Source organism: Bos indicus x Bos taurus, chromosome 8 (genome assembly GCF_003369695.1).
Source record: "Bos indicus x Bos taurus breed Angus x Brahman F1 hybrid chromosome 8, Bos_hybrid_MaternalHap_v2.0, whole genome shotgun sequence".
Lineage (NCBI taxonomy): Eukaryota > Metazoa > Chordata > Mammalia > Artiodactyla > Bovidae > Bos > Bos indicus x Bos taurus.
Window position 1 is genome coordinate 38,018,829 of NC_040083.1, and position 103,933 is coordinate 38,122,761.

The 103,933-nt window shown below is 41.9% G+C and overlaps 1 protein-coding gene across 2 annotated transcripts; it reads left to right on the top strand.

Moving 5' to 3' along the window:
* Positions 1-8,687: 8,687 nt before the first annotated feature.
* On the top strand, positions 8,688-96,811 carry GLDC (glycine decarboxylase). 2 transcript variants are annotated; one of them, XM_027549312.1, is made up of 26 exons: positions 8,692-9,141; positions 9,684-9,762; positions 29,008-29,143; positions 36,883-37,047; positions 40,132-40,209; positions 41,422-41,569; positions 41,902-42,098; positions 43,816-43,912; positions 46,883-46,988; positions 48,062-48,201; positions 49,313-49,393; positions 51,764-51,861; positions 52,343-52,427; positions 52,601-52,642; positions 53,607-53,749; positions 58,008-58,070; positions 70,243-70,318; positions 75,731-75,856; positions 77,310-77,459; positions 79,649-79,761; positions 81,068-81,209; positions 83,639-83,750; positions 90,678-90,773; positions 94,026-94,198; positions 95,568-95,648; positions 96,139-96,811. In XM_027549312.1, exons 1-26 carry the CDS (start codon positions 8,887-8,889, stop codon positions 96,280-96,282), a joined length of 3,126 nt encoding a protein of 1,041 aa, XP_027405113.1. In that variant the 5' UTR covers positions 8,692-8,886; the 3' UTR covers positions 96,283-96,811. The 2 variants fall into 2 exon arrangements, with proteins under 2 accessions (XP_027405114.1, XP_027405113.1); XM_027549313.1 differs by lacking the exon at positions 58,008-58,070 and having other exon boundaries at positions 8,688-9,141.
* Positions 96,812-103,933: the final 7,122 nt, after the last annotated feature.

Below are 103,933 nucleotides of genomic sequence, written 5' to 3' on the forward strand. Positions count from 1 at the left end.
TTGGAACCAGTCTGTTGTTCCATGTCCAGTTCTAACTGTTGCTTCCTGACCTGCATATAGGTTTCTCAAGAGGCAAGTCAGGTGGTCTGGTATTCCCATCTCTTGAAGAATTTTCCACAGTTTATTGTGATCCACACAGTCAAAGGCTTTGGCATAGTCAATAAAGCAGAAATAGATGTTTTTCTGGAACTCTCTTGCTTTTTCCATGATCCAGCAGATGTTGGCAATTTGATCTCTGGTTCCTCTGCCTTTTCTAAAACCAGCTTGAACATCTGGAAGTTCGCAGTTCATGTATTGCTAAAGCCTGGCTTGGAGAATTTTGAGCATTACTTTACTAGTGTGTGAGATGAGTGCAATTGTGTGGTAGTTTGAGCATTCTTTGGCATTGCCTTTCTTTGGGATTGGAATGAAAACTGACCTTTTCCAGTCCTGTGGCCACTGCTGAATTTTCCAAAGTTGCTGGCATATTGAGTGCAGCACTTTCACAGCATCATCTTTCAGGATTTGGAATAGCTCAACTGGAATTCCATCACCTCCACTAGCTTTGTTTGTAGTGATGCTTTTTAAGGCCCACTTGACTTCGCATTTTAGGATGTCTGGCTGTAGGTCAGTGATCACACTATTGTGATTATCTTGCCGTGAAGCTCTTTTTTGTACAGTTCTTCTGTGTATTCTTGCCACCTCTTCTTAATATCTTCTGCTTCTGTTAGGTCTCTACCATTTCTGTCTTTTATCGAGCCCATCTTTGCCTGAAATGTTCCCTTGGTATCTCAATTTTCTTGAAGAGATCTATAGTCTTTCCCAAATGTTGTTTTCCTCTATTTCTTTGCATTGATCACTGAGGAAGGCTTCCTATCTCTCCTTGCTATTCTTTGGAATTCTGCATTCAGATGCTTTTATCTTTCCTTTTCTCCTTTGCTTTTTGCTTCTATTCTTTTCACAGCTCTTTGTAAGCCTCCCCAGACAGCCATTTTGCTTTTTGCATTTCTTTTCCATGGGGATGGTCTTGGTCCCTCTCTCCTTTGCAATGTCATGAATCTCATTCCATAGTTCATCAGGCACTCTATCTATCAGATCTAGTCCCTTAAATCTATTTCTCACTTCCACTGTATAATCATAAGGGATTTGATTTAGGTCATACCTGAATGGTCTAGTGGTTTTCCCTACTTTCTTCAATTTAAGTCTGAATTTGGCAATAAGGAGTTCATGATCTGAGCCACAGTCAGCTCCCAGTCTTGTTTTTTGCTGACTGTATAGAGCTTCTCCATCTTTGGCTGCAAAGAATATAATAAATCTGATTTCGGTGTTGACCATCTGGTGATGTCCATGTGTAGAGTCTTCTCTTGTGTTGTTGGAGGAGGGTGTTTGCTATGACCAGTGCGTTCTCTTGGCAAAACTCTATTAGCCTCTGCCCTGCTTCATTCTGTATTCCAAGGCCAAATCCTATTGTATGTGCAGCTCCAACTCTCAGAGTCCTGGGCTGATTCTCTTACCTTAGCTTGATAAACTAACATGATAATGGAAACTAATGAATGTGGCTGGGGGCGTTTACTATTCCTCTTTGCAAGGCCCATCTCCCATACCCACACCTGTGGCCCCGAAGTGGGGTCAACCCATCCAAATACATGGCCTGATAATGTGGGGAAACGCTTTCCCAAAGAAAACCATCATATTCTTACCAGAAGCAGAAGAATAGTTCAGGTAGGAACTTCAGCTATTCACTGCAGTGATTAAAAGATCTTTTCTATTTACAAGACTTGATGGTGTTGTTCAGTCACTTGGTTGTGTCAGGCTCTTTGCAACCCCATGGACTGCAGCACCCCAGGTTTTCCTGTCCTTGACCGTCTCCCGGAGCTTGCTCAAACGCATGTCTATTGGGTCAGTGATGCCATCCAACCATCTCATCCTCTGTCGTCCCCTTTTCTTCCTGCCTTCAGTATTTCCCAGCATCAGGGTCTTTTCTAATGAGTTGGCTTTTCTCATCAGGTGGCCAAAGTATTGGAGCTTCAGTATCAGTCCTTCCAGTGACTAGTTGGGATTAATTTCCTTTAGGATCGACTGGTTTGATTTGTTTTGACTGGTTTGACAAGACTTGATATGCTAGTTTAATGACGAAGCCACCTCCTCCAACAGAGAGGACCTAGGACTTAGGACCAGAAGACTTGTATTCTAGCCCTGTTTCTACTGAAACAAATTATCTAACAGTCCACTCTTTGCCCTCACTGTGAACCAAAGGACTTAAATAAATCACTTGTTTATAAATCAACATTTGAAGTTCCCTGCCATTTTAAATGAGCTTCCCTGGTCTTGCTCCCGACCCTCACTATGCTCCAGGCATATCAGTCTTTTAGCTGCTTATTTATGGCTGTTCTTTCAACTTTTGAACTTTTGTCCATGCCATTCTCTCTTTGCCTGGAAAATGCCTTTCCCTCTACTTGTCATCTGATTTGATATTCAGATTTCAGTTTACATATCACTTCCTCAGCAAATCCTTCCTTGCATTGTCTATCTAAATTAGGGCCCTTGTCATATCTCTCAGAACACTTTTTTTTTCTCTTTAAATTGATTACCAGAATTTGTGGTCTAAATAATATAACATGCACATACTAGGAGCAGTGTTCATCATCCCACCCTCCCTCCCTTTCCCTTCTCCATATTAGGTCCATACATTTGTTCTCTACATCTTTGTCTCTGCTTTGCAAATAAGTTCATCTGTACCATTCTTCCAGATTCCACATGTATGCATTAATATATGAGGTTTTTCTCTCTCTGATTACTTTACTCTATATGACAGTCTCTAGGTACATCCATGTCTCTGCAAATGGCACAGTTTTGGTCCTTTTAATGACCAAGTAATTTTCCATTGTATATATGTACCACATCTTCTTTATGCATGCCTCTGTTGATGGATATTTAGGGTGCTTTGAAGCCTGGGCTATTACAGTAAATATTGCTGCAATAAACATTGGGGTGTATGTATATTGGAATTATGGTTTTCTCCAGGTGTATGACAAGCAGTGGGATTGCTGGGTCATATGGTAGTTCTAGTTTTAGTTTTTTAAGGAACCTACATTCTGTTCTCCATAGTGGATGTATCAATTTACAGTCCAATCAACAGTGCAAGAGAGTTCCCAATTCTCCATACCCTCTCCAGCATTTATTGTTTGCAGATTTTTTTTCTTAAATGATGGCTATTCTGACCAGTGTGGGGTGATACGTCATTGTAGTTTTGATTTGTATTTCTCTAAGAGATGGGAATACCAGACCACTTTACCTGTCTCCTGAGAAACCAGGGTGCAGTCGAAGAAGCAACAGTTAGAACCAGACACAGAACAATGGACTGGTTCCAAATTGGGAAAGGAATATGTCAAGGCTATATACTATCATCCTGCTTATTTAATTTATATGCAGAGTATATCATGTGAAATGCCAGGCTGGATGAATCACAAGCTGGAATCAAGATTGCCAGGAGAAATATCAATAACCTCAGATGTGCAGATGACACCACCCTTATGGCCAAAAGCAAAGAAGAACTAAAGAGCCTCTTGATGAAGGTGAAAGAGGAGAGTAAAAAGCTGGCTTAAAACTCAACATTCAAAAAACCAAGATCTTGGCATTCAGTACCATAACTTCATGGCAAATAGATGGGGAAACAGTGGCAACAGTGGCAGACTTTATTTTGGGGGGCTCCAAAATCACTGAAGATGGTGACTGCAGCCATGAAATTAAAACACACTTGCTGTTTGGAAGAAAAGCTATGACAAACCTAGATAGCATATTAAAAAGCTTAAATGTTACTTTGCTGACAAAGGTCCATCTAGTCAAAGCTATGGTTTTTCCAGTAGTCATGTATGGATGTGAGAGTTGAACTCTAAAGAAAGTTGAGTGCTGAAGAATTGATGCTTTTGAACTGTGGTGTTGGAGAAGACTCTTGAGAGTCCCTTGGACATCAAGGAGATCAGACTAGTCAATCCTAAAGGAAATCAACCTGAGTATTCATTGGAAGGACTGATGCTGAAGCTGAAGTTCCAATACTTTGGCCACCTGATGTGAAGAACTGACTCATTGGAAAAGACCTTGATGCTGGGAAAGATTGAGGGCAAGGGGAGAAGGGGATGACAGAGGATGAGATGGTTGGATGGCATCACCGACAATGGAGTTTGAGCAAACTCTGGGAGATAGTGAAGAACAGGAAGGTTGTTAGCATGCTGCAGTCCATGGGGTCGCAGAGTCAGACATGACTTAGTGACTGAACAATAATAATTAGTAATATTGAGCATCTTCTCAGGTGCTTCTTAGCCATCTGTATGTCCTCTTCAGAGAAATGTGTAGTTAGGTCTTCTGCCCATTTTTTTGACTGTGTGTTTTTTTTTTTTTCTTTTTTTTTTTGAGCTGCATGAGTTGTTTGTATATTTCGTAGGTTAATCCCTTGTCTGCTGCTTCATTTGCAAATATTTTCTCACATTCTACGGGTTGTCTTTTCATCTTGTTTATGGTTTCCTTTGCTGTGCAAAAGTTCTTAAGTTTAATTAGGTCCCATTTGTTTATCTTTGTTTTTATTTTCATTACTATAGGAAATGAGTCAAAAAAGATCTTGCTACAATTTATGTCAAAGAATGTTCTGCCTATATTTTCCTTTTAGAGTTTTATAGCAACTAGCCTCACATTTAGATTCATTTGGGTTTATTTCTTTTTGGGGGGGCGGTATTTTTGTGTATGGTGTTAGGGAGTATTCTAATTTCATTCTTTTACACGTAGTTATCCAGTTTTTCTTTTTTGGGCATGAAACTTGTGGGATCTTAATTCCCCAACCAGGGAATGAACCTAGGTCCTCAGCAGTGAAAGCATAGTGTCCTAATTACAGGACCACCAGGGAATTCCCTCTTCTAATGTCTTTGGATCCTTTCTTTTCTATTAAGCCAAGAAAGTTCTAGTATCTTAATGTAATTTAATGAAGGCCATAACTGAGTTCCTTGGTGGCTCAATGGTGAAAAAAAAACAACAACAAAAAACCTGCCTACTAATGCAGGAGACTCAGGTTCGATCCTTGGGTCAGGAAGATCCCTTGGAGAAGAAAATGGCAACCCAGTCCAGTATTCTTGCCTGGGAAATCCCATGGACAGAGGAGCGTTGAGTGCTACCATCCCCGGGGTTGCAAAAGAGTTGGACATGACTTATCGACTAAACAACAACAATAATAATTTGAGCCTGGTTTTAGTCAACGAACTCAGCAGACCCTTAGAGCCACTCCTAACTGATTGAATTAATACACTAAACTCAGAATATCTAGTGCTGCAAACACACGAATAATTTCGATTTTATATTCCTTCTTCCTTGGTCTAGAACTCACCCCTACAGAGACAGCAATGTCTTACAACTGTTTCCCTGCGTAAGTGTCTCCTCTGGTGTCAGACATCTTACTCACCTTCCTAGAGTATGTTGCAATCTGACTTTCCCTGTGGATCTAGAGGTAAAGAAGCATTGGCATACCTCTGTAAGGTTGATTTTTTAGTGAAGCCATTACAGAATCTTCAAGCAAGGGAAGGGAAGGGAGGCAAGGAATCGCCAGCATCTCAAAGAGGGGAGAAGGGAGTGTTTCAGGTTGCAAAGGGGACTCAGTGGGATTTGAGGGTTTAAGATAATCAAATTCAATCCAAATTACCACGATGTCCCCATTCCAAGTCTTGGGATTTTAAATTAATCCCAAGCTTTCACATATGAGCCCTAATAAAGCTGTGAATTCAACTTTTATGATAATTTGGTAATCAGGAGGATCAAACAGTGAGTCTGATTTGTGGTGGCTCAGAGGGTAAAGCGTCTGCCTGCAACACGGGAGACCTGGGTTTGATCCCTGGGTCAGGAAGATCCCCTGGAGAAGGAAATGGCAACCCACTCCAGTACTCTTGCCTGGAGAATGTCATGGATGGAGGAGCCTGGTAGGCTACAGTCCACGGGGTTGCAAAGAGTTGGACACAACTGAGCAACTTCACTCACTTTCTCCCTGAAGCTACAGAAGTTATAGAGCTTGAAATTCTCTAGTTCTCTGAGAAGTCATTTCATTTTTTTAAATTAAAAACAATTTTTTAAAGTCTTCATTGAATTTGTTACAATATTGCTTCTGTTTTTTGGTTTTGTTTTTGGTATGATCCTAGCTCCCTGTCTAGGGATTGAACCTGCACCCTCTGCATTGGAAAGCGAAGTCTTAACCACTGGAACTGCCAGGGAAGTCCCTGATCTGTCATTTTGCTGGATAGACTCTCCATGGCATTCAGAAGCAGCTATCCCTCTCTATAGTCCTTGTTAAATCATTCCCACTGGAAGGGTCTAACCTAGCAACTATTTGGTCTAGCAAAGACTTGTCTTCAATAGGAAATTTATTCCCCACTGATATATATTTTTTTAATTTATTTATTTTATTTTTGGCTATGCTGGCTCTTCATCGCTGTGCGGGCTTTTCTCTAGTTTCAGCAGGGAGGGCCTACTCTCTGGTTGTGATGTGTGGGCTTCTCATTGCAGTGGCTTCTCTAGTTGCAGAGCATGGGCTCTAGGGCACTCAAGCTTCAGTAGTTTTGATTCCAGGGCTCTAGAGCGCTGCCTCAATAGTTGTGGCACAGGGGCTCAGCTGCTTTGCAGCATGTGGGATCTTCCTGGATCAGGCATGAAACCCATGTCTCCTGCATTGGCAGGCAGATTCTTTTATCAAAGCACCACCAGGGAAGCCCCAGACTGATAATTTAAATAACTTTCCATTTCTGCCTAAGACTATCATGATCTCATTCTCCAGTAGTGATAACTTTATCATTGACTTCAAATAGAATTCAGCCAAATAGCTAATCCCTCTAAGCTTTAAGATTACTATCTTAAAACTACTTTTGGGCTCAGTTATAGTCTTTGTTAAAGTTTATTTAGGAAAACAAACAAAACACTCAAAATATTTCAAGCAATACCTGGCTTAAAGTATCAGGAATAGGTGGATATAGAATCACTGGAAGGACTGGAAAAGCAAGAGACAGGGTAGATAGAACACCATTATCTTCAGGTCAACCACTGAAGCTCTAGTCCAGGACAGCGAGAAACTTCTGCTGCTTCGTAGGTTGGAAAATCACAGAATGTTCCCATTGGCTTCCCTGGTGGCTCAGATGGTAAAGCGTCTGTCTACAATGCGGGAGACCTGGGTTCCATCCCTGGGTCCAGAAGATCTGCTGGAAATGGCAATCCACTCCAGTACTATTACCTGGAAAATCCCATGGATGGAGGAGCCTGGTAGGCTACAGTCCATGGGGTCGCAAAGAGTCACTTTACTTTCACTTTTCCATTGGTTAACACAGCTGCCTTGCTGCACAAATGTGGATGGCTGGTAAGAAATCACTTCATGTCTGCTGCCATCCATACATCTCTCTGCTGCTGTCAGAAAAACAAGAAAATGGTTTCTACTTTTATTCTATTTTCCAATTCTCACACAAGTGTATCTTGTTGACAGAAGACTAACATCTAGAAGCCTGGAGCCAATCTGGGAATTATAGTTCTCTCGCTTCCAGCCCCTATGATCCATAGAGAATAGTCAGGAGTGGGGAATAAATGCACACTGCTTCTGTCTTATCCCATAGCAACTAGCACCAAGGATATCTCCCAACTTTTATGAAGGCTGTAATTTCAATTCCAAACTAGTGAAAAACTTCAGAGATATTCAGCCAGGCCTTCCTAGTTCATCACTCACCCCCTACCCTGCCTGCCACACACACATTTTGCCTACAGTTTTCTGATTTCTAGTTTCCTGCCTCTCTGCCTACTCTCTGCGCCTGTGAGTTACAGAACCCAGGTTGTGCAGAATAAGACTGAAAGAGGAAGCTTAGAGGAGAAAGAGGACAGGTTCTGTTTTTCCCTAATCTTAGTACACCTAATGTTCTGTCCTTCACTCTTCCCCCTATTAGAGTTGGAATTCTGAAAGCTCATTCTGGTAAAAATCTCAAGAGATAGCTAGAGAGATTAGATTTCCAAAATATCCAGGTATAAATAATTTTTCAACTAAGGTGACAGTGCAAAATGTATACCTTTGTATTTTTTGCATTTTTTATATCACACAGAAACACACAGCGCCCCCCGCCCCGCCGCGGTGGGAGGGAGCAGGGCGGGAAAGGGGGAAAGAGAAGAGTTCAAGGCTAGTGTTATGGTTGTAGTTTCAATGTACGATCTCTTTTTAAATACTATCCAGCTCTGTTAGATGCGGAGACCGAAGCTCAGAGGTTGGATAACTTGTTCATGATCCTACAACTATATAAGAACTCTCATCTGCGCATATTGGTTTCCACGAGGTATGACAGGGAGATACCCTAAAATTAACAGACTAACCAACTCTAGGAGTTTGGCCTCCCTGTCGGAATCACCTTCCATTTCAGCTGAATCCCCCAGGCACTTCGCCTGTGGCCTCTGGCACCGAGCGCAGGGAGCTCTCGGTCCCTGCACCCACTAGAGATGGAGCAGGGGTAATTGAGGATGGAAGGCTCTGCGAGAAGAGCAGCAGGGGCCCGCGGAGGGCCTGAGGAGGGGGTAGGGAAAGGGGGCGGGGCAGGGCAGACCCTGCCCCGCCCTTCCGTTCACTCCCATTGGCCGTGCGTTCACTGGGCCTATCCCACTGCCCACCCCCAGAACGACGCTTAAAGTGTGCGAAGCAGGTGCTTCGAGAGGAGTAACAAGTTTGCGCGCCTGTCCGGAATCGGCGCGGCACCCATTCATTGCCTCTGAACATCCATCTGTCCCTTCGGTCATCCTTCGGGAAGGGGCTCCAGACACCTGGGAGCAGCCGCCACCCAGGGGACTACGACCAGAAAAAGAGCAGAAAGCCCGGCTGAGCCTCGCGGGCCCAGGCAGGGGACGGTGACGACCACCATGCAGACGTGCGCCAGGGCCTGGGGGCTGCGTCTGGGTTGCGGAGTCGGGGGCGGCCGCCGCCTGGCTGGAGGAGCTGGCCCCCGGTGGGCGCCGAGGGGCCGTGACAGAAGTAGCGGCGGCGGGGATAGCGGCGGGGCCGGGGCCTCGCGCCTCCTCGAGCGCCTCCTCCCCAGACACGACGACTTCGCTCGGAGACATATCGGCCCCGGGGACAAAGACCAGAAGGAGATGCTACAGGCCCTGGGGCTGGCGGTAAGGACCCCAACCCGGCTCTGCCAGGCCTCACCCCCGCCCCGCCTTCTGCCCTCACGGCCTCCTGGCCCCCACCAGGAGCCCCGCTTCGCTTCGCTTGGGACCTGCACCCTGGTCCGGGGCTCTGGTGTGGAAGACAGCGCGCGTGCTCAGTCCGCGTTCCCCAGACTTCTCCCACCAGATTACTTTCTCCTCCACCAGCTCTTCGCGCCTCGAAATCGTGTATTTTACAACCTAGTTAGGCCCTGCTGATGAGCTCTAACTTCGCAAGAGAAGGACCTCCCGATTTATCCAATTATCTCCGATTGCCCACTGAAATCCAAGCCAGAGTGGCCGAATTACTACCCTAATTATTTTACCCCGCTCCGAGTGATTTTTGGTTTGTTAAAGTTGTCCTTTTTAAGAAGAAACTCTTTTTAAAAATTAGACCATTTAAGTGAAGTCCCCACAAGCCTTTGTATATGCAAAATACAGAGGTGACTTTTAGCTCAGAAGCTCTTTCCTCTGCCTTCAGTGTTCACGAGCTTGAATTTTAATTTTAGAGCGTTGATGAACTGATCGAGAAGACCATCCCTGCCAGCATCCGCCTGAAGAGACCCTTGAAAATGGATGACCCTGTCTGTAAGTAACCGGGAGACTCCATTTGCTCTGGCCTGTTTGTTTTCTGTGGTCTCTGAAAGTCCATCTGTGGGTCAGGATTGCTCAGGAGGGAGAATGTTTATTAAGCTAAAACAGCGCTGGGTACCTACCGCACGGGGCGGGAGAGGGTGCAATATATTAGGCTCCCTGGAATAGTTCTCTGTCTCAGCGCTCCTCAAGGAGCCAGCAAACTTCCTGGGGCAGGGGCAGGGGTCGGGGTGGGGAAGGCAATGCACCAGCAAGTGCGGAGGATTCCCAACTCGCCAGGCACCTGTCCAGGTATGATTCTCCCATCCTTTGGCTTGGAAGATGTCCCCACTTCTCTGCAGATCGGGGTACTCAGAAGGGAGAAAAGACTGCCTACAGTCTTGAAATAGGAGAGTGACAAAAATGGGAGACCCAGACATCTGGCCTCCTACCCCAAGGTTATTTACATCACAGTAGCTTCCAATTGTTCCATCTCAGATCCAAATTTTATTATTTATACCCACTGAAGGGCACCATTTAAAGTCTGAATGATTTTTAAGAAATCTTAATTTACCCATAGACTCTCTTAGAATTTTATTTTATATTTTAAAATATTTTAATGGTCTCAAGATTATTTGACATCTATGACTGAGCAAGAATTCACACAACACGCACAAAATTCAAGTGGGGAGGCAGAGCTGAAATTTTTTTTTTTTTAATAAACAGGAAAGTATTCTCCTGGTTTTGAATCATAATAATGCTATGTCTTCTGAGGTCAAGGGAAGAGAAGACAATTGGTTTGCTTTAGGTCTGGGGACAGAAAAGATATGTGGAAAGTAGGCTTTATTTTGTTTTCAAGTATACAACTTGAGTTATAAAGCAGGTCCAGCCCCCAGCTGACTAATGCTATAATTCAGGCTGTGCTGAGGGCTGCTCCCTTTATTGGTTTCAAATCTGAACCATTTCCCCTGATGGAAGGGACCTTGTTTATAAAAGAAAATATGAACTTTTTGTCCGCTTGAACTGATTGATACCTGGGGATGGCTGGAAGCCTTATCTATTTCAACTTTAGGAAATCAGAATCCTGATTCATTGGATGTGTAGTATAGTTATATGTTTTTAAAGCAAGTCATCAGTGAGTATTTTAACAAATAAATTTCTTCCTGAGTCTTTCAAAGTCACAAAATGTTTAGGTCAGCCCTTTTACTATATACTCTAAAATGTTCTTTGAGAGCATCAGAGTCTAGGAACCATGTCCAAGTTATCTAGCCTCTTGTAGTGTCACTGTTTGTTTCCAGCTGAATAATTTGAACCTTGGGAGATTCCATTTCTCCCCCTTCCTTTGGAAGCAGACTTCTGATAAGTAATTTATAATTTATGTGTAAACTTTAAACCCAGCTTCTGTGAAGTTTGGGGCTGCTTCCATCTGGTTAGACTGAAGTGACTCAGAAAATATTGCACTGGCAGGAGTCTCCCTTGCCCTGAAGTAGATTGGCTCTCCAACAAAGCTTGCTTCTTGGAAGTGAGCTGGGAGTGGGGATAGGGAGGATGGGGGTTCAGAATGCACCAGAAAGGCATCAGTGTTTTACTCTGCAATGGTTACTGAATGTGTTCCACGTGGGGAGGGCAAATTGGTGCAGGTAACCTCTAGTAGAAGCGTTTTCATTTACTCGTGGAGCATCGTGATCCAAACCTGGTTTCACACAAAAGCTGAGTGCCTGTGTTCTACCATAATCAGAGGAATCCTAGACCAAATATATGTTCACTGAGTAGAGAGAAAACTAAGAGCTAGTACATGTCTTAAATTCCTCATTGCTGAGTAAAAGAGGATTGTGAGAGCTGTAAGCAGTATGGAGATACTTGGGTTCTTATTCATAACTTTATGATCTCAAACCATTATGTGGTACTTAGCATGTACTGAGCTCTTTTTAAAATGTTTTTCATATATTAATTTAATCCTTATTACAACCCTATGAGGTAACTATCATTATCAACTCTGACTTAAAATGAACATACCAGTCCTTCCCTAGTGGTCCAATGGTTAAGACTCTGCACTTCCAATGCAGGGATCTCTGGTCAGGGAACTAGGATCCCACATGTGTGTGGCGTGGCCCAAAATAAATACAAAAACCATGGCATACAGAGAGTAAGAATCATGCCCAAGGTCACCACTGGTAAGCAGTGGAGGCAGAATTCAACCCATACAGTGCAGGCCCTGTTCACACTCCAGTCCTCTTCATTGTCCCCTAAAGTAGAAAATCCTTGTCCTGACTCTTCCTCAGTATCCAGTTTACAGGTGTGCACAAGCCCAACACACTGGAAACACTCCACCAGCTACCCTAGTGGAAATGCCACAGTAGGCTGAGAGTCCAGGTCTGAGAACACTCAGGCCCACTGCCAGGGCGAGGGAAGGGGTAACAGAGGTGCAGGGTCAGAGCTGGGTGTTGAAGGATGAGTAGTAATGCTCTGTTGGATGAGGCCAGGGGAGACTGCTGTAGCCAGAGGGAACAGATTGTACAGGACAGAGTGGGCTGACAGAGTCAGGGAAGCATGGATGGTTCGGCTGTCATGCAGGAGGCTCCCCTCCGCCCTTGGACATGTAAGGAAGTGCCTTGAAAGAATGCCTTGATCTCAGTCTTGATCTTCACAGTAAGCCATACTTTAGAGAAACAAACAAAGCTACTTGTTCATCCCATTCAAGTGAACCCCACCCTCCACTGGCATACACAAAGGAAAAAAACTAGGATTTATGTCAATGGAAACATTCGTTTCTCCGGATGGTGCCATTATGAATGATTTTAGATTTCTTTTTATTCCTGTTTTTTCTAGATTTTCTACAGTAACTATGTATTTATTTTGCAATTAATACAAAACTTAAAATACTTTATGAATCACACCACTCACTTTCAGCTATGATATGTTTCTCTGTGTAGTATTTTCAGTGAAGTCATATCAAGTGAACCAGACTGAAGTAGCCCATAACTTCACAGAAGCAGCAGGGTTTCAAGTTTACAGAAAATTGCACATTGCTTATTATGAGCATGCTTATTAGGAAGAGAGAGGAGACACTAAACCCTTAGATGTTCAAGTTATTCGACCCGAACTGGGCAGCTGAGTTGTCAGAATGAGACTTTTGATGGACTTGTGACAACCTAATGTTCCAAGCAATATTGTTTAGAGTGATTTTGCAGTGAGCAAAGGGTGCAGTGTTGTGCAATGCAGCTGCAGGTGGCAACTCTGTCACCCAGGTGACCCACTCTTCTGAACTGACCCCAAGGACACTGGCAGGGCATCTGTTCTCCTGGCTGTGGACATCAGTTATCTTTCAGCTGGATTAAGTCTGTTGTCAGGTACGGCCTGCAGTCTGTGACAAATCTCTCCTTTGGCCATTTCTGGCTTCTTGAGATCCCAGCATATACAAATTATTATTTCATCTTTAGGATAATTCCAATGAATTCTTATACAACTGTGGAAATAAACAAAGACCAGCCAAATGAGAAAAGCAAAGGCTGTTTATTCTGAACTTGCTATAGAAGTCAGCCTTTTGTTTTACAGAGGAGTAGGAAGGCCTTCAGGGGCACCCTGGTGGCCTGAACAAGATGTAGGTAGGCCAACAAAAGCAAGTCTTCCATCTAAAGCAGGATTTTCCCTGTGATTGCTTAAGTCTGTTTGTCCAGCTTTGTCTGGTTGGTTCTAGATTGGAAGCGGGCACCAAGATTAGTGTAGTTGTCAGTTATTAGTCAAGTCCTGGCTCTTTTGGGCTGATTGCTAGAGAAGTTATTGTTTATTTTCTGCCATTGTCGCTGGAGATAGCAAAAGACAGCTTTCTGCAAGTCTAGTCTGTAGCAAGCTGGCTCAAGGGTGGTTTATTGTGGATTAGGGGGTTGGTTTCCTGAGCAGGTTGCTGCAAGTGGTAGGTGAAAATGTTATAGTTATATATGGTCTGGCCATTGTCTGTTTGTATGTTTAGACTCTCATAGTAGTCTGTTGTCCTTATATTTTTGTCATTAATTCTTATGGGGCAGACCCCTACTGATCTGACTGAAAGCTTGTACAGTCAACCTACTGCCTAATTTGTAAGTGTTTATGACCATTTACTATTGGCAAGGCATTGCAAGGATAAATGTATGAATAAACATAATCACTATCTTCAGTGGGCTTACGTCTTACTGTGACTTGAGTTCAAAAGTTAAAATGTCCAAGATGTCATAAGAACTATGAATAAAATGCTGTAAATGTACAGAAATGATGTGAAATTAAATAGAAAAACTGGGATTTCTGAAAGCAGTGTAAAAAGTTGAAATATATCTTTTATAGATATCTCCTATATCTACAGAAACAATGATAATATCTTTATATTGACTATGTATTTTGTGTGTGTGTGTAAATATGTAATTATAAGAAGGAGAAAACTCAAAAAGGCAGTACCTTCAGTGAGAAAAATAAGATGGCAAAATTCAATGTGCTAGGCATGATTACAGAATATTTGAGTATTATTATAGTCTCATCTTTGATGGCATCTTAACAGAATAATTACACTGATGATTTGGGGGATTCTGGGATGTTTTTCAACACCACAAAGCAGTATTTCAATTCTCAGGGGACATCCTACAATTTAAATCACTTCTGACACTATCTACCTGCATACAGCATCAGACTTCACATATTAACCCCCCATGACTGCCCCCACTTCAGATGTCAATCACAAGTCAGGACTGTCACCTGTGCTTCTGACCCGTTGTGCTCAGTCCCTCAGTTATGTCCACCTCTTTGCAACCCCATCAACTGTAGCTCACCAGGCTCCTCTGTTCATGGAATTTTCCAGGCAAGAATATTGGAGCAGGTCACCATTTCCTCCTCCAGGGGATCTTCCCAACCCAGGGATTGAATGAGTCTCTTGCGTCTCCTGCATTGACAGGCAGATTCTTTACCACTGCAGCACTGACTAATGAGCTATGAGTTGGATCCCTTCCTCTGGTTCAATTAATTTGCTAGAGTGGCTCACGCAATACACAGAAATGTTTCCTTATGTTTACCAGTTTATTAAAAGGATGTTATAAGGGATACAGGTGAACACCTAAATGAAGAGATACATAGGATAGACAAGAGGAGCAGGGGGTGGCTGAGATGGTTAGATAGCATCACCAGTTCAATGAACATGAATTTGAGCAAACTCCAGGACAGAGTGAAGGACAGGGAAGCCTAGCATGCTGCAGTCCGTGGGGTTGGACATAACTTAGAGACTAAACTGCAACAACATAGGGTGGGGTCTGAAAGGGTCCCAAGCACAGGAGCTTTAGTCCCCATGGGTCTGGGGTGCATCCCTTTCCCAACACAGGAATGTAGTAGCCATTCTAGAAGCTCATCAAATCTGTTGTTTTTATAGAGCTTACTCTTCAGCCCTCTGCCCTTCCTACTTCTAGAGGTCAATGGGTGGCCCGAAGAGTTCCACCTTTCTAATCACTTGGCCTTTCTGCTGACCAGTCCCATCCTGAGGCTACTTAGGGACCCCACCCTCATCTATGACACCACCCTTATAGCAGAAAGTGAAGAACTAAAGAGCCTCTTCATGAAAGTAAAAGAGGAGAGTAAAAAGTTGGCTTAAAGCTCAACATTCACAAAACTAAGATCATGGCATCCAGTGCCATCACTTCATGGCAAATAGATGGGGAAACAATGGAAACAGTGAGAGACTTTACTTTTGGGGCTCCAAAATCACTGCAGATGGTGACTGCAGCCATGAAATTAAAAGATGTTTGTTCCTTGGAAGAAAAGCTGTGACCAACCTAGATAGCGTATTAAAAAGCAGAGATATTTCTTTGCCAACCAAGGTCCATCTAGTCAAAGCTTTGGTTTTTCCAGTAGTCATGTATGGATGTGAGAATTGGACTCTAAAGAAAGCTGAGCGCCGAAGAATTGATGTTTTTGAACTGTGGTGTTAGAGAAGACTCTTGAGAGTCCCTTGGACTGCAAGGAGATCCAACCAGTCCATCCTAAAGGAAATCAGTCCTGGATGTTCATTGGAAAGACTGATAGTGAAGCTGAAACTCCAATACTTTGGCCACCTGATGTGAAGAACTGACTCATTTGAAAAGACTCTGATGCTGGGAAAGATTGAAGGTGGGAGGAGAAGGGGACGACAGACGATGAGATGGTTGGATGGCATCACCAACTCGATGGACATGAGTTTTAACAAGCTCTGGGTGTTGGTGATGGACTGGGAAGCCTGGCGTGCTGCGGTCCATGTGGTCGCAAAAAGTCATACACAACTGAGAGACTGAACTGAACTGAACCTCATCTATTAGCAGATACTCAGGTATGCTCAGAAGGGCTTGTTATGAATAACACAAGATACTCCTGTCACTCAGGAAATACCAAACACAAAGACTAGTGATACTTTTTATTATATCAGATAATGTCAGACAAATATGTATGTGGTGGTGTGTCCAATAGAAGTGAAAAAGTGAAAATATTTAAAAGATGAATTCTACAATAAATTATAATCAGTGTTTTTCCCTTCCTTTTGAAATTAGAACACCAAGTGAGAAATCTCACTCTTTGTAAAGTATCATTTTAAGCATTAACATGTTTTGGACTATCAACCTAAATAAAGAGGTAAATTGAATAAAGAACCTAAATAAAGAGGTCAGAAAGCTCAAATTACCAGAAATTTGAGTTTATTTGGAAGTAGCAGAGGAATTACAGTTTGGGAGACACATGCTATAGAAGCTGCAAAGTTAGTTGAAGGTCTAGGGCAGGTTGTGTTTATGGGCAGGGAGCACAAAGAGAGGGCCATCCAGCTGGAACCCAGACAGTAAGTTTGTTGGCTTGATTATGGAGAGATTTTTGGTGGATGTTCATTGGTCTGAAGATAAGTCCCAGCCTTCTAGAAATCGGGTATTTACAGGAAATCAGTCTCTCAGTTCTCAAGTTCCATTCTTCCGAGGGAGCAGGTATGAGATTCTCCATTTTCGTATCCTTAGATTCCATTTTGGATTGGAATCCTTTCACAGGACTTTCTTATTTTTTGACATACAAAGATACAAACATGCTGACATAAGGTGATGAGGCACCAAATAGGTCATGTGATTGAGACAAATAACTTAAAATATAAAACAGCTTTTCCCACTTGATCTTGGTAAAGGATCATGGAATTTATCCAGCATCATCAAAGATTTTATATAAATGAAATTCTTTAACAATATTTTAAAGTATTGTCTCTTCTTTGGAAAAGTTGCTCTATTTCTTATCTCTTGCTTTATAAGAAATTACTACAAAACACTGGCTTAAAACAACAACAAACATTTATTATCCTCAGAGATTCTGAGGTTGGGAATCCAGAAGCAACTAAACCAGGGGGTTTTGGCTCTGAGTTACTCATGAGGTTGTGGTCCCACACTGGTGGATGCTCAACCAGAGCTATAGGAGCCAGTTCCAAGATGGCTCATTCACATGGCTGGCAAGTTGGTGCTGGCTGTCAGTGGGAGGCCCTGGTGCCTCCTCACACAGTTCAGTCCACATTCTGCTTGAGTGAGTGTCTTCACAGCATGGCAACTGGATTCATGCAGAGCCAGTGATTCAAGAGAGAAGGAAAGCCAGGCAGAAACTATCCTTTTTATAATCTCGTCTTGAAAGTCCTATAGTATCATTTATATCATATTCTGTTCATTAGAGTGAATCATTAGGATTGGTCCAAATTCAAGGGAAGGGGAATTAGTTTCCACCTTTTGAAGGGAGAAGTGTAAACAAGATTATAGACATGATTTTTAAAAATAGACATTCCTTTTCAGAGCAGTTTTAGGTTCACAGCAACATTGAGCAGAAAGTACAGAGAGGTCCTGTATAGCCCTTGCCTCCACATATGCGGAGACTCCATTGTCAACATCTTCCACCAGAATGGTACATTTGTTATAACCAGTGAACCTACAGAGACACATCATCATCACCCAGAGTCTATAGTTCATGTTAGGGTTCCCTCTTGGTGTTGTACATTCTGTGAAATTGAGCAAATGTATACTGACATGTAGCCACCGTTATAGTTAGCATAAAGGGTTTTTCAGTGCCCTAAAAATCTTCTGCAAACATATTTTTTAAACTACCACATTCATCTAAGTTAGCATATACTTAGTATTATAAATGATAATGAATCTTGCCTAACTTTAAAAAAATATTCAGTGCTATAAAAATGAAGTCAATTATACCATGTTTTAAATATGGCATTACTCTTGACTGTTAAAGTACATAGGGCCATTTGCTCATACCCTAAATCTCCCAGCCTAGTCCCCTTTGTTACCATTGGGTTATAAGCTACTGTCCCCAAATCTACATCTATGACCCTCTCCATCTACTTTCATTCCTCATTTATTGAGAAACTTCAATAGAAAATAAGATACTGCTTAGGCACTGAGAATGCAAGAGTCAGGAGGTAAAGGGTGATAAAGATATGATCCCTGACTGTAGGTTCAGATACTGAATAGCTCCTCAGTTCTACAAATAGGGTGAATGCTTGGGTTGAGGTTATGGCATGAACAGAAGGGTGAAAGTGTGGACACGTATGGTGAGTTAACTACGTATAGAATATTTAGCTGCCGAGACGTATAGAAAGCAAGGTATGGTGGGCCCAAAGCTGTGATAAAGGATTTGTTTTCCTGTACATAATGGGGAGACATTGACAGTTATGACAGAAGGAAGTATACATTCAAATTGTGTTTGGCCGAGTGCCTCTGAGATACAGGCAAGGAGACCAACTGGGAGCTTATTGGAGAGGTTAGAGGTGAAATTTAAAATGTGCGTTAGTTCAGGTCTACCAGGAAGCAGTCGCTACAAGGATATTAGATATGCAAAAGTGGGAGCAGGGGAAGACTGGGGAGCTTTTAGATTGTGATGCAGGTCTGACTCAGGTGGAGAAGAGGGATGAAAGGAGAATTGGGTAAGAAGAATCGGAGACTGCAACACAGATCTAAAAAATTTTGGTCAGTCTGCGTGGAGTCCTTGAGCCAAAGTCATCCACCAGAGGAGTCCCATATCTTTACAGAAGTGGGCCTGCATTCGTTCTACTGGCTTAGTAAGTGGCTGGGAGTAGCCTGGGAAGTATGCTTTGGTACAAACATGGTGGTTGGCCCAGAGGGGCAGCAGGTTGGACTGCAGGTCAGTTTCTAGGCTGAGTGTCTTGGGGTGATGGTGATATTAACAGCATGAACAGGGAGAAGAGGAGGGTCCTGGAGGAAGACGAGACTGTGAGTCTTGTTTGAGCAGAATTGAATTTGAGGTGTTGGTGGAATATGCATTTGAAGAAGCTGAAGCAGTAGTTGAAAATACAAGTCTAGAGCTCAAGAGAGAGACTAGAAATGGAGTTACAGATTTAGTGACTCTTCTGAATGAATTCATGAGAGTGAGCAAGATTTCCTAGTGATGGAGTATTGGGAAGAAAGTAGAAGCCATGACATGGGGAAATAAAGCATGGAAAAGGATGGATTGCAGAGTAGCCTGAGATGAAGTAATCCAAGAGGCCAAAGGATAAATCTTAAGTCAGGCCTTGTGGACTTAGTGTCAAATTCTGAACTTTTCTTAGGGATCAGAGAGAAGAAAGTCTACCTGATGACATTAGGACACTCTGCGGTGGGAGGAGTTTAGGGACTGCCTGTCTAATGATCTGAGTGAGAGACAGAAAGGGTGAGACTGAGTGATAGAAAAGTGAGAAAGTGACCATCTGAGTAGTGAGGAACCTAGATCACCTTGCATGGAAAACCTGCTGAGATTTTTTATAAGTTGTTTCTTTTTTTTTTTTTACTGTGTTGGGTCTTAGTTGCTGTCATGGGCTTTCTCTAATTGCAGAGGGAGGGGTCTACTCTAGTTGTGGTGCGTGGGCTTCTCATTGTGAGGGCTTCTCATTGTGGAGCACAGGCTCTAGGCACATGGGCTTCAGTAGCTGCAGCATGCAGGCTCAGTATTTGCGGCTTGCTGTCTTTAGGGCACGTGGGCTTCAGTAGTTGCAGCCCGTGGGCTCCTTAGTTGTGGCTCGAGGGTCCTAGAGCATGCAGGCTTCAGTAGTTGTGCCACACTGGCTTGGTTCCTCTGCAGCATGTAGGGTCATCCGATACCAGGGATGAAACCCCTGTCCCCTGCATTAGCAGGTGGCTTCTTATCCATTGCACCCCAAGGAAGTTTCCTGCCAAGATTTGATGCCTTGAATCTATAAAGTTTGCGAGGGTCCTCTCACCCAACATCATTTAGTGACAGGGGAGCAGAAACAGAAATGGGATGTCTGAGTTTAGCTGAGGTGGAGGATTGGTGAAGTCAAGTGGCCAAGGACTTCAAGGCCCGCACAGGCTGGGAGCTGTGAGGCACACTGGGGTGGGAGGTCAGTTACCACCTTATGGGAATGAGAGTGGGGGCCTGACTGCTAACCTGAGTCAACTCAGAGCCCTAAGGGGGCTGGTCAACAGTGAGGTTGTGAGCTGCTTGTCGTAGGGTAGGTGCTCTGGCTTCTATTCCTTATATCCTCTTTTCCCCCCACCAAATGACACTGTGCTTTGCTTTTAGAAATCTTAGATCTGGTTTTGACTACTGAGGTTTGTTTTACTTGTTAAACGTGCAGTATTTTAATAAAAATGCACACTGGGGATTTACTTTGTAAGGATTCTCAATGTCCATATCACCAATATACTAACTGATTAAACAATAAGGAAAGAAAATTTTGGAAAATATGAAATTATTGTACTCACTGCATTATTTCACAGAACTTGCTTCATAGCTGCAAGTTTCTATTTAGAAATGTTTTTCTGAAGCTTGTGCCTTTAGGGATGTGAGAACAATTTGCACATTGATTTGTCTTCGTGGATTCTGTAATGCATGACTTATTGTGAATATTGAGCTAATTATATGTGGGGATTTAGGTGAATTTTCATTCACTTGCATTTTCTGAGCACCTACTATATGCCTAGCAAACCATTATGCCCCTGCCCACAAAGAGGTTATAATTTAGTTGGTGAGATTCTGGGGTGGATTACAAATTTCTCCATATGCCTATACTCTTTGTGTATCTCCTGGGTGAGAAGGTAGAACTGTAGGGACAAAGAGCCATCAGAAACGTGGATTAGACATGCCTTGGCTCCTCTAAGCTGGAAGTACCTGACTGAGGGTTCTAATTTCTGAAGGTCATGAGGGGCTAGGTGAGGTTGGGTGTTAATTGGCTGAGCAAGGAGATGGGAAAGAGCCTGGCAGGATTGGGGGTGGGGCATCAGGCCTGTGTGGTGCTGCCCAGACCACGTCCTGATATGTGGGATGGGCTCCCCCCTGTCAATCTTGCAGAGTTTCCATGTCCTTCTGCAACCCACTCCAGTATTCTTGCCTGGGAAATCCCATTGACAGAGGAGCCTGGCAGGCTACAGTCCATGGAGTCGCAAAAGAGTTGGACACGACTTAGCGACTGAACAATGCAAAATTCTGCATTATACAGAGCTTATGGGTTGGTTTACCTTCCTGGACTGAACAGATTCTAAGATTCAACAGACTGTGGTTGGGCAATTTCTTCACCAGGGAAAGAAACTTGACAGATAAGAGGGAGTAGCGTTTATAGGCTGAGTAAGTGGGGTTAAGCCTGGCTTAACCCCACTTATTTATGGAGGAGGGAGAAAGGTGACCTTAGAGAAAGGCTGCACATGGGGATGGAGTTAGAGGGCAAATTCTGGCTTCCACTTAGGAAATCAGAAAATCCTGATATATGCTATCATCCATGGTTTGTTTATGTTGAATTGAGAGCCCCTGACCCCACCCCATGGTTCCTGAGCAGCTTTGAATCCAGGGATCTACAAGTTGGCAAGAAAAATGCTAAGTCAGTCTCTGTCCTCACATTCTAGCCCCAGCTTTTCCCTGTAGCCTCTGGCAGAAAAAGGCCTTTCTGGGCAAATTCAAATATGAGTTTGTTGGTTTTCAGTCCTGCTGATTTCCTTGGAGTCCTTTTCTGAGCATCTTGCCAAGCACATGAAGGGCAGGGCGTGGGAGGATGGCTCTTGCTGGTTGAGTGGCTGCTCCACTCTGGGTGCTGCTGGGCTACGTGGAAAATGCTCTGAGGACAGCCAGCCACTGCGGGGACTGTAGGTATCTTCACCAATTTATTTCACAAGGAGGATTTTGTTCTGTGCATAACATTTTAATTTACAAATTTTGAATAATAACACAGGCATATTGTCTTGAACTTAAAAGTGTGAAAACATACACAGGAAAAAGCAAGAAACTTTCTCATTTATCAGAGCTATTCTGTTAACATAATATGCATATACATTAATTTTTTAATATAAATGGTAAAATTATATATACTCTGTAATAACTTAGGCATATTAGTTTTAGATTGTCTAAAAAGCAAAAGAAAGCATTTTCCCATATGATTGTGGCAAAAACAATCATCATATTGAGTGTTTGGGGAATGGGTTAAGAATGGGGAATAATTTGTATGTATTTGCATTTGTGTGTGTGTGTTGGAGTGTAACAGGTATCTTGACCCATATAGCCTACCTGCTCAACATTTTCCCAGTTTTTGTCAAAGTTCACATATGTGGGAAATTAAAACCTAGACCTAGCAATTTAACAGCTAAATCAGCTTATTTTCTATCAGAAAGTATATTTGGAGTAGTGGTTGGTACAAAGTTCTCCTTGATATTTTAGGTGCAAGTGACAAAGGAAAGGCTCTTTTGTGGCATTATGGAAGGAGGAAGCATTCGTTCTGAATTCTGAGAAGCAGGAACAGTGAGAGACCCACCTACAGATTCTTGGGGAGTAGTACCCAGGTCACTGAACTCTGTTCCTGGTACAGTAGGACCAGGGCATTATGCAATGTGCTGAGGTAGAGGAGTAAACAAGGTCAGAAGCAGGCATTTATTCCGCAAGAAAAGAACTTACTGTTCAGATCGCTGAAGGATTGAGGCCTTTCATGGCTGGGACGGCACAGGACTGGCTGCTCTATGAGGCCCTAGGCAGGCATCAGGGTGTCTCTACATAGTTTTGTATTTTTTTATTGGAGTATAGTTGGCTTACAAAGTTGTGTTAGTTTCTGGTGTACAGCAAAATAATTCAGATACATTTATATGTGTATATGTATGAATTATATTGTTTTTCATATTATTTTCCATTATGGTTTATTATAGGCTATTGAATATAGTTCCCTATGTTAAACAGTAAGACCTTGTTGTTTATCCATTGATGTGTTTTTTAATGGACATTCCCTTTCTCATTCTGTCTCATTTCCTCCCTGGTTTGTTTCATTGTCCTTCACATTCAGGAATATGGTTACTGGAATTGGGCCTGTTTACAGGAGGAAGCTGTTTTTGTCAAGTTGGAAGGACAAGAGTGAGGAATGTGCACTGTTGTGGGGTTCACTCTGGGGGGAAGTTGATCTTGCTTCTTCTCCTCTTTGTCCACACAGCTTTCCTTGGGCTGTGCTGTCCAGCATTTGTATGACACAACTGCCTTTTAAAACTGCTTGTCTTACTATATGGGGGGAGAAAGCTGCCACTTTGGAATGAAGCATCCCACGCTATTTTCTCTAGAAAGGAATTCATTTCCAAGGAAGAAAGGAATGTATGTAATCTGTTGTGAAGTACAATGGGGTATGTTGCATGGTTAGGATTGGGGCTTTTATTTAGACCAATCATGACCCCGAACTTGCTCTTAGAGACTGTTTCTGCTGTGTTCCATTTCAGATAGGTTCAGCAGTAGACCTCTGATAGTGGACTTTCCCTTTTTCTCCCCTTTTCTCCATGCCTGTTGAATCTTGGCATCACTTAACATATTAACTCAAACCTTGGGATCCTAAATGCACTCACTGAGTTGGCTCTTGTGCTGATTGGACCAAAGTAAGATTTCATTAGTAGGTATGAGAAATGGTGACCAGCTAACAAACATTAGAAATAATTCAGACACTCACTAAGTTGTGTGTTGGGAAGTGTTTTTTATTAAATGTGAATGGTAAAGTCTGAGGTCTAAATTTTTTAGATAAAATTGATTTTTATTGAAATACATTTGATTTACAATGTATACAGTAAAGTGATTCAATTATATATCAATACATATTACTGAATTCTTTTCCATTATAGATTATTAGAAGACACTGAATATAGTTCCCTGTGCTATACAGTAGGTCCCTATTGTTCATCTATTTTATATATAGGAGTGTATATCTATTAATCCCCAATTCCCAATTTATCCCTCCTTTCCCTTTTCCTTTTGGTAACTGAGAGTTTGTTTTCTGTGTCTGTGAGTCTATTTCTCTTCTGTAAATAAGTTCATTTGTATCATTTTTTAAACCACACATATAAGTGGTATCCTATAGTATTTGTCTTTCTCTTTCTGATTTAGTATGTTAATCTCTAGATGAGGTCTTGATTTTATCATAGTAAGAGGCAGCTTAACTCTTCCTCAAGTCACAGACTGTCTTGGCTTCTATCTGGTCATGATGAGCAACGGATGAGTGAATGGTATAGTTTTCTCAGACCATATAACTTTCAGAAGCATGACCAAGTACTTGCCCTACTCTTGGTGGTTCACCAGTGTCCATTAGCTCGATGTACAAAGACTAATCATTCTATCAACTCACTGTGTTCCCAGTAGAATGTAAAATTGATCATCAAGACCAGGCTATGATGAGGACCAATCAAGAATACAGTTGTCCTCAGTATACAGGAGGGATTGGTTTCTGCCCCCGCCCACCACACCTCCCACCCCTAACGGATACCAAAACTGTTAGATGCTCAAGTCCCTTATATAAAATGGTGCAGTATTTGCATATAGCCTACACACAACCTCCCCATATACTGTAAAGCATCCCTAGATTACTTATAATACCTAATACAATGTAAATAGCAAAGAGAGAGAAGAAAATTTTCTCAGGGATCAATGCAAAGAAATAGAGGCAAATAATAGAATGGGAAAGACTAGAGATTTATTCAAGAAAATCAGAGATACCAAGGGAACATTTCATGCACAGACGGGCACAATAAAGGACAGAAATGGTATGGACCTAACAGAAGCAGAAGATATTAAGAACAGGTGGCAAGAATGCAAAGAAGAACTACACAAAAAAGATCTTCATGACCCAGATAACCAAAATGGTGTGATCACTCACGTAGAGCCAGACATCCTGGAATGTGAAGTCAAGTGGGCCTTAGGAAGCATTACTACAAACAAAGATAGTTAGAGGTGATGGAATTCCAGCTGAGTTGTTTCAAATTCTAAAATATCATGCTGTTAAAGTGCTGCTCTCAATATGCCAGCAAATTTGGAAAACTCCACAGTGGCCACACGACTGGAAAAAGTCAGTTTTCATTCTAATCCCAAAGAAACGCAATGCCAAAGAATGTTCAAATGACCACACAATTGCACTCATTTCACATGCTAGCAAAGTAATGCTCAAAATTCTCCAAGCCAGGCTTCAATAGTATGTGAACCGCAAACTTCCAGATGTTCCAGCTGGATTTAGAAAAGGCAGAGGAACCAAAGATCAAATTGCCAACATCCGTTGGATCATTTAAAAAGCAAGAGAGTTCAAAAAAACATCTATTTCTGCTTTATTGACTATGCCAAAGCCTTTGTGTAGATCACAACAAACTGGAAGATTCTTAGAGATGGAAATCCAGGACCACCTGACCTGCCTCCTGAGAAATCTATATGCAGGTCAAGAAGCAACAGTTAGAACCGGACATGGAACAATGGACTGGTTCAAAATTGGGATGAGTATATCAAGGCTGTGTAGTGTCTCCCTGCTTGTTTAACTTAAATGCAGAGTACATTAAGTGAAATGCTGAGCTAGATGAAGCTCAAGCTGGAATCAAGATTTCTGGGAGAAATATCAATAACCTCTGATACACAGATGATACCACCCTTATGGCAGAAAGTGAAGAAGAACTAAAGAGCCTCTTGATGAAAGTGAAAGAAGAGAGTGAAAAAGCTGGGCTTAAAACTCAACATTCAAAAAACTAAGATCATGGCACTCGGTCCCATCACTTCATGGCAAATAGATGGGGAAACAGTGGCAACAGCGAGAGACTTTATTTTCTTGGGCTCCAAAATCACTGCAGATGGTGACTGCAGCCATGAAATCAAAAGACACTTTCTCCTTGGTAGAAAAGCTATGACAAACCTAGACAGCATATTAAGAAACAGAGACATTACTTTGCTGACAAAGGTCCATCTAGTCAAAGCTATGGTTTTTCCAGTAGTCATGTATGGATGTGAGAGTTGGACTATAAAGAAAGCTGAGCGCCCAAGAATTGATCCTTTTGAACTGTGGTGTTGGAGAAGACTCTTGAGAGTCCCTTAGACTGCAAGGAGATCAAACCAGTCAATCCTGAAGGAAATCAGTCCTGGATATTCATTGGGAGGACTGACGCTAAAGCTGAAGCTCCAATATTTGGGCCACCTAATGCAAAGAACTGATTCACTGGAAAAGCCCCTAATGCTGGAAAAGATTGAAGGCACAAGGTGAAGGGGATGACAGAGGATGAAATGGTTGGATATCATCACCAACTCAATGGACATGGGTTTGAGCAAGCTCTGGGTGTTTGTTTTGGACAGGAAAGACTGGTGTGCTGTGGTCCATGCAGTCAGCAGAGTTGGACATGACTGAGAGACTGAACTGAACTGAACTACATACAACCGCCCCATATACTTAATCATCCCTAGATTACTTATAATACCTAATACAATGTAAATGGTATATAAATAGCTTTAAGTACAATGTGAATGCTATCTAAATAGTTGTAAATATGATGTAAATGATATGTAAATAGCTGCCAACACATGACAAAATCAAATTTTGCTTTTTGGAACTTTCTGAAAAGTCTTTTTTCTGAATGTTTTTGAATCTTGGTTGAACTCCACAAATTCGGAAGCTGTGGATCCTGGAGGGCCTGCTATCTTCACATTAGCCCCAAGCTAGGTGGGGGCAGAGCCCACAGGAGCTTGGAAAGTTTGATCCTGTAGTGATTAGAGTATGTCTGTTACAGGATTAAAAACTGGTATGTCTCAAGTTTGAACATATTTATGCTTCTAACTCTTATCTATAATTAATTATTTTGCTCTTCTTTTATGCTAATTGGCCTCTAAATTTTTTCAGGTGTTTTATCCAGGTGTGTAAGATGTTGGCAACTGTGAGTGGTGCTGATATGTATCTGGAGGCCCTGAACTGATGTAGGATGTGGCAGTGGGTCCCTGGTTAGTATAGGGAGTGGTGAAGGCATATGTGCAGGACGGGACAATGGAAGTAGGAGGCTGTAAGAGGCAGGAGGCTGCAGAACCAATGGACAAGAAAGGCACTGTGCTGTCACTGAGGTTCTTTTACTGGACACATGAGCTTGCACTAACATCTTCAGCTCTGCTGGGAGGTAGGAGAGAATGTGTTTTTTTTTGCAAAAGGAAAAGTCAGATTCCTCCACCATTCTAGTTGAGAGTTTAGGGTCTCCAGATAAACATCAGCATCTCTCTTAGCAGCCCCTAATGTTTTATGTACTTGTCTAGGTTCTAGGGAGAGGATACAGTTTTACTTACAACACTCCCTGGCCCATCTCCCTCCTGGACTATTGTGCTGGCTTCTTACTATCTCTCCCTATTTTCAGAGTCTCCCCTCTGACCCATCCACACTACCAGTAGATTCATCTTCTATTATGTGGGGGAAAATTATATTATTCAATAATCTTTGTCACTCAAAGGTTAAACTCTTGATTTGACAAAGTCCTTCAAAGATTGCTCTCATTTGAGAGCTGGACCTTTTGTCCTCCTGGCATAATATGGAACAGGGACCTGTCCTCCTTGCACAGGATCTTAATTGAAGCTGGCTTTGCTGAGTTGGGTGTCTGCTAGGCACTGCTAATTAATCTCCCTTCCTACTGGGCTTCTCAATCACCGTACCCTAAGAAGACTTTGGAAAGTGATTTCATTTCTTACATGATTATTCCTAAGGATACTGTACTTGGGTATCTCCTCAGATACTGTTTTATTGTACATTCACTTTTATGTCCTAAACTTTCAGTGGAAGAAGGCAAGATTGTCCATTATAAGGCAATTGGGTTATATTTACTCATGAAATTGATACTTACAAACTGATACTTCTCTCTTGTTAGCCTAGTCTGACAAACTGACACATCTCTCTTGCATTTATTTACTGTGAAAACAAATGGGATGGGAGGGCATGGCCAAGGGTGAGAATGTTTTCATTGAGGATAAAGGAGGATTAATGAGAATAATAGTCACTTAGAGTTCAGTAGAATTAAAACACTGGGAAGCATTTTCCTAGCCAGTTTGCTATCTTAGATGGCTGTGCCTAGATTTGTAACAATAAAATCAATAAATCCCAAGATTCAGTGACTGAGTCCCTAAGATCTTAAAGCAGGTAGACATTTGCCTAAGTAGCTAAATCTCACTTAAACTTTAGCAGCTATATGCATATGATCTAACTATAAGTGCTATAAATGTAGGAGATCTCAGTCTGGCCCATTGGGGAAAGTGTTGAAGTTGGAGTTCAACTCGGTAGTTAATTTAAAGCTGCATAGCCTTAGGTGAGTGATCCTCTTCAAGCCTCAGTTGCCAGAGCTACGTGGAAGACATTTGGTACAATTCCTGGCAAAGAGTAAGTGCTTAAAATGTCAGATGCCAATTATTATTTTATTATTATATGAATGACCCAAAACAGGGTCTGGCCTGCATCTGGGAACTTTTATAATTACTCCTTAATTACCTTAGTGCCTTAATGAAAATGCTGGTTAAAACTGCATGTGGTTCTTTTATTATAATTGATATTTTCTTGGTTGAGTGAAGGGTCTTTTATAAGTTATAGCTATAAGTGATCAGCTACTTAAAAAAGATCCTTCATATGTGTTATTTAAGACCTACCAACTATTGGCATAAGGCAACTTAAAAGGGTAAATACTATTTACTAAGAGCAGAAATTTTATTTAGTGTAAATAAAACATGTGAAGGGAGCAGAAAAAACCTGGAATAAGGCAAGTGTTAAAAATTGAGAAATTCTGTCAAACAACACCAAAAAAAAAGAAAAGCCACAAAAAATTGTGAAGAGTAACTGAGAGCTGTATGGCAATTTTTTTTTTTTCAGATTTCTGCATCTAGTTCTTAGTGTTGCTAAGAAGATGATTCTTATATTTTCCATATAGCTGTTCTTGTGTCAATATTGAAAAAATTAGGGCTTTACACTATACCTAGAGCTCTCTTTGAGATATTTTCTCTCTGTAACATTTCTTTCTTTTCCGCAATCAGGTGAAAATGAAATCCTTGCAACTCTGCATGCCATTTCCAACAAGAATCAGATCTGGAGATCATATATTGGCATGGGCTATTACAACTGCTCAGTACCACAGACAATTTTGCGGAACTTACTGGAGAACTCAGGATGGTAATGTATTTCTTGATGAGAAACACAAGTGCCGTGATTTGATTTGCATGACTCTTCTGTTCCCCAGCTTCCTCCCACTCCCCACCAAAGTCCCAGAACTTGCCATTGTGTGTTGTTCAGGGCACAGGCTAGACTGGGTGGGAAGCACAATATCTTTTTGTCTTTTGTCTGCTTTTGCATAAGCACACAGGTAGTGCTGGTTGGTGAGGACATTTGTCCTAGATACAGTGATTCACGTCCCATCATTAGAGGAGCCAGATCTGGCCTAATCACTCCTGCATTGCTGTTAGTTTCAGTATGGTTCATTTCTTTATTAATAGGAGAGCAAGAATAAATTGTCAAAGAACTAGTGTTCTTGCTAAGTGTGTATGTGCACGTGTGTATATATATGTGTATGTGTGTGTGTGTGCGCACACGCATGCACACACGGAAGTATTTGTATTGCTGAGGGCTTCGTTTCCACTAGGGTATTGGTAAAAGTTTGCATGGTAAGTTTGATTTCAAAAGCAAATGGCCTGTCTCCTCCTCCTTACAAAACAAGCCTCAAGAGTACATGAATGGACTGCACATTCTAGCCGTCTGAATACTGGCCAGCAGTCTCGGCTCTTGGTGGCCGAACAGAACATTGACCATATTGCTTCCTGGCTGTGAGAGGATGTGTTCATTTACTTTAGAGCCACCAGAGTTTTGAGAGGTGGACAGTGCTGTTTGCTTTTCAGTCCTGGTTTTGGGGTGATTTTAAGTATTGTTCCTTTGTATTCTCCGAAAGCTGATCTGAACCAGAGGGTGATACCGGCCCTCGCCAGCCAGGACAGGGCGGGCTGTGCACATGAGGGTGGGTAGACTTCACATTATCACCCTTCTGAATGGTTGTCATAGAGATGGAACCAACAAATTCCGCTGACGTGAGGTGAAAATAAATGAGTAACGTAGCCTCCAGAGAATACAAACATTTGGGCTCTTACAAGAAAATTTACATTAGGCCTAGATTATACTTCGTGGAATCTACTTTTGAAATTTTCAACTGCTGATAGTATCAGTTAACTAATATCAAAACATTTACATTTTCCTTGTGACTGTTTCTGTTTTGTATAATGTTGGCACTGGAGTTGAATGAAAGAATCTCATGAATGTTTGTCCTACTGCAATTCCCCCCCACCTCCATTTTCTTTTGGTCACAATCATAAAGAATACTGATTATTTTGGAATAAATGTTAATGCCATGTTGAATGTATCAAGCATCCTTTTTAAACAGGACAGAATGCCTTCTTGGATATGCAGATATTTTTTGTTTTTTAATATTCAGATACATCTAGGAACAGAAACCAATTGAGTTAAAATCAGTTGGAACATAGAAATTGTAGATCACAGACATTTTCTTGATCACTGGTTGCCTGAGGCAACTAAACCCTTCAATGTAGGATGGCAGGCCCTGTGCTAGCATTTTTCTCCTGAAATGAAGGTTTATTTAGTGTCTCCAGGCTTGAGACTCACCCATCTGAGTTCATTAATAAATGATTTTTAAGACTATTTATGCCTGTTTAGTAGTGTTAAAAAAAAGTGTGGACAATAAAAGAAGTTTCCAAGTAAAAGTAGTAAGATCATATAATTATCATCTTTGCAAGAAAATAATTTTAAAGCTTTCAGCCTAAGCTTAGACTTAGAGCAAGGAGAAAAAGGCTGAGCAAGGGAAGGGAAACATTAAATCCCAAAGTCTGTTAGCCAAAGGAGAGCACCGTCTTAGGTATGAAAGACTGTGTTTGGGAGGTTTAAGGCTTTTTCCAACAAGTAATTGGGAACCAATCCCCATTCGAGCAGGAAAGTTAAACATATATTTGCACCAGAAATATTTGATAATTTCCTGTTTTAAGAATTGTGCTAGGCTAGTAAGACAACAAAGAAATGGGTGGATATAGGATGACACAAAGAACATGTGTAACATAATCATCAAAAAAAAAAAAAAGATTGTGAACATGTTCCTGACACACAGATCAGATCAGATCAGTCACTCAGTCGTGTCCGATTCTTTGCGACCCCATGAATCGCAGCACGCCAGGCCTCCCTGTCCATCACCAACTCCCGGAATTCACTCAGACTCACATCCATCGAGTCACTGATGCCATCCAGCCATCTCATTCTCTGTCATCCCCTTCTCCTTTTGCCCCCAATCCCTCCCAGCATCAGAGTCTTTTCCAATGAGTCAACTCTTTGCATGAGGTGGCCAAAGGACTGGAGTTTCAGCTTCAGCATCATTCCTTCCAAAGAAATCCCAGGGCTGATCTCCTTCAGAATGGACTGGTTGGATCTCCTTGCAGTCCAAGGGACTCTCAAGAGTCTTCTCCAACACCACAGTTCAAAAGCATCAATTCTTCAGCGCTCAGCCTTCTTCACAGTCCAACTCTCACATCCATACATGACCATAGGAAAAACCATAGCCTTGACTAGACGAACCTTTGTTGGCAAAGTAATGTCTCTGCTTTTGAATATGCTGTCTAGATTGGTCATAACTTTCCTTCCAAGGAGTAAGCGTCTTTTAATTTCATGGCTGCAGTCACCATCTGCAGTGATTTTGGAGCCCAAAAAAATAAAGTCTGACACTGTTTCCACTGTTTCCCCATCTATTTCCCATGAAGTGATGGGACCGGATGCCATGATCTTCGTTTTCTGAATGTTGAGATTTAAGCCAACTTTTTCACTCTCCACTTTCACTTTCATCGAGAGGCTTTTGAGTTCCTCTTCACTTTCTGCCATAAGGGTGGTGTCACCTGCATATCTGAGGTTATTGATATTTCTCCCGGCAATCTTGATTCCAACTTGTGTTTCTTCCAGTCCAGCGTTTCTCATGATGTACTCTGCATATAAGTTAAATAAACAGGGTGACAATATACAGCCTTGACGAACTCCTTTTCCTATTTGGAACCAGTCTGTTGTTCCATGTCCAGTTCTAACTGTTGCTTCCTGACCTACATACAAATTTATCAAGAGGCAGATCAGGTGATCTGGTATTCCCAACTCTTTCAGAATTTTCCACAGTTTATTGTGATCCACACAGTCAAAGGATTTGGCATAGTCAATAAAGCAGAAATAGATGCTTTTCTGCTACTCTCTTGCTTTTTCGATGATCCAGTGGATGTTGGCAATTTGATCTCTGGTTCCTCTGCCTTTTCTAAAACCAGCTTGAACATCAGGAAGTTCACGGTTCACATATTGCTGAAGCCTGGCTTGGAGAATTTTGAGCATTACTTTACTAGCGTGTCGGAGAAGGCAATGGCACCCCACTTCAGTACTCTTGCCTGGAAAATCCCATGGACGGAGGAGCCTGGTAGGCTGCAGTCCATGGGGTCTCTAGGAGTCGGACACGACTGAAGTGACTTGGCAGTTACTAGCGTGTGAGGTGAGTGCAATTGTGCAGTAGTTTGAGCATTCTTTGGCATTGCCTTTCTTTGGGATTGAAATGAAAACTGACCTTTTCCAGTCCTGTGGCCACTGCTGAGTTTTCCAAAGTTGCTGGCATATTGAGTGCAGCACTTTCACAGCATCATCTTTCAGGATTTGAAATAGCTCAACTGGAATTCCATCACCTCCACTAGCTTTGTTCGTAGTGATGGTTTCTAAGGCCCACTTGACTTCACATTCCAGGATGTCTGGCTCTAGGTCAGTGATCACACCATCATGTTTATCTGGGTCGTGAAGCTCTTTTTTGTACAGTTCTTCTGTGTATTCCTGCCATCTCTTCTTAATATCTTCTGCTTCTGTTAGGTCCATACCATTTCTGTCCTTTATCGAGCCCATCTTTGCATGAAATGTTCTTTTGGTATCTCTGATTTTCTTGAAGAGATCCCTAGTCTTTCCCATTCTGTTGTTTTCCTCTATTTCTTTGCATTGATCGCTGAAGAAGGCTTTCTTATCTCTTCTTGCTATTCTTTGGAACTCTGCATTCAGATGCTTATATCTTTCCTTTTCTCCATTGCTTTTTGCTTCGCTTCTTTTCACAGCTATTTGTAAGGCCTCCCCAAACAGCCATTTTGCTTTTTTGCATTTCTTTTCCATGGGGATGGTCTTGATCCCTGTCTCCTGTACAATGTCACAAACCTCATTCCATAGTTCATCAGGCACTCTATCTATCAGATCTAGGCCCTTAAGTCTATTTCTCACTTCCACTGTATAATCATAAGGTCATAAGGTCAGGTCATACCTGAATGGTCTAGTGGTTTTCCCTACTTTCTTCAATTTAAGTCTGAATTTGGCAATAAGGAGTTCATGGTCTGAGCCACAGTCAGCTCCTGGTCTTGTTTTTGCTGACTGTATAGAGCTTCTCCATCTTTGGCTGCAAAGAATATAATCAATCTGATTTCGGTGTTGACCATCTGGTGATGTCCATGTATAGAGTCTTCTCTTGTGTTGTTGAAAGAAGGTGTTTGTTATGACCAGTGCATTTTCTTGGCAAAACTCTATTAGTCTTTGCCCTGCTTCCTTCCGTATTCCAAGGCCAAATTTGCCTGTTACTCCACGTGTTTCTTGACTTCCTACTTTTGCATTCCAGTCCCCTATAATGAAAAGGACATCTTTTTTGGGCGTTAGTTCTAAAAGGTCTTGTAGGTCTTCATAGAACCGTTCAACTTCAGCTTCTTCGGCATTACTGGTTGGGGCATAGACTTGGATTATTGTGATATTGAATGGTTTGCCTTGGAAACGAACAGAGATCATTCTGTCGTTTTTGAGATTGCATCCAAGTAGTGAATTTCGGACTCTTTTGTTGACCGTGATGGCCACTCCATTTCTTCTGAGGGATTCCTGCCCACAGTAGTAGATATAATGGTCATCTGAGTTAAATTCACCCATTCCAGTCCATTTAAGTTTGCTGATTCCTAGAATGTCAACATTCACTCTTGCCATCTCTTGTGCGACCACTTGCAATTTGCCTTGATTCATGGACCTGACATTCCAGGTTCCTATGCAATATTGCTCATTACAGCATCGGACCTTGCTTCTATCACCAGTCACATCCACAGCTGGGTATTGTTTTTGCTTTGGCTCCATGCCTTCATTCTTTCTGGAGTTATTTCTCCACTGATCTCCAGTAGCATATTGGGCACCTACTGACCTGGGGAGTTTCTCTTTCAGTATCCTATCATTTTGCCTTTTCATACTGTTCATGGGGTTCTCAAGGCAAGAATACTGAAGTGGTTTGCCATTCCCTTCTCCAGTGGACCACATTCTGTCAGATCTCTCCACTATGACCCGCCCATCTTGGGTTGCTCCATGGGAATGGCTTAGTTTCATTGAGTTAGACAAGGCTGTGGTCCTAGTGTGATTAGATTGACTAGTTTCTGTGAGTATGGTTTCAGTGTGTTTGCCCTCTGATGCCCTCTTGCAACACCTACTGTCTTACTTGGGTTTCTCTTACCTTGGTTGTGGGATATCTCTTTACAGCTGCTCCAGCAAAGCGCAGCCATTGCTCTTTACCTTGGACGAGGGGTATCTCCTCACCGCCGCCCTTCCTGACCTTCAACGTGAGATAGTTCCTCTAGGCCCTCCTGCACCCGCGCAGCCATGGCTCCTTGGACCTGGGGTTGCTCCTCCCTGCCACCGCCCTTGGCCTCCAGCGTGGGGGCATGGGGTAGCTCCTCCCGGCGGCAGCCCCTGACCTCAGACGCGGGCTAACTCCTCGTCGCCGCCCCTGATCTCGGACTCTGGGTATCTCCTCTAGGCCGTTCCTGCTCCGTCGCAGTCTGGTACTCTTGGCCGCTGCCCCTGACCTCGGACATGGGGTAACTCCTCTTGGCTGCTGCCCTTCGGGTATGGGGTCCTCCCGGCTTCTGCCCCTGACCTCGGACGTGGGGTGGCTCCTCTTGGCTGCGCTTTAGCGCGCCCGTCGCAGCCACCTGCGCTTATGACCTGACACACAGAAGATAGTTAATAAATAGTAGCCAATGTCTTTAATATTTAGAACATAATAAATAAAAAGAAAGTAAAGATTACACTAATCTTTCCACCCAGAAAAAACTACTGTTTACATTTTGGTTCACACATTTCTACAAATTTACAAAACCAAGATTGTGGTATTTTATATTTTACTTTTTAAATTAATGTATCATGAGCATCTTCTGTGTCAGGACATCTTTTATATATCATTTTCACAACCCATAGTATTATATGCATGTTCTCTTATTTAATCATTCTCCTTTTAGTAGACAGTTTGTTGCTCATTTTTCAATATTATATTCAGTGCTGTGATGAATTCTTTGGATGGGCTGGCTGATATATGTATATGCTTGGCTTTTTGTGTGTGTGTGTGTGTGTGTCTAATTCTGTGTCTGTCTACATGTCAAATAATGATAGTGAGTAAAATGAAAATTTCATGTTAGCAGGCAATTTAAGCATATGTCTTTCTGTTGCAGACACATGTATGAAGATCTTGTCTGATCTGAGATCACAATTGCCCCTTGTTGATGCCTTTTGCGTGACCCCATTTCTGCTCAGATTCCCTTTCTACTTTGTCTACGTTACGTGTTGTGTGCCTCATTTATTCCAGTTCACCAGCCACTTAGAATCTGGCAAACTGATTTACAGTTGCTAAGCTAGGCTGTTCAAGGAATTAATTGAAGCAAAAATGTACTCTGCTGTACAAACAGTGTTACAGCACACACACACACTACTATACCAATGAACATTTCAGGGAAATTATTTCAACGTCTTAATGTTGTACTGCTTGGTAAGGTAAGCTCCCCCACTCTCTCCTCCCTCAGAGGTAAGAAGACATTGATTTCAAAGCCTTACCGGGAAAAAAAAAAAAAGATGGTAATACACTGAGTGTGATTACCATCAGGAAAGAAAGGAAAACACTCTTCAGGCTTGGAGGAATGAAAACAAAAGAGATGAGAAACAATGCTAATCAGTCCTGGGAACATGGACTCCAGTCTGACACACTTCGATAGTACAGTGAATGGATTCTTGATGAAAAGATCCCTCTGCCCAGGTCTTCAGCCATCCTCTCATCTCATTATTTAAAATGTTTATCACTCTAAAATGATTTCATGTATTTTATCTCTCCCCACTATAATATTTTCCTTGAGATCAGAGACTGTTACTCATCTTACTTTTGATGTGTCACCTGAACTTATCATAGTTTTTGGCACTTAGTGGGCATGTAGCAAATATTTGTGGGATGAGTAAATAAATGAAGGAATGATAAAAAGTGACGAAGGCACTCAGTGGATAGACTTCTAATAACTGGAGAGTGACAATTCTTAAATTGACCTCTATTAATTTTTTAGGTGCACATAGGACTTCTGATTAGTATGAACAAAACTGCTCTCCCCCAAAGCCAAAAGTCTTGAGTATTAGATATTAGATTCTTGAACCATGATTGAGGTGAGCTTTTTTCTAAAATTCTGTTTCTAATACCATAGATAGGCTCCAGTGGATTTTAAGAGCCAGTTTACAATAAAATACGTACTTATGATAAGATCCTTGAAATGTAAATGTAAGATGATACAACTTAGAGGGATAGAGAAGTATGTACTGATTATCCCCAACCAAAGGATAAGTATTATTGCCATGATTTAATTCCAAGCTTCCTTACAGAAGACAACAAGTAAGCTTATCTATGTATTATATCATTCTCAAGAGGGGAAAACTTAGTTTTCAGATACCTAATTCTAAAATGAATGCATATTGTGAACTTTTTATCAATAGTGGATTCACAGGTTGGACATAGCCTTTTGTGTCCCTTACAGGATCACCCAGTATACTCCATACCAGCCAGAGGTGTCTCAGGGGAGACTGGAGAGTTTACTCAACTACCAGACCATGGTGTGTGACATCACAGGCTTGGACATGGCTAATGCATCCCTGCTGGATGAGGCCACCGCGGCTGCAGAGGCGATGCAGCTCTGCCACAGGTGAGAGGCCCAGAGCAAGGGACATTGGCCAGTCTCACCACCGCTGTGTGGGTGGGGCTTCCCCTGCCCCCCCCCCCCCACACACGTGTATGAGATATATTACATCAGTATCATTATACAAGTTAGTTGAGATAATAAAAGATACAAAATATAGTGCCTTTAAAAAGCCACTGCTGTTCATTGTTTAACATTATGTTCTTAAGAAAGATGTTTTGCTCATCACATACATAGTGTTGCTCAGGGATGTTGCAGCAGCTCTGAGGTAGCATCACGGACTGATACCCACCTCTCTGCCTCATCTTCAGTGTGAGGCTTTCATCCTGTAGATGGAAGAAAAGGATACAACCTGAAAGTTGCAAGTTAAGTTTTATCCAGGGATCTTACTGAGGACAATAGTCCCAGAGACAGTCTTTCATACAGCTCTGAGGAACTGCTGCCAAGAGGTCAGGGAGGAGCCAGAATATGTAGGAACTTTTTGCTGGGGGAAGAAAATCCCATGTAGTCCAACATCAAAAGATTACTGCAAATCACAAAGAACAGACATCTCAGGTTAATGATGTTAATGCTTTTTAGTGTATGGGAAGATGCAAGAATCTGGGCTCATTGAAATTATTCCTTAGAAGTGCTTCTTAACTATCTTAGGTATCTCCAAAGCGTATAATACTTCCTGTTTTTCTCCATCCTGAACTATCAGGGTACACCATCAGTGGGCAGCTACAGTGCCGAGTGGCTTTATCCTTGCAGAACTGGAATGGCAGGCAACATTCTTTGTTTACTGCAATGGTAGGCAATGGCCCCTGTCTACAGTCCTCCTGATCACAAGATGACTTGCTGGAGCTCTAGCCATCATGTCTGCATTCAGGAAGAAGTAAAGGGCACTTTTAGCAAAATAAGCCAGTAGTATTTTGGAAGCCCCTACTTAGCAACTTACTTATGTTTCATTGACTACCCGTACCTACAAGTCACCTGGGGAAATGCAGTTTTTTCAGATGGGCACATTGTTGCCCTCTACATACTGGGTTTCTGTTATCATGGTTAACAGGGAGAATGCCTAGCAATCTGTAATGTAACGTGTAAATAAGTATCACTCTCTTTTATGATGAATTTCTTCTCAGGTTTTATTTAATGTTTTATAGCTTGTTTTCTTTTTCTACTTTACAATATTTGGGGGAACATTTCCCATTTCTTTAGTGAGTTTTCTAAACTATGGCTTTTATTGTGGGAGTTTTATGTAACCTCACCTCTATTGTTACACACTGTCCCCATTTTTCACTGTTATTAGATTATTTTTATGCATCTTTAGGATAAATCTTTGTCAGAAATTCTGATTATTTTCTGAGGACACATTTCCAGAAGTACAGTTGCTGGGTCATGGTTAACTTTGGTTAACATTTAGTTAATAGCTATTCTCCAGCTCCTCTTTCATTCTTTGTCTTGTGAATACATTTCAGCTTCTTTCATTCTTTGTCTTGTGAATACATTTGAGTTTAACTTCCTTCTGGGTAGATTCTCATGTGGATTGTCGTAGGGAAATGTGCCCACATTGATGGCGTGTCTGTCTGAGGTTTTGGGGTGCTGGCCCTAGTCCACTGGTAGACTACAGTGGCTGACAGCTTGATCCTAGTAGAACTGGGGGGCAACATTCTTTGTTTACACTCTGAATGCCCATGTAAGTTTCCTTTTTGGCTTCCAGAGGCTTGAGGAGTGGTTAAATTGGTTCTGGTACCAATTCCAGTCAGGGAGGGGGTTTCTTCTCACACCAGCAAACAAATACCCACTGGTGTCTGAGAATTCAATTCTCACACCACCTACCTGGAGATAGCATCAGATTCCACAGGTTCATGGATCAGATTTATAAGACTGCACCCCACCCCTCTGAACTGAACTGAAGTCGTTCAGTCGTGTCTGACTCTTTGCGACCCCATGGACTGTAGCCTACCGGGCTCCTCTGTCCATGGGGTTTTCCAGGCAAGAATACTTGAGTGGGTTGCCATTTCCTTCTCCAGGGGAACTTCTGACCCATGGATCGAACCCGGGTCTCCCGCATTGTAGGCAGAGGCTTTACTGTCTGAGCCACAAAGGAAGCCCCCATCCCTCTGCCCCTGCCCAAATTCAGATGCAAGTCATAAGCCCAGGTTGTTCTTTGTTCTCTGACCAGCTGGCTATAGATGAAGGTTCCAACAGCCCCTTTTGACTCAGGATGCCAATCTCAAGTCCAGGTTGTATTCAACCTATGGGGTTTTCATGATCCCCTCCTAAGGTTCTATTAAATTTACTAGAGTGGCTCACTGAACTCAGAGAAACATTTTACTTACTAGAAACAGTGTATTAGCAAATGATATAACTCAGGAACAGCCAGACAGGAGGTCTGCATAGGCCTGGGTATGTTGAAAGGGCTCAGAGCTTCCATGCTGCCTCAGAGTCACCCATTCTTCCCAGATCTCCGCATGTTCAGTGATTCAGAAGTTTCCTGAATTCCATCCTTTTCCTTTGAATGAGGACACTTGGTTTAGATAATCTGTAAGTACTCCTTTGGGACTTCCCTGGTGGCTAAGTGGTAAAGAATCTGCCTGCCAATGTAGGAGATGTGGTTTTGACTCCTGGGTTGGGAAGATCCCCTGGAGAAGGAAATTACAACCCACTCCAGATTCTTGTCTGGGAAATTCCATGAACAGAGGAGCCTGTCAGGCTATAGGCCATGTGGTCACAAAAAATCCGACACAACAGAGCAACTAAACAACAACAAATGCTCCTTTGGCAATAAAATTCACAAATGTTTTTATTTAGAAGACTTGGTTTCTTGTTTCTATTTGTACCTAATTACTACCCATTTGTTTCTTTTTCCTCATAGTATATTTAAAAAAATTTAAACCAGTTCAAGATTGATTTTGCTAAATGGGGTTAGAATTTGAATTGGATTTCAGTGAAATTCTGATCAGGAAACATCACCGTTAGTTATTAGTGACTGATTTTTTTTATTCTATGCTCAGACTTTCATTTAGTACCATCTCTCTTTTTGCATTCTTAGAAGATACTCTGATCTCTTTAATGTTCATGTTTGAATGCAGTTTTTCTTTTCAACAGGCAGAACAAAAGAAGGAAGTTTTTTGTTGACCCCCGTTGCCACCCACAAACTATTGCTGTCGTCCAAACTCGAGCCAAGTAATTAATTTTATTTGTATTTTGAACTCGGGAATAATATTATGCTCACCTCTGTTGTTTCTTCCTCTTATTTCCAAAGTGATTGGAGGTGAAACTGGTTTAAATTGGGGTTGTTGAGTTCTATTTTCCCTCCCACTTTCTTCCCGTGATCTTACTGGTAAGTAAACCATGTCAGAATTCAGGGGAAAATACACAGTGGATTTGATTGCCTTTGCCTTTTAATAAGTTACCACCTTGTTTTGACTTCTTTTTGTAAAAAGAAGATTAAGAATATCAAAATAATTTCAACAGTGTTTTGAAAAGTTTGAAAAGCACAGACTAAAAGTGGAACTCTCACACACTGTCCTAATTTTGTATATACTCCTACAAACATGGCTCCTGTCTGAAATTCCTACAAACGTGGCTCCTAGGAATCTACATAATACCTAGGTTAGTACAATGTAGATGAAAGCACATTTTTTTAAATTGCTGTAATCAAATAAAACAAACACAGCACAGCTGCCACATGTGGGTGTGTTTATTTGCTTTCTCCTTGTGAAAGCCTTTCCCCTGAACCCATACCACCATTCCTTCAGAAGTGGTTTTCTAACATGATAGAAATTAGATAGTTACAAGAACTAAGGAAGGTTTTCTTCCTTGTCTTACTGAGATTTCCATTCACCTAAGGCCCATTTGGCTCAGCTGGTAAAGAATCTGTCTGCAATGCAGGAGACCTGGGTTCAATCTCTGGGTTGGGAAGATCCCCTGGAGAAGGGAAAGGCTACCTACTCCAGTATTCTGGCCTGGAGAATTCCATGGGCTTTACAGTCCATGGGGTCGTGAAGAGTCAGACACGACTGAGAGACTTTCGCTAAGACCCATCTAAGGTCAACGTAGCGACGGCTCTTCCATTACCGGTATTGGTTCTATAGCCATAAGAAGGCATGTTCCTGCTCTTGTCCCAGGAGCATGTCCTGATAGGAAAGCAGGAGAGGAGCAGAAGGATAGAGGACAGAAACAAGCTGAGCTGTTGGATGCATATGAGCCAGTGAGAAGCACTGTTAGTACTGAAGGGCCAGATGTGGAATGGGGGTGTATGTGTGCATGTTGGGATGGGGTAGGCAGTGGGGCACTGAGGAAGACACCGAATAGGAATCTCTTCACGGAGAAGAAACTGTAGGTAATTTGATTTTCCCTGTAAACCAAAAACATGGTTGTTCTTTATCTTTCCAGGTATTCTGGAGTCCTCATTGAGCTGAAGTTACCCCATGAAATGGACTTCAGCAGCAAAGATGTCAGTGGAGTGCTGTTCCAGTACCCAGACACTGAGGGGAAGGTGGAGGACTTCACAGAGCTCGTGGAGAGAGCCCACGAGGCCGGGGTAGGAGAACCTTTCCTTGTGGGGGTCCGTGGAGGAGTGTCTCAACTTTGAATGATTATTGTTATTCTTTTTGGTGTGTTTCACACACCTTTATCACCTGGTATGGTAAAGCTGCCTCCTTCCTACCTCCTTTCTTCAAGTTTGCTTTCTTCACTGGCTCCTGGTACATAGTAGACACTCAGTAAATATTTTAAATGAATGAATGAGTAAACATATTTCACAGGGTACAAACCAACTCTGCCAGTCTGCCTGTAATGGAGATAATTTGATACCCTCCCACTATTCTCAGGGAAGGCCACAACCTTTTCCATTTTCTCTTATTTCCTTTCTAGAGCTTGGCCTGCTGTGCTACTGACCTTTTAGCTCTGTGCATCCTGAGGCCTCCTGGAGAATTTGGGGTAGACATCGCCCTGGGCAGCTCACAGAGATTTGGGGTGCCACTGGGCTATGGTGGACCACATGCAGCCTTTTTTGCTGTCAGAGAAAACTTGGTGAGGATGATGCCTGGAAGAATGGTGGGGGTAACAAGGTAAAGCAGCTCATGCTTCTTCCCTTTTACTGTGGTTGTGGCTTTCCCTGCTCCTTCTCTTGCTCACAAAAGTTGTTGATATCTCTTGGAATTTAACAGGGTCCTTTTGGGTCAATTAAGGAAATATAGAACATAGAGTCAAAAGAGAGAGTATATTTAGGATACTAATGTTTGGGGTATCAGTGCCCTTTCTACCCCCTAACCCATCCCAACACACACACACACACACACACACACACACACACACACACACACCATTCTCCTATATTTAGCCCTCAAATGCCATGAATTTGTGCATATTTGGAAAAGCATGCATGCAATGTATAACACATTTGTACTGAAGTTATAGAAATGAATTTATTTAGGTTGATGAAAGCCTTGAAAGACTGAATATTTTAGGTGTGTTCTATATCTAATTAGTCTCTTTCTTGAAAGGATTAGCTTGCCATGTGTCTGTGTAAAGACAAGTGCAGTAAGAGAGTATTATGCACACATTGAGTGTGACCCACATTCTTTCCTAGAGGCCTGCCCCTTGGCTCTTTGAGTAATTTCCAAATGTACTTCCTTTTACAGTATTTTTCAAATATATCTATTTATATATCTGGTTGCACCGAGCCTTAGTTGCAGCAGTGGATCTCCCGTTGTGTCATGTGGGATCTTGTTGCGGTGCGTGGGGTCAATAGTTGTGGTGCCTGGGTTCAATTGCTCCATGGCATGTGGGGTCTTAGTTCCCCAACCAGGGATTGAGCCCAAGTCCTCTGCATTGCAAGGCAAATTCTTAACCACTGGACCACCAGGGAAGTCCCTCCAAATATACTTTATTGGCTGCTTCTCACAGCTAAAGATCATCAGGTTAAGAACTTAGATGAGTGCCATGATTATTACTGTGGAGATTTAGCATATTATTTTTGACCTTTCATAAAAATTGGACTATTAATGTAAGTAAGTGAATAGTCTGGAGTAGTGCTTGATGTGATGGAGATGAGAAGTTCTGAAATACTTTATTTTTGTCACATGATAGCAAAAGGCACTTTGCTTTTTAATGTAAAAATGATATTTTCTTTAGATATTTTTACATTAGCTTCTTTCAATGATGTCTCTTCACCAGATAAGATAAGGCAGAGGTTTTTCTGATTTTAAAAGAATTTCATATATCAATTACTACCTTCTAATTTTTGTATTGAACTTCCGACCTTTTTGGAAAGTGGACCAAGGAGTTGATGAAATAGAAAATAAGATTGATGAATCTCTGTGTTTATCTAGATTTTTAATTGCATTAAGAAAGAAGAGATTTTATTAGAGACAAGTGGTAAGGTTATTAACTTTATTTATAACCACATAGTTGCTCAGATTTCTGGTATAAAAATTGTTTCCCTTGTCCAGTATTTCCCTGTTCTCTGAATCTCCCAAGAAGCTCAGAGTGGAGTTTAATCCTCAATTATCATCATTATTTTAGGCAGGGAGATTACCGGGAAATTTTCTTTTAAGGTTTCCAACTTATTGTATATATCTCAGTGCCTCAAATCCTCAGGGTGCAAACTGAAAATTAGTAGTCCCATTTGGAAGAAGATAGTTTGGAAATTGCTCTTTATGGACTAGCACCTAAGTAACATTGCTGAATTCACTTCAAGGTGGGAAGGAAAGAAGCAGTTCTGTTTATGGCAGTTCTCAGTACTGTGATGATCTGTGCTGACTGAATGTTTTATTCTTGGTCCAGAGATGTCAGTGGAAAAGAAGTGTATCGTCTGGCTCTTCAAACCAGGGAGCAACACATCCGGAGAGACAAGGCTACCAGCAACATCTGTACAGCTCAGGTAGGTCACAGACCTGACCTGCTCACTGAATGCCTTATGGTCTACAGAAATGATCTCTTATTCATTTTACTGAGTTGTTGTTTCACTCATTCATCATCTACCGAGCAGCTGGCACACCAGAAATGACAAGGTCTTGTTGGTAGAGAAGCCTTGTGGTCTTGTCAGAATGCCAGTCTTGTATTTTACTGGGGTTCCATGTATGTACATACTTCACCCGTTAGGGTCTCTGGCATTCTTGGCTGCAGGGCAGCTCTGTTATGTGTAGTAACTCTCTTAAGGCTGAGATGGAGGCGCTCCAGGTTAGTGTGAAGAAGGCGAGTAAAGATACTTGAGGTGACTGTATTGAGGGGATGGTTTAGATTGGCCAGTCAGTGGTGGTCATGGGGTATTCTTACTGAGAAATCATGAGAGGTATTCCTGAAATGGATGGGATGAAAGAGGAGGAGTTACTTGAACATTGCCCAAGAGCTCAGGTTAAAGGGAGCAGTATTCATTGACACTCAGCCAATTCCTAGGATCAGGTGGATGACCACACCTGAGCGTATGATCCATTTTAGGTTCATCTCTTCTATTCAGGGCCAGAGAAAAAGATCTTGTAGATAACTCAGCAGTCAGTACAGTGTTCTTCCCCCTCAGGGCTTTGGCTCACGATACCACCACCAGATTTTAGAAAGCCTCTCCAGGGATGCAGTTGACAATAAGGTCTTCTTACAGCTTATTCTGAGTCTTCCCTGGTGGCTCAGCAGTAAAGACTTTGCCTTACAATTCAGGAAATGTGGGTTCAGTCCCTGGGTTAGGAAGATTTCCTGGAGAAGGAAATGGCTACCCATTCCAGTATTCTTGCCTAGGAAATCCCATGGACAGAGGATCCTGGCGGGCTACAGTCCATTGGGTTTCAAAGAGTCAGACACAACTTAATGACTAAACAACACCAACAGTAATAGCTTGTTCTATAGTCATTGGTCATTGAAACAGTATCCTCTGTTGGTTTGCTTGCATTATACTTTTTGTCTCAGGGAAATGGCTGCTTTTCAGGGAAGAGCTCCTTTAGTATCACAGGTAGGAGCCAGTTGTCACAAGCTTGTCCTCTGTTGACAGCAAATTGATCTTTATATGATGCCTTTACTTTCTATAGTTTACCCTTCATTTTTTGCTGAATTCTCTGCTAACATATCTTCTTTTCCTCTACTGCTTTCTGCTCATATTCTTCCAGAAGGTATCTCTCTGGTCATTAAGTACACTAAGGGTTTTTTGCTTTAAGGTTTGAATTAATTTTCCAGGTTAACTTGAGCTGTCTACAGTGAACAGAAGTTATGTTCCTACTTCTTTTTTTTCTTCTAGTTCATGATCTCTAGTTTAAAAAGGAACATGAATCAACCTCCACAAGACTTCTGTGATGGGAGATTTCCAGAGTATTCTGTGAACTCTAGCCTGAGTTTTTATTTCCAGGCAGCATAGCCACGAGCCATGATACTCTATTCTATGGATATTTTACTTCAGAAATGCACTCTCTGTAGCTATAAGGTGTTGTGATTCCTCCGTATTTATTTCTAATTGTTACATGGAGTCCACAAGAGTGTCAGTACTGTCTCTGAGATTTGGTCCAAGAAAGCCTACTGCTGTGTTCTCTGATGTCTTCTTTTCCTCATTTTCTTTACTGACTTTGATTTCACTTTATGACATTTTTCAAGAACTCTTTCTTGTTTAGAAGTTGCCACAGAGATATTCCTTTTAGCAGCCTCACAGAGGAAAAGTGTACCTAACACAATAGATCTGATACTGAACATCATCCAACTTCAAGGCACTATGTTTCTCAGCTGAGTAGTGTTTCTACTTCATGAAGTGCCCCTTCCCACCTTGGGATGATTGGCCATAAAGGTGGATCTTGAACTACTGACCTAGTATGTTAGGACAAAAGTAACATTAGTGGGACTGGAAACTTCAGAAAGACTGTGATGCTGGACTGATGAGATGTTAGGAGATGTGGGAGAATTGAATGGACTAAAGCAAATGAGGAGTCTCCTACCTCACCCGTTTGGACCAGATACCATGGATGATATTGCATGGTTAGAAGGTAGACAGGTGAGAGAAAGAGCCAGAAGGAGGAGAATCAGGAGGTGGGCCTCCATTATTTTCCCCCAAGTTGGCACTCATTTTGGTATCTGACCCAAGCCACCCTCGTTTTATCCTTCTCCATGATCCAAGGTGCCATCACAGTGGTCCCTTCCTTGCTCCCTATGCTGGACTCCTTCCCCGAATCTCTGAGAGATTCAATGCCCGTTCTTTCCCATTTTGTATCACACTAGGATACATCCCTGTAAGTACTTCTGTGAAACCTCAATCAACAGTCAAAAGAGATAACTTACCTGAGAAGGTGACCTTACTGTCAGCAGGAAATAAGCCGTAGGTTCTGGTTTTCCCTTTCTAATATATCTCCTGCCATCTCATTTTGGTTTTATTCTCTGTGTCCTGCATTTTTATCTTTGGTGGTCCTTTGCTGTAAATTTACCATTCACCTCTTGGTTGGCCGCAATTCAGTTTTTAGTGCTTTATTTGAGACTTCAAGAGAATTATGCTCCCTGAGTTCTTGTGTGTTTGAAAATTTTTGTTGCTTTTATCTTTGAAGAACCATTTTATTGAGCCTAAAATTCTTAGATCTCATTTTGTTCCCCTGAGGTCTTTGTTCCACTGTTTTCCAATGTTAAATATCACATATCTGATGGCAGTCTGATTACCCCTTTACAAATGACAAAATTATGTTGCGTGAATGGAACCTCTTATTAATGGTCACATTCAAAGGTTTAGTGTAGTGACTCTAAGGCACCTTAGATGGCAGGCAGGTTATAAATGGTTCCCAACTGCATAGAGAAGGCAGGAAGTCTGATCATTTTGCTTAGTCCCTGTTTTCAGTTTCAGTATCTGTCTTCTATCACATTGCTGAACATCATTCTTTAAATGCTCTTTGTTTAGGCTCTCTTGGCGAATATGGCTGTGATGTTTGCAATCTACCATGGGTCCCATGGGCTGGAACATATTGCTCGGAGGGTACATAATGCCACTTTGATTTTGTCTGAAGGTGAGTCAGTTGTCTATTTTAAAAATTTTGGTTGTAACAAGACTGATAATTGTGAATAAGTAAAATTAAAAACTCACTGCATGGCCAATGTCACATGCAAAATAAAAAGTCAGATAAAAACCTGGGAAGAATATTTTCAGCATCTGTGATTGACTGAGTGTTAGTATATTTAGTATACTGAGCTTTTGCTTTTGCTTTTTCCCCCAGACCCCATATACAAGAAGGATGAACACCCTGAGAAAAAACTGAGCAAAGGACATTAAATGTAATTTTAAAAGAAAGCATACAAATGAACATACATAATTTCAACACTATTAATTAAATAAATGTAAATTTAAAGAATAAAATAATGTTTCTCCCATTACACTGGCAAAGATTAAAAAAGAATACTGATATTGGTATGACTTTTATGAGGGCACTTAAACAATTTGTATCAAAAACTTAAAAAGTGTCTACAATTTGATCCAGAAATTCTAGGAATGTTTCTAAAGGAAATAATCAGATAAGGATGTAAAGGGTTTCCACTGAAACATTATTTGCAGTATTACAATCTTGGAAATAGCCTAAATGTCCAGTAATAAGTAATTAGTTAAAATTATGGTACACAATTTAAGTTTTAATATTATATAGCCATTAAAAATAAAGATGGGGGTTTTGATCTATTGAAAAGCCAAGTGTTCATGATATGTTAAATACTTTTTTCAGGATAAAGAAGTATATATATGTGATATATTACAAATAGAAACACATACATATACACCCTTCTGGGAGGAATCTGTACAGAGGAATCTGGGAGGAATCTGATACAGAGGAATCTGTACCAAAAAGTAACCATTAGTTACTAGTGGATGGTAATTATGGTGATTTTTCCTCCATTTTTATATGTATTTCACAACTTTCTACAGCATAATAGTGAATATTTAATTTTTTAAAATTTGAAAGCAGCAACCAAATCTCTGGGTATGACCGGAAACAGACTGTTAGTAGGATTTACCCTTCAGTTCTCTGTGAAGTGTCTGGGGCAGAAGGTCAGGTTTCTCTGTAGAGACCGGTGGCTCTCCTGTTTTGTCTAGGTCTCAAGCGAGCCGGGCACCAACTCCAGCATGACTTGTTCTTTGATACTTTGAAGATTCAGTGTGGCTGCTCAGTGAAGGAGGTCTTGGGCAGGGCCGCTCAGCGACAAATAAATATTCGGCTCTTTGAGGATGGCACCGTAAGTCAGACTTTCAGTTTCATTTTACAAATTCTATAAATTTTCATGACTTTCCTCATTAAAATATCTTTTTATTTAAAAAAGATCTCAGTATTGGACCTTTGGGCACAATCTGTTTCTTTGTAAACAATTTTCATTTCCAGTTTGGAACCCTGTGACTTTTTAAATGGTAATTCATTGTCAACTTTCCTTAAGGTGTTGTGTTTTCATACATGGAACTCTTAGGCACATATTTTGCTCATACTACTCCTTTATTCACAATATGACTGTTCAAGGTAAAGGCTATGATAAGCAATAAGATGAGGCAAGTTAAGGGAAAAAAATGGTGAGCTTATCTAGTACCAAAAGGGGTGTCCAGCAGCCCTCAGACGAGTTCAGATGTGGCTGTAAAACTCTGGATCTTGTGGAGTTTGGGACTGGACTAGACTGCTTTGCCAAAGAGTCAACCTGGACATAATGATATTCTGTTTTTTTAGGACAATGGAGAGTTTTGTCCAGCAATTTCTCCCCTTGGACTTCTCTTATTAGAGTTTCAGCCCTGATTTGTGTGTGTGTGTGTGTGTGTTCAGTTCTTTTTTTAAAGCTTATTTTTAACTGGAGGATAATTGATTTACAGTGTTGTGTTGGCTTCTGCTGTTCAGCAACATGAATCAGCCATAAGTGTATATATATCCCCTCCCTCGTGAGCCTCCCTCCCACCTCACCCCGCCATCCCTCCCCTCTAGATCATTACAGAGCACTGAGCTGAGCTCTCTGTGCTATACAGCATCTTCCCACTAGTTATCTATTTTAAACGTTGTAGTGTATATATGTCAGAGCTCCTCTCTCAGTTTATCCCACCCTCTCCTTGCTGCTCTGTGTCCACAAGCCCATTCTCTAGTCTGCATCTGTATTCCTACCCTGAAAGGGGTTTATCACAACCATTTTTCTAAATTCCATATATATGCGTTAATATAAGATACTTATTTTTCTCTTTCTGACTTCATTCTGTAAGACGGTCTCTTAAAGTTCATCCACCTCACTACAGCTTCCTCAAATTCATTCCTTTTTATGTCAGCCCTGATCTTGACATTTAGAGCTGATGTTTTCCCTTTCATTTTCATTTCTATAGCTTGGTATTTCTCTTGATGAAACAGTCAATGAAAAAGATCTGGATGACTTGTTGTGGATCTTCGGCTGTGAGTCGTCTGCAGTAAGTAAATTAAAATACACACTCCTCATAAGGACTCTCTGGGGAGATGTCAGAGATGGCCTTGCCTCTTGTGGGCCTGAGCTGTGAGGGAGAGGGGGCCCAGGAACGACCTTGGTGGCCTGCTGTTAAAATTAAACTACTGATTTTTCTCTTGCTCCCATGACTGCTGATAGTTAGAGGTCACTGCTCTGGGCCCCAGCCAGGACTGATTAGACAGGTTAGTGGGAAGGACTGTTAATCGTACTTAATTGAAGCTATTCCTAATACAAAGCTTCATAACGTTTACATCTTGGTTATGTTGATTCTGGGAAAACTGACCTAATATGTGCCAGGTCGTTACTATGTGTTATGTCCCCAGAGTGAAAGTGAAAGTGAAGTCGCTCAGTTGTGTCCGACTCTTTGTGACCCCATGGACTGTAGCCTACCAGGCTCCTCTGTCCATGGGATTTTCCAGGCAAGAGTACTGGAGTGGGTTGCCATTTCCTTCTCCAGGGGATCTTCCCGACCCAGGGATCGAACCCAGGTCTCCCGCAAAGCAGACGCTTTACCGTCTGAGCCACCAGGGAAGTTGTTACATCCCCAGGATAGTGCTACATCAGACATATTTCCTGCCCTTATGGAGCTTCTAGTCTGTTGAGGATCTGAACAAGCACAAGAATGCAGTCTAGGTGAGGTATTATGATGGGCACTGTCTGTGATGAGCACAGAGGAGGGGCTTCTCACCAAGACTCAGAAGAAGTTCTCTTAAGTGGAGACCTGAAAGATAAGTAGGAGCTATCCAGACACAATTGCAGAGAAGGAGGATGGAGCTACAGGTGTTCCAGATGCTGGGAAAAGCCGCCACAAAGGCTAGGAGGAGAGAGAGAGAACATGAGAACTAGAAGCAGTGTGGGGTGACTGAGTTGGTTTCTAAAATGATGAAATAGCTGGGACATGTGAGGATGAGATTCTGTGACATGGAAGAGAAGCATCAGTAGCTACCTACACCTGTAGCAAGGTGTTAATCACAACACTCTGCAAGGCTTATAGCATAAGAGCCACTCAATAAATATTTGCTAAATAAACCAATGAAAGGAAGCAGAAATAGGTTCCAGAGTGTTTATCAGTGCTGTTCTGGTTGTCTAAGTTTTCTTTGAGACCTGACTTCAAATCAGAAAACAAATGTAAATTATCAAAGAAGTATTACACTGTTCTCTTTTAAACTAATTAATAAACAAAACTGAATAAGTATCCTCCCTCTAGAATTCCACAATTAATTTAAATTTAATCACAGTGTTTGTTCCATGCATTTGAGGAATTTAGGGAATACCCACTGAGGGCTCCAGAGAGCCATTCTATCAGCCTGGAGAAGAATGAGGAGCAAGCCATGTATCTAATTATATGTTTTGGATATTTTATCAGACATATGGTTTGCAAATATTTCCCCTGTTCTGTGGGTTGTCTGTTAATTCTCTTGATAGTGTCATTTAATGCACAAAAGTACACTTTTATCTATTTTTTTCTTTTGTTGCTCATGCTTTTGGTGTCATAAAGACATCATTGCCAAATCCAAGGTCATGCAGATTTGCCTCTATACTTTCTTCTAAGAGTTTTGTAATTTTATTTTATTTATTTATTAATATTTAATTTATTTATTTTGGCACACTGGTTCTTAGTTGCAGCATGTGGAAATCTTTAGCTGCAGTATGTGGGATTCAGTTCCCAGACCAGGCATCAAACCTGGGCCCCCCTACATTGGGAGCGTGGAGTCTTAGCCACTGGGCCACCAGGGAAGTCCCAGATATCATAGTTTTAGCTTGTGGATTTAGGTCCTTAATCCATTTTGAATTAGTTTTTGTGTATGGTGCAAGATAAGGGTCCAATTTCATTCTTTTGCATGTGTCTATCCAGTTTTCTCAGCATCATTTGTTGAAGAGCCTGTTCCTTATCCTACTGAATGGCCTTGACATTTGTATTTTATTAGAATTGTTCTCAAAGACAAAAGAGCAGTGTCAGATAAGAATCCTTACTTGAGCTTTATCATAGTAAATTTTTAGATAGCCCTTTAAAATAATTTACTGTAACTTGCTTCATTATCCATGGAACATGCAGGAGATGTCAATTTTTGTTTTGGCAGTAAAAATTGTACAGCTTCTATTTACTGTCGCTAAGTTCAATGGAACTTAAACATGGTATTTTGAAGAATTTGCCACACTGCATGACCCTGACCTCTGTCTTTGCACCATGCCACATGTCCCTGATGGGGGGTGGGAGGTTGGGTGGTAGGGAATTTCCGGTGCTCTATCACAACACATGCTTAATGGAAGCCTGCTTCGCATGTGGTTCCAGGCCTGATTTCCGCCCTTCAGTGTCTGTGATCTCTCCGTGCAGGAGCTGGTTGCTGAAAGCATGGGTGAGGAGCGGAGAGGTATTCTAGGGACTGCCTTCAAGAGGACTAGCCCATTCCTCACACATCAAGTGTTCAACAGGTTTGTGTGGCTTGTGTGACTTCTGCATTGGGAGCACAGTGGAGAGTGGCTTCCACTACAATACAGTTATTGTGGTTCAGCCTGAGTAACTGCTAAATCCCAGTTCTAACCTGGGCACAAAGCACATCATATTTCCTGATGGCTCTGCTTCCTGGGTACCATAACCCATAATTCTACTCCTGATAAGATGGGAGTTTGGATGTGAGGTTGCCAGGCTGAAGATCATACCCAGGGACTCAGCAGCGTCTTCTTTCCAGCCCTTTCTCTCATGCCCATGGGCAGCTTCTTGTCCTAGGGAATCCTCTGTGGTCTGTGGGGGGTGGTCCATGCCCTCTCTCTGATACTCTGTGGGCATGTTGCTCATGGCCTAATTTGACCTGTATGTTGAAGGTAGATCTCAGTGTATCTTAACCTTTTAGAAAGATGTGTGTGGGCTCTTATTTAATTATATTGGCCTAAACCCTGTGTTCTATGTTCACAGCTATCACTCAGAAACAAATATTGTCCGATACATGAAGAGATTGGAAAACAAAGACATTTCCCTTGTGCATAGCATGATTCCACTGGTAATTACTGCCTTTATTTCCATTCCCCACCCCACCCTGATTCCACCTCTTTGGGTCACACCTAATATGCTGCAAGAGAGGTGAATGGTTGGCCTTTCAGGGAGATGGGAGGACTGATCAGATGGAACATAGGAAGTCACTAACGTAATACACTTTGGCTGTGCTTCTTAAAGGGGTCCTGTACCATGAAGCTCAACAGTTCATCTGAACTCACGGTAAGTAGGTCATGTCTATTAAGAGGGGACTTACCAGAAGCAGTGTCTTGGCTTGTGCATAAGTAGATAATGAGAGAAGCTGCCACTGGGACTGTGATTAATAACTACTTTAGAAATCCCTTACCTCACTCTTAAACAATCTTGGCAGAAACCCTAACTTTATCACAACCTGATCATTTACATTTATGACTGAAATTATTTTTAAATGTTAAAATAAGTAAAAATATAGCATTTATGTCTTCCTACCTCTCCTACCCCAGACTCCCTTTTAAATCTGCCATGTTAAAAGCTTTTATCAATTTGTAGTTGTTAAGCTCAGGTGGAATTAAGCTTTCTATAAATCATTTCTCGGTCCCAAAGGGTTGAGATTGAGGTTTTAATTTATTCCTTGTATCAACAGAAGGTTTTTGTATCCTGCTGTGGTGTTTGGTAAGTATCTGTACTAGGCCAGCATGTTTATTTTTTTTTTTCTATGGGATTATTCTGATATGACAAATCACATTAGGAAAAGAGAATCATTTTCTATTATAATAGGATTTTCTTCATTTACTTTTATGTTGGCTTTTTATTCTGCTTAATGAAAAAAAGAATAATATATATGCTATGCAAGAGTTTGAATAAACCATGCTTGAAACAACTCATTGAGTTTCATGGATATAAATCAATTTGGGGGCCTTTTTGTTCCTCAAAAAATAGGAAAAGGTTATATTTTTGTGTAAGTGCCCTTTCCGGGGCCACTGTGACTCACTTGTACAATGAAGACAGTAATAGTACTTACTTTATAAGATTGCGGTAAGAGTTAAATGAATGAATTTATTTAAAGTGCTTAGATTAGTGCCTGACACATAGTAAGCAATTTCTGTGTTAGCCATTGCTATCATCGTTATCATCATTATTAAAGTTAGTATTGTTATTACTATTACAATGTATACATATGCATATGCTTTCTCCTCTTGCTCTTCAGCCTATCACATGGAAAGAATTTGCAAACATCCACCCCTTTGTGCCTCTGGACCAAGCTCAAGGGTACCAGCAGCTTTTCCGAGAACTTGAGAAGGATTTGTGTGAACTCACTGGCTACGATCGAATCTCTTTCCAGCCTAACAGGTAAAGGGATTTCTTCTTCTGTCTTTTTAGTTATCTTTTGTAGTATAATACCCCCTGGGATGGATGACTAGACGATCCAAAGTGGCCTCATTTTCAGAGCTGGGCAGGTAGTGATGGCTGCTGGCTTGGAGTCCAGTTGAGTATGTGGACCTCTCCAGTGGTTGCTGAAGCTCCCTCACAGAATTGGGTCTGGGTTCAAAGTGGGGTGTTCCAAGGTGGAAGGATGTGGAAGCTGCAAGCCTTTTCAGGCTCAGCCTCTGGAGTTACACAGCATCCCTTCCAGAGCATTCTATCCGTCATAGCATTTTCAGTTCACTTTAGTTCAGTCACTCAGTCATGTCCGACTCTTTGTGACCCCATGAATTGCAGCACGCCAGGCCTCCCTGTCCATCACCAACTCCCAGAGTTCACTCAAACTCACATCCATCGAGTCGGTGATGCCATCCAGCCATCTCATCCTCTGTCGTCCCCTTCTCCCCCTGCCCCCAATCCCTCCCAGCATCAGAGTCTTTTCCAATGAGTCAACTTTTCGCATGAGGTGGCCAAAGTACTGGAGTTTCAGCTTCAGCATCATTCCTTCCAAAGAAATCCCAGGGCTGATCTCCTTCAGAATGGACTGGTTGGATTTCCTTGCAGTCCAAGGGACTCTCAAGTGTCTTCTCCAACACCACAGTTCAAAAGCATCAATTCTTCTGCGCTCAGCTTTCTTCACAGTCCAACTCTCACATCCATACATGACCACTGGAAAAATTTAGGGCAGCCCAAATTAAATGTGGAAGGGGCCAACATGTGGTTGTGAATGTGGAAAATCCTGGTTCACTGTGGCCATCTTTGAAAGGTAGTTACTACATCCATCTTACCGTTTAAGAATCAGAATTGAGCTCCTTATAAGCAGCAATGCCTCAATCTAGTAGGACCAGGAGAGTCTGGATCCTAGTTTGTTATGTCAATAACCTTGAAAGATCCTTTCCCCTTTTCTGGCCTTAGTCTCTGTAAAATAAAAAATTTTGAGCAAAAGTGATTTTCAAAAACAGGCAAGCTCACAGAAATGTAGTGGCCAGTCAAGTGTGACTTTGGCACTCCTCCCAGTGAGTACTGGGGTCTACAGTCCCTCTTGTATCTGAGTGGAAGTTTGTGACTGCTCCAACAGAATGCAGTGGAAGTAACTAACTATGCATGGCTTTGGAGACTAGGACTTAATGGAAACTTTGAGACTCTTGACCCAATCATAGAAGAGCAAATCTCTTGTCTGGTGCCTTCCTCCCTGCCATGGACTCTCTGAATGGTTTCTGTAGGCATCTTTTGATACAAGTTGACAATGGCCCTTCTGTGAGCTTGATGGTAACAGAAGAGACGGTAGACATTAGCTCTTCTCCCAGCACAAACCTCTTAACTAGTCAGCAAGTCTCTCCTATGTAAGATGCTTAGCAGAACATTGTATAAGATGGCTCTCTGTAGAGGATGAGTGGATCCTCCAAGGTTGGAGGATCCAGACTTATTTGGAGGCTCCAAATCAAGTTTCCAAACTTCATTTGGAAAAGAAACAACAAGCATATAAGATACCTTATTATGTTTTGCATGGAAAGGAATGGAATACATTTGCCTTTAAACATGAAAACAACAACAAAAACAGAAGGACATCATAACATCTCCTGGGTACTTGTTAAAAAATATAAATTCCTGGGCCCTCTTCGAGACCTACTGGTTTTCAGGGGTTGAGACTAAAAATCTTTGCTTTTAAGAAGCAACCAAATGATTCTGATGCATATCCAGCTTGGATCCACTGGATCTGTGGTCTTTCTGTCTTCATGGGAATAGAATGGCAGGCAGACATGTCATCAACATCTGAGGATATCTTCAGAAGAGGAATCTTGTGTCTGCCCCCAGCTTCTCTACCTCCCACTACTCAGTGTGGTTTCTCCACCAGCAGTCACAACATTGGCATCACCTAGAAGCTTGTTAGAAATGCCAAATTTCTATTTCAAGATTAAAAAATCAAGTGATTTTAAAACTGAGCCAATTTATCGGCTCACTTTCTGAGACAGAAAGTAATCAGATCTTAGTCAGATACTATCACACCTTCCCTCCTGTTTTGGTAACATAGGTAACAGCAGAGCCGTACACTTTATGAAAACAACATATCCCATACAATACAAACCATTTAGAAAGAGGGCATGTGACAAATAAAAGGACACAAAACCTTTTTAATATTAGACTCTCAAACACCCATTTCATAAATAGGACGGAACTGACGTTTATGAAAGTCAGGTGGTAGTATACCTTCATTAAAAAATCATCATGCAGCTTTTTTTTTTTACGAGAGGAACCTGAGTGAATTCACGTGGGGCAGTACCTTAATTAAGTATTGACAATGAAGAAACTGCCCTCTAGTGATGGAATATGATCACATCTTCTGTGTCTTATTGAAGAGCTATTTTGCAGGACCACTTTAACATGTTTTAAATCATTAGCTCTTGCAAAAAATTGAGGTCCTCTGAAGAGTCTCCAGAAGACTGACTGAAGGATGAGGAGGTTCTCCTTTTGTAAAGCAGTGGTTCCTAGGCCTGGGCTGGAAACTAGACTCATATGATGAGTCTATAAAAAATCCTGGTGTTCAGCTCACAGTCCCAGATAGAATCAACATCTTGATGGGGAAAGAGTACGAGGAGGGAAGGGATGCACACATGGGTTTTTCTTTAAGAACCCCCAGGTGATTCCAGCTTGCAGCCAAGGTTGAGAACCATCATCTTACAAGTTTCTCTCTTCTCCTCAGTTAACCTGATGCTCTTTCTCTCTCTTACTCTCCTCATTTGTATGATTGCCAGTGAGACCCCATTTTCCATGGAGGAGGAAAAGAAATCATTATTATTTTGTAGTTCTGGGCAGTGATGCCTTCTCCAGCTCAGAACTTCCTGGACACACCACCCATTTCCAAGAGCTGACTTCAGAGTTACAGAGGCTCCTTTGAAGCTTAGTAGATATTTCTGGTCCTAAGCAGAGGCTGCTGTGACAGATGGGGAAATGCCTCCTTCTTTGTTGGGAAAATACAGGGGCTATGTTTCCAGTGAGTTAGGAAATTTGATGTCTCATTCGGGAAAAGAGAAAGGCATCTACCACGTATTGTATGTGAATGATTTTATTTTTAGCTTACTACAGCCTCCATCTTGGTTTATTTGTGGTAGTTTTTTTTCCCAGGTCTTATAATTCTGTGTTCCAGGTCTCAGAGTCAGTCTACCACAGGGCCAACTACTTACAGTTTAGTTCGTCACGATTTACTGCTGGCTAGTGAAATCTCAGGGGCCAATGTAAGCTTTATAGTTACTGTAAGAAGAAACAAGTTTCTTGACCACTCTGCACAGAAAAAGAATTTAGTGTACCATGTTAGCCACCGAAGTTACACTTGTAAAACAGGGGGCTTAGTAATCTCTTATTATCAAGGGACCATTTCCTGGTGCTTTTATTATGCCTGACTAGTTGGAATTGGTTAATGTGTCTATATAATTCTAGAGTCCAGTCACTGAAAGTTTAGAATCTGAATATGTTTCCCTTCAGTTTTTGTTACTGCATGATATTTAAAAGGTAAGTATGGCATAATTTTTAGGAAATAGCATCAGCTGCTACTTCCTAAAATATTTTCTACCTTAGTTTTTCATTGTGGTGAAATATCCAGAGCATAATTTATTATTTTACCTGTTTTTTAACTGTCAAGTTTAATGGCATTCATTACCTTCACATCATTGTAAAACCATCAAGTTCCAGAACTTCATCCATTTCCAGAACTTCTTTACCTTCCCAAATCGAAATTCTGTACCCATTAAGCAATACTTCCTCACTTAGCCCGTACCCCAGCCCCTAGCAACCATGATTCTACCTTCTGTCACTATTAACTTGGCTACTCTAGGTGCATCATATGAATGAATCATACAATATTTGTCCTTCTATCTGGCTTATTTTATTTAGCATAAGATCTTCAAAGTTCAACAATGTTGTGGCATGTCAGAATGTCTCTCGTTTTTAAAGGCCGAATAATACTCCATTGTATGCATATACCACATTTTGTTTATCCATTCACCCATCAGTGAACATTTGGGTTGCTTGGACCTCTTGGTTATAGGGAATAATGCTGCTGTGAACACTGGTGTACAAATACCTATTTGAGCCCTAGCAGTTCTTTTGGATGTATACCCAGACATGAAATTATTGGATATATGGTAATTCTATGTTTAATTTTTTGAGGGACTGCCATACTGTTTTACAGATCTATGCAGAGGCATAGATGGAAAGAGGATCAAAGGATGGACACCCAAATAATTATCTCAAGGTGATAGAATTTCAAATGATATTTACTTTTTGTCTTTATGGTATTTTATATTACTAAATTTTTTTTAAAAATCATGATATATATTTTTAATACAATTCAAAAATGTTATTTTTATTGTGGGGGACATGCATATGGCAAAACACTTAAATTCTTAATAAGATGCTTACAGATTCATTTTCACTCTGGCGCTCCTGATCTCAGGGGAACCTGCCCTGGGGTTGAGGCAGACCACCTGTCTTCCTTTGCAGCAATGCAGTACTCAAACAAAATGAGGCAGGCTTGCAACAAAGGGAAAAAGAGCCAAGCTCTGTAGAATAGAGGAATATTTAACATCAAGTGGACTCGAAGTGCAACTCTACGGTTCTAAAATGCCTAAGCAGGAGAACTGCAATTTTCAGGCATAAACCTGAGTGTTTCTGCATGTTTTCCTGATGACTCTGCTGGACTCCACTCCTGGGCCCTCATAATGTCTTCCAATCCAGCGCAGTCCGGTGTTACGCTCACAGAAGGCATTTATTCTCTCTTTCGCTAGTAGTTCCTGCCTGGATGGAGGCTGCCATATGGCCTTTCTCTTCAGTGTATTTTTTTTTCTGAGGGGAAACCAGCAGCGTAAAGGAAAGGTTAGCACCCGGAATATGTCAGGTCCCCAGAGCTCTGTTATGTGGCTTCCTCCCTAGAGCTAGGTGTAGTTTTGTCTCCTGTACAGCAAGCAAGGAACACTGCCTTCTTGATTTGACTGAGATTTCATTGAGGTATGGCTGATAAATGTGGATGATGAAGGATTTTATAACCATAAACTGTGGCATGAAATCTTTGCTTCGAGTAGCCAAGCCTTCCCTTGGTCTATTTCCTGCAACAGTTAGATCCCAAAGTTGTTTAAAGAACTTAAAACACAAATGTCAAGAAACTTGTTCCCATTTCTCTTATTTATTTGCTCAGTCTATGAACCTAGAGAGTATTTCCAGCTTGGTGGAGAACATAACCAAATAATATTTAATTACCTTTCCATTTCCTACTGTGCCCAGGACAGCTTGCTTCAGCTTGCTCCCCATACCACGGTGACACTCTGAAAATCACTCAGCAGCACACAAATAAATACTCTGGGAACTGCTAGGTTAGAATTATGATGTACTATTTGAGGCAGACAGAAACAGTAATTAACACCTTCCATGGATATCTAAAGTGAAAGACAAGCTGGAATTATTATTCACTTACTTGGCTTATAATAGTGCGGAAGTTGTTTTTGTCTTTAAAAACTGCAAACTGTGATCTTGAGTGTAGATGGAACTAGCAGTTACTTTCCTGGAATCTCCTCCTGGTAAGGTTCTTAAACGAGATGTGAACAGGACACACTCAATGACTCTCCAACTTGATTATACATGAGAATCACCTGTAGGGCTTGTGAAATTGCTCAGCCCCACCACCACAGTTTCTGATCTAATAAGTCTGGATTGAGGCCTGAGAATTCATATTTCTAATATAATCCTGGATGGTGCTGATGTGCTGGTTTGGCTACCACACCGTGAAAACCACAGGGCTGCAGGGCTTTCAGTCCTGGCTTTATATTAGAATTACGTGGGGAGCCATGTCCTCCCCACCTGTAAACTAGCTACATTGGAATCTCCTCCAGGGGCAGTACCCAGCCTCACTGAGTGTTTAAAAAGCCCTTAGGTGATTCTAATGTACATTATTGGGTTGGAAAGTGTGTTGCCCTGGAGGAACCCCAAAGAAGGAGGTTTAGTTAGATGACTCATATCTTCCAGTGGAGTGAACTTTAAAACTGGCCTTTGAAGGCTAAGTCATGATCACAAGATCATGACTGTGGTGTGCAGATCACTGTATGCTGTGCTTAGTCACACAGTTGTGTCCGACTCTTTGTGACACCGCCCCCCGCCCCGGACTGTAGCCTGTCAGGCTTCTCTGTCCATGGGGATTCTACAGACAAGAATACTGGAGTAGGTTGCCATTTTCTCCTCCAGGGCATCTCCCCAACCAGGGATCAAGCCCAGGTCTCTCACATTGCAGGCGGATTCTTTACCATCTGAGCCACCATGGACAACAAAGAGCATCAAACACTTGATATTGGCCATCTCCCTCCCCTTCTTTCCTAAGTTCATGGTCAGTGTCATTGAGCAGACATGTCATTGATCATTTCTGACTTGCTTTCCTAGAGGGCCTAGGGCTTCCCTTGTGGTTCAGCTAGTAAAGAATTCACCTGCAGAGCGGAAGACCTGGGTTCGATCCCTGGATTGGGAAGATACCCTGGAGAAGGGAAAGGTTACCCACTCCAGTATTCTGGCCTGGAGAATTCCATGGACTGTATAGTCCATGGGGTTGGGAAGAGTCAGAGATGACTGAGCAGCTTTTACTTTCATTTTCCTAGTGGGCCTAGTGCAGCTTCAGAACCCTGCCCTACAGAGAGCTCTGGGAGGCCAGATATCAGAGACCCTCTCTGATGAGTGACTGATATTCCAGGGAGATACTCAGACTGCTAGAAAGAGAAAGAAGATGAAGGATGAAAAGAGCCATCTTGGGGGAAATATAAAGCAATGAGAAGGATCTCTTCTCCCCAGTTTCTTGACTCTCAAGAGTATATTTGGATTTTTTGCAGTTTGTAAGGTTTTGGAGGGGTTGTTGTAGTTCTTCAGTCATTTAGTTGTGTCTGACTCTTTGTGACTCCATGGGCTGTAGCACCCCAGGCTTCCCTGTCCTTCACTATCTCGTGGAGTTTGCTTAAACCCAAGTCTATTGAGTCAATGATGCCATCCAACCATCTCATCCTCTTATGCCCCCTTCTTTTCCTGCCCTCAGTATTTTCCCAGCATCAGCGTCTTTTCCAGTGAATTGGCTCTTCACATCAGGTGACCAAAGTATTGACACTTCAGTTTCAGCATCAGTACTTCCAAAGAATATTCAGGGTTTATTTCCTTTAGGATTGACTGATTTGATCTCGTTGCAGTCCAAGGGACTCTCAAGAGTCTTCTCTAGCACCACAGTTTGAAAGTATCAATTCTTTGATGCTCAGCCTTCTTTAGGGTCCAACTCTCTCTCCGTACATGACTATTGGAAAAACCATAGCTTTGGCTATACAGACATTTGTTGGCAAAGTGATGTCTCTACTACTTAATATGCTGTCTAGGTTTGTCATAGCTTTTCTTCCAAGGAGCAAGTGTCTTTTAATTTCGTGGCTGTAGTCATCATCCAGTAACTTTGGAGCCCAAGAAAATAGTCTGCCACTGTTTCCATTTTTTCTCTATTTATTTGCCCTGAAGTGATGGGACCAGATACCATGATCCTAGTTTTTGAATGTTGAGTTTTAAGTCAACTTTTTCACTCTCCTCTTTCACTTTCATCAAGAGGCTCTTTAGTTCCTCTTTACTTTCTGCCATAAGGATGGTGTCATCTGCATTATCTGAGGTGACTGATATTTCTCCTGGCAATCTTGATTCCAGTTTGTGCTTCATCCAGCCCAGTGTTTCACATGATGTACTCTGCATAGAAGTTAAATAAGCAGGGTGACAATATACAGTCTTGATGTACTCCCTTCCCAATTTTGAACCAGTTCATTCGAGGGATGGTTCTTGCATTTGGCTGAACCCCTAGAATTCTGATTCAGTACACTTGGGGTGTGAGCCAAGACTTTATATTTCTCCCTAGTCCCCCAGGGATATCTGGGGATGTTGAGCTTGAAAACCACTGCTTTAAGGTGCTCTTGAGATATCAGAAAGGTTAGGTTGGCTAGATCCATCCAGATGTTTTTTGCCCAGAATTCAAAGGTTAAGCATAGAATTTATAATTTATGTCAAATTAGATAGAGATTGGTAAGAACATATTGAGGGGGTTTTATTTAAAGGTATTTGAAGCAGAGACCTAGATACTGTTGGGAATATTTGAGTTATGCAACAGAGAGTTTGATTGAATTCCTTCTGAGGTATGGAAGCATATCCTCTTTATCCTGCCTGTTTACCATGTTTTCTCACTTTATCATGTTTTCTTGAGAGTGGTCCTCTGAGGTTGCCATGTACTGATTCAGATCATTTTGACACAGTAGCTGTTTTGTTAATCCTTTTACTGTGATTAGTTTTACCATAATGTCAGTTTCTTAGCTAACATTTCACTTGGGTCATTTTTTTTTATTCCTAACTACTTGAGGATGGTATTTTTAAAGTAAAGAAGGGTTTAATGAGGATAGTTTGGCATTAAAATGTTGAACATCAAAACATTATTTGTCACAAGACACTTCATGTGGTCTTCATACTCTGGCTCCCAAGCGCAGTGTGGTTCTGCAAGCCTTTTGCAGAGTCATGGTCCTGTGAAATGTCCAGTTCCTCCGAGAAGGCCACTCCTGTGGACCTCAGATGCAGGCAGGACAGGGTTCTGGTCCTTCTCAATGTTCTCCTGAAGAGGACCTTGCAAGACCTCGGGTTCTTTTCATTCATCAACTTATCAAGACCACAACAACTAACTGCAGGCAATAGAGATCAAGCCCTGAGCCTTTGGAGTGGGTGCACTGACTTCAAGACCCTAGACTACCAGAGAACTAACCCTAGGAAGTACCAAATGGTGAGGACTCACACAAAAGAAACCACTTGAATACAAGACCCAGCATCACCCAACCACCAGTAGCACCCTGTGCGTGACGCCTCATCTAAACAACAAACAAAACAAAAATACAAACCCAATCATCAGCAGACAGGAGTGCCACCTCACTCAGCCTTGTCCATCAGAGGAAAAACAAACAAACACAAACAAAAACTCAGCACAAATCTCACCTTATACCAAGCTTACACAAACCACTGGACCAACCTCAGGAAGGCAGAAACCAAAAGGAGGAAATAATTCAACCTTCTTCAAGGAAAGAGTTCAACTTTCCTTGAAGCTTGGGAAAAGGAGACCCCAAACACAATAAGTTAAAAAATTAATGAAAAGGCAGAGAAATACTACACAAATGAAAGAGCAAACTAGAAACACAGAAGTCCAAATAAATGAAGAAGAAATAGGCAAACTACCTGAAAAAGGATTCAGAATAATGATAGTAAAAGTGATTTAAAAAAAAAAACCTGGAAAACAAAATGGAGACAATGCAAGAATCAATTAACAAAGACCTAGAAGAATTAAAGAATAAGCATACAGAGACAAACAACACAGTTGCTGAAATTAAAAATACTCTAGAAGGAATCAATACCAGAATATCTGAAGTAGAAGATTGAATCAGTGAGCTGGAAGATAAAATGGTGGACATAACTTCTAAAGAACAGAATAAAGTAAAAAGAATGAAAAGAGCTGAGGACAGTCTCAGATACCTCTGGGACAATATCAAATGTACCAAGATTTGAATTATAGGGGTCCCAGAACAATAAGAAGAAAAAAAAGGGTATGAGAAAATTTTTGAAGACATTATAGTTGAGAATTTCCCCAACATGGAAAATGAAATAGTCAAGTCCAAGAGGGGCAAAGAGTCCCATACAGGATAAACCCAAGGAGAAACATGCCAAGACACATACTAATCAAACAAAGACTAAACACAAAGAATATTAAAAACAGTAAGGGAGAAGCAACAAGTAACATACAAGGGAAACCCCACACATTTAACAGCCGATCTTTTAGCAGAAACTCTTTAGGCCAGAAGGGAATGGCAGGATATATTTAAAGTACTGAAAGGGAAAAATCTATAACTAAGATTACTGTACCTGGCAAGGATCTCATTCAAAATTGATGGAGGAATCAAAAGCTTTTCAGACAAGCAAAAGTTAAGGAGAATTCAGTACCGCCAGACCAGCTTTACACAAATGTTTAAGGGACTTATATAGTGAAGAAATACAAAAGAAGAAAAAAGATCTATAAAATCAAACCCAAACAATTAAGAAAATGGCAATAGGAGCATATATGTCAATAACTACTTTAAATGTAAATGGATTAAATGCTCCAACCAAAAGACACAGACTGGCTGAATGGATTAAAAAAAATAAGACATATATATGCTGTCTATAAGAAACCCACTTCAGACCTAAAGACAAATACAGGCTGAAAGTCAGAGGATGGTAAAATAGATTCCATGCAAATTGGAAGCAAAAGAAAGCTGGAGTAGCAATCCTTATATCAGACAAATAAACCTTAAAATATAGAAAATTACAAGAGATAAGGACACTACATAATGATCAAAGGATCAATCCAAGAGGAAGACATAACGATTGTAAATATCTATGCAACCAAATAGGAGAACCTCAATACATAAGACAAACACTAACAAACATAAAAGGAGAAGTTGACAGTAACACAATAACAGTAGGAGACTTTGACACCCCACTCACACCAATGAACAGCTCATCAAAACAGGAAATTTATGAGGAAATGCAAATCTTAAGTGATACATTAGATGAGATGGATGCCACTGATATCTTCAGGACATTCTATCCAAATGCAGAAGAATATGCTTTCTTCTCAAGTGGATATGGAACATTCTCCAGGATAGACCACATCTTGGGTCACAATCAAACTTCAATAAATTTAAGAAAATTGAAATCATATCAAGCATCTTCAACTACAAGGAAAAAAACCTGTAAGAAACACAAACACATGGAGATTAAACAACATGTTTCTAAATAACCAACAGGTTACTGAAGAAATCAAAAAGGAAATCAAACAATTTCTAGAAACAAATGACAATGAAAACATGACAACTCAAAACCTATGGAATGCGGCAAAAGCAGTTTTAAGAGGGAAGTTTATAGCAATACAATCCTACCTCAAAAAATAAGAAAAATATCGAATAGACAACCTAACTTTACACCTGAAACAACTGGAAAGGAAGAACAGAAATAACCCAAAATTAGTAGAAGGAAAGAAATCATAAATATCTGAGCAGAAATAAATGAAAAAGAAATGAAAGAAACAATGGTAAAGATTTATAAAACTAAAAGCTGGTTCTTTGAGAAGATAAACAAAATTGACAAACCTTTAGCCAGACTCATCAAGGACAAAAGAGAGTAGAATCAAATCAACAAAAGTAGAAATGAAAAAGGAGAGGTTACAACAGACAGTGCAGAAATACAAAGGATTATAAGAGACCGTTATGAACAACTATATGGCAATAAAACAGATAACCTGGAAGAAATGGACAGATTCTTAGAAAAGTTCAACCTTCCAAGACTGAACCAGGAAGAAATAGAAATTATGGACAACCCAGTCACAAGCACTGAAATTGAAGCTGTGATCAGACCCTGAATAGCCAAAGCAGTCTTGAGAAAGAAGGATGGAGCTGGAGGAATTAATCTTCCTGACTTCAGATTATACTACAAAGCTACAGTCATCAAGACAATATGGTGCTGGCACAGAAAGAGAAATACAGACGAATGGAACAATATAGAAAGCCCAGAAATAAACCCATGCACCTATGAGTACCTTATTTTTGATAAAGGAGGCAAGAATATACAATGGGACAAAGACAGCCTCTTCAGTAAATGGTGCTGGGGAAACTGGACAGCTACATGTAATGAAATTAGAACACTTCCTAACAACACACACAAAGATAAACTCAATGGATTAAAGACCTAAATGTGAGACCAGAAACTATAAAACTCTTAGAGGAAAACATAGGCAAAACACTCAATGACATAAATCAAAGCAAGATCCTCTATAACTCACCTCCTAGAGTAATGGAAATAAAAACAAAAGTAAACAAGTGGGACCTGATTAAATTTAAAAGCTTTTGCACAGCAAAGGAAACTATAAGCAAAGTGAAAAGACAACCCTCAGAATGGAAGAAAATAATAGCAAATGAAGCAACTGACAAAGGATTAATTTCCAAAATATACAAGCAATTCATACAACTCAATACCAGAAAAACAACAACCCAATCAAAAAGCAGGAAAAAGACCTAAACAGACATTTCTCCAAAGAAGACATACAGATGGCTAACGAACACATGAAAAGATGCTCAATATCGCTCAGTATTAGAGAAATACAAATCAAAACTACAATTAGATATCACCTCACACCGATCAGAATGGCCATCATCAAAAAGTCTACAAACAATGCTGGAGAGGGTATCGAGAAAAGGACACTCTCTTGCACTGTTGATGGGAATATAAATTGACACAGCCACTATGGAAGATGGTATGGAGATTCCTTAAAAAACTAAGGATAAAACCACCATATGATATGACCCAGCAATCCCACTCCTAGGCATATACCCTGAGGAAACCAGGGCTGGAAAAGGCACGTGTATCCCACTGTTCATTGCAGCACTATTTACAATAGTGCTAGATGCCCATTACAACAACCTAGATGTCCATCGACAAATGAATGAATGAATAAAGAAGTTGTGGTACATATGCACAATGGAATATTTCTCAGTCATAAAAAGAAACACACTTGAGTCAGTTTTGATGAGATGGATGAACCTAGAACGTATTATACAGAGTGAAGTGAGTCAGAAAGACAGATAAATATCGTATTCTAACGCACATATACAGAATCTAGAAAAGTAGTACTGAAGAATTTTACCGGGCAGCAATAGAGAAACAGACATAGAAAATAGACTTATGGACATGGGGAGAGGGGAGGAGAGGGTGAGATGTATGAAAAGAGTAATGTGGAAACTTAATTACCATATGTAAAATAGATAGCCAGTGGGAATTTGCTGTATGACTCAGGAAACTCAAACAGGGGCTCTGTAGCAACCTAGAGGGGTGGGATGGGGAGGGAAATGGGAGGGAGGTCCAAAAGGGAGGGGATATATGTGTACCTATGGCTGATTCATGTTGAGGTTTGACAGAAAACAAAATTCTATAACGCAACTATCCTTCAGTAAAAAACAAACAAAAAACATTATGTATCACAAGAAATTAGGAATAGTGCTTCTTTTGAGGGAGTAAAACTGGTAAGAATTAGGGGCTTTTTTTTTTTTTTTTACCTTAAGCTTCATCCCTTTTCTCATTGATGAAGTTTTTAAAAAATCAGAATGTATTACTTTTATAATACTAATTTTAAATTCATCTGTAAATTGGGTGGCATTATCCCCATGTGACAGATGTAGACTAAGATCCAGAGGAGCTTGTTGTCTAACTACTTGAAAAGGGACATCAGGTCAAGGAGAGCTTTGACATTAGAAGCAGGACTGATTCCTCTTTTTTCTTTTCCAGAATGCTATTTCAGTTGCTTTGTCTTTACATATAAATTTTAGAATAATCTTATATCTACAAAAATCTTGGTTTCATTGGATAATGATGCATATTTTAGCTTCCAAATGTTTCCGTTTTTGCAATGGGCTAGGTGTTAGATATTATAGATGGGAAGGAATTCACTTCATATTTAAATTTACAGTTTATCACTCAAAAAATCTTTTTCACAAAAATGTCTTTTTAAATGTAATATTTTTTAGGGACATCGTGTAGAAAACTTAAGAATTTCAGATGTTGTTACAAATAAAATAGGCCCACTGACTAATAGACAGCTTAAAAGAAAACTTCTCTGAAACTGCACATTAAATGTGGCCATTGGTGTGTGAGCTACAATGGTGTGTTAACCTATTTAATGATTTTCTAAAGGATATCTAGAGAAAATTAAAACAAGAATAATTTAAAAAATGTATAAACCTGAAATTATAAGCACCTAAATTTTCAGTTATGATCCATACATAACATGATCATTTTCTCTAGAGCACATTTTTAATACCTTTTGATTTGTATCAATACAACATCCCACTTTGACTATTATAAATAAAACATGCTACTGTTTTCTCAGTTCATGAATAGTATAATTCAGCTTGAATTTGGGTGACTTCTAGGATTCACCCTAAGTCATGAATTGTAGCATATTCTGCAGTCATGCAAAATGGGTTCTATGTTAACTTTTTCATAAGTTTAAAAACCATGCAGAAATTTAATTTTTATTTTATAGTAGATTTACAATGTTGTGTTAGTTTTGGGTTTATAGCAAAGTGGGTCACCCTTAAGATTCTTTTCCTATTTGGGCCATTACAGAGTATTGAATCGAGTCCCCTGTGCTATGCAGTATAATCCCTTGGTTTTGAATAGGTGTCAGAAAACCACTATCCTAGCTGCCCTTCCACATGTAGTACTTTTCTGATGAGTTCTCAGTCTGGGTTATGCAGATAAGCAGATACTGTTCATAATGCTTTTTCACCAACAGGTGGCACTAATAATTCCCTTTATTTTCATAGTACCCCAGGAATAATCCTTATGTAGGATTTAGAATATATCTTTGCACTTTTTTGGAACATGACTGATTTTAAGAGTATCTAAGCCAGAAAACATCCAGCATTTCTGATCAAGTCTTTGGCATACTGCCTTTCTCTTAGATTACTGGCTCCTAGCTCCAGTCTCTTCTTTCCTTCTTTGATTGATCTTCCAACACAAGATGAGTAGAAGTCATGAGAAAAACACAGAAGGAAATACAAAATCCATTTTTAAATTTTTATTGGAGTATAGTTCATTTACAATGTGTTAGTTTCCACTATACATAAAAGTGAATCAGTTATACATGTAAATATATCCACTTTTTAAAAAAATTCTTTTTCCAAATATTTCATTACAGAGTATTGAGTAGAGACAAAGTCCATTTGTTGAAGTCCTTTTCCATGGGCGAAATGATGACATTAATGTTGTCTGGACTGAAGAAGAACTCAGTTTTGAACAGATTGACTAAACATTTATTGCAGAGCTGCTCCATGCATAATACTAGTCTATACATTTCCTGAGGCCAAAAAAAAAATTATAAAATGCTTCGTGGTGACAGCAATAATGGTTCTCATTTACCTGTGTTTTGTCTGTGCACCATAGTGCCTGGCAAATAGGAAGTGCTTAATTCTGGAGCAGCTTACACTTATCATTATTCCTTAGCTCATCTAGTCTCTTCTGTTGCTCTGTGGCACCCACACTGTGGATTCACCACTTTGCTTTATTCCTCAGCCAGACTCCAAGCCTTGCACCTCCAGATGTTTTCCTCTGCTCTGTCCTCTTCTCATGCTGAGCCCTAAATCGTCAATTCTGCCATCTCCTGACACCGAGCCATCAATGTCCCTATACTAGTTTGCAGATATTTCAAATTCAGCTGGTTCTATCCCACCATTTTCTCAAAAAATGTTTTCTAGGGCTCAAGCTTAGCTTTTCATTTAGAAATTAAACAATTTATCTAGTTTATTCTTAAGCTTATTCTTTTTTAGAGTATGATCTCATTATTACGGGGTGACCAGGAGGGATGGGTGCCAAAACCACTGGGCCTTCCACACAGTCAAAAGATGGTGTAATTTTTTGAAATGGAGGAAACATGCATTTTGAATGGGATTAAAAAACCTATTACTCACTTCCTTTCCTTCCTGCAGAGAGTACTGAGAACATTAAGTAACAGTTTATGATTGACTCAGCACCCCTCCCTGGAATGTTAGTCATTAAGTGTGCTCTAAAAGTGGTGCCTTCAAGGACTGCTGAGATGGGTATGGCCAGCCTCTAGCTGCCGTGAGTATGTGGGGCTTAGGAAAGCTGACCCGAGTCTGTCGGGAATGGTACCACACTCAATTACACTCAATTAATTGTACTCAATGTACTATTCCTTTGCCGTATAATCGGATCATTGACTAAATATTTAGTGATATTAAGAAATTATTGTTCCTCATTTTAGGTGTCATAATTGCAATTATATTTTAAAAAATAATTCTTATCTTTGAAAGATACATATTGAAGTTTGAATTGATGAAATGATATGATGCTTGAGTTTTGCTTCACAATAATCTAGTTCAGAGTGAGAGGGTTAGTGAGGGATGTAGGTAGAAACAAGATTGACCATGATCTTTTAATTTTTAAAGCTGGGTAATAGGCACAATGTGGTGGTCCCTTACATTCTTCTCTCTACTTTTGCACAGTTTTGGAACTTTCCATAATGAAAATGATTTTTTTTAGATGTATGGTCCTGAGTGAGAGTTGAAATCCCATCTCTGAGTAGGAATGGGTGAGCTATAGTGCACAGACCAGGTGTTGTTCTGGTTGTTCAAGGCTTTAGGCTCACGCAGGGGTCCTAGGCGAGCTTACTGTTTTCTAGGAGGGACTTTGTGTCACATGTTGGTGAACATACAGCCCATACCTGATGAATACTGAATGAGTACATGAAGGCAGAGAGGCATAAAGCTCTGACCCTTTTCTTCGTGTCTTTGCAGCGGAGCCCAGGGGGAATACGCCGGGCTGGCCTCTATCCGAGCCTACTTAGATGCGAAAGGAGAGACACACAGAACGGTGAGCATCAACCACGTGCTTACCACTGGAGTGGGGTGCGGGGAGGTCAGTGGGTTCAACTTTAGGGTCCCTTTTGTTCTGAGGGACACTCCCTCCAAGTCTTCTTGGAAGAAGTTGGGGAAACACATAATCAAGAAACAAATGTCTATGGAGTGGCTATTACGATCCTTGCCTCTAAGACGTTTCACTGGACCATTTTGAGGAAAAACATTTTGAGATAAAAGTCTTCTTAAACCCAGTCTGTAAAAGTTAGCCAGTTGGCTGCAGAACTGCTGCCCCCAGGGAGCAAAGGGTGTAAGGGGAAGGAATGTTGCCATTCCAAGTCTCCCTCCTTGGCTCAGCCCTGGCCCCAGGCCTGGACAGAGGGCAGAGACCAAGTTTTCATTCTTCTATAACTCCTACTGTGCCTGAGCACAGTTCTTGCCCTATGTATGCTCAAAAAATATTTGTTGAATAAATAAATTCCTTATTAGTGATTCTCAGCTCTCAACAACAAAAGAAGACATGGAGCAGAGTTCACGGTTCTGTTTCATCGTTTGCTGTGAGTTAGAGTCTAGTCTCCAGGGTCCAAACTGCTTTTGGAGGCCCTTGTGGGACCAGCAGGTGCTAATGGGCACCACAGACCTCCACTAATCCTGAGGCAGTGCCCTTAGCCGATGACCTAACAACACAGGCTTCAGATTGCGGCCAAAGGAGGCCTGTGTTCCTGGTGGTGGCCACGCTGACCTTGAACTTCATGAGCTGTGGAGATGGCATTAGTGGGTAGGAATCAGGAGCAAGTCACAAGCATCTGCCCAGCCCGGGAAGTTTAGAGAAAAGGGGGCTGGAGTCCTTCTGGCTGCACACAAAAGTAGGGTCTTAGTCCATTCCTAGTTTTATTAAAGATGGAAGATTATTTATGGCTAGTTACCTGGATTTTGCAGGGAAGAATTTAAATACTATTTTACTTTCACAAAATGGGAGGAAAAACTTTTTTCTCCCACCTTCTTGATATCTCAACTTTTTATTTTTTTTTCACTTGGGTTTGAATTCTTCGATTTTCTAAGGAAGGATTTTGGAATTAAAGTTGTTCTTTGGACCTCAAAATGTCAGTGCTTTCATAGAGTCAGAAAGGAGATGTTGGGATTCTGGTTATCCAATGAGAGGCTGCCAGATGACTGACATTTAGAGTTGCCTTTTCTATTTTTCCTCTGTGGCTTCCTTGTACTGAGTAGCCCCTGGAACTCTTTGTTATTCATGCTCTTTAACCATGAAGTTTCTGGGACTCCGGGAGAGGGAGCCATTCATTCTGTGTTACCATGTCCATGTTGTTCCTGCTTTATGGGGAAGCTGCTGGGATCCACACTGTGGTGCTTGTGGAAGGCCTGTGACCAGCTAGAAAAGGCCAGCTAAAATACAGGTTCTGTCTACTCTGTGACGCTTCCCATCCTGCACTGGTTCCTAGTTCTCCAGGCTGACCCCAGGAACTGTTTGTTAATGTCCAGGAAAGTGAAAGTGAAGTCGCTCAGTCATGTACGACTCTTTGCGACCCCATGGACTGTAGCCCACCAGGCTCCTCCGTCCATGGGATTCTCCAGGCAAGAGTACTGGAGTGGGTTGCCATTTCCTTCTCCAGGGGATCTTCCCCACCCAGGGATTGAAACCGAGTTTCCTGCATTGTAGGCAGACACTTTACTGCCTGAGCCACCAGGGTAGTCCAGTGTCCAGGAGCTGGGGGCCAAACCAGAAAGGTCACAAAAAAAGGATGAGAGACTGGGCCTGGGCAGAGTTCTCCTAGGTTTCCCAGTGGCTCAGAGGTAAAGAATCCACCTGCCAATGCAGGAGACCTAGGTTCGACCCCTGGGTTGGTTAGATCCCCTGAGAAAGAAATGGGAACCCACTCCAGTATTCTTGCCTGGGAAATCCCATGGACAGCGGAGCCTGTCGGTCTAAAGTCCATGGATCACAAAAGAGTTGGACACTACTGTGTGACTAAACAACAGCAACAACAGAGTTCTTCTATGACACATGGATTCTTTTTAGCTCTTTTTCCTTCTTTGTTTTTTCCAGTCCTCCCTTCTATCTCAGTCCCCTTGTGTGTGATGCTTCTCCTGGCTCCACTGTTCACACTGCTATCACTGAAGTGTTAGGAGAGGTTATTCCACTGAAGGACAGAGAGGAGTGGGATGCTGCATTTTGAGGGTGGGTGAGGGAGGCAGGGACGACTACCCAGTCATTGAGCTTGTAGAAACAGAACCCTCAAGTTTGGAAATGTTGGCATCCTAAAGATTTTAATTTAACCTGACTTTTTAGTTAGAGAAGAAGAAAATGATTTATTATTCAAATAATCATGGAGGATTTTTCTGTATCAGAGATGTCTAAGACAGCTGCTCCCATATAATAGACTATCACAGAAACTAGTAAAATATATGCTGTTTTGCAAAAAAAAAATGTGTGGGGAAGTCATATGCTATGGAACCTCCTGGATTCCTGATGATTTTTTTTATTTCAAACTGTTTTGGAAGTTATTTTCACATTTGCTCTTAGGTTAAATTTCAGAGGTTCCTAAAATGCAATGGCCAAATTCTTGATTTACCAGTTTAATTTGGGAGACTACAAATTATTTAACAAACACTTATGTAAAAATTCCATGTGCCAGGCACTATCCTAAGCACTTTATAATTATTACTCATTTGTTAGTCAAATACTAATTCAGGTTTGCTGATAAGTGATTGAATTTCCTATACAAAGGGCATACATTGACCCAAACAAACTAAAAAAGCACCACCAAAACCTCCCCCAAAACCTGTATGTATTTTTCTTTTCTCAGTTGCCTGGGCAAAGTAGTGGCCTTTGGATTTTGGATTTGACCAGTGGTAAGAAATTGATTTCCCTTGCAAAGGATTTCTTCTCCTTAATCCTTCACTCATGCAGCAAGTCTTTTGAAAATGAGCTATGTTGGGTCTATGCCAGGCACACTAGGGAGTTAGAAAAACACAGAATCCACCTAAATTGGCATAAATGAACCAAAGAGAGTTAGTGTTGGCTAAAATATCAAATCTAGGTTCTGTCCTAGAACCTAGGACATTGTCCTAGAACTTAGGTATTGAAAGTCCCTTCAGTACCACAAATTTTAAAGTGAGGATCCACATAGAAAATCACAAATGTCTAACAGCAACAAATCATTGAAAAAATGACTGAGACATTTTCTTCCTGCTAATCCTTATATCCCTAGACAGAGTATTAAAAAGCAGAGACAACATTTTGCCAACAAAGGTCTGTATAGTCAAAGCTATGGTTTTTCCACTAGTCATGTGCAGATGTGAGAATTGTACCATAAAGAAGACCAAGCGCTAAAGAATTGATGCTTTCAAACTGTGGTGCTGGAGAAGACTCTTGAGAGTTCCCTGGACAGCAAGGAGGTCAAATCAGTTAATCCTAAAGGAAATAAACCCTGAATATTCATTGGAAGGAATGATATTGAAGCTGAAACTCTAATACTTTGACCACCTGATGCGAAGAAGCCAACTTACTAGAAAAGACCCTGATGCTGGGAAAGATTAAGGGCAGGAGGAGAAGGGGGCAAAAGAGGATGAGATGATTGGATGGTATCACTGACTCAATGGACATAAGTTTGAGCAAATTCTGGGAGACAGTGAAAGACAGGGATGCCTGGTGTGCTGCAGTTCATGGGGTCACCATTCAAAGAAGCGCTAACTGTCCACAGAAGAAGAACAAAGTCATTTCATCTTTGCCTCTGTTGATAGTTCTCTTTGGGTCACATGCATTTTGCTTAAATAGATGGCTTTGCTGTTTTTGAGGAAACAGCTGTTAAGTTAAATTTCCCCTTCATAAGCCCATTTTTATAATGCCCATCCGTTTTTCTTCACAGGGTGACAGTATTGGTTCTGGAATTAAAAACAAAAACAGAATTGTTTTCAGGGTCGACGTTGTTTCTCCTTACCGCTGTTGGAGGGAACTGCAGGGCGCCCTTTCCTGTAGTGTGGCATCATCAGATCACACAGAGCATGTGTCTTCACCTCTGCTCACATGATTTGGGGGCAGGAAATGAAAATGATTTAAACCTGGGAATTTTAGTATTATGCCCACCAGCCATTTTCCATAAAAATTCAACACATCTTTAAGCTCTTGAAATACTCTTTCTTGATCTCTTCAACTTGAGGTGGCACCCCCTCATTCTGAGTTCCTTTGGCACCTGTGGGCACTAGACTTTTTTTTTTGTTGAGAACTTTCATTTCCCTAATTATACTGGCAACACCAAGATCCCTTTAGAAAGAGAGGAGTAGTCTCCTGACAAAGCAAGAAATGTTTCCTCCCAGCCAAGGAGTCTTATTTGACATGATGTAGTCCATGTCTCAGAGAAGGCAATGGCACCCCACTCCAGTACTCTTGCCTGGAAAATCCCATGGACGGAGGGGCCTGGTGGGCTGCAGTCCATGGGGTTGCTAAGAGTCCGACACGACTGAGTGACTTCACTTTCACTTTTCACTTTTATGCATTGGAGAAGGAAATGGCAACCCACTCCAGTGTTGTTGCCTGGAGAATCCCAGGGACGGGGAGCCTGGTGGGCTGCCGTCTACGGGGTCGCACAGAGTCGGACACGACTGAAGCGACTTAGCAGCAGCAGCAGCAGCAGCAGCAGCAGTCCCTGTCTAAAGGGTCCTTTTATTTATTTATTTAATTTTTTTGATCTGGTTGTGTTGCACAGCATGTGGGATCTTAGTTCCCCAACCAGGGATCCAACCCACATCCCCTGCATTGGAATTATGGACTCTTAAACACTGGACCACCAGAGAAGTCCCTCTAGACATTTATTTATACAGATGCCAACCTTCTCAGTGAATGCCTTGTGTGAGCACAGGGCAGAAACTGATGGGCATTTGTGCTTGGCTATTCTCATGTAAGCAGAGAATCTATTGCACAGAGTAAGCATCCAATAATGATGACATCACTGGTGTATTGTCACTGGGAGGCCTTGGGATAATGTCTACCATTATCTCTCCTGGGTCCCAGCAGAGCCAAGCAGAGCACTGGAGCTGTGATGTGTGCATTTGAGTCCTAGAGTTTAATTTCTAATCTCATGTTCTTGTAAGGTGCTTTCTACATATTATTGCTGAGGCAAGGTTAGAATAAGCCTAGGCTTGTTTTGGTGTTACTGGGATAAGGAAGGAGAGTATTAATATTCTGAAAGTCTTTCGGGAACAGTATTTGGGGATCCAGGTGTCAACTCCTCTGTTGGACACTGTTTTTCAATACAGTAATCATGAAGTTGTAGCAGATATTAAGGCACCACCGGTCAGTTTAAATAGAGTATATGACACCTATGTATTTATGCTCCAAGCATTTCGTAGGACTTTTCTGCCATTATGAACAGCCTGGTGATTTCTCTCTTTCCTTCCTTTCGTTCGTAAGGTTTGCCTCATTCCAAAATCTGCGCATGGGACCAATCCTGCAAGTGCCCACATGGCAGGCATGAGGATTCAGCCTGTGGAGGTGGATAAATACGGAAACATCGATGCAGCTCACCTCAAGGCTATGGTACTCAACTTCCGCTTACCAGATGGGGGAGGTCTGGGTTGGAAAGAAGTGGCAAGGATCAGGGATGGTTTAGGTCAACGTTATCTTCTTTTGCATCCTCATTAAAAGACTGCAGTTCTTCTCCGAATGGGTCTAGGGAAAATGGCATAAAATCAGAAAACCTAGCCATCTCTATAAGAAAAATAAAAGCAAGAGTCACATTTTTGGTCCAGAGTAAAAGTGACCATAGTTTCTTTCACCTCTTCCTTCTTTAACAAGGAGAAGGTCCTTTAAACTGAAATTCCGTCCTCTAATATGTGCGTGTGTAAGAAACTGAATGAATTATTCATGGTGGTAGTAAGACTAGTCCTTGCAGAATCTGCCTGCTTCTTCCTGCCCAATCTTCCTCTCCTTCCCCCGTGAACAAACCTATGATCCTGGAAGTCATAGGTATTCTCAATCTTTGTGTTGGGGATTAAAACAGAAATGTAGATTTTGCAGATGTTTGTGATGGTCCCAGCCATTACTTGCTGAATTTCAGGCAACATTCCATCCTCCTTCCTGCAACACCAACCCCCACTCCCAAACTCCCAACCTCCCAACCTTCAGGAAGATGTTGCCTAGCAACCGTATCTGCTTTCCACTGGTGGACTGTAGGCTGCATCTTAAGAGGAAAGGAAATCACTTGAATGGCAATGTGATTTTGTTGGGGTTATTAGGCATGGAGACTGAGAAGTTCATGTAACAACCTTCAAAAGGAAGATAAAAACAAGCATTTTTTAATCTCTCACATCCACCTCCCCACCTCCCATTGCCCCATAAAGTTTTTACCAATAAATATTCTGGGTCAAAAAGTGTAATTATTAAGTCTCTCCAATATAGGATATGATTTAAAATTTTTGTTTGTTTGTTTTGTTTTCACGTGGGCCTCTTCTCTGACTTGCTGGTCAAAAAAATAGGAACATGTCTTTCATATATGCTTGCCTTCTGTCAAAAGAAAAATGATGTTTGTTTGTTTTTTAAATCGGAGCAGAACATTCCTAGTGGGAATTCGAATCTCGATAGAATGGGAGGGAAAGTGGATAGGATGGATTTGGCAAGATGAGCATAGCAAGATGAACTATGAGAATTGACTTGTCTGGAACCAGAAAAAATCTGAAATAATTATTGAGATGATTTGAACCAAAGGAAAACCACTTTAGAGAATTCAGCCCAAAATATCCAGAAATCTTCTGAACAGTTTTTTGGTCTTGACCATGGAGACTTAGTCTAAAGGAATCTTGTTATTTCTTTAGAATGATTTATAAAGGCAGAAATGGCTATGGACCTTCTATTAGTGTCATCCTACATTGAGACAGTTTGAGAAACGAAAAGACCAAGACTTCATCTTCCTTAATCCTTTTAAAAAATGAGGAATTGGTTAAGAAAGAAACACTTCCTCTCGTTAGCTCCCTCTGCCACTTTTCTGTCTCAGGTGGATAAACACAAGGAGAACTTGGCAGCAATCATGATTACATACCCATCCACCAATGGAGTGTTTGAAGAAAACATTGGAGACGTGTGTGACCTGATCCACCTACACGGAGGCCAGGTCTACCTGGATGGGGCCAACATGAATGCTCAGGTGGGCAATGTGAGAAAATGGTTATGAAAAAAAAAATTTGTTTTGTCTTCTTGACAGTTGTCTTAAAACATGACACTGAATTCAGAACAGAGACTGACTTTCTATATTGCCAAATCAAAGTATGTACTATAATTTCACTGAGATTGCAGATCCTGGTGCAGTGGTAAAGAATATCTACCTGCCACTGCAGGAGACACGAGAGACATGGGTTCGATCCCTGGGTTGGGAAGATCCCTTGGAGTAGGAAATGGCAACCCACTCTAGTATTCTTGCCTGGAAAATTTCATGGACAGGGTGGCCTGGTAGACTACAGTCCATGGGTTCGCAAAGAGTCAGACACGACTGAGTGACTGTGCTCATGCACGGGTACGTGCACACGCGCACACACACACATACACACACTCCTCCCAAGGAGGTCATGAAGTCACAGGGGATGCTGAGGACGAAGTAAAAAGGTTGAAGGGAAGCAGGGAGTGAGCTGAATTTTCTTAGCTTATTGCAGGGGAGGGGCGGGGGGTGACCCCTCTTCCTGAGGGAATTAACACCCAAGGTTTGGCCCCTGGTGGATACTGAACTCCCGTGACCTTGGACTAGCTTCAGTTTCATCAGCGTAAAACAGCTGCACATCTCTGGCTCTGAAGGGCTGATCCTGACTACTTACTGGGCTGTGTGTGTGTAGGGGGTGGTCTGTGTGACGTTTTGCTGCTGTTGTTCAGTCGAGCAGTTGTTTCTGACTCTGCTACCCCATGGACGGCAGCATGCCAGGCCTCTCTGTCACTCAGTATCTCCTGAAGTTTTCTCAAGTTCGTGTCCATTGCATCGGTGATACCATCCAGCCATCTCATCCTCTGATGCCCTCTCTCCTTCTGCCCTCAATCTTTCCCAGCATCAGTGACTTTTCCAATGAGTCGGCTGTTAGCATCAGATGACCAAAATACTGGAGTTTCAGCTTCAGCATCAGTCCTTCCAACAAGTATTCAGTGTTGATTTCCCTTAAGATTGATTGGTTCGATCTCCTTGCTGTCTGAGGGACTCTCAGGGGTCTTCTCCAGCACCACAGTTCGAAGGCATCAGTTCTTTAACACTTCGCCTTCTTTACAGTCTGTGTGACACGTGCCTTTAAGGGAATGCTTTAGGGAGACTTTGGAGGGCAGGGACTCATCATCTTTTAAAGAGTCATATCAACTCCCTCTCCTTTTTTTTTTTTAAAACCATTTCAGACTCTTTTCACTAAAATTTTTTTTTAATTTGTTTTGTTTTCAGCCCCAGTGAGGGGCATGTGTGGTCTAACCCCAACCAGGGATTGAACCAGTGCCCCTTGCATTGGAATTATGGAGTCTTAACCACAGTCCGTGGGGTCGCTGGAGTCGGACACGACTGAGCGACTTCACTTTCACTTTTCACTTTCATTCATTGGAGAAGGAAATGGCAACCCACTCCAGTGTTCTTGCCTGGAGAATCCCAGAGACGGGGGAGCCTGGTGGGCTGCTGTCTACGGGGTCGCACAGAGTCGGACACGACTGAAGCGACTTAGCAGCAGCAGCAGCAACCACTGGACTGCTAGGGAAGTCCCAATTTCAGACTCTTTTTGTTTTTCTTTGCTTCTATCTGATCTCTTTTGAGCAGTCCAGGGATTGTCTATTGATTCAATAGCATAAATGAGTCTTGTAGTTTTTATCACATCCACAATTAGCTCAAATGCCAAAGTGGCAGGAACACCTGTTGAATGTTGTGGCTGGTACCAGGATGGTCTCAGGAAAACTGTCAGGCTCCCTCCCTCTCTCTCAGCTCAGTATTCTCTCAGATAGCCTTCCAGCCCTCTATATCCACGTGTCCTAAGGGGCCCTTCAGTAAAGTGCATGATATCCAAAGCTGGGGTACTAGACATGCTGGGGTGAAATTGCCTGTTTCAATAGCAGGGAAGGCCTATACTTCCCCTCCCCTTTCTTGGGGGTGGATAATTAGGAGTTGATGGTATATTCAGATCATACTTTAAAATCTAAATGGTCAATTGCTGTTTCCATAGAAACTGCAGGGCATGCTGCCTGTGGGATATCGGGTTTGAGCTGCCATCTAAGGACGTTTCTGTGCACATCTCCTGCCTCTCCTCTCAGGAGAGCAGGATGGCTGTCTCTCCAGAGCACCCCCAGCTCTTGACTTTTGCTTTTGGTTCTTTCCCTTTGTGACAGGTGGGACTCTGTCGTCCCGGAGACTTTGGGTCTGATGTCTCACACCTTAATCTTCACAAGACCTTCTGCATTCCCCATGGAGGTGGCGGCCCTGGCATGGGGCCCATCGGAGTGTGAGTTCTGGGCCCTGGTTTCGGGATGGCTTTGAAGACTGAGAGTTGGCCCCACACTCTGTTCTTCTCATCGAGGACTTCAGGTGTCAGGATACCTTCACATGTAGTGTGCCTTTAGGGGCTGGGTGATGAGCAGTGAATGGGGTGCTTTCAAGGAGCTTTCAAGGGGAAGCAAACAGATTTTATTAACCACAGTGTGTATGGCCACACTCAGCTCCTAGTCATGTATAGACAGAGCAGGTTTATTAACAGAGAAATGAATAGTAAGCTTTACTGGAGCATTATGAGTAAGAACTGGTATATTAGCACCTAGAAGGGTCTCTTGGACTTTAATTTAGACTTCCAAGCAGCTTTGTTTTTAAAATCAGCTTATGGTTACATCTGAGGATCTATCATATAACATGTTACATCTGAGGATCTATCATATAACATGGTGGCTAAAATTGATAACACTATTGTATAATTAAAATTTGCTAAAGGAGTAGAACTCAAATGTCCCCCTGCCAAAAAGAAATTGGATGTAATATTTTGGACACTTTACAGCCTGAATTCTTATTACATCTGAGATAAGTAGGAAGGAAACAAACCTTATTACTAGAAATAATTGGATGAAGTCAGAATAAGACTAAAGCAATATCTCGGAGCAGTTGGTAACTTTTTAAACTGAAATCAAATCATCTCATGGAAATGATGCTGAGCAACCATTTCCTGAGCATCTTCCTTTTTCCCAAAATGTGCGGAAGGGGCCAGTCTTCAGGGATATGGAGAGCCTGGCCCCCCTTGGGTTTTTCTTCTTTCCTTTTTGATTCCTGTTTTCTGTAGTAGGCAGCAGGGTCGCAGTGGCTCAGCTGTGGGGGAGATGGGGCAACTGATGTTCACAGGCTCGCCTGTGATTGTCACCCTATGGGGCATCTCAGCAGCATCCTCCTATATCCCTTAGATGCCTTGGGAAAGAGTGTGGGGCCAGGGCAGGGACGGAGAGGGTGTGAGGGGCTGGGATGTCCCCACATCCTCATGAGCCCATAGCTCTGCATGATGTTCCAGGCTGCCTGTCTCTCCCCAGCTCTCCACCATGGTACTTGTTTGAGCTGCTAGGATGCTGATGGCTGGTGAGCCATGCCTCCAGCAGAGGAGAAAGGAAGGGAGACTTCCTGAACATCTGCCCCTTAGCAGGTGCCGGGTACCTTCCATGTCAGAGTTCCTTTGCTAGGAATAGAGCTTCCTGAGAGGGCCCAGGACCTGCCTGTTTGGTTAGACCAGATCTTTTTAACATCTTCTAAATTTGTATTAAAAAATATATATACAGGAAGAAGCATCTTGTTCCTTTTCTGCCTAATCATCCCATCATTTCGCTAAAACCAAGTGAAGATGCCCAGGCTTTGGGGACCGTCAGCGCAGCCCCGTGGGGCTCCAGTTGCATCTTGCCCATTTCATGGGCTTATATTAAGGTGAGGCCTGCTAATGCATGTTAGATGGTTTGGGGGAGTGATGTATGGATGGGGACCTGAGACTGCAGATTCCTTCTTAACTTAAAAATGAAGAAATCCATGATCGAGATGTGGTTCAGTGAAAATTGCTGACAACTTGAGTGGAAGAAACCATCCTAAAGAGATCAGCTAAAATTCATTTTATCTTTTCTTCATCAGGCTGTTTTCCTTTGGGTTCTCACAGTGGGTTTAACACCAGAGAAACTGACATGCCAGATATATTTTTCCAGACAGAGCTAAGTACCATGAGTCATATGGATGTGCTGGCCACGTCATTTGGTTTCCTGTAGGATTTGTACAGCCCCTCACAAGCGAAAAACAGTGCATATACTAATTATTACACTTGGTTGAGATCCTGGGATAAATTTTAGGAATACATCTCATTTCGCTTTATATTTCTTGGGAGCCTGGAGGGTAAGATGAAAATAGCAGAAATTCACTTATGTAGAGGTTTTCCCGAAGCTCTTTGCCCTTTAGGGCCTGTGGAACTATATTCTCGAAGGTAATTAGACTTTGTCATAGAACGGGCTTCCTTCTTTTGTGTTTTTCAAAAACAACAACAAAAACAAACAAACAAAAAACCCAAAACACATTAGGGTCAGAGTTTATTTTATACAGTTCGTATTCAAACTAGCCTGCCCACCTCCTGAGCTGACTAGATCGCACACTGGATAGGAACACTTCTTCAGCCGGTAATTAGAGCAGTCTTCCCCAGCTGGTTCCCCTCCTGAGAGAAAGCGAGGATCTGGTGAAATAAACCCAAACTCAGCTATGCACATCTTGCCGGATGACTCTCTGGGCTGGTTGTTATTCTTGAACAGTGTGGCATTTATGATTCTTAATGAAAACTTTCTGGGAAGCTGGGACAACAATTCTGTACCCCAGAGACTAAAACCTGCGTTTTCAAATCATACTCGAGTTGTTTTGCAAATAGCAACAAGAACAATCATCATAAAGGTCTGCTTCTTTGCAAACAGAATCTTAATTCCCAGCTTCCTTTTGGTCTCTGTGAACCTGAGTCATTTGTTATGGAATGTTATTTGGGTTAGAGATGATTTTCCACATATAGAAAATAAATGCCCTAGGACTGGTTTGGCTGTGTGCCAGATACACCAGACAGACTCAGTTTAAGAATGAAATAAATATGGTAGGGTTTCAGCCACCCCTCCTACCTTGGGCTCTTTCTTTTTTCAGGCTGTTGTTACTTATTACCGAGACTCTAGAATTATCGTCTTCTCTCCTTTATACAGTTCTTCTCATATACTCCCTACCGAACTGCTAGATTTCTGCTAAGACTGTCCATCCTCTCCTGGCTTCCCTTGGCCTCTACCACTGGATGTCCCAGCCCACACAAAATCTTTAGGAGGTTCTCCCCAAAATGCACTTTCCCAGGCCCCATTCCAGAGAGAATCAATTCAGTATAGGCAGGGTGGAACTGGGGCCATAAAGTTGCTCAGACTCTGATGCACAGGTCCAGAGGCAGAAGCCAAGTCCAGGTCTTTCCCAGCAAGGATTTGAAGCTTGTGCGAGTGGTCACAGCCCACCTGGCTCTCCAGCAATGCCCAGGCTGCAGCCATGGGCCTTCCTTCCACACCTTTGTTTCTGCTATTCTCACCTAGAGTGTCTTCCCCTTTCTCTTTGTCTGTCCAAATTCTACCCATTTTCAAGTTTCTACTCAAGTTCTAATTCTCACTCTGGAAACCCTTCTTTGGCCAACCTGGCCGAGCGTGTCCTCTCCAAGGACTTTGGTATCCCTGCACTGTTATTTCATTTGTTTTACATCATTTGTGTGTTAACATACATCAAGCCTTATCATCTGAGGTGTTCTGGGAAGAAAGTAGGCAGGACAAATTGGTACAGTCTTGGTTTTAAACTCTTTGCTGGTGATGCTATCCCCATAAAATCATAGGGACTTATGAACCACCAGAAAAGGATAAGATTGAGAACCTTTCAGTTGTTAAACATAGAAGCCTGAACTATGGACATGTGAAAGACAAACCATACAAAATGGATTCAGAGGGGATTTTGGCCAAGAGCCCTCAAGATCCTGGCAATTATCAAGGCATCTCAAATTCACAATGAACAACCAAACAGAAACTCCTCAAATACAGTTCTTTTTCTTGGGTAAATAAGGCGATAGTCAGCAGTCAGTTTTTCCCCTGTTCTAAGCTTTCTAACTACAATAAAAAACATAAAATTACTGTTCAAAGAGGGAAACCAGAAGTTATTTTAGGCTTAGAGAAGACTGAGAGATGTCTTAGGATATTTCACTCCCCTGCAGTCCAGAGAGTGGTGGGGAGCTGATTTCCTTTCATCTGGGGATGTCTTTGGTTAGTGTCCATTGGATCTCTGTGTTCCGTGATTGATGAGTATTTTTTCCTCTATTGCAGATGATGGGAGGCAAGGGCCTTAAACAGGCCACAGAGATTGCTATTTTGAATGCAAACTACATGGCCAAGCGATTAGAAAAGCACTACAGAGTCCTTTTCCGGGGTGCGAGAGGCAAGTATGAACTTCAGCCTATATTCACTTTGGCTTTTTTTCTTGGCCAAACCAAGTTTGACCTAGTGGATGTGACTTGCAGAAGTGGGTGGGAAACTTCTGTTTCTCAGCATATACCAGAGTAAAGCCTTGAGGTACTGGAAATAACTTCCATCTAGTAAACAGCTTAGGGATATTGGTGGGGCTCTGCCATGCACTTAGTCTCAGGACAACTCACAACAAGGACCACACCATAGAGAGACATATACGTAAATCCCATGAGCTTCTTACCTGCCCCTTGGCCATGAGGATGAGTGGAATAATTCTAGTTGGGAGAGCCTTCTGAGAGGAGCCTTTTGAGATAAGCCTTGAAAGGAAGCACAGCAGAACCCCAGTAAACAGAGATGCAGGAGCAAGCTAGAGAGAAGGGAGTTGTCTGAGTCTTGGGTGGGTTGAAGGATGGGGTAGGAGGAGAGGGAGCAGACTATAAGGCAGGAGAGGTAGCATGGGCCTTGAGGGTCTTGGAAGGCTCTGGATTCCACCCTTGGGCCAGAAAGGTTTCTGAGCAGGGGAATGACAGGATTAAGAGGATGTTAACATCATCAAGACAGTGGCAGAGGATGAGCATGCTGTTAGAAGTAGAATCAGAGGACTTATGTACTAGTTAGTTGAGAGTGAAAACCTTTTAGAGAAGCCTCTATAGCTTATCATTGGAGAAGGAAATGGCAACCCACTCCAGTGTTCTTGCCTGGAGAATCCCAGGGACAGAGGAGCCTAGTGGGCTGCCGTCTATGGGGTCACACAGAGTCGGACACAACTGAAGCGACTTAGCAGCAGCAGCAGCTATAGCTTATCATAGGGCGTCCCTGGTGGCTCAGAGGTTAAAGTGTCTGCCTGCAATGTGGGAGACCTGGGTTCAATCCCTGGGTCAGGAAGATCCCCTGGAGAAGGAAATGGCAACTCACTCTAGTATTCTTGCCTGGAGAATCCCATGGACGGAGGAGCCTGGTGGGCTACAGTCCACTGGGTTGCAAAGAGTCAGACACAACTGAGTGACTTCACTTTCACTTTCTTTAGCTTATCATGGAGGGAGGGAGACAGGGATGGAGGGACTAGGTCTCCCTGGAAGTGACGGGAGGGGCTGGCGCAGGTGGACTTGCAGAGGTGTGGCCCTGGGCACAGAGTCTGAGAGCAGACTTTTCTTTGGTGAGACCCAAGGAAACCATATTGAGAAACCAGAGTGAAACCTCTCAAGCAGATGGCTGCACGGAACAGGTGCAGGAAAAGCAGCACCTGGTGAGGGGGCACCTGCACTGAGGCAGCGTCAGGCTCCCCACGTCCCACCCCCGGCGTTTCCCTGGCACCCATCCTTCCTGCCTCTGCTCTGGCCACACCTCCTCCCTGAGGCTGCCCTTTCCTTTCCTGGTGGCGAGAACTACTCCTCTTGGCTCTTTCCACCACAAGGAGTCTCCCACTCACTCATCGTCGGCTCGCTCCTGCAGACCTTAAGCTCCTGCAGGGGGAGGCTGTGGCTGCCTCAGTCCTTGGCGTCGTGTCAGCACAGCACACACAGTCAGCACACGTGGGTGGTCCTGCATGACATGGAGGCACAGCTGAAGAGCAGGTGGCTGGCCTCTCAAGTCTTAAAAAGAACCCATGCCTTTCACAGTAGGAAGCCTTCTGTCACCTTTGAAAGCAGTTAGGGCCAGCAGCAAGGCAAGGGCCAGCTGGAAAGGGGCTGAGACATGGACTGAGGTCAGGAGAAGGCAGACACTTTCATGGTTTGGGGGCTTTAGTGTGAAGGGGGCAGGAGCTGCTGCAATAGGATGCAGCTTCATTATTTTTAAATAAGAGAATAAGGTGATTTCAAGCTGCCAGGGGAAAGGCTGTGAAGAGGTGAGAGTGAAGCTACTGTAGAGGGAATAATAGGAGAGGCATCAAGTCACCCTGGAGGTGGTAGGAGGGGTTGCCCTGAGAGTCAGGCGGGCAGGACCTGACAGTGGGTGTGCATCGGAGAGCAGGGACCGCTGTATGTTGAGCCTGGGGCAGAGAGGGCAGCGAGCAGTCAGTAACCAGTGTTCAGTCCCAGGGCCACAGCAGCAAGGCCCTGCTTGTCTCTTGGCCTGTGTGCATCTCCATCTGTGATCTTTAATTTAAAGACCAATCTTGCTTTGTGAATATGTATCCACAAGGGTGGTTCCAGAGTTTGAAAATAGAAAAGAACTAAATAATCAGCTCTGGTTAGCAATTCTCCCCAGAGAGGAGAAAAGAACGTTGTGGGCAATATGTCTCTAAGCAACACAATGAAATGCTTCTGAAGTGGGTATTAAAGAAGCTACAAGAGCTACTAATTAATTCAAATATAGCTCCTGTGCTGTGAGATGCATCCTGCTTCTGTATTGGCCTTCAGGATAGCAGCAGTCTTGGTTTTGTCTGGCTGTATAAGTCATGTGCATGTGCTCAACATGGAAAATTTGGACAAAGAAGTTTGAGGAAGAAAATGGAAATGACCCATGGTTTCATCAAGCAGACATAACGGCTTAATATTTTGTTGTATTTCTTCCCACCGTACTTTCAGACAATTGAGCTTGTATCTTGTTTTTTTAAACTTCATTTTATATCATGATCATTTCCCTTGTCATTAAATGTCCTTTGAAAGTGGCCATATCCATTCTATGGTATGTATCATGTGTCAGATTCTATGGGGTTCCCTCAGCACCACCACATTATTTTTAACAACGCTGCAATGAATATCTTTTACTTAGTTTTTCTTTTTAACACCCCTGATTATCTACATAAGTTAGAGTTGTAGAAGATAAATTATCTCAGGATATGAATGCATTTACGCACTTGACACGTTTGACCTTGCCTGCCCCCAGATCCTTAATTCAAACTTACATCACACTAGCAGCCTGTGAGTGACCATGGCCCCAGGGCCCAGTGAACACCAAGTGCCAGGCTGGGAACACAGGCCAAGCCCAAAAAGTTTTTGCCAATGTGATGCATGGAAATAATCTTTTTGCTTTAATTTACAAGGTATAGGGTACTTTTTCCCTAGTTGTTAAATTATTTTTTATTTAATATGTCCTTGGGATTAAGTTTGACAACTTCATCAAGAAAGGATTCACGTACCATGCACATCACCCACTGAACTTCAGTGGTTTTAGTGTGTTCACAGAGTTGTGGGATGCAAACCTGAGTTCCTTGGAGCGAGAATGAATGTGGTGTGGACCGCACGGGGGGAGATGGTACTCGAGGAGAGGAGAGTGAGCAAGCTAGTACCGATCAGGCGCCTGCCGTGTGCTTGGCAGCGAGCAACTGCTTTAGGCAGAGGCTGTCCCAGGAGGCTTGTAACACAAAAAGATGGATGAAATTTCCATTTGTTTTGACATTTTATCCCAGAATGAAATAATGAATTGTATTTCTCATCCCAAGCAGAAATATATTGGTGATTACAGACTTTATTACCCAATCCCAAAGTTCATGAAACAAAACTTGTCTCGTGTTTGGTCTGGTAAACACATTCATTACACAATCAGAGGTTTGGTATTTTAGGGCCTAAAAAAGAATGATCACTGTACCTCCAGATGGCCCAAAATAGAAATGTCCTTAATAAACACTTTGTATTCCAGAGTGTCTAATGGCGATATTAGAAGACCGTTACTCATCTTAATCATATTTACCAGCTCTAAATAAGACTGGAATTATGGACAACTGTGAGGCAGTAATTTTAGTGAACTACAGGCCTTCCTCCCCCACCCATTTTTTTTTTTTTGCAGAGCGGTAAGACTTGGCGAATCTTAGCTCTCCAACCAGGGGTAGAATCCATGCCCCCTGCAGTGGTAGCATGGAGTCTTAACCATGGGACTACCAGGGAAGTTCTCAGGCTTCCCTTTATGAGCCATTTCTTTGAGAGATTTGAAAATACCAGCCTAACTTGTTGACGCTTAGGGTTTTGTGAAGCAAGGAATTTATAGGCAAGAATTAGGATGGGGAGCAGCGGTAGTATTTATTGTGCAAGGATGAGGAAAGGAATTGACTCAGGTAAACAGAGGCATTTTGAAAGGAGGAATTGAAGATGTTTACAAGTGTCTGCTTATGTGGGAGGCTAGGCTCACTGTCTGGTCTAAACAGAGTTCTTGTCAGGAACAGACCATTTTGTTAGTGTCCCAGTGTTTTCTTTATGTTTCAACTTCTTAAGTGCTTATCCCTTTCTGATCTTAGACAAATCTTAACTCTTAACAAGGAAATTCTTGTCCTTGAGGAGTTTTCCTGGTGGCCTTTATAGGCTGGTGGACATGGGCTTCAGAGGCTGCACCCTTGCATGGGTGGGAGGGTGCACTTCCCTGGCTGGGAAGTGACCTCCTGAGGCTAGGGGCCCCACCCACCTGACCTCATTCCCAGGAAAACTGGCCTCTTGATGCTGTTTGTTGTGGTCCCTGGATTGCAACTGAAAAGCATGACTGAATGTCGATTGCCCACCCAAGCTTTCTAATTAGCTAGTGAGTTCCATTTATTTCTAGGCACTCACTCTGAGGATGCAGGAAAAGTAAGTTCCAGTTTTGGGAAGTCTTATCTTTCTGTAGCACTTTCCCAGGTCATCCTCAGCCTTGTAAGATAATTCATGAGGGGTTGGGAGAGGGATGTTCCAAGCGTAGAGCCAAGCCACTTCTATTTTGCTTTTCTATCATCTCCTACTCCCATCCCTGGCTTCTTTCCTTGCTCCGTTGACTTGTTATCTTTTCAGACTCTCAGTTATAGTCATGGTTAGGCCCCGAGGAAACACCTACTCACTGAAAATTAAAACTTGCACTAATCAGTTTATACAATTTCTACTTCAGATTCCTCTGACTCACCGTATGCCATAGAAGATCTGTATATCTTTTCTCCCTAAAAACTGCAAACAAAGATGATCATCTAGGGGTCTGCTGCTGCTAAGTCGCTTCAGTCGTGTCCAACTCTGCTACCCCATAGACGGCAGCCCACCAGGCCCCGCTGTCCCTGGGATTCTCCAGGCAAGAACACTGGAGTGGGTTGCCATTTACTCCTCCAATGCATGAAAGTGAAAAGTGAACGTGAAGTCGCTCAGTCGTGTCCGACTCTTAGCGACCCCATGGACTGCAGCCTACCAGGCTCCTCCGTCCATGGGATTTTCCAGGCTGGCCCCCAACAGACATGAAGTTTAAATGTCACCCCTTTTCAGGCTCAAGTAGAGACAGACAGAAGAGAGAGACGCTGAAATCCCACTAACAGTTTCCATTTGAACATATTAGAATATGGATTTAGAAAATAACATCTGAACCTCATTTTGGAAATGGAACTCTTCCCAAACCACTTGGCTGTGGCAGGGGCCTCTGCAGATGAAGTCTTGCTTTAGCAGCGCTGGGCTGGGCTGGGCTGGGCTTGATGGGGCCTTTCAGTAACTGAACCTTTGCTTGAAAGACTGTGCTGTCTGCTGGCCAGCAAAAGAGACTCCTCCCCATCATGAGCCTGTCTCCTCCTCCCCTCCTGCCAGCTGAGTGTTCCACAGAGCAGAGCAGAGCAGTCAGCTCCATTAGCCTTTTTCTTTGAGTTGTTGTTACAATGCCAGGGTGGCTGCCAGAACCTCAGAAAAGAAGGGTTGAAGCTCAAGGCTTGGCTCCCCAGTTGCGGTAGCATAGTGGGGCATTTAGGATTCCTGAAATTAATAGTTGATGAGGAGTTAAATAATTTCACAGTTTTCCCCCTGAATATTCCAGCTGGTCATTTAAGGCACTTTTTTTTTTTTCCCCTCTAGATTTATCTACCTCTGAATACATTTTTCTCCTTTTGAACCATACTCCTTACTATTGAATCCTCATCATTGTTAGAAAGCTTGTTTTAAAGATATGTGGTGACAGTATATTCAAAGTCTTAGGTTCTCATACTTTTATTTACAAACAAAGCTAACCCCTTCATATGTATTCATCACACAAGAAGCAGAGCAGTTCACAGATTTTGTCTTCAGGGTCTGTTAATGACTGGAGCTATTCTCCTCAGGATTGAGAAGTTATGACTTCTCCAAGTATATTTAAGTAGATTCATTGTTTGCTGAGAATCAGGATAGTGGGTTAAGAAGGAGTGCATTATTTTTTACTGAGTAGATACTTTCCTTGAAGATAATTCATCAGTTATGTAGGCCATGGCATTTGGGAAACTCCCAGGAATGCTGTTCTATTTAAGAATGCTGAGTTAGTGGTTTATTCTTGATGTTGGATGGGTGGTCAACAGCTTATAATGGGGAGATGGTGGCCTGAGCCTAGAGAAGCAAAGTGAACTGACCGCCGCAAGACTTCAGCCTCTTCAGCTCCTTGCCACTTGCGGTGTGCTGTTCAACAGCCTTATTTCTAATTCTCAGTCTGAAGCCTGAAACTGAAACCTCATAAGCCCCTTTGAAGAATCATATAAAATTGTGTCTTACACATATACATTTAGTATACATTTACCTGCCCACGGAAGAAACCATTAATTGGATATTGGTAGCAAACTTGTTGAAAAATGTATCAATGGAGTTTTAACACTAGAAATATTTTATATAAAATAAAATATATATATAAAATAAAATTTTGTATAAGGACCAGGCATGATGACATGTTAAACTGTTGCAAGTAGATTTTTGGTCTTTTGAGTAAAAGTGGTCTCATCCCCAGGGACCTTAGTAAGCCTTCCAGCTCCTGTCCTGCCTGCCACCCGCTTCCTGGTTCATGGGTGTGTAGAACACTGAGGATGGAACAAATTGACATGACATGTTAACAGTTTTTATATGTAATAAGAGCAGATGAAGGCTTTATTGTCAACTATAACTTACCAAGTACCCATTGTTCCTTGGTCCTCAATGATATGCATTAAAAAGCTGATTTATTTGTTCATTTTCTTGGGTAAAACAACAAGCTGATGTTAATCATGAATGGAAATAATTTTTCTCAACAGGATATGTGGCTCATGAATTTATTTTGGATACAAGACCCTTCAAAAAGTCTGCAAATATTGAGGCCGTGGATGTGGCCAAGAGGCTTCAAGATTATGGTGAGTGGTCTCACAGGAAAGACCCCCCTTAAGGAGAACTTGGGTTTCTGACATTTATGCAGCTGCCCATCCTGGTTATGGACCACAGACTGAATGTGTTTGCACCACAGTAAACTGATCCATAGGCTAAATGGCGAGCCGTAGACTGTGGGTAAAAAAAAAAAAAAAACTATGGCCCTATGGCCCCACAGATTCTGTCCTTTGAAAGATATTAAATCACATATCTTGAATCCATCAACAGCTAGGAAAGGAGTCTTTGTTGTTAACAAAATTTAAAATCCCAAAGAAAATGACTGCTGTCTTCTGTCCATGTTTCTGGTAAATTATTTGACCTATCCCACTCCAAGTAGACAGAGAGGGCCATGAAGAGGTAAGTTGCTGTGATGGTAGAGGCAGTGGAGAGCCTACAACGTGTAGGAGTATTGGATGAATGGCATTTGAGATTCATGGCCTTTGAGCCCCCTCAGCCGTGGCATAACTGTTTCAGCTGCTGCTAGAGATGAAGGAATAGGTGCACCTTGTTTTCACAGAGATGATGCAGTTTTCTTTGAAGCTTTTTTTTAAACTGTGTATTGTTAGTGGATGTTCACTCAGCACAGGCTTTATTAAAATGTTTTCTTAGTGACATTAATAACATCAAAGACTTCATTTCTCAGGAAGGCTAAGTTGGGGAGAACTTTGCCTTTTGATGAATGTGGAGTCTATCTGAATTTTAAGATGATTTGAATGACTTCTTTTAATAAGGAATGTGAAAACTTTAATAATTTTATAGTTTTACTACCATAACAGGAGTCCCACATAGTCACATAGTGACTCATTTCCTCCCATGAATGAATGATCTTATTATGCAGAGTTACCCTGATAATAAATGGGAAAACCAAAGATGGTTTTCATTAATGAAATTAGCAGTTGCTTAAGAATCTCCTCTTGACCACTCCTGTGACCTGACTTAACCTCCCGGCCAGTAACTGATTCAGGATGAGGCTTCATTTCTGGGGTGTGTGGTCTGTTTCCCACATCTGACTGCAGCAGCATTTGCAAGGAGGGAGGCGGGGGATGAGGGGTAGAAGAGAAGTGGTATTTGGAGTTACTGCCCAGTATTCCCAAATTCGGTTCTATCTACAACCTTTATATTTTGATGTTTAATAGAGTGATGGCTACACTTGCCATAGGCTCAGGATGGTCTAGGTGTCTGGCACATAGGAAGCACTCAACAACTGTGTTTAACAAGTGAGAGAATAAGTGAATGGCTCTAAAAACAAACAAACAATGAAGATGACAACACAGATTCTGGGTCTTAATCACACCTACTGAATCAGAATTCCAGGGATGAGGCACAGTGATCTGTATTTACAAGTACTTCATGGATGAATCTTATCAGGTGTGTGAGGGGCACCCTGCCAGAGGGCAGAGATTTCCAAACTTAACTTTGTTTTTTTAACTTCTTAAAATTTTTATATTGGAGTATAGTTGATTAACAGTGTTGTGATTAACCTGATTCTGAGTTTTTAAAGGCTCATACCTTGGATTTCCTGAATCAGAGTCAAAATCCAGGAATCTGTGTTTCCATGACAACTCAGATGGTTCCAGATATGAGAACCACTATTGCAGAAAATATTGGGCTGAATTTGTTCACTCGTGGAATTGAGGTTGGACTTAATGGGTAATGAGATCAGCTTGTTTAAAAAGAAGACTCTTTCTGATTTGGGTGACACAGTTATATGCATTTGTCAAAATTAAATGGTACTTAAAATTTGTGCAAACTATCACAAAAATATGGAAACAGATATTGAATTCAGATATGGAACTCTAGTTAATAATATGCATGCTGAAATGTTTAAGGGGGAAGGGTATAAATGACTGTAACATGCTTGAAAAATGCATCAAAACTAAGGCAAATGCTTTAGATATGTGATAGGAGTAGATGACTGTGCTTAGTCACTCAGTCATGTCTGACACTTTGTGACCCCATGGACTGTAGCCCATCAGGTGACTCTGTCCATGGGGGTTCTCCAGGCAAGAATACTGGAGTGGGTTGCCATGCCCTCCTCCAGGGGATCTTCCCAACCCAGGGATTGAACCCATCTCCCACACTGCAGGTGGATTCTTTGCCAGCTGATATGTGATAGGAATAGATGACTAGATACATGATAAAGCAAACAGAGCATCATTGTAGAAGCCATATAGGTGTACGGGTGTTCACTCTATAGTCCTTTCAACTTACCAGTATATTTGAAAAATTCTATAATAAAACGTTGAGAAGACAATCCTTTAAACAATGCAGGCATGACTCTAAAGCGCCCCATGTAATGATGCACACCAGAATTTGGGAACCATTGACCTCCAGGGCAAACTTAGTTGACAGGAATATCAACCTAGAGGCTGTTCTTCATCTTTTAAAGTTTCACAGGAAAAATTGTAAGAATTGGGGAAAAGTTCTTTTTGCTTTTGTCCAGGAAATCTCTCTCTCAATCATATTTTGTAAATTCATCTTAGCATGTGAAAACTTTTGGAAACATAGAAATACCTTCAGCCTGTATTCAGTGTAAAGACAAAGACTTTATACATCCTGGCCAAGACTCAGTTTCCTCATCTGTAAAATAAGGACAGTAACACTCACATCAGGGTCCTTAATGCTTGTTACCTCATTATTTAGCTTTTGGTAGGCTATAATATTTTAATTTCTCTGAATTGCAAGTAATACATGAACATTATAAAAAGATTCTAAACACAAGGTAAAATAAAAACCCTCATTTTATGCCAATAATCCTGTTTAAATTTTAGTATTTATTCTTCTTCGAAACAGCTTCCCTCATAAAATATACACATATATAAAAAGTATGTATAATACACACATGCAAATATATGTGTGTGTATATATATATATATGCATATATAATATACTGTCATTTTAAAAACAAGACAATATGGTTATGTAGCCTGCCCTTTTCACTTAAATTGGGTAAATGTTCAGAGCCATTAACAAATATAAATACAAATACATGGAATGGTTGCATATTTATTGTATGGATACCCAGGAAGATTTGCCTACCCGATCCTCTGCTGTTGGATGTCATGTTACTTCCTAAGCTTTTCTTCCATAAACAGTGCTGAAGTGAATCCCTAGACATATACAATAGCAAAATTTTCAGATTGTTTTCCTTGGAATACATTTTAAGAAGGGGAGGGTCTCTTCTTCCAAACTGGGGAGGTCAAAGTTAAGTGACACAAATTCCCCCATCTCCTTGGCAGGATTTCATGCCCCCACCATGTCCTGGCCGGTGGCAGGCACTCTCATGATTGAGCCCACCGAGTCGGAAGACAAGGCGGAGCTGGACAGATTCTGCGATGCCATGATCAGCATCCGACAGGAAATTGCCGACATTGAGGAGGGCCGCATCGACCCCAGGGTCAACCCACTGAAGGTACACAGGCACTGGTACTTTATCTAAAGTATCCCAGAGAGCAGAAAGCAGTGTCTGGGTGGGGTGCTGGCAACCTCTGAACTCGACTGGAAGATGACATCCTTGCCTAGAATAAGACTGTTCTTCTGAGAGGATAAATTCATTACCTGAAAGTTTAAATCTTGAATCAACACAGCAGTGGTTACTCAAGTATAATGTGGTTATTTCTGATATGTTCTAATTTTAAATATCTATTTAGTGGGCACTTGTTGGTTTTATGTATCTGTTTGGTGCTGTTCACCCCACAAGGACCCAGTTGGCTGTCAAAGGAGGGAGCAGAGACTGATGGACTTTATAGTTAGAGAAGTCTTACCATTCTGTATCTCTGTTTGATGCTCTCTACTGAGATTATTTACCTTTTACACTCTGGATAAAGATATTCTCATATTGGAATAGTTACCTCTTAGAACAACCAGACTGGTACTTGGCCTGAATCTTTTACCATGTTTACGGCCTATATTGGAGAAAAATTTGTTAAACATTGCTTCGCCTCTTCAAAACTGTTCCTTTTATATCTGGTCAGAGCCCTAAGAGTTCTGTATTAGGTCCAGCCACTGTTAAGCTGAGGGATCGTGAACTGAAAATACCGCAAAGGCTGTGGTTGTGTCGTTACGGCTCCAAGCCAGAGAAGCAGTCTGAGATGTACAGAGGAGCTTAGTCCAGAGCTGCCCAGCTGAAGGTGAAGCACCGGGGCCAATGACCGGTGGGAAAAGGCTGGTCCCGTGCGAGTCTCCTAGGATAGTGGAGGAATCTAATATGATTTGCTCTCATCGTTTTTTTCTCTGGATACTGATGATTCTTTCAGGATTTAGACAATTTTTTTTAAAAAATGGCAATGGATGTCTAAAAAATATATACTGAGATACAAAAGCAAGTGGAGGATAAAACACACACAGGATACTATAAGGTTTAAAAGTGTACCAAACTAAGCTCTATGCAGTTTATTAACATATACAGTAATAGTATAAAAATATGAGAATCATGACAACAAAATTCAAGATAGTGGCTGGCACTGGTGAAGAGGACCAGCAGTAAGATGGAGAGGGGATAGGCTGGCATGGTCAACTGTATCTGTAATGTTTCTTGTTTTAAAAGCTTAAGCAAACATGACAAAATGTTGATTTCTGTTGGGTGGTAAATGTGCTACTTTCTGATATTCGAAATATTTCACAATAAACATTTTCCTACCAAAATTTCCTTCCCCACAAACTGAAACAAAACCACCACCCTCCATCCGTGGGCTTTCATCAGCTCGCTGGCAGATGTGATGAGCAGAGGGAAAGGCAGGCCTCTGCTCTGACCCCTCTCCTGTCCATTGTCTCTGTCTCAGATGTCTCCACACTCCTTGACCTGCGTCACATCCTCCCACTGGGATCGGCCGTATTCCAGAGAGGTGGCAGCATTCCCGCTTGTAAGTTCTCCTCTGAAGCTGGACGTGCCAGCTGGTCCAGGTTCACGTGCGTATGAGGGGCCATCACCCACTCCAAGGGCTCCTGCTCTTGCCGCCTCCTCACTATAGTGACCATATGTAGGTTACCTTTGCAGAACGACACAACATAGAAATTGGCTTTCCAAGTTCTGAGGTCAGGGTGCCAAGCACACAGTGCCAACCTGCGCACAGTGCAGGAAGACCAAATAAGGGTCTGTCTAGTGGGTCAGTGTTTTCTACCATCATCCTTTTAATTATGTGAAGGTGCTCTGCAGTCTGGCGGAGCAGGGGTGGGAGATTTGGAGGGATGGTGACGAAGGAGGCTAGATTTTAGCTTCTTATAATTTTTGAGTACTTTCTGGGCCAGTGATCTCTCAGGTGTGGGAGCAGCATTGCAGTCTCCTCCCCACCCCACCCCTCCAAGAAACTTCTCAGGATATCCCAAGTCATTTCTGTCTTTTGTCCCCTGCAGCCCTTTGTGAAACCAGAGAACAAATTCTGGCCAACCATCTCCCGGATTGATGACATCTACGGAGATCAGCACCTGGTTTGCACCTGTCCACCCATGGATGTTTATGAGTCCCCATTTTCTGAACAGAAGAGGGCCTCTTCTTAGTGTTCTCTCCCCAAGTTCAAGTGACTGACTTGATGCGCTTTGGAGCATCTCATGAGATATTTCATTTTCCACCACAGACTCAAGTAGGGGTTTTATATACTGTGTATATTCTCTCAAGGTAAATGTAAATACAGTTAGCACAGTGCGTGGAAGCTCATTGCTGGAAGATTAATTTGCTCCGGTGTCTCTGCTTTCACACACAGCAGTTGCCTTGATTGGGCCCATTTAGTTTTTTTGCATAGAAGATTCAGAGTGTGCTAGTAACTTTCACTTCAATATAGCAAGTTTGAAGATGTTATAGAGGCTATACTGCAGATCCAATAGGTATTTTTATTCCAAATAAGTCCTTGTGGACTGTGCCATCTGTGGGAAACCCCAGGGCAAATGTTTACATTTTGTATACACTGAAGAAATCTTTTTCCTCCTCCTAATTTACTCAATCTGTAATAGCATTTCTGAGTGTTTTCATTTTTCCATGTGTAGTTTTAAGTCTGCAATTAATATTCTAATAAAAGCATTCCAATTTGAAGAATGCCTTTTTGATCCAATTTTCAGCATTAACTCCCTCATAACCCTACGCTCAGAGGGATTTGCAGGGTAATGAGATGATCCAGCCCAGTAGAACTGTTGCATTATCAGTTGTGTCTTTGGCTAAAGAACCCATTTGTATGTCTTAGCAGTGATTGCCACTTTAGCCCTGTTAAAATTGTGTTTGGCTGCATATACCTGAAAAGCAAACACAGCAGTTTAATCAAATAATTTATTTTTTCTCATGTAACAGTAAGTCCAGAGGTAGTAAGTCAAGAGCTAGTCTTCAGTCTTTCTATTCTGCCTCCTTTGCATATAGTCTTCATCCTCATGGTCCTAGGATGGCTGCTGTGTACCCAGGCATCAGATACCCAGTTCTAGGTAGGGAAAAGGAAGAGAAACGAAAGACAGAGTCTATCCAAGTTGGCTTCTTCTGGAATGTTTTTCCAGAGGTTCCACCCAATAACTTCTGCACTTTTACTGGCCAGGCTTGGTTCAAGTCACCACTCTGAGCTTCAAGGGGATATGCCCAGGTCTTTCACCTGGGCATGTTACTACCCCTAAGAAAATCAGAAGTTTGTTAACTGAAGAAAAGAAGGAGTTTCAGGTAGGCAACTAGCATGCCTGTCACAAATAACTTTCCTATGGAAATAGCAAATTCTTTGGATGTTGTTCTCCAATTGTTCCTGAGTATCTGCTTTAATTCTGACTACTTGGTTCCTTATTACTCAAACAACTGTTATTTGACCTGTTATGACAGTGATCTGGACAAAAGGTCTGAGCACTCTACTGAATGCTCTGCAAGTGGTCTACTTAATCTCACACTTAAAAGGTCTGTAGAACTCTTCATTTTGGCCAAAGCAGTAGAGAAGTGATGGGATCCATGGTTCCTTTCTTACGTAATAATTAAATGATAAAGATCTGTATCCTTCTCAGTCCGTATTCCCTGGAGTATGTTCGGGGCAAAAGCAGGTGATTCAGAGGTTGAAGTAAACTGTTTGTCTTCACTGCTCCTGTGTTCACCTGCGTTTCTGCTTGTGTGACGTCCTCCACCTGGAACACTTGTCCCGCCATCTTCCTTTGCTGGCTCCTGTTCTTCATGTTTCAGCAACTCTTCAGGTCTTCCACACATCTCTGTGAAATGGGCTCTGTTATTTTCTAGTTTGGCACTCAGTCTGTTGTCCTACCTTCTGCACAGTTAATGATTATTCTGTTTACTTGGTTTTTATCTGCCTCACTAAATTCTCTGAGAGCGGGAATCATATCTTATTCATCACTGGATTCCCAGTGCCGAGCTAGGGCTTTCCACACAGTATGTGTTCAACAAACAGCTGTGGTTTTAGATCGTTAGCTGGAAGGACTTGCTTCTCCATTTCTTACCCCAGTGCTTTACCAATCTAAGTCTGGGGACACCCCACTGGAGAAAAGCTTGAGTCTGTAGAGCAGATACACTCATCCACAATCGCTGCCCCATGCTGATCCCAGGTAAAGTGGGGGGTGATAAAAAGTGGGGTTCAAAAAAAAAAAAAGTGGGGTTTCCCCAGTGCTAGTGGAGTGTCATCATCCATCACCTCTTCTACGGAGAGCAGTAAGAGGTAGGCTGGAGGCAGGAGTGTGACGTCAGTTAGGTCATTCTGCAGAATGTCCAGAGACAAGAATCCAGGAAGCAGGAGTTGGTGTCCAACACGGAGCACACGCCTTTCGTAAACAGCACAGGACAGCAACCAGAGTACCTGCCCTGTAGTCAGACTGCCTGGGGTCATTCATATCCCGGCTCCCCTGCATCTCTCCAAACTTCAGACTCCTAGTCTGTGAAATGCTATTATTACCTACCACTCATAGGTGGGAGAGAATATACTGTTTGGAAGTGTCTGGCACAAAGAAAGTGCTCTTCAATGTTAGCTCTCATATCCTCATTCTAAACTTAGGGTCTGGTGTCCTATACTCTACACCCTATACTCCTTGACCCAGCTCAGGAGCCCAACTCCAATTTGACCTACCTTGCATTCAGATCCACCTTCCTTTCCTTTCCTAACAGCCCCTTTCCTCTGGACCATCAGAAAAGTAGAAGGAACATGAGTTGTGACTTCATACAGATTGAATTCAATTCTCAGATAAGCCAACTGTTTTGAGAAAACAGACAAATTCACTTATCTTTTCTTCATTTCAGTTATTTAAGGTATAAAATAGCAATAATAAAAATACTTACCTCAGCCTTGTTGGAAAGATTAAACAAGACAAAGTGAGCACTTGACATAGTGTCTGGCACTCAGAAATCACTAACTTATTCAGCAGACTGACTCATTATGTACCAGGTACCATTCTAAATGGCTTCCCTGGTGGCTCAGCAATCAAGAATCTATCTGCAATGCAGGAGATACAGGTTCGATCCCTGGATCTGGAAGATCCCCTGGCAACCCATTCCAGTATTCTTGTCTGGGAAATCCAGACAGAGGAACCTGGTGGGCTACAGTCCCCTTCCAGCCTCTACAGTCCATAGGGTCACAGAGAATTGGACAGGATCAAGCACGGACACACACACAGCATTTCAGTGACCTATGGATACAAGATGAACAAGATAGTTAAGGCCTCTTTCATGGGGCATCAATTCTAGATGGACAAACACAAAGATTTCACAGGATTAAATATTCTTTAGAAAACAAAAACCAGTATGGTGCGTGGCTAGGGGTTTGGGACTCCTTTATATTGGATGGCAGGGAAGGAAGGATTCTCTTACAAGGTGACATTCAGCCTAAAATCTGAACAAAATGAAACCAGCCATGACTAGATGTGGGGAAGAGGGATCAGGAAGAGGGAGAAGCATGTTTGAAGATGTTAGTATATGTATTTTCCATCTTTAAGCATTTGGCTATTTTCAGTCTCATATGTAAAGGGTTTAAAGAATCCCTGGGAAATAGGGTAGGAAGAAAGAAGATGAGGAATAAAGGCTGGGGTTGAAGAAAGGTGTTGGAGTATTTCTGAAATCAAGAACGGGGAGGAGGGATTTGAGCCTACAGTCAAGATCACAGGGGACGAAAATGGGGTCCAGAAAGGAAAAAATGGGGCCCTGGCTCAGGATGGAGGGAAAAGGAGAAAATGTATGGGGGTGAGGGGTTGGGCTTGGTCCTTAGGTCAGGAAGGGAGGGAAGGATTTGTAACTGGGGAAGTGAGGAGAGAGAAATGAAAATGGGGGAAAGATGCAGGTTAGAAATAGAAGGAAATGGGGGAGGAGGTGGTAAGGGCCTATGGTGGGGACAGGAAGGATTTAGATGCGGAAGAGGAAAGATCATCATTAGCTCAGTGACAAGACAGGTGACTGACTGACAGGAAAGAAAGGTCAGATGACGGGGTGGGGGAGGGGGGTAAAAGTGCTCCAGGGTGAGAAGGGAGTCGAGAGCATGAGCACAAGGCCCAAGGAGGCAGGCGGGAAGAACTCCCTCAAATTAGGGAGAGGAGAAGAAATCGAGAGAATGGGCAGGGGGACAGTGAAAAAGCTGACTTGAGAGCAGTCTCACAAAAGGGAGGGGTGAAGGCAGGAGGAGGCCCAAACTTGGGAGGGAGGCAGGCTGGCAGGAAGCAGACGAGGAGAGGCACAGTAATGAAGGGCAGGCAGCACATGGAGGTGGCAGAAAAGACCGAGGGTCTGCTTTCCCTGGGTGAGAAAGAGCTGGGAAGGAGGGCCCAGATGCAGTAGAGTGGGGAGGCCCTTCGATAAAAAGGGTAGAGGGAGGACCCCATCATCAGGAGGGAAATGTGTGTGGGAGGGAGGGCCCTGAGAGAAGAGGAAGGGCAAGAAGTCTTTCTTAGAAGCCAACTAGGCAGCAAGATTTCTGAACTGAGGAAAGCAAGTAAGAGCCAAACCTGAGGACAGAGGTAAGGAAGTGAGCAACAGAGGAGTGACTATCTTAGGGTTAGAATATCTGTGAAATTGAAAACTGAGAGTCCAGAGAGTGGCAAAGCCCTGAGGCCAGAGCTAGTGGAAACTTCCCAGGGGCTTCCCAAGGGGCTGGTTGTGGCCGCAGTAGACAGGGCCCCTGTTGCACCTGTGTGGGTGAGTGATGCTCTCCTACTGCTGCCTCTTCGTTCTGTTCAGGTGTAATTCACTTGCTTCATTCACTACTTGATCTCCTAGTCCTCCCCATTCAGAAGGGCCTCCCGGCTGTGGCTTTACCTGGCCAACTAACTTCAGAGCCTTTGTACACATTGTTCTTCTGGAGGTTTTTCCAGGTCTCTTCCCCACCTCTCATGTATAACTCCCTGGGAATGGGGACTAAGTCCCTGATATTAAAGAAGATACAATCCCTGTTCTCAGATGACCTGTCTCAAAGTTTTGGAACACATGGTCAATCTGGGGGAGGGGGCAGTCTCTGGTGCCTGGAACCAGGAAGAGTTACTAAGATACCTTTTCTGTAAAAGCAGTGCTGCTTAACTATGGTTTAAGAGGCCTTTGAAGGCTAGCCTGGAAATCTACCTCTTTCCTCTGTATCATTGTTCCTACAGGAAATATTTATAAAATTCATCAAGAGATTTCATTTTCTACTTACATTAAGCTACAGGCTATGGCCATCATTCTTTTACAAATTAAGTTCTAAAATGCAGGTTGGAGAGTGCCTGCAACTTCTTCTGAATTCAAGGGAATCAATGAATAATGGAAGGCTGAAAAATCAACTACAAATTATTTTTTTTTAATGGACCTCCATGGCTCTCTGTGGGTCTGGATCTCTTATAGAGGTCTAGGATTTTCAGAACCAATGCAAGAGAGTTTTAGTGTGCTTTTGATCCACTTATTGCATTGTACTTTAACCTCACCAGTAAAAAAGCTTTTATATAGTTGGGAGTATGACAACTGCAATTTCCTACAAAACCACGTCTGAGGAGCATTTGAAAAAACAAAACGAAAACCTTGGTGAGATTCAGAAGATTTAAGTGTTTTAAGTCAGAGCCACAGTCATAAATTCCCAGAAAACAGGGTGGAATCCAACAGCACCAGGAGTGATGTCAGTCATTCCCCAAAAATGCAGAATTTCCCCCAACAGTGCTGCCACTGGGAACTTGATCCAAAATTGCTACTCACTGCAGTAGGAAGCAGCCAAAGCAGAATTAGATACAAACAGATTCTTTCTTAAAAGTCTGGCATAAAGAGTGGAAAAAGATAACTTGCTTGCATTCAAGACATTTTATCTAACGTGAACTACATAAGAATATTAAAGTTCCCTAAAATAGAAGAACTAGATGTTTTTATTGGTTAAGAGAAGTGGCTTCAAATGCATTCCAAAAGACAATGAAGAAAATACTTTCCATGGAAGGAGACAGTTGGGTAGGCTGTTAAATAAACTCGCAAATAGCAAAGGAGTGAGTATAGTGTGTGGTGCTAGCCATGTTGTGGGGCGGGGGAGCGGGGGAGAGTCAGCACTATTTCTGTATTTTGTCAGAAAGACTGCCTTTAGCCTGGGACAGTGCCTGCCATTCACAGAAGTGCTGTCAGACTGGGGTCTAATTCTCCTGAGGAGCAATAGGCAGTTTGGAGACAAGAGGCTGAAAGACCATCCTTACACAACTTACAGCCTCAGTACCATCCTTACACAACTTCATTATTTCCCAGAAACTAGTTGCATTTAGGAATGAAGTCCAAGGTTTTTATATGAAAATGAGAAGAGTCTCTAAAAAGAAACAAGTGCCATGCAACAACCATTTAGACATTTTCAGATGAAATTCAGTCAGGTTACACACAGGTTCTCTTTAGTGTCCAAACCTGGTTTTCGAAGAGCAAAAGGATATAAAAATACTGGAGTTAATAGTCGATACAGTGAAGCAGATAAAGTAGTGGTTAAGTAACACAGCAATGAGTTTCAATTCTAAGTCTGCTCCTGACTACCTTTAGTGACTAAGGATGAATAACTCTCATCTCCAGTAAAGTGGAGATGATGCTACTCGCCTCACAGGGTGTGTATGAATAGGAGTTGGAATGAACACTACCAATGGTGCTCAATTCTTTTTGGACACAGAATGAACACACATGGGAATAGCTGCTATCCCTGCTCCAAAGACATGGATATGCCAGTGAAAACCTTCTCTCCCCGCCGTTTAAAAAAAAAAAAAAGGTTCAAGGAAGAAGAGGAAAACTCCAGGTGGCAGAAATGAAGAGGGAACCCAAAGGACCTGACACTGCAAGGCCAATGGAGGTGGCTGGACTGGATGTGTCTTAGGAACTGGCGTTCCAAAGATGCCAGGGCAGAGAGATGTTAGGAATTGAGGCTGCAGGTATAATGGATAGTAAGAAGTAGAGATGGGGTATGCTTAGAATGGGGAAAGTTCTGTCCCAGTAGGAGGACTGAAAACTTGGTATCTCTAGTTCAGGGTCACAGCAGGAAAGCAAGCTTTCCCTCCCAGGCCATGGGTGGAAACAAAGTCACCAACAAGAATCTTTGCTGCATGTGAACACAGAAGTCAAATTTATACTAGCTGCATTGTGAGAGAGTCCCATTCAACAAAATTAACAACTGGTTCAGTTAAACAGTGGACTAGACTCAGAAAATTCAGTGAATTGGAAGATCTAAGGAAATTACCAGACTGTAGCACAGAGTGGGTAAAGAGACAGATGTAAGAGATATTAAGGTATGGAGGGTAGACTGCTGCAAACTTCTAGGAGGCTGAGAAGGAGATAAAAAAATGGGAGGAGCAATTATTTTTAAAGGAAAAATTAAAAATTCCAGAAATGCATTTTCAATTTAAAGGAATACAGTGAATCCCAAGTAAAGCAAATAGAAATTAATCCACACCTAGATAGATTTTAGTGAAACTCAGAAGTTATTAGACAGAAAAATGTACATCCTTGAAAGAAATAATCAAAATGACATCCAACTTTTTTCAGCAATAAAAGATGTCAGAACACAATGGAATACCTACAGGATGCGACAGAAAGATAACTGGGAACCTACAATTCTAAACCCAGACAATTTAGCTTTCTAAAATCAGTGTGGAAAAAAGACACTTTCAGCCCACAAAGAGAAAACTTACTGTTCATAGACTCACTGAAAAGTCTGGTACAAAAACATCTTGAAGTATTCAACAAGAAACAGTGAGTAAATAGACAAAACTTATCAAGTAAATCAGTAAGTCATGT

Bases quoted from the DNA above. Each gene is read 5' to 3' on its own strand.
- GLDC (XM_027549312.1), top strand. From the start codon at position 8,887: ATGCAGACGTGCGCCAGGGCCTGGGGGCTGCGTCTGGGTTGCGGAGTC. The intron at 46,989-48,061 runs GTGAGTCAGTTG...TGTTTTGTCTAG, and splicing joins CACTTTGATTTTGTCTGAAG to GTCTCAAGCGAGCCGGGCAC. The intron at 52,428-52,600 runs GTAATTACTGCC...TGCTTCTTAAAG, and splicing joins TGCATAGCATGATTCCACTG to GGGTCCTGTACCATGAAGCT.